Raw genomic sequence first — 144,179 nt, 5'->3', positions numbered from 1 at the left:
TGCTAACCACTCGACTACTGGGTCTCCCAGTAAAACAAAACAAAAAAAAAAACAACGTTTCATGCTGAGTCTAAAACCAAAGACTGAAATTTAGTTTTAAGATTAATTCGAAAGATTGCCAAATTTTATGCGTGGTGGTCATTCCAAAGAGAGGGACCGGCAACGGAAAGGGCCCCCCTCTGAGCCTCCGCTTAGTTCTTGGTACCTCTAATACTATCTGCCCTGCAGACCTGCTGGTGCATCGAGGCAGAGGATCTCAGAGAGTCAAGGTGGGTCGAGGTCATTTAAAGATTAAAGAGCAAATAATTAAATCTAAAATATTTCGGGAGCCAGTGAAGGGATGCCAGAATAGGAGTTATATGCTTCCTCTTACGAGGCGAGCAGCAACATTCTGGACCAATGGAGATGCTTCATGGAGGAGTGGCTGACTGCAAATTATAGTGCATTACAATAGTCCAGCCAGGATGTGGGGAAGGCACGAGTTATGGTTTCAAAGTGCTCTTGAGAAAGGAAAAGCTTGTTTTTAACCAGCTTCCTAAGATGCCAGAAGCCGGATTTAACAATGGCAGCAATTTGCTGGTCCAATTTAAATTTTCGCAATCTGCTGTGCACTGTTGTTGTTGTTGTCACCGGCAGGAAAACGCAATACCCACGCTACCTAGAGTTATTATTACAATTGAATAGGCAGCAGGGACAGTTTTAATGTCGATTCGACTGCAAATCTCTCTCCTCATATGGGCCACAGTAGACTTTTACAAGCACCCCGATTTAAAAAAAAATGTGTTTGAGGCATAAAGCTGGTCTTCTGCTCGGCTCTATCTTCCAAAACATCCAAATGAAAAGGTTGGAGTCAATAATAAATTTAGAAAACAGAAATAAAATGGTTTATGCTGTCTGTATTTACGGCTCCATCCTTCTTTTGGTTCTCCATCCGAACACCCACACGTCTCCCCACTTGTACACACAGCCTCCAGCAATGTGTGCATATAGGATAGACCCCTATAATCCAATAAGTTGTGCTTCTCATGCTAAACCAAGTCAAGTTTGGCACACAGCAAGAGTCCATGGAGACGACAGATCTCAAGCCTTGCTTGCAGGAGGAGGATTTAAACGGTTATACACACGTTTGATGGAAGTTTAAGGGGTGAAAATATGAGCAATTTTCTATCTGTCTGTCTGTCCGTCCATCTATCTATCTATCTATCTAGCTACCTACCTACCCGTCCGTTTGCCGTAATAATAATAATAATAATAATAATAATAGATGAGAAGGTTTCTTCAGCCGTCTTCTGTACAAATTTGAAGGTTTCGGACGTCATAATACCGTATTTTCACGACCAAAGAGCGCACCGTGTGAAAAGGCGCAGTCTCATTGATGTGTGCCATTTCTGTATTTAACACACACATTGGGCGCACCGGATGAAAGGACGCAAGTTTTATATACCGGTACATATCCTCTACTGCCATACGGGCGTCCGCCTTACCACAACATACAGGCGTATTTAAAAAAACAGATCGGGAGCAAAACTGAGTTTGGTAGTGCTTTATTTATTAATGAAAAAGTAAGAACATTTTGTAATCATCGCTCAATAGGCGTCGGCATGGTAAAAACAAGCACATTACCGGTAACAGAATCGAACTGTTGCGCTAAATCCAACATGGCAGGGTCGCTTTCCTCACTGTCAGTTACTTTCTGTGCCGTGCGGCTCCTCGGAAATAATGCCGGCTTTTCCGAAAGCTCGAACCACTGTGCCAGCAGACACGTTAGCCCAAGCATCCACAACCCATTTGCAAACTGTGGCGTAACTCGCCCGGCGCTGCCTACCACTCTTCGTGAAGCTGTGGTCTCCTTCGGTCATCCATCGATCCCACGCTGCTTGCAGCCTCACTTTGAACGGCCGGTTCACACCGATGTCCAGCGGTTGGAGTTCCTTGGTCAACCCACCCGGAATGACAGCAAGCGTAGCGTTCATCCACTTCACTTTCTGCTTCACATTGTCTGTGAGATGCTCCTTCCGCTCGCTCTTTGCTCGACGATCCATTGCTCGAGTCTTTCCTCCAACTCCGGCCACCTTGCTTTGTCTGCAAAAACTCAGCTGAGTCTTCTTCACCTGTCGGAGTTCGTTCTCCAGCTTCCTCCACTTGCGAACCATCGACTCTAACTTTATATTCTTTCGCGGCGGCTCGATTCCCATGCTCCTCGGCGTAGCTGATAGCCTTCAGTTGAAACTGAGCTTCATAACCATGTCTCTTTGCCATTTTCAGGGTTGTTCGAACAGCAATGTTCTGCAAAAAGCACATACGTACCTGTTCTTTTATACACAACCCACGCCCACGCACCCCCTCATGTTCTCTACCACGTCCTCATGGTGGTCTCTAATACGTCCGCACATTCGGCGCACTGAACTACAGGGCGCACTGCACATTTTGAAAAAAATCTGAGACGTTTATATGCGCCTTATGGTCGTGAAAATACAATATATATATATATATATATATACTCAGAGAATGTCTCAGACAATGGGGAACAGAGGATGAGGTGCTGGAAGAGGGACAATCATGGGAGGAAAAGCCCCTACATGGGATGTACCACCGAACCATAGCAGAAGTGGCTGATCTCAAGAAGTCCTATCAGTGGCTAGAGAGGGCTGGCCTAAAGGACAGCACAGAGGCACTCATCCTGGCTGCCCAAGAGCAGGCCCTGAACACCAGAGCCATAGAGGCAGGGATATACCACACCAGACAAGACGCAAGGTGTAGGTTGTGCAAAGAGGCACCTGAGACAATCCAACACATAACTGCAGGGTGTAAGATGCTGGCAGGGAAAGCCTACATGGAGCGCCATAACCAGGTGGCTGGCATAGTCTACCAGAACATCTGTGCGGAGTATGGACTGGAAACCCCAAAGTCAAAATGGGAAACACCTCCCAAAGTGGTGGAGAATGACCGAGCAAAGATACTGTGGGACTTCCAGATACAGACAAGATGGTAATGGCCAACCAACCAGATACCGTGGTCATAGATAAAGGGGAAAGGAAAGCCCGAAGTCCCGAGTGATGGAAACATCAGAAAGAAGGAACATAAGAAACTCGAGAAATACCAAGGGCTCAGAGAGGAGCTGGAGAGAGCCTGGAAGGTAAAGGTGACAGTCGTGCCTGTGGTGGTCGAAGCACTCGGGGCAGTGACCCCCAAACTCGACGAGTGGTTGCAACAGATCCCGGGAACAACATTGGATATCTCGGTCCAGAGAAGAAAGCGCTGTGCTGGGAACTATATATATATATATATATATATATATATATATAAAACATGGGGAGGCATGGTTGCGTGGGAAAATTTCCCAACCCAGTTGATTGAATCTCCGGCCATTGCGAGCATGTTAACCATGTCTTTGAGCAAGACACTGAATCCCAAATTGCTCCTGACACTGCCTCATCAGTCAGTGAATGAGGTAACAGTGTGATGCGCTTTGAGTATCCGAGGTCGAAAAGCGGGATCCGAGTGACAGCTCATCCACCATCTTGGACATTGGCCCTCGTGAAGAGGAATTTGTTCATGTAATGTTCATACTTGACTCCAATTCTTTCGACGGTTATTGATGACGGTGTAGATCATGCATACGAAATGTTTATTTCAGAGCTCATGATAGACTTTGTAAGTTTTACGGAAGGTAATTTTGCATGACTGGGATGTGGGCCTTTTGAAATCAGTTTCAACTTTCTTGACCGAGTGTGTAGTAAAAAAACAAATGATGTGTTACATTTAAGGTATATGGAATGCACAAATGCTTGAAATGTCAAGAACATCGAGATAATGAAATGTCCATGTGCAATACCACACTAATACAGATCAACAATTGATGGTGGCAAAAGAACATTGGGACAACGTTGAATACCATAAAAATGACTCAACAGATGTGTGGAAAATTATGAAAAAGGTTCAGTGCAACAGGAACTGATGCTTTGATTAGGATACAAATGAAGTGTCCATAAAGATGGCTAAGGGCTTGATTTTTTGTGACCAGCTCACGAGGCAGGCCAGACTTTCCCATGTTATTTTCATTGACGTACTAAGCAATGTCGCAGTTTCAAATGTACCTTTGTTAGCCATAGACACAGTCGACAGAATTTGTGGGCAATTGAAGCAACTCTTCTCACATTGAAATGCCGTGCCTGAGAAGTCCATTGATAATCCCTGACATAGCGAAAGCAGCATCAGATGCAGGTCGAAGCATATAAAGCATATTTCTAAGCAACCACAATCACACCTAGCAGAAGGAAGGTGTTGGAAAAGTTGAGCGTATTATATCCATGATAACCAGGCAGAGGATGACATTAGCTGTAACAGAAAACAAGATTTTCACAGATGGACAGAATTGATTCAGTGAGAAATGCCTCACTAGCTTTTGTGGCATTGTTTCAATATGACACAAGTCAAAATAACAAGGGAGACAGAGTTCTTTGCTTCTTCTTTTATTATTATTAGAGAGTTTTTATACACATCCGTAAACATCCTATGTTATTTAATGTTTAGTTTAGTCTATATGGATGTATGTAGCTTATTAGTAAACTTGTTGCGTATGTGGAGTGTAACAAGTATTCATTTTCAGTCTAATGTTCTCCCAACCCCCTTCCCGTTGCTGAAGGGCTTGGTCGAGATGATGTCATCGCTGCTGTGTGATTAAAACTAGGTTGAAAGGGCGGGCTTTGCGCTCTTGGCTCCCCGCATCGACTAGAGATGTTCTTCTATTGTTTACGAGAATAAAGTAGTCTTTTCTGTTCACCATCTATGGTCCCCACTGGTATTTCATCATAAAACTCCGTTGAACTCCGAACCAGAAGAGAAACAGGAATTAGATTCCAACATAAATTGGTGCCGAAACTCGGGACAAGAGTCGCAGGAGCGGAGAGGGGGGGATCTCGGCGCGTGGCTGACCACGAGAGACAAAAGGTTTTTCTTTTTGGCGCAGCCTGCTTTTGATTTCTCACAAGAGACAAAAAGATTCTTCTCTTTTTGGTGGCACCTGCCTGTGGTGACGTAGTGGGCTTTCTCCTCTTCATCCTGTTCTGACCACACGGTTGAGTTCGATGAGTTTTTCAAGGTGGGTGACACCAGCACGCAGCCATTTTGTTTGAATGTATTGTGGGATTCTTTGTGGCCAGAAGTATTCTATTCACGGTTAATCCACGTATCTACGGCTAGTAATCGACTTTTGGTCGGGTCACGGCGGAGCACCTTAATTCGATCTGATGCGTAAAACGTTTTTGCGCGTGACTGATTTGACCATTACGGGTCAAAATAGTGTCTGATGCCGCGCGCCGGCTAAAGAAAGATAAGAAATCTTCCAGTGAGAGATTCCAGTGAGAGGGGTGGAATTTATTTTTGCGCGAGGACTGGGAAGAAAAATTTAAAAATTGAAAAATTTATTAATTTTGACCCAGGGGATTATGTGTTCTTTTTTGTTTAAATCCAGCTGCAATTGATCGTGGATTCTCCGTGATATTAATATATTCATTTTGGCTGATTTGTGCTGAGTGGTGAGCTACAAAAGTGTCTTTGTGCCGTTTGTGAGAGTGTGAGAGTGTGTGCGTGTGAGTGCGTGCGTGTGTGTGTATGTGCATTCATTGTGTGTGCATGTGAGTGCATCTCTTGGTTGGAGACATTGGGAGTCTTCTTTGTGTTTGAGTTAACACTGCGGGTGTGTGCCTTGCTGGGACTTAAGGCAACAGCAGAAATTGTTAGTGAACTGTGGTGAATTGAAACGATGGGTGCAATCTTTTCTAAAAAAAGCTCCAATTCACCGGGATACGAAATTCATGAAAAAAAGTGGGAGGATGTATAACATTTTCAGAGGACGATTTGAAAATGTTGTCAGAAACCCCAGCTGTATTCCTGAATCTTCTGATGACGATTCCGTATATGTTAACCAATTTAAGCAAACTGGGAACAACTGGGAACTATGTCTTCAAAGATGGCCACTGATAAAGAAACTCCTCCCTTACAAGCACAAAGGAGCACATGGTCTTGAAATCCCCATTACTAGGACAGACATAAAGCTTGGGGGTCAGAGGTCAGAGGAGGATCTATGCGTGGGGTCCTCCACCCCCTCTCAAGACTGCCCTCTCTGTCCCCCGCCCTCCCTCCGACCCCCCTTGCTGCTTGTAGAAGACCATATGTGTTTTCAGGAAAGGAGCAGACTGGAGCACACACGTCCTCTACTGGGGGGACTCAGTCATTACACCATTTTTTTTCACAAGAAATGTCTTCATGTATTGCTGACTTTAAAAATCATGTGACTTCTCAAATTCTTTTGTACCTTGACGACATCTTACTTGCCTCACTGACTGAAGATGAAAACAGGACTGTATCAATCGCTTTGTTCCAAAATCTAGAAAGCACAGGTAACAAAGCTTCTTTGACTATGTTACAGTTTTGTCAAAAATAAGTTGAATTTCTAGGAGAAAAAAAAGATGATGATATTTCTATGACCTGATTTGAAAGACACACATTTACCTGACAGCATCCACCTGTATGTTGACGGCTCTGCATCTAGGTCAGATGCAGGGGGTAACAGGGTGGGTTATGCTGTTGTGATCGACGTTGAAATTATTGCTGACGGTTCATTACCAAACATGTATTCAGCGCAAGCAGCAGAAATTGTTGCAATGACTGAAGCGTGTAAATGTGCAGAAGGAAAGACGGTGACGATTTTTACAGACAGCTAATATTGTGCCTTCAAATCTGTCACGAAAGCATTATGCAAACATATTATTCCAGAACATGGACTGAATGTCTGTTTTTGGTTAAATTATATATGAAAATAATGCCCACTAATAACCGCTTAACGCCTTTTGAGATCTTGCATGGCAGACCTTTCATCCTCCCATTATGGAAAGGTGTGCCCTAGCAAGAGAATGAATCAGATCCAGGTGCTTTGTTGGCAAAATGGTTGTGTGAACTGTTTACAACAAAAGAGGTCCAGTCAGCATGTGTACTGCTGCAGTCCTCTTTGTTCCCTCCACAGGATCAGAGGCCGTGCCCCGGAGACAAGGTGCTGATCAAGGCAATCAGGAGGAAGACCTTGTCTGCACCAAAGTGGGAGGGGCCATTCACCGTGCTGATCACAACGGCAACTGCCATCAAGGCGGAAGACAGATGGAGCCAAACTACTCACTAGCCATGGATTTGTTCCACATCATCTCGGACTCGTGGGGGCAATCCAGATGACACACGTGGAGCCCTACACTCCATCAGCCTGCGAAGTTCCACTATTATATCCAACAATGTCAGATAAGTGCCCAAACATGGCACATCCTGTGGCCATGTTTGGGCATGATATCATCTGTGGCATCACCAGTCATGACATCGCCTTTCCACCATAAACCACACATCAGACTGACAGCCTGGGTGGAAACACCTGACAAAACGGCCCAAAGTCCAGGAGAAAAACATGACTGGAATCCATTGTTATCAAACACGTGGTATCGTTATGCTACACTAATTGCTAAGCAAAATAGGAAAAGTAATTGCTTTGTAGGCTCTTATATGTCTTATATGCAACACGTGCATTCGAAAGTATTCGGAGATAGAATGGCTAGAGCTGCATATATGTTAATATCTTTGCATAGACCTGATCAACATTTTCCGGTTCTTCGCAATGCTTCGAGAGGAGAGATTGTTCCATGTTTAGATGCCAGTTTGGAACCTGAAAATCAGGTTATGACCGAGAGCGGGTTGCGACTACCAGTATGCATTGCAATGTACAGTACGGGTCAAAAGTTGGGTTTTATAGATGAGGATAGATGTTTATATGTGCTACCGCTAAACACTAATGTCACTGTTTTGCATGTATCTTCACATCTTTGGTGGTTATGCGGTTGGAAAGTATATTCTTTTATTCCTCCGCGAGCCTACGGTTTGTGTGCACCTGTTACTGTAACTGACAATACTTTCATCGTTACCAGCTGCCCAGTGCACCATCATGTGAAAAGAAGAGTATCGTTTAAGCCCCATGATTCGATCTGGGGAACTGATGTTACAGAACAATTCAAACACCATAGCACAGGGAGTAAGGTAATGTTAGCTCTTTTTCCACAAATTGCAGTGGCTAAAAACATGCTACGAATTGAAACAATTCATGACAGATTTCAAGTGTGTGTAAATGCTACCTTCAAGCTGGCATTTATGGATGAAACACACCGAAATTGCAGCAATTAGACAAATGGTGCTGCAAAATAGAGTAAAGTCTCGTTATATCAATAGTACTGCTTATTACGATACTATTTCTATGAACGCAAGGTGAAAATTTACATGCCGCAGGATCGGATATATCGATAGTCCGGTTATATCGATATTTTTTCCGACTCCCGAGAATATCGATATAACGAGACTTTACTGTAGAATGGTTTTGGACCTTTTGACAGCCCCACAAGGGGGCGTCTGTGCTATGGTGGGTGACACTTGTTGTACGTACAGACCCGAAGAAGCGAATTCCATAAACATGACTAATGCTTGGTCTGTTATCAGGGATCTCAGAGATGCTATGGCCAAAGATCGACGGCCTGATCACCCGTGGAGCTTTGCCATGCTTTTCGAGGGCTCTTGGTATACGACTTTGCTTAGACTGTTTGTTCCTGTCGCGATCGTGATTGTACTTATTTTCTTAGTCATTGGTTGTATCATTCCATGCTTAAAAGCAACGCTAATTAATATGATAACTAATTCTCAGGTGAACTACGCAAAGGTTTTGTATCAACAAATGCGTGAAGGGGACCCTGTGTTTTAGCTTGGAATTGTACATCATGGCCAGAGTGTGGTTGCTCCCGCGGACGGCCGAGAAGGAATTTTCCTTGTAAATATTTTGATTGAATTGGATTTACCTTTAAGACTCTCGCAAATGGAGAGGTTGCATATCACAGCAGTAAAGTTATGACAGAGGTTTTTCGCCTTCTCCGTGGTATAGAATGGTTGCCTGTGCCGTTAGTTATGACATGCATGCATGAAAACCGTTTTGGAAATGTATGTACTGATGGTTAAATGTGCAACAGGGGGGAATGATATTGTTTTTATACACATCCATAAACATCCTATGTTATTTAATGTTTAGTTCTATCTCTCATCTATGGTCCCCGCTGGTATTTCATCATAAAACTCCGTTGAACTCCGAACCAGAAGAGAAACAGGAATTAGATTCCAACAATTATTATTATTATTATTATTATTATTATTATTATTATTATTATTATTATTATTATTATTATTATTATTATTATTAACTCATTCACTGTCATTCCCTAATTTATTCGGGAATTGAAAAGATGACGTGCAGCATCATTCTTGAATTTGTTTGGGTTTTGGTTTTTCTTGCAGGGGGGTTCCGATAAAGTGCTGGCCAGACCTCTGGCAATGTTTTTTCCTTTTCCCTGCTTTCTACTATCTTTGTGACAATTTTATTTCATGTATATGATAGCTGTTTATGTCAAGTGCTTCAGCTGTTGTTAAATCAATATGTATTATATTGTGTGTGTATGTATTATATTGTGTGTGTATTGTATTCCACAAAGGGGCAGCATTTGCCTTTTGTACACCCGCCCCAATTTGCACCCCATATTACTCCAGAGCCTTAGGAATTAACTTGTTTTTTTTCTGATGAATGAAGAGAGTCTTAAGGTTTCTTACGCTGCATTGAATTTTTATGTATGTTTTATTTAGTCCTAAAACTCAATAATGTGTGGGTCCTGGATTTTGAGTGAAAATTACCCAAAAAATGGAACCGGAGTGGTCACATTTTTGCACACGTCTGGCAGTGAGTTAATAATGACCACTTATGGTTTCTTTTGTGTTTGTAATTGTTTTACTTCTGTCACTTGTACAGCACTTCTTTACCTTGGGGACTCCAAAGCGCTTCAAACTGTTATCTCATTCACCTCCTTATAATGTAGCATCAGGAGGAACTGGCTGTTCAGTATCTTGCTGACGGAACACTTTGGATGGCTCTCGTTGGCTGGGGGTGAATGGGATAAGACAGAAAGAAAATGGTAGAACATTGCATGGCAATGATGTAACTGTTAAGTGATAATAAGCACAATTAAAAAAGGCCAAACAAAGCACTGATGTCGCTCAAAATATACATTTGTAGCATTATAAATATGATAATTCAGTACGTCTCAGTATTCCACGGTCCAAAAAGTTGTGTTTTTTAGACAGTTCAAATGCATTACCTCAACGTCCTTTGCTGATAACAGCACGTTACCAAGTCAAATGTTCCGCATTCCCACTAGCCCTGCAGACTTAATACAAGCAGTACACATACTGTGTCAAACATGCTCAATCGGACACCAACAGAAACCATATTGCGTCTAAGATTGTTGATGAATGCATTCATAAATAAACAACCTGACAGACAAAGAGCCCCATAAAATATTTAAAATGTCTATTAAGTCGGGCAACTGCAATAACCATCACACATGACTTAGCAAGCTATTATCACACTGTTATAGGATCCGGCCAAGAGTACATGAAAATGAGAGTATGATTGACATATTTACATATTGTGTAACACATATTCAACAGGATTTCACATGCAACAATAAGGCATGGTTGTGTTATGGCATTTTCTGTCTCAGATGGTCAAACGTTAGCATTGTTGCTACTAACTGTACACATACAGTAGTATCAAGGTTCTCTGCAGTTGATTGTCACTCGTACAAATGCTCATTTTTACACTGCCCACACAAATGATAACGGTTATAGATGAGGATTCGTCATAATGTTATAGAGTCAAATGCATTTGCATAAGCCCGGCATTCATTACCTGAGGTTGGTGTTGAGTAAAGAAGGATATTTGTCAAATGATGAGACTGGAAGCAGTACAATCAGATGCTGTGATGATTAATGATTATGATGATGATTAATAATGCTCACTTGATGAACTCTTATTCACAGCAATTAATGGCTCGTATGGCAATCGTCTACATTGCATTATCGTAATTTGATAGTGGCAATTTGACCACCCCTTATATAATTTGTGTTCTTCTGTGAGATATAGTGATGGAAATAAATAGTCTTTGTAAGTCGTTATGATGCCATTGTGTAAGCTTTTTGGGGGTGTTGACTTGTGATTTGATTGGATTGGATTGGATTTGCCTTTATTAGTCTCGCAGTGGAGAAATTTACATTTCACTGCAGCAAAGTTATGAAAGGAATGAAAGTAGAAAAACAAAATACATGAGCTGCTGGAAAGGCAGCCACTCTCGCGGCGCTGTCTTGAAGTAAAAAAAAACAAAAAAAACTAAATACAGTAAATCGATGAGAAGGTTTCTTCAGCCGTCATCTGTACAAAAGTGAAGGTTTCGGACGTTTCGCCTCCTATCCAAGAGGCTTCGTCAGCGAACTAAAGTCTGACTGGTCGTATCGGCCCCATATATATAACCCTAATGTCCAGACCTGGTGGCGCCGGACACAGCTATGATAGGTCCCTACTCTCAGGTAGGGGGGGGGGGGGGCGCGGGACCCCCCCCTGTGGCCCCACTGATTGTTCCTACATTCCTGACTAACGATTGGCCTATTACCCCCACTTCCCCCGGTATCACCTCATCAGCATAACGACCCTCATCAGCATGTAAAGAGCAGTACATTGGGGAGACTCAACAAATTCTCAAAAAAAGATTTTATCAACATCGCAGGGATAATACTAGTGGGCCTCAATCGGCAGTACATTTGCACCTAAAAGCTAGCAACCACTCATTTGACGACAATGAGGTTAAAATCTTAGCGAAAGAACATAGATGGTTTGAAAGGGGGGTAAAAGAGGCAATTCTTATAAAACAACAAAATCCTTCATTAAACCGGTCTGGTGGTGTGAGGTTCAATTTGGATCGTTCATACAATAGCCTACTCAGGCAAAACAGGTTAGGCAACTTTCGCAATGCTGATGAGGGTCGTTATGCTGATGAGGTGATACCGGGGGGAGTGGGGGTAATAGGCCAATCGTTAGTCAGGAATGTAGGAACAATCAGTGGGGCCACAGGGGGGGGGGGGTCCCGCGCCCCCCCCCAACCTGACAGTAGGGACCTATCATAGCTGTGTCCGGCGCCACCAGGTCTGGACATTAGGGTTATATATATGGGGCCGATACGACCAGTCAGACTTTAGTTCACTGACGAAGCCTCTTGGATAGGAGGCGAAACGTCCGAAACCTTCACTTTTGTACAGATGACGGCTGAAGAAACCTTCTCATCGATGGACCACTCCTGTACGACTGAGAGCTTACACAGACGTAAATACAGTAAAGTCTCGTTATATCGATATTCAAGGGAGTTCGAAAAAATATCGATATAACCGGGACTATCGATATATCCGACCCTGTTTGCATGTAATTTTCTCCGTGCGTGCATAGAAATAGTATCAATATAACCGGGACTATCGATATATCCGATATCGATATAACGAGACTTTACTGTAACAAATAACATGACAACACAAAGACACAGAGAATCATTCATTCTGAAGCACTTTCTGTACCCTCTTTGTTACACAAAGCAGTTTCACATGAGAGGAGAGTTTGTTTGAAAACTGACATATGAGGATTCTGCTTTGGCAGGCAACTCAACTGACTCAACAGTAGTTTGGCATATTTAGTACTATATTTACTGCACTATAAGGTACTATGGATTGTTAAGTGATGAATGGCCTATTTTAATTCTGTTTTCAAATATTGGGCGAACTGCATCATAAGGTGCATAGACGCTACGGAAGTGGCTGTGGTTATGCAATGCATCTGCGAGACGGTGCGAGGCTAAAAACAATACAATACTAAACAATACAATACAATACAACACAGCTTTATTTACTAGTATATAGGTCCATTAGAACCTCTGCAGCTGTACTAATAAGAATTGGTGACAAACATGGACATGAAATATAGAAATACAAATGGCCTTACAAAACGATAAATGAGAGATCAATAAAGAGGGCGGCCTGGTAGTCAAGTGGTTAAGACGGCGACTTCACAGTGCAGAGGTCATGAGTTCAAGTTCAAGGTCCGGCCTCCCTGTGTGGAGTTTATATGTTCTACTTGGGCCCGCATGGGTTTTCTCTGGCTCCTCCAGTTTCCTCCCACATTCCAAAAACATGCAAGACAGGCTGATTGAACACTCAAAATTGTCCCTAGGTGTGAGTGTGAGAGTGTCTGGTTGTTTGTCTCTGTGTTTCCTGTAATTGGCTGGCAATCAATTCAGGGTGTCCCCTGCCTCGTGCTCGAAGACGGCTGGGATAGGCTCCAGCACCCCCGCGACCCTAATGAGGATGAAGTGGTCTGGAAAATGGATGAATAGATCGTGAGGAAAACAATTGATTCAACAAATATCCACACAAACATCATCGGTTCAAATTCACATGGGGTTAAATATGTTTAGAAGTCTTTCTTACTCAAGCCTTCTTTTGTTTAGTCAGAATTTCACTATGCCTGTGGTATTATCTTTGTTTCATAATGGCTGATAGATCTCGCTAAGTAGTTGTACATGTCAATTAGTGTCGGGCAGAACCCTTTTAGGTTCCAATTGGTGCTTGATGATAATCACTATTACATGGTACAGGAAGAAAAACAGGGAAACAGAGAAACAAGACAATGGGGATTATAAACACAATTACACTCCCTTTATATTACTCTGTTTATATTAGGCACATCGAATTAAAGGGCGCACCACCAGCTTTGGAGAAATGTGAATGCTTACAGGTGTGCATTATATGCGGAAAATACTGAAATTATTCTCTAAAAAGTGGCTTTGAGCTGTTTATTACTTCTCCCAACTCAAGGTTACTGTCAAAATACAAACAAGGAAAATTAGGTACATGTGTTTTGCAAACATACAGTGTGAAAAAAACTATACACTATAGGCACACTGGCAATTAGCATCAAGTGAAGTCACCTTTTGAACAATGTATACCTGAGCACAAACCAGGTAAAACCAAAACAAAAAAAAAAAACAATCAAACAAAAGGCTGGAACAGATAAAAGACATTTCCATTCATTAAAGAACAACCGACACCACTTTTTTGTTTCCTAACTGACATCAGAAAAACATTTTATAGCATCTAAAATACCCAAAACACGCACGATGATATATTTAGTCAAATGCAAAACACCAAAAAAATGACTTAAAGTGTCTGAAAACTACTTCAAATTGAACCCAGAGGTGGCCAGTTTCAGAAGGTCCCGCCCCCTTGTTCGTGATGTCACGTCTTGCCTTGCTCGAGAATCAAAACAATGGCTTCAGATTCTGAGAAGACGCTTTCTTGTTACTCATCCAATTATGAATATGATTCAAATAGTTCTGAAGAGGAAAGCATACATGTCTGCAATCGATGAAAGAATTTATGCAGTGTCATTTTGAGGCATTTGGACAGAAATGTAGCACCCAAAAAATGCAGAAGATGGCGACAAAGCTCCGTCGAATTGGGCTGATTTATCTCCTAGGAATTTTTGTCAGCGAATATCAAATAGTTGTCTCGGTGCAACACACAATTCACCATTGCATTATTTATGTGTTTTTCATCTAATTTCGCCATCAAGACGAAGTTTTCAAACCAAACAAAGCACCGCAAAATGCATTGTGTGTCCTTTCTCGGTCAGAGACGTTCCTTCCGTGACGTGACGTCGGGAATCGTCACCAACTCAAAAACAAGACTTCCAGTCTTAAAACGTAAAATATCGCTAAATGCGGTGGAAACTTTGTAAAATACGCTCAGTAGAAGTCATTTGAAGCGATTTTACAAATTATGGACACAACTTGTCCGGCGGCGTCGGTTGACCTTTTCCGTGAGGGAAAATGACGTTGTCAAGCTTGCTTCTCGAGGCATCATTGTATTTGTAAGCTTTTATATTGTGTGGAGTACAAAATACTTCAAATTCATTCGGGAAAAACTGAGTGACTGCAGTACTCCAAGGCTGTCAGCTACCTGTGATTTAATGTACTAGATGCCAATTAAGCATGTTATATATGTGACATTAATTACCCTACTCGAGATGAAAACGCTGCCTCAGCGTATGCCGTTTATTTTCTTGTTGATTAAATTGAAGGTCATTTGGTATTGGATTACAAAAATGATTTGTTGCTTCTTCTTCCTATGGAAGGACATTGGAGTAACAGTTTCAAGAAAAAAAATCACGGACACACCTCATGTTAATAAGTCACCCCCATGGCATACTAATTAAGATGACAAAAACAAAACACACTGATTTAAGTATTCTCTCAGTCTGTCCTTTTGGATTCCGCTTTTCCTCATTAGGATCATGGACGAGGTGAAGCCAATCGCGGGTAATGTAAATCACTTTAATATAAATTGATATGACGCAAAATGATAGCACTGAATGATATTAGACAAATAGATGCAAAAAATGTCACTGTCAGCATTTCGCCACGAACAAGATGACTCCTATCAGAATACATCTCTTCACAAATCATCTTCAACATTCTCTCTCTTTCATCCACGATTTGACAGTATCCCAATTCAGTAAATAAAAACTACAGTGGCACCTTGGCTTACAAACTTAATTGGTTCCCAGACGGAGTCTGTAAGGTGACCAGTGTGTATCCCAAAAATTAATTTCCCATAGGAAACCATTAAAATGAGAATAATGCGTTCCCATGTCCACATAAAACATAATTTTCTACTTTCTAATTTTCTAGGCCTTAAACCTACACAAGATATACCTTATTTTATGTATAACAAATGTGCTATAGTATTATGATTAAAGAAATAAACTGTACTGTACAATAAAGTCATTTTATTTACCTTTGTGATGGTCGTTAATGGCTTGATGGAATGGAGTGTCCGGTTTCCTCAGCATTAAACACTTGATGAGGAACATAGGCTTCTTTCACCCTCTTGAGGAATGATCCCTTGTAGGTGCTTTCTCTGTGATAATTGTATCTAGTTCATCAATTGTGATCTGTTTAGCTGGGTTAATAGCTTTTTACATCAAGTGTACAGATGACTTGTGTGGGTTATTTGTGGAGCCTGATTGATGGGATATTTTAACCTTCCAGTCTAAATTCTGCTTTTGAATTTTCAAAGTTGAAACGAGTCTAAATTTCACTGTTTTATATCCATTCTCTAACCTTTTTTATGTTTTTTCTTTAATTTTTCACTTTTGTTTTTTTGGTTGAAAACTCCCTTTCGTGTGTGTGTGTGTGTGTGTGTGTGTGTGTGTGTGTGTGTGTGTGTGTGTGTGTGTGTTTTCTCTCACTCTCTCTCTGCCTGCCTGTCTCTTTAATGTTTAACGCCCCCCCCCCCTCACTGCTGAGTTCTTGACCAATCACGTGGCTTTAACTGAAGACGCCATTTTGTTTTATGGAGCACGGCCTCACTCTCCCTGTCTGTAACCCCATCCCCCACTGCTGCGTTTTTGACCAATCACGTGGCTTTAACCGAAGACTGGGGGCGGGGAATAGAGAAATAAATGCAGTCGGCTGCCATTTTGTTGTTAGAAGAACGGGCTAGTTCGCGAATGACACATCACTCATTGTGGCAGCTCCGTGTGTATCCCGAAAAATAGTCCGTATGCCAGGTAAAATTGCAAAATGCAAGGCACATATATATATATATATATATATATATATATATATATATATATATATATATATATATATATATATATATATATATATATATATATATAAATCTGCGTCTCACCCACCATGGGTGGTGTCTGTCCCCCATTTTAGCTCGGGTCCTCTACCAGAGGCCAGGAAACTTGAGGGTACTGCGCAGTATCTGTGCTGTTCCCAGCACTGCGCTTTTCTGGACCGAGATGTCCGATGTTGTTCCCGGGATCTGTTGCAACCACTCGTCGAGTTTGGGGGTCACTGCCCCGAGTGCTCCGAACACCACAGGCACGACTGTCACCTTTACCTTCCAGGCTCTCTCCAGCTCCTCTCTGAGCCCTTGGTATTTCTCGATTTTCTCATGTTCCTTCTTTCTGATGTTTTCATCACTCGGGACCGCTACATCCACGACAACGGCTTTCCTTTCCCCTTTATCTATGACCACGATATCTGGTTGGTTGCCCATTACCATCTTGTCAGTCTGTATCTGGAAGTCCCACAGGATCTTTGCTCTGTCATTCTCCACCACCTTGGGAGGTGTTTCCCATTTTGACCTTGGGGTTTCCAGTCCATACTGCGCACAGATGTTTCGGTAGGCTATGCCAGCCACCTGGTTATGCCGCTCCATGTAGGCTTTCCCTGCCAGCATCTTACACCCTGCAGTTATGTGTTGGATTGTCTCAGGTGCCTCTTTGCACAACATACACATTGGGTCTTGTCTGGTGTGGTATATCCCTGCCTCTATGGCTCTGGTGTTCAGGGCCTGCTCTTGATCAGCCAGGATGAGTGCCTCTGTGCTGTCCTTTAGGCCAGCCCTCTCTAGCCACTGATAGGAATTCTTGAAATCAGCCACTTCTGCTATGGTTCGGTGGTACATGCCGTGTAGGGGCTTTTCCTCCCATGATTGTCCCTCTCCCATCACCTCATCCTCTGTTCCCCATTGTCTAAGACATTCTCTGAGAACATCATCCGTTGTCTAAGACATTCTCTGAGTACATCATCCGTTGGAGCCTTCTCTTTGATGTATTCATGGAGCTTGGATGTTTCATCCTGGACAGTGGCTCTCACACTCACTAGTCCCCGGCCTCCTTCCTTACGGCTTGTGTACAGTCTCAGGGTGCTGGACTTGGGATGGAACCCTCCGTGCATGGTGAGGAGTTTTCGGGTCTTAACATCCGTGGTCTGAATCTCTTCCTTTGGCCACCTTATTATTCCTGCAGGGTATCTGATCACTGGCAGGGCATAGCTGTGGTATACCGAGGTACTTGTAGCTGTTTTCAATGTCTGCTATTGTTCCTTCAGGGAGTGAGACCCCTTAAGTGTGAACTACCTTGCCCCTCTTAGTCACTATCCGACTACATTTCTCCAGCCCGAATGACATTCCGATATCACTGCTGTAGATCCTGGTTGTGTGGATCAGGGAGTCTATGTCCCTTTCGCTCTTAGCATACAGCTTTATGTCATCCATGTAGAGGAGGTGACTGATTGTAGCTCCTCAAGCATATATATATATATATATATATATATATATATATATATATAGGGGGTGGCCCGGTAGTCGAGTGGTTAGCACACGGGCTTCACAGTGCAGAGGTCGCCGGTTCGCCTCCCGGTCCGGCCTCCCTGTGTGGAGTTTGCATGTTCTCCCCGGACCCGCGTGGGTTTTCTCCGGGTCCTTCAGTTTCCTCCCACACTCCAAAAACATGCATGGCAGGCAGATTGACCACTCCAAATTGTCCCTAGGTGTGAGTGTGAGAGTGACTGTTGTATGTTTTTGTGTGCCCTGCTGTTGGCTGGCAACCAATTCAGGGTGTCCCCCGCCTCGTGCCCGAAGACAGTTGAGATAGGCTCCAGCAACCCCCGCGAACCTAATGAGGAATAAGCGGTACTGAAAATGAGATGAAAGAGATTATATATATATATATATATATATATATATATATATATATATATATATATATATATATATATATATATATATATATATATATATATATATATATCAGAATCAGAATCATCTTTATTGCCAAGTATGTAGAACACACAAGGAATTTGTTTCCGGTAGATATTTCGGCTTTTCCCCTCAGGGGTCGCCACAGCGAATCAATGTCCTCCATCTATCCCGGTTTTGTGCATCCTCTTCTCTCACACCTCCTCCCTTCATGTCCTCTTTGACCACATCCATAAACCTCCTCTTCGGTCTTCCTCTCGGTCTCCTGCCTGGCAGTTCAAGGCTCAGCATCCTTTTCCCTATATAGTCACTCTCTCTCCTCTGGACATGTCCAAACCATCTCAGTCTGGCCTCTCTGACTTTCTCTCCAAAGCCTCTAATATGAGTTGTCCCTCTAATGTACTCATTCCTGATCCTATCCAACCTGGTCACTCCCAAAGAAAACCTCAACATCTTCAGCTCTGCTAACTCCAGCTCTGCTTCCAGTCTTTTCTACAGTGGCACTGTCTCCAGTCCAAACATCATGGCTGGTCTGACCACGGTTTTATACACTTCTCCAAACCCTTCTATCACACATCACACCTGACATTTTTCTCCAGCCGCTCCAGCCTGCCTAGACACGCTTCTTCACCTCTTTTCCACACTCTCCATTGCTCTGGACAGTTGACCCCAAGTACTGAAAATCCTCCATTATCTTTATCTCTTCTCCCTGTAGCATCACTCTTGCACTTGGATCCCTCTCATTCACACACATATATTCCGTCTTGCTGCGACTGATCTTCATTCCTTTCCTTTCCAGGGCATATCTCCACATCTCTAGTTTCTCCGCCACCTGTTCCCTGTCCGCTACAGATCACAATGTCATCTGCAAACATCATGGTCCAAGAAGATTCTTGTCTAACATCGTCTGTCAGCCTGTCCATCACCAGAGCAAACAATAAGGGGCTCAGAGCTGACCCTTGGTAGAGTCCCACCTCCACCTTGAATTCCTCAGTCACACCGACAGCACACCTCACAGCTGTCTTACAGTCGTGATACATGTCTTGTACCGCTTTGACATACTTTTCCGTCACTCCAGACTTCCTCATGCAATGCCACAGCTCTTCTCTGGGCACCCTGTCATACGCTTTCTCCAGATCTACAAAGACACAATGCAATTCCTTCTGACCTTCTCTATACTTCTCTATCAGCATTCTTAAAGCAAACGCTGCATCGGTCATACTCTTTTTTGGCATGAAGCCATACTGCTGCTAGGGATGATCCACTTATCCCCATTTATTTTTGTTATGTTTTGTAGTTTATCTCGCCACTTTAGCAAGTACAAATTAAAATCCTGTCTATATGACACTTAGTATCTGTGTGACTGTTAAATATTGTATGTGGTGAATATTCTTCCTAACTATACAATGAATCATCCACGAGAAATTGCTCGAAATTTTATTAGAGATACAAATTAAAAGTTGTGTTTTATTGCACAGAAACCAACTAAACTAAACTAAAGAGCCATATATGCTTATAAATCATGTGCATTTAATTGTTGTGGTCATTTTATTTTCAAGGCGTTGGTTGCGAATCTGCGGAAGAATTATGACAAGGACACTAAATCACGCGGAAATGAAATCATGAGGTTGCAGTTATCAAGAAAACAACGTGTTCCTGTTATGTTACGCAGGCTGCATGGATCCCCATATTGCAATGGGGCACGAGCCTCACAATGAGGACATTTTTAACAGTGATCACTCTGAAAATGATTTTCTGATGCTAAGTGAACTAAAGATCCTGCGGCATTGTTTATTGCAGTTAGAATATAAGTCACCCAAAAGATGACATATATTACCGCTATGTAGTCATAGGTCTGATTATTTTCAATAGATTATGCACGGGTCTAGAATTTGCATGATTCTGGAACGTAACCAGGAATTGAAAGATTAAGGATTTAATAGACTAAAAATGACTGCAGTCGAAAATACCAACAGAACATTCAAATCATTCATGGGCCTTTAGAATTAAAGGAACCCACTTTTTGGTGGCCTTTCATTTGTGACTATAAACAATTTTGTATTAGACATCCAAAATCAGATTTCTCCTCTTTGCCATCACTGACACATTTTGGGGTGGCGAAACAAACATAAAATTTTAACAGAGGGCAATATGTAATTCAATATTATTTTCGTTGAAATTCATTATTGGACTGAGTGTGACTGACTGTTGACTAATTGCGCTTTGATTCCAACTTTAACGGACAGTTAGGAGGGAGGGGAAAAAAATCATTGGCATCACCCTCCTCACTGTTGAGAACTTGCACACTGCAAGAATCAGTGACGTGTGGTGAGGTTTATGGCTGGTGAGGCACTGACGTCATCATAGTCGGATTTACAAACATATGAACTCCACAGAGTAGCTTATTCACCATTTCATTGGCAACAGTTCATGTGTTTTGTTTAAAATGTCATGTCAGCATTCTTTATATACCGTATACAAACTGCAGCATAGAAACAAATAATTAAAAAAAAACGTTATTATCGTGTTACCTTTACTTATAAATGAAGTCCAAGTCTCTCTGTCTCAATGGAGATCACTGCCAGTGAAGAAAGTCGTCCTTGATCAGTCCTGTTCCGACTGTACGTTTTCAGTCTTTTGTGCTGAGAATGACAGCTTCACTGATGCTGTAGTAGCTGGAACAGTGAACACGAGCTGGAGCAACTTTGTCACTTCAGGAATAGTTTCAATGAGATCCTTCTTGGCCAAAAAGCTGAGAAGAGGAGATTTACATTCACCCCTCACAGTTTGTGAGCTATACAGTCCGGTGTTGGTCTTCCTTTAATTATCTCCTGCTTCGATTGAAAGTCCAGTTTAGAAATGTCTTTCAATTTAGATCTATAATCCTCCATTCTGAAAATAAGGCCAAGCAACACTAAAACATGACTGGATGGTTGCACTTAACTTGCTAACTGTTTATTGTAGCTTGCTGTCACTAATTCTATTATTCTGCAGCCGAGGAGTCGTAAGGAGAATCTGTAATCACCAGCGCCCCCTGTCATGAGGCAGGAGAACTGTGTGCCTCACATATGCACACAGTTTTGACAAAAAATAAAATAAAATAAAATAAACACTGTAGTACAGTGTTTATAATGTACAGTGACTGTACATTATATACACCAGCTAAACTGTAGAAATTTAGTTCATATACTAAATGCTTTTGAACACTTTAACAGCGATATGCAGAGGGACAGCAATGCAGTCTAACTGCAGAGAAAGCCAGCACAGTTAGCATAGTGGTTGCGCAATCCATGATGAGGCTTGCTGCCTCACCGCTCGTCTCTACTTAGTATTTGGATTTGGATTTGCCTTTATTAGTCTCGCAGTGGAGAAATTTGAACGGTAAATGTGAAAATTCAGCGATTTTGAAAAAAAAATCCAAAAATAGTGAGGTTAAATGGAAAAGAATGTTAAATCACTAAATAAATATAACCGTTTAATTTATTTTGTCATTTGATATTTCTATGATGACAGGCACAGCCTCACCTGCCTCCCCTGACTGCACGTCACTGGCAAGAATCAACATGGAAAATCCTGCTGGACCCTCCGTACCCTGCCCACCACCTTTTCAAACAACTCCCCTCAGGCAAGTGCTCCCGATCCATGGGTGCCAAATCCAGCAGACATTTAAACAGTTTCTTCCCCCGTCGCCATTAACTCTGTAAACAGTAACCAAAATATACTATAACTGTATAGTGCCTCTTTGCAATTGTGCACAACCCTGAGAAACAGCATTCTGTGATAATCATTATAGCTCCAGCTCTGTATTCACTTGAACCACTGTCTGCTTGATACTTTGCACATTTTCTCACAGATTTTCGTGACAGGTCGCACTTACATGAAGGAATTCGATTAGACTAGATTAGATTAGCCTTTACCAGTGTCCTCCATACTTTTTTTCATGTCTTTTTTATGATGATACTAGTGCCGTGGGTTCTACCAGAGACAAATTCCTTGTGTGTTCTACATACTTGGCCAATAAAGACGATTCTCAGATTAAGATTCTGATTGGCTGGATGCCATTGCAGAGCTGCCTCACACCCAAAGTGAGCTGATAATTTTTTCTGCCTCCCTTAATAAAAATCTAAGAAATCCCCACATCAATTTATGTCTATAGTCTTTAACTCAGTCACTACCAGACAATGTGCAAATATGTATCCAATAAAGTGCCAGGGTTTTTGTCATTTTCACTCAAATTGCAGGACCCACAGAATATTGAGTTTTAAGACTACATAAACATTCAATACAGTGTAAGAAACTCTCTTCTTTCATCAAACAAAAAGGTTATTTTGAGCTTACTTGATTGTAGAGTATCTGCATTGAAAGTGAGGGCGGCTGTACAAAAGGTAAATGCTGCCCCCTCGTAGGAGGGAAAAACATTGCCGGAGGTCTGACCGAAGCTTCAAACACACCCCTCACAAGAAAAAAAAACAAAAACCCAAACAAACTTGGGAGTGGCGCTCCACATCATGCTTTTCAATTCCCGAATAGATTTGGGAATGGCAGTGAATGAGTTAAATAACCTTGGGGGCATGTTTTTGGAATGTTAAAGAAAGACAAACAACACACATTCAAGCAGGCAGGAGCATACACAAGCCGCACAGAAATGCCGGAGCAAAGAAGCTCAGGACTGAGTGAGCAAGCCACTCGCCTATTGAACTTTTCATGTTACAGCTTTTCAACTTGGATGTTCCATTGCTGTCTTTGGATATGCTGTCAGAGGTGAAGGGCTCTGCTGAACAGCATGTGGAAGAACAATGTTTTTCTTTGACGGTTGAATAGAACTTATAATAACAATGTTATAAAAGGATTAGTATGCAAATGAATTTGACAGCCGACATGGGCAACACAAAAGGTGGCATAACAGAGAGGTCTTGTTTTGCAAAAGAGGGATAAGGGGCACTATCTACCTTCATAGTTGAGTAACTCTATTTGAAGCCATCTTTAACCATTTTAATTTCACAGGAAGGAACTCATTATTTTGACCAGGGAGCTTGAAGGGTCTAAATATTTGAATTCATAAGAGTGGCTGCAATGCCACGACTGCCATGAAGAAAATAGGACATCTTGTCTATCTTTGTGAACTAATTTTGTTGATTTTAAGAATCAGTCATCCTTGAAGAAATCCCCCCCGGTGGATGGTAATATAAAAGCAGCAATGATAGAAGCAGTGACCCGGCATGGAATTAAGAAACAGTTCAACTCTTGACCTTTTGCATACATACACATTTAATTAGTTCATGGACAGATGAAACAAACTAACATTCTTACCGCATGCATTGGGTCATGTTTTCTAAAACGGCATAGCAGTATGACACGTGCCTTCTTTTCAAAGTTGGCCGTTTTCAACTGAAAATGTGATTCATTTGGTTTGGGGTGTAAAACTACGGAATCATACTGAGAGCCGAATTTTTTTTACTCTGATTGAGCAGATTAAGGTAAACAAATCATTGGGCAGAGCTCTAATTATCATGCACATAATCAGTACACTTCTACACCCCCTGCATGCAACCCAAAACCACAGGACATTGCACAACAATCACATTTCACATTGGAAAATTAATACCTCTGCGATTGTTTGGCTGCCAGTCCAACGTTTAACCCGCCTAGCCGTCGTCAGCTGGGATAGGCTCTCGCAAGCACGTGACCCCAGTGGGGGTCACTAGAACTGAGCACAGTATAGTTATATTCCGAATCAGTTCTCAAGTGCCGTTAGTTAAGTACACAATATTTATTTACTAGCCGATGTGTTGTGCATACATTATGTCTTTATCCATGACTAAATACAAGAAAACGAGAAACTGTTGATGAAAGTTGTTCAGTTTTCTCCTGCAAACTTTAAAAACTTTAAATTTGGTCAGAATCAATCCATGATATTTCTTCCAATGTGACCCCGACGTGACACATCATGAACATTTAACTCATTCACTGCCAAACATGTACAAAAAGGTGTCCACTCCAGTGCTAGGTTTTTTTTGTCATTGTCACTCGAATTCCAGGACCCGCAGAATATTGTGTTTTCGGCAGACCTAAACATTCAATAAGCGTTAGAAAGACTCTCTTCTTTCATCCGAGAAAAAGAGTTAATTCCTAAATTATATGGGTCTGGAGTTATATGTGCTTGAAATGAGGGTGGCTGTCCAAAATACAATTCAATACATACATAGTTTATGTCGCACTTTAACAGCTGAAGCTGGAATGAAGCGCTCGAGATCGAGAATCGAGAAAAAAAAGGAAATGCTGCCCCTTGTGGAAAAGAAAAACAACATTGCCAGAGGCCATGGCCTGCACTTTGTCAGCACCCAAGCAGGAAAAAACAAACCCGAACAAATGTGGGAATGGCGCTCCACGTCATGTTTTCAATTCCCGAATAAATTTGTGAATGGCAGTAAATTAATTTTAAAAAAATGCTCGATCTATTATAAATGCAAAGTGTATGCAGAGAGGTCTTCAAGGGGCGGAGACGTGGAGGTCTAGTATTTTGTTTCCATTAATTAAATGTGGACTGGTTAGCGTTTCCGCCTCACAGTGCTGAGGTGCAGGGTTTGATTCCTACTCCAAATCCCTGTACACAGTTTGCATGCAGTCTCTGCGCCGGCGTTTTTCCCCGGGTACTCCAGTTTCCTTCAATAATTCTCAAAACATGCATTGCGGCTTGAGCGGGCACTTCAAATTGTCCCAAGGTGTGATTGTGAAGGCAAATGATTATTCATCGAAGTGTGCTCTGCGATTGGCGGCAACCACTTCAGGTTGTATCCCATCGATTGCCCGAAGACACCTGGGAGAGGCTCCAGCACGCCCGCGACCCTTGTGTGGAGAATGCCAGTGTCTGAAATAACACCAGCCCGGACGCCCGGGGCGTGCAACTTTTATGTCGGGCGTACAACTTACAAAACGTCTCCGCCCGGGTGGCCGACAACTTTTTTGAAAAAAAAAAACGAAATATTTTTTTTTTTGGAAATCAAACGTTTGCTTTTTTCAATATAGCAAACAAAATTATTCCGATTTTGAAATCTTCATTTGGTTTGTAAATTTCGGAATTTCGGTTCATTTGGCAATTTGCATACTAGGTACTGCTTCGTGCTTCCGGACTTTCCCGAGCGTTACAAGGTCATGCATTTGCGGATCATTTTCCAAAGTAGATGCACAGAACCTCAACCCCAGAAGAAAGATTCAAAAGAAGCTAACAAAATTTATGACGCTACAAAACATAAACGTGCATTATCCCGTGACTATAAAGTGTACTGGAGAGTTTTGAAAGGCGCTTATAAATTAAATGTATTATTATTATTAAAACCATTGTGGAAAGAAGAGTTGTAGCAGACGACGCAACGCAAACGTTGCATTGTGCATTGTGCATTGTGGAGCAAAATCATCAGAAAGGGATATTAACCATAAATTAAGTAAGGGAGCATTTGTGGTCGGTACATCCTTCATAAAAAACAATCCTTAATACTTTGCAAAAATGTTTTTTTTTTTTTTTTTTTTGTGATTAGTCGTCTTATTGTGTTTCAAATTGTGAAAAATCGGGCAGGCAACTTTATGGCCGGCAGGCAACTTTTCAGAGTTTTCGGCCCTGGTGTCTTTTTGTCATGAGTTTCAGACACTGATAATGCTGATCGGAAAATGGATGGATAGATGGTTAATTAAATGTGAAATTCAACAACAAAGTGTGTATGAGTCATGGCCGGTGGTAATGTGATCACAGCATGTTACCCGCCTGCAAAGGAAATCGTTTCTTGTTTCCACACAATGAAAGATTCCAAGTTTCGGCATCAAAGCAAGAGTTTCTCAGGTTTAACAGTTGTAATACAGCAACTGACCACCTTTACATTGAAGATGCTTGTCCCGCCTCTCTGACGGACTGACCGATGGATAGATGAATTATGGTTGGATGAATGGGTGGAAGTTCAGATTTCTGTTAAAGCTCAATGTTTTTTTTTATCAGTGTAGGTATAACATTCTGTTTTTAGAAGAAACCGTTTTTTGGGGGAATTCCCTGCGCGATAAAGATTCTTTGATAGCTACTGATTGACCACAAATATTTTGTTTCCAATTTTTATTATTTTTGAAGGAGGGATTTTTTTCCAAGACATATTTGGATGGCTTGGACCTTTGGAAAAAAAATAATTAAGCACAAGTATCATTGGATCCTGATGTAAATCTTTCTTTTTTGTTCACATATTAATGGAAGCTGCCGAGTGTTTTCCTCCTACCACGTATTGACTGATATTTGGGACATACCTAATGTTGCTATTTAACAATTAGATTACACAGATTTGAACTTGTAATTTCCTTTGAATAGGGACATTGTTTATGTGTACCACATTGCAGCATGATTCCAACGTGATCTTGGTTTTACTCCCTGGTGCTTTCTACTATCTTTGTCTGTGCTTTATTTCCTGTATATGATAGCTGTCCATGTTAAGCGTTGTTACAGCTTCAGCTGTTGTTAAGCGCTTTATAAATCAATATGTATTGTATTGTATTGTATTGTATTGCAGTTCCATAAAAATACATGTATTGTAACTTGTACAAGTTGTTTCAAAGTGATAAATGCTATTGGTTTTTTTTACCTCACATAACGGAAAAATTAAGCAATGACAATGAACATTTCAGCTGCATCTTTAATTGGATGTCATCATTCCAATATTGTCTTCATTTTACCTTGTAAATTAGGCTCCAACCTTTGGCATACACGAGGATAGTGTTGCACGGATATTCTTCTGGAAAAAGAATGCGCAGTGACAGATGTAAATCAAAATTTCACGCCTGCCAAGTGAGTGCTGGCCCCTCACACTTTGACGTTAGAGGAACACATAGAAAACCAATCATATTTCTGGACGTTTGCCAACGGGACTTTTTCAATTCTGTTTCTCCTCATCTGCTGCTTGTTTTTGCTGTCAACTGTAAGGTGCCGCCGTCAACACGAGGACATTCTCCATTTTCAGGTAGCTGACAACATCTAGACTTCCCGTAGCCCCCCCCAACCCCCTCTCTCCCCGATGTTGCACATTTGCGCTGCTGTATTTGTACCTTGTTGTTGCTCAGTCAATACTTTCCACAGTTGCAATATTTCACTGAAACAAATAACTCCGATAATGGTTTGCAAGATGCAGACCACAACTTTCTAATCAGCATTCTTCCCTTCGCTCCACACAACACAAAAACATGGGGAAATTGCTTTTCATCAGTCATTGCATGACGTATCAGAGAGTCATTACAATATCTGTCAAACTTGGATCAACAAATCATTTATACTGTTCTTGTTATTTTCCTTTTGTGTTTGCATTTGGAAAACACACCCGTCTGGTCTTTGGGAGAAATTCATCATCATAAATGCAAGCATCAGTTGTTTACAAAGCACGATCAATCAAAACAAATAATTGAACTTGTCAGAAATGCTGCTGTACCATCTTCACCAATAAAATGAACAATAGAAACAAGGAATGACAGCTGGGATGAAAACATCTGCGGTTAACTGAAAGATTTTACAGGTTGTGGCTCACAGGGGAACGAAAATCACTTCTTTTTTAATATATCTAACATGCTAGAACATCCGTTAATCCTGCCTGACTCAACACATGCCCACTTGTCCCATGTGCAGGTTATGTTCAGTGTTCAAGGTGGAAACAAAGCAGAAGACAATGACAGATGAAGGCAGATAATGTCTTCCTAATAGAATAACTTAACCTCCAGCAACCACAATCCCCCCTGGGGGTTGCCTCGAGTCTCTTTTTCCTATTCGCCCTGCAGTTATGATTGAATTGTTATTTTTGTGAAAGAAGGAATAAACGGCTGTCTAAATCAGGCAGCTGGATTCAACACCAATGACCCACATTCCGTTAATACTGTTGTCAGTGTTATTAAAGTCAAGAGAGGAGTCGCAAAAGAGGTTGGAAAATGGGAAAATACGCCATCAATTTTATATGCGCTTTCACATTCCGTGAAATGTGTAATTCTGCAGAAATAAAACCCTTCCTTTCCTTCACCAGCTACCATTTTCACCAGAAGCATTTCCCTTTAATTAGAGCCGTAATTGCTAGCACGTTTCACAAACAAAGTATGATCAATAAAATATTAGTCATAACAGATATAAAACAGCTTTATGTGTGATTGCACACTGTAATAAAGTCCAATACAGTTTTTTCATTAACAAAAGGATGAGATTGAATGCACCTTATAAATACGTTGGACTGAATGAGCATCATCCAAACAGAGGTTGAGACAAGTGTGGGTTGGACTGCCAAACCACTGGGTCGCTGCTACTATTAAAGGACAACCGACGCCTCTGGACAAGTTGTGTCCATAATTTGTAAAATCACTTCAAATGACTTCTACGAAGCATATTACAAAGATTCCACTGCATATAGCTATATTTTACATTTTAAGACTCGCGCTGAATATTCAGGAAGTCTTGTTTTCGAGTTGATGATGACGCCTTACGTGACAGCACGTCTAGAACGCCCCTGACCGAGAAAGCAACACACAATGCATTTTGGGTACTTTGTTTGGTCTGAAAACTTCGTGTTGATCTGTGTTGATGGCAAAATTAGAAGGAAAACATAAATAACGTGATGGTGAATCGGTGTGTGTTGCACCAAGACTACTATTTGATACTAGTAGACACAAATTATTATTATTATTAAATTATTAAATTGTGCATTTTCTGGGACGCTACATTGGAGTCCTGACGGCTCGAATTGATGCGGAAGAACTTCTTTAATCGATTGCAAACATTTATGCTTTCCTCTTCAGAACTATTTGAATCATATTCATAACTGGATGAGGAACAAGAAAGCATCTTCTCCGAATCTGAAGCCATTGTTTTGATTCTAGAGCAAGGCAAGACATCCTGGCATGACGTCACGAACAAGGGCGTGAGGGCCTTCTGAAACTCGCCATCTCGAGGTCATTTTGAAGTAGTTTTGGGACACTTTAACTCATTTTTATTGGTGTTTTGCATTTGACTAAAAATATCAGCCTGCATGTTTTGGGTATTTTAGATGCTATAAAACGTTTTTCTGATGTCAGTTAGGAAACAAAAAATGGTGTCGGTTGTCCTTTAAATTATGCAGAGCCAGGACAAAGAGTCACATAGCTCAGTATTAGAAATGACAATATTTACCGACCTAGGACTCGTTGAGCAGGGAAAAAAAACTGATCCTCTTGGTTCACAATGTACATGTTTGAATACATAAAGTTTCTCCCCTACAACTTCATATCATTCATCAAGCGTGTCAAACTCATTTTTTTGCCGCGGGCCAGATTGTATTTACAGTTTCCTCTCGGGGGGGCAGTTATGAATTCGGGGAAGCCATTAGAATGTTTTTCCCTTCAACATATTACATACAGAGCACACAACAAATTAATGAATAACTAGTTTTAAAATTTGAAGTCAAGAATATTGACTGTTATTGTGGTTTGGATATGAAAATTTGAAATGTTGGTTTGGAATCCAGCAAGCATCATGACACTTGACATGCTTGATTTGCTTTCACGGGCCAAAGAAAACGATGTGGCGGGACAGTTTGGCCCCCGGGCCTTGGCTTTGACACCTATGTTATACATCTTATATAATTAGCACAATAAAAACAGTTTTTTAAAAAGTCTCAGTTGCTTTACAGATGGTATAACGTACAGAGTGACAAAAGAATGACCCAGTGAGTCGACTTGTGGTCAGTTTGTCGATTGGGTCACGCATAGGTAACCAGAATGACACCGTCATGCCACGGCTCCCGCGGCAGTCTCAGAAATGAGTTCCGGAAATATCTCTTCACTCGTCTCCGTCCCTTTTGCTCTCTCCCCCTCTCTCAGTCTCTCTGCCTCTCTCAGTCTCTCGCTCTTTTGCTCTCTCTCTCTTGCGCTCTGCCTCTCACTTTCTGAACATTTCCTTCAATGCGGTAGAGAAGAACATTTCATGAAGCCATTTATTATAAAATCATTCATCCAATGACAGACTTGCACTGAAATGTCACTTCTCGTCTCAGGAGGAATAGTGAAACTCTATACTTCACATTCTATCGATCCTGAAATGGTGCACGTGCACGGCCTTGCCTCATTTACCAGCGAATCCATGGTCTCCGAGTTCGAATGGTAACTCAGATAGTACTCTTGCAACTGAGAGTTAAGGTCTTGCTCCTGCTTGCCTTTTTTCCTGCGCTTATGTTTGACGGAGTGCTGTTGCAGTTGCCTCATGGTGCTGGGGTAATGTCTCCATGAGACATAAATTACCAGGAGGATCAATGACACGGACAAAAAGAGGGCTACGGTGCCCGCAATGATTTTATGGAAAGCCATATGTTCAAATGGTATCTCTGGGAAGGAGGAAGTTGAGGGGGTGGGGGACGGAGGCAGCGAAGAGCTCGCTGTTGTGGGCTTCACACTCTGCGTATCTGTCGTATCGGGCCAGATGGCTGAAGGCGGTGAGGTCTTCGCAGGATCCTCACTGTGAGCCAGCTGCGTGACACCGCGGAAAAGACGGTGAGACGTGGCGTTCGCAAAAGGGGCTGAAGCCAATACTACCGAGGCGGTGGTCGTATTCATGATGGACATCACGCTCGCACAGGTGGAATAGTTCGCCACAATGTCCATAACTCTCTCTCCCTGCGTAGACTTGGGACTGCTGCATATCATGCTGATGTCTTTGGCATCCCTTAGGGTCCTGAGCCACGCCATGAGCGGGCAGAGGCTCGGCCTGCAGTCCCAGGCATTCCCGGCAAGGCCGATGGTGGTCACTGAAGTCCAAGCCGCCACGGCTTCCGCGGGCACACTCCTGAGCTTGTTGGATTCCAGATTGAGCATTTGTAAATTTGGCAGCGACTGGAAAACCAAAGGGTCTAACGTCTGGATTTCATTCCCGGAAAGATCCAGTTTCTGCAATTTCAACCAGGTCCAAGGTACGCCTTGACTGACAGCTCGTATGCGGTTCCATTGTAAATAAAGAGCCTGCAGGTTGGTGAGGCGTGGGAAAATGTAGAAATTAATCCGAGAAAATTGATTGTGCTCTAAATGAAGCTCTTTGAGGCGAAACAGTCCCAAAAAGGTTGTGCGGCTGAGGCTCCGCAACTGGTTGTATCCCAAATCCAGAAACTCCAGGCCGCGGCATTCCAGAAAGGTACGGACTATGATCTGTTTTAGTCCATTGGATCGAAGGTGTAGATTCTGGAGCTTGCGTAGGCCGAACAAATGTCCTGGCTGCAGGGACTGGATCTTGTTGTAGGATAGATCCAAGTTGCGCAGGTTTGGAATGGCGCTGAACGTGTTGTTGTGCAAGTGGGATATTTTATTGGAGCTGATGATGAGTTCTTTGAGCCTCCTCACGCCGTGGAAGGCTAAAACATCTACAGCGTAGATGGAATTGTGGTCCAAGTAGAGCCAGACGAGCTGATTGAGATGTGCAAACTGGTAGGGCATCAGCACCTGCAGGTTGTTATAGCGCATCGATAGACCTTGGCATCCTGTGGTGAGATTCTGTGGAATGTCTTGGAAAATGCCTGATTCACAGTAGACGAGTTTGCCTTCGCAGCGACAACTGGTAGGGCACATCCTCTCCCCCTTGCTGAGCAGCAGCCACGCAGCTGCCTGCACCAGAGCACATGAAAACCTCCAGCCCAACATCACAGAACCTGTTGGTGGGGAGTAAAGTGGGGCACAGGCAATCAAAACAGCGCCTTGCTTTTAGAGAATTTGCGCTCAAAGACATTTGAATAAGTAAAGACGAGAACTTCTTTATCCTTTAAACGCTGGATGTCGACGTGAGAAAACGTGAGATGTGGAGACCTGCTTCATGAAAAATTTACAACAGCCTGAGATTAACTATTTTGAGGTAGTTCACGGATGACGAACACCGATAGCAGTCATGAATGGCAGACTATGTAGAGGAAAATGTCACTGAGCAGCACGCATATTAAAAAAAGAACTCAAAGCACCACAAGCATATAAATGACATGTAAAATGTACTTACCCATGCTTTCTGAGGGAAGGAGTGACGCTGTGAAACAAATCGATGAAGACCATATTAATCTGTCCACAGATGTGGAGAAAACGCAGCTCGTGTAGGATACCGGACACACTGAGCACCACCTGTGTCTTCGCTCTCGGGAAGAGAAACGCAGCGGGAAGTTTTAATCCTCCTCGCAGCGTCGTAAATAGAGCAAAACCTAAAAGGAAGCTTTCGCCCCCGGTGGCAGGTTGGTCGCCGCCCGTTCACTGTTCAATGTGCAAGGCAATCATTATTTGGCGCGCCGATAGAAGGACACCGCCGAGCCATCTCTCTCTCTCTCTCTCTCTCTCTCTCTCTATCTCTCTCTCTCTCTCTCTCTCTCTCTCTCTCTCCCTCTCTCTCTCTCTCTCTTTCTCTCTGTCTCTCTCTCTGTCTCTCTCTCTCTGTCTGTCTCTCTCTCTCTCTCTCTCTCTCTCTCTCTCTCTCTCTTCTCTCTCTCTCTCTCTCTCTCTGTCTCTCCCTCTCTTTTTTGCTCTCTCAATCTCTCAGTCTCTCTTTTGCTCTCTCTCTCGCTCTCTTGTTCTCTCCCACTCTCAGTTTTTCGCTCCTCTGTCTTCTCTCTCTCTTTTGTCTTCTCTCTATATATATTTTTTGCTCTCATCCTCTTCCCCCTCTCTCACTCTCTTTTGCTCTCGTTCGATCTCCCTCTCCTCTCTTTTCCTCTCTGTCGCTCTCTCACTCTCTTTTGCTCTCTCCCCCTCTCTCAGTCTCTCTGCCTCTCTCAGTCTCTCGCTCTTTTGCTCTCTCTCTCTTGCGCTCTGCCTCTCTCAGTTTCTCTCTCTCTTTTGTTTTCTTTCACTATTTTGCTTTCATCCTCTTCCCCCTCTCTCACAGTCTTTTGCTCTCTATCTATCTCTCCCTCTCTCTTCTGCTCTCTGTCTCGCTCTATAACACCTCTCTATTTTTCTCTCTCTATATTTTTTTTTTCTATTTTTCTCTTCGCTTTTTCTATCTCTTTTTTCTCTCTTTCTCTCACTCTCTCTCTCTCACTCTCTTTTCTATTTCACGCTCTCTCACCACACGTTAAAAACTCATCACTCGCCAATATTATTAATTCTTGAATAGCACCGGTCGCTGTGTTCTTTCTGTTTTTATGGCAGGTTTTGAAAGGCGATTATAAATGAAATGTATTATTATTATTATTATTATTATTATTATTATTATTATTATTATTATTATTATTATTATTATTATTATTATTATTATTATTATTATTATTATTAAATGTGTTATAATGACAGGAGATTCTTATCGTCGTAAAAGAGGTCCTGAGTAAACTACGGAGTTCCCTTTAGTCACTAAAGGGTGTAGAAAGCAGTGACGTCATGCGTAATCGAAACTCGCCGTCTCATGGTATTCCAAATGCAATGTTGAATTAATTCCAGTATATATGTGTATGGAAAAACATGTTTTTCCCATTAATATAAATACATCATTGTGAAATAGGTATTTAGCATGGCTTTTTGTACCGGGTGTCAACCTACATGTTTTAGACAACTACAGTACAGTATTTTACTCTTTTCGTGCAGAGGACCAAAACCGTTATTCCCTCGGACAAAGCTATTTTACTGTTGATTCACAGTCGTAAATACTAGTGTTTTCGTTGATGACTGTATGTTAGTTAAATGTGATGCTGACCACAACACACCACCCAGCCTTCACTTTCAGGCAGGAGAAGGCATAAATATATTTTTTTATATTTAATATTTTTTAGGCCTGGAGAGCTGGGAACCCAGGGCATGGAATCCATTTTAACAGGCCAGTGAGACTAAATTTGTGCTAATCTCATGTTTATTTTACCATACTTGGTTCATTTTGCTTGAAGCTACAGTTGGTATGTATATACAGAACCACTGGCAACATTGCCTGACCTGTCTTTGGCCTGTGTGGCAACAGCGACACCATGTGTGCAAAAAAAGTTATGTTGGTTCTGAATCGGATATTCAAATCAATACTGTAAAGGGAAACGTCTGTGAAAAGAATCAATTTTCATCACGATTATTTTATGAAGTTGCTGTTGTTTTCCCTATCAGTACAATAACGATACACTGCATGAGGATGTTACATCGAAACGGACTTTGAATTGAACCATACCAGAGATCAATCTATTAAAGAATTAATCTTAAAATACTGTTAAGTGACCACAGGGCAAAAGCAAAATCTAACATAACTCGCAAGGCCGACCATAAATTAAAGAATCTCCTTGCAAATGACTTTCCAAATAAACACGGGGTATGTGCACAGCTTCATAAAAATAAATATAGGTAGAGTTTATATTAATGATGTATTCATCGTCTTTGAGGCCATGGGTGGCTGCAGCAAACACATGGAAATGGGGATTAAATTGGAAATGAAACTCGCAAACTTTGTATTGCCTTTAAACGTTATTAGACGAATAAATAAAATAATTACATATTTGAAATTCCAAGATAGAGCTGCTTTGACTGGGCTGCACATATTTCAGACGGGATGATAGCTAACTGTGACCGACTGCGACACCCAAATCAGTTAGAAAACATCATGTCTTCGATTAAAATGAATGAAAATTCCTAGTTTCCCTTTAACACTTTACTACGCTTTCTGATGTTTGTATCTCTGTATTTCACCGGTAACCAGTTCAGGATGCGTCCAAATTTTTTTCGAAACGAAACTGGAATAGGCTCTGTGATCCAGATGAGGACAAGCACTTTTAGTTACAGTTGGATGAATTTGGTGTGAAGACACTTGAGAACCCTGACCTCGACCTAGTGAAAACTACAACAAAGTGTGTGTGCAATCTAGACTATATGGTATGTCAAACAGGATGGACGCAGAAAGATATTAGCGTTTTTGCAGGTGCTTTAGGCATCCCTATATTTGTGTCCATCATGTCCAAGTCCATTTTTGATCAGTCCTTCAAAACCGTAATGGGAGTCAATCCAAGACTAATCTAGTGGCCCTTAGATGCAGAAAAGAAGGTGTTCCTTTGTGAATATCCAGGCAGAAGGACACTGTATCCCTTCAAAAAAATCTTTCATGCGCTTTTCTTTCTTCCTATCAATCACATCTCATCTTTTATGCGAGAACATCCAAAATTAACTGACTGCGTGCACATTAGAGGCTGCTGTGGGGAATTTACAATGCAATCAACTTCAGAGAGGTGATAATCGCTATCTATAACTGCCAATAACAGAAGGCTAAGAGAGCAAAGACATGGATGACACATCGCACTTCTTTGACATGTAGCACAATTAACCTGTTTCAACCCCATTAAATGAGATCAGGAGGTGAATTTACCTTTGCTACATGATGTTAATGTAGATCGTCCCAATGTCACAGAGTGGTTAGATGGAAGAACCACTCGAAAAGTTCATTCTGAGTGTGCAACAGATTTGATTGCTGTATTTGGATGTCACACTGTCCGTGATACCAAGTGTTACACAAAAACAAAAGTACAGTTTAGCAGCTTCAGTGTTTTCACATTTCTCCTTACTACACCTAAAAAAAGTTTCCCCAAAAAAGACTTGGATGAACACAAATAATTCATCATTATTTCATGTTATTGGCCAAGGATAAAAGAAACCCCACGATTTTGACCCAAATATAACTATGACAAAAGTGTAGTCTAAATCATCAGAGACGAAAATAAGTTTTCTTATTCTCAGATTTATTCTGTGGAATTTGCATGTGCAGTGAGACCTCAATTTACAAACACCTTAACTTACAAACTTTTCGTCTTACAAACATCAAATTTATGAAAATTAAACCTTATAATAAACACTATTTTCATAATACTCACCCACCACGGCTGGCGGAGTGATCTTCGGCGGAAGCACACGACCGAACAGCACCAGAGGTTAAGTTACCAACAGTCCTTATGGAAGGTGACTCTCCTTCCATAAGCCATCAATGACCATCAAAAAGGTAAATAAAACTTTATTTTACCGCAGTTTATTTCTTTAATTACAGTCCTCATGTAATGCGCCTCTCTTTCCAAACAGCAATTCCCTTTGACCTTCGACCTCCAATGCCATTCCATCAAGCCATAAATGACCATCACAAATGTAAATAAAGTGACTATGATACAATGCAGTGGATTTCTTTCATTACAATACAATAGCACATTTATTATACATAGAATAAGGTATGTTGTGTGTAGTTTTAAGGCTTATTTAGTTGAAAAGTATATTTTATGGAAACCCGGGAACGGATTATTCCCATTTTAATGGTTTCCTATGGGAATTTTTTTTTGAGATACACACTTTTCGCCTTACACACTCTGTCTGGGAACCAATTAAGTTCGTCAGTTGAGGTCTCACTGTACTCCGATTTCTTTTCATATTCCCAAAACATGCATGGCAGGTAAATGGAGCACTTTGAAATTGTCCCTACATGTGATTGTCTGTGTGTGCTTCCCCAGCATTCTCGCCTCTTCCCCAAGCGGAATCCGTGCCTGTGACTCAATAAACACTTAAATCTTTTGTCAGAGTCTGCTCTTGGGCCCTCCTTTCCTCACTAAACCATGATGATTGTGTTGCATAACGTTTTGTGGCAACACTGCACTTGAATGGAATAAAGTAGAATTGAATAATAATTTTTTCCCAAGGTGAAGTTTTGTCTTTTGTTCACCGGCACAGGAGATAGACGGGACTAAAATACATACAGTGGTGCATATAAAATGCATTTCAGAAACTTATAGATGTGAATTAGTTATAGTATATTAAGAACAGGTATAAAGGTAAAAGTAAAATAAGATGTAATAAAGCAAGTCAAATACCGTAGAGGAGCAGTTCAGATCATAAAGTAATTGGTTACGTCGGTAAATTTTGGATCGTGATGGGTGTTTTTTTTAATGAACTTTGGCGGCAGGGGCTCCAGAGTATCGCTCACACGCTTCAGAAGATCAAACTGACAAGACAGAATATGAGAACTGAAATCAACCTATTTCAGAAAATTTGACTGAGAGATCAATGAGCAGATGAAATACTCCCAGAAATGTTTTAATGTTATGCATTTTTGTTTTAATATGTAATGCAATCGTTTCATTGTAAGCTTAGACACTACCAGTATGATTGCAAGTTTGGTTTTCTACACAAAGTAAAGATACCATGACAGCACACCAGTGTTTATTCAAGAGATAAACACTTTGTAAAGACTTTATTAAGTACAAACACAATTAGTAGATAACAATGTAGACTGCCAGTATGTGTATTTGTATGAGAAGATTAAATGAGAAGTCCGACTTGCCGAATCGGAATTCAATTCTTCGCCAATTTTACAGCATCATCAATAAAATGAAAGCAAAGTCAATCAAAAATAAAAATCATTTTGAAATGCAAAACTAAAAAGTCAAAAGTCAAAGTCAGCTTTATTGTCAAATATGCTAATATGCATGACATACAGCACAGATGAAATTACTGTCCTCTCGGACCCAGCATGCAAGGCACTTATAATTACTGTAACAAACATAAACATGAAAATGCCAATTTGCTGGGAGACCTCCTAACCTCCGCAGGTTAGGGTTCAAGTGCTGAGATGGCACATGCTTAATGGGAGATGCAGCCAGTGATGTTCACTTTCTGCAACGCGCTCCATTGCTCCATGTAGGCATCCTAAACACTGCATCGCTAACAGTGTTTTCAGCAGAAAACATAAGTTTGCATTATCAGAGGCAACCCAAGATGGTTGCCATTTCCCTTTAGCCAGCAGAGTCAAATGGCAGTCCAGGTTATCATATATCAGAATCAGAATCTGAATTAGTCATCAACACTAGTACAGCATGTTTCTGAATTTGATTGACTGCATTGTGCTTCCCTGGGCATTGCAGTCGATAATTTTTCATAGTACGTGCCCCCACACCAGTCGATTTGGTGAAAGAATTAAATATTTTAGACTGTCCAGAAACTCGGTCTAAATGCTGGCGCAGATGGTTTATTGGATCGATGTGAAGTTCCACAGATTCAGCTCACACAGACAAACTGTATATTTGGTCATTCATAAATATGTCAACAATTCAGAGGGACCTCTGAATTGTTGTTGTAGAAGTCAATTAATTGAATATATTACTGTATCATCATTCTCATGTTAAAACATTTTTAATCGCACCCAACTAACTATACGCACCCAACTAACTATACGGTGGGGAGATGCTCACAAACACGTCAATACGCTCATGTGTGCAAGGCGAATTGGCCATGTCAAATGCATGTCAAAAGACTGCATCATTTATATATATGTATTTACACATTTAATACATGCCACTGTCATGCATTGGACTCAGCACGTCTATTTTTGCATCTGCAATGTCAAGTACTGCATGTGCTTCACTTAATGCAAATGAAGGAGGCCACTTCGATTGTCAGCTGTGATCTAACCCACATTAGCTCAAATATCCCCCTTCCGCCCATTCGATTTGTGCAAAGTCTCCAAAAATACCAAAACAAATTAAAATGCTACCCATGTGCGCAGTTAGACGATGCTTTGCTCTAGACTCAAACTGAGCACAAAAATAGCGTTGTTACCTAGACAACTGACATCACTGACTTGGCCTCATTACTTGTGCTATAAAAGTCAAGAGATTATCCATTGGTGTGTTTTAATTGGCTTTAGCCCTGTGCTTCTCAATTATTTTCTGTTATCCCTCCAACCGCCCAGGAAGAAATATTTCACCTCCCGCCACAATTATAAATTTATTACTTGTCAATATCAAATAGTTATAAGTGCACGTCTGCATAGCTTTGTACACTGTTCAACATTAAAGAAAACAACAACAGCTTACAAAAAAAATCACTGCATTTCTTTTGGTCTCTCTTTGCTTGTTTTAAATTCCTGTTAGTATGTTAGTATGTTTTGGGGTTGTTCACTGCACTTCATACCTGCTGTTGCATGTTTGCATCCTGGGCGCAGAAAAAAAAAATCACTTTATAACGAATATTCCCGATGCATATTCTGACAATGGAACTGGCACTGCCACCTTCTGTAGTGGAGGTGCTATTAAACATAATTATATTAGTGATATATAATAATAATATGTTTCATTTATAAGCGCCTTTAATATATATATATATATATATATATATATATATATATATATATATATATATATCGATAGTCCCGGTTATATCGATACTATTTCTATGCACGCACGGAGAAAATTACATGCAAACAGGGTCGGATATATCGATAGTCCCGGTTATATCGATATTTTTTCGGACTCCCTTGAATATCGATATAACGAGACTTTACTGTATATATATATATATATATGTGACGGGCGTCACAACAGTGACTGTCTTCATCTCCACGATGCTGCCGTATTAATGAAGACGAGACGCGTGGATGTGTCTTTTTATTTCTTTTATTTCTGCAACACAGTATGGCAGAAGGGATGAGTGAAGTCACATGGTTTTCGTCTTGTGATTAACCTGAATCTCCTCGAGATTGTTCTCAAATGCAAAACATTGTAGATAACAAAACAGAATTAACAACGTGTGATCGTATAGTGGTTATTCACAGAAAAAGAGAATACAACACAAGTTCACTGTTATTTACAAGATGTCCCTGGACGCATCATGGGCGGAGACTCGGCAGAACACGCGGTGCGCTTGTAATGGCTGGCGCGCAGTTCAACCCGCCACGGACACTCACGGGCAAATGAAACACAACACAACACAAGAAACTAAATATTGTTCAATAAAAACGAAATGAAACAATTATTACCTGCAACACAGTATGGCAGAAGGGATGGGTGAAGTCGCATGGGTTTTGTCTTGTGATTAACTGCGATAGAAAAGCACATGTGCTCCAAAGTTCCACTCGACAAAACGTGAAGTTGTAGCAGTTGAGGAATGAGAACACACGGTCGATTGGAGTACGTCTTTATTCCAACTGCTAACAAAGAGAAAGTGAAGTAAAACCGAAACTGCAGTGAAATATATGTGACATAAACCCGCCCCCTCCCGTACACCTGCTGGGTGAGATGGCCGGTCCCAGTGCCCGCCACACAGCCCCCCCCAGAACACCCAGAAGGACAGTCAAGGCGAAAATCTTGCAGGGGGCTTGACCAGCCTGCCACAACGACTATGCAGTCCGTCGTTCGGTGGTAAAGGTGAAATTGCTCGGGCAGGTGATCCGGGTGAGAACTGAGTGGGGGAACGACACTCAACCCTGGCATGCCGCGGAGAGGCTGGAGGTTTTGGAGGGCGTCCGCGACGTGGGACCTGGGCCGGCGAAACGTCCTCGCCTGCAATTATGTGAGCCGGCTTGAGTCTGTCTATAGAAACGCCCTCCCTTCTCCCACCCATATCGAGCACAAAACTCTTTTCCCCGTGTTCGAGCACTCTAAACGGGCCATCATACGGCGGCCGGAGGGGAGAGCGGTGGGCATCATGACGCACGAAGACGAAACGGGCTGACCTGAGAGCAGACGGAACGAATATTTTGGGGACGCCGTGGTGAAATGGTGCTGGAGCCAGGGACTCCCCTGGCAAAAGGGGGAAAGAAGGTGCACCCGAAGCTTCAGGCAGGAATTCACCAGGGATGCGGAGTGGCTGACCGAGTACTAACTCTGCCGGAGCGGCGTTAAGGTCTTCTTTAGGAGCTGAACGTAACCCGAGCAGGACCCACGGAAGCCGGTCAACCCAGTTACCGTCCGATAGTGCGGCCCGTAGCGCGGCTTTAAGCGACCGGTGGAAACGTTCACACATCCCGTTAGCCTGTGGGTGGTAGGCCATGGTGCGGTGTACCTGCACACCCAAGGACTGCGCCATTGCCGACCAGAGCTCGGACACAAACTGGGGGCCTCTGTCCGAAGTGATATCGGACGGCGTGCCGAAACGTGCGACCCAGGATGACAGAAATGCGCGGGCAATGTCTGTCGAGGTTGTGGAGGACAGGGGGACAGCTTCCGGCCACCTAGTGGTCCGATCGACCATAGTGAGGAGATGTGTGCAACCCTGCGAAGGAGGGAGGGGCCCGACCAGGTCCACATGGACGTGGTCAAATCTCCTGGCCGGAATCGGAAAAGTTTCTAGGTTCGCCCGGGTGTGCCTGTGGACTTTGGCGCGCTGACATGCCACGCATGCAGCTGCCCACTTCCTGACGTCCTTTCTTAACCCAGGCCAGACAAACTTGGCCCCAAGTAGTTTGACTGACGCCCGGACGCCAGGGTGTGAAAGGGAATGAATTGAATCAAAAATTCGCCGACGGCACTCCTGCGGAACCACGGGGCGAGTGCGACCCATAGACACATCGCAGAGCAGAGCGGGACCCCCTTCACACACTGCCACCTCCTCCAGTTTCAGGGCCGTGCTTGCTGCCTTGAGTTCGTGGATGTCCGGATCCTCAGATTGGGCCGTGGCCATTTCTGAGAAATCCACCCCGAGCTGGACTGGACAAACGATCGTGCGTGACAGGCAATCGGCCACAGGGTTACATTTGCCGGCCACATGCCGAATGTCTGTTGTGAATTCGGAAATAGCCGCTAGATGCCGTTGCTGTCGGGCAGACCATGGTTCGGTCACCTTGGACATGGCGAATGTAAGGGGTTTATGATCTACGTAGGCGGTGAACTGGCGCCCCTCGAGGAGGAAACGAAAATGGCGCGTTGCAAGATAACAACAAGTGCTAACAACTCTCTGTCGAAAACACTATACTTGCGTTCGTTATCTTGCAGCTTCCGACTGAAAAATGCAAGGGGCTGCCATTCGTTCTCCACAAGCTGCTCAACCACCGCCCCTACGGCAACATCAGACGCGTCGGTAGTCAAGGCCACCTGTGCGGTTGAGATCGGGTGGACCAGAAGAGGTGCACCCGCAAGAGCCTCCTTGGCTCGTTCAAAGGACTGCACTCGTTGCGGGGCCCACTCGACGGGGTCATTAGCCTTCTTTTTTCTCAAGGCGCCGTAGAGGGGTTGTAGGAGGTCGGCTCCGTGAGGAAGAAACCGGTTGTAAAAATTTATCATGCCCAAAAACTCCTGCAAAGCTTTAACTGTGGCTGGGCGGGGGAAATTCACCACAACCTGCACTTTGGCGGGTAAGGGGATGGCACCCTGTGGAGAAATGCGGTGCCCCAAGAAATCGATCTTGGGCAAACCAAATTGGCACTTCACAGGGTTAACGATAAGGCCATGCGCATCAAGACGCTTGAAAACCATCCTTAAGTGCGACAGGTTCCTCTGGTGAAGGGCTGGCCACAAGGATGTCGTCGAGGTAGACGAACACAAAATCTAGGCCTCGCAAGAGTCCATCAGTCCCTGAAAGGTCTGTGCCGCCCCCTTCAGGCCAAAAGGCATACGGAGAAATTCAAAGAGGCCAAAAGGGGTTATTACTGCAGTTTTTGGCACATCTTCTGCCCGTACCGGAACCTGGTGATAACCGCGAACGAGATCAACTTTGGAAAAGATCACAGCTCCGGCCAAACGTGCGGAAAAGTCCTGGATGTGCGGAATTGGGTAACGGTCGTGTGTGGTTACATTATTAAGCCGACGAAAATCACCGCACGGCCGCCAAGAACAGTCACTTTTGGGCACCATGTGCAATGGTGAGGCCCACGGGCTGTTGGAACGCCTCACGATGCCCAAGCGCTCCATCGTCGCGAACTCCCCTTTCGCCATTACCAATTTTGCCGCGTCGAGGCGACGAGCGCGGGCAAAAACTGGCGGGCCAACAGTGGGAATGAAATGTTGTACCCCGTGTTTTGTATCGGCATTGGAAAAGGCGGGTGTGGTTAACGACGGATAATCGGTCAGCAGGCGTTCATAAACGTTACCTGACGTTAAATAATTTGCGTGCATCAACACTCCAAGCCCTCCAGCCTCACATGGGAAAGTGGCGAAAGAGATGGCGTCGATCAAACGACGGTTAGCAATGTCCACAAGCAGTCCATGAGCGCATAAAAAATCCGCGCCGATTATCGGAACTGTAATCGAGGCCACAATAAAGTCCCACTCGAATTTTCGTTCGTGGAAACACACAGTTACCGACCTGGTGCCAAAGCTGGCGATGGGCGAGCCGTTAGCTGCGCGCAGAGGAGGCCCACATCCACCTGCCGTCTTGTCCGAGGCCGTGGGCGTCAGCAGGCTTACTTGTGCCCCGCTGTCCACCAGAAAACGTCTACCTGACGAGGAGTCTGTGATAAAAAGCAGCTCGCTCTCGTTACCGGCACCCACGGCCGCTATTGGGTGCCGGCGCTGGCGTTTTCCGGAGCCTCGTAGTTGCAGGGTGGTGTGCAGCGTCGGGCCTTGGCGCCAAACCGCTGGTGGAAAAAACAGAGGGCTTTCTCGTGTCGCTTCCGCGTGACCACTCCGGCTACTAGGGTCGGGTCGATGTTCGCTGCCGCTCCGCCGAGGGGTTCGGCCGTCACGCTTTGCGCGGCGAAGCTCCGTGTCGCCAGCAGCACCCGGTCCGCTTCTTCAGCCAAACCTCGGTAGTCGCCGGTGGCTAGGCACGTCGAGTTGGCTAGCACGGCGCGCACAGAGGCCGGTAGCTCGCGAAGGAACACGTGGGGGAACAGGAATCCGCCGTCATCCGAACCCAGTAGCGACAACATTTTGTCCATCAGGTCCACTGCTGTTCCGTCGCCGAGTCCGGGAAGAGAAAGAAGCCTGTCTGCTCTCTCAGAGGCCGACAACGTGAACCGTCGGAGCAGCAGGTGTTTGAGCGCTGCGTAGTTTTCGCTCGGTGGAGGTGCACGCAAGAGAGGCAGCACACGACGAGTCGTCTGTTCGTTGAGAGACGCCACGACCAGATAATATTTCGGCTAATCTGTCGTGACGCCTCGTAGGTGGAAAAGCGCTTCCACATGTTGGAACCACGAAGCCGGGTCGCTACTCCAAAACTCGGGCAGCTTCGCGGCGTAGGCGGCAGCTGCGAGCTGAGGCGCCGGTCGTGGCGGCATGGCCGTGGAAGATATCTCTTCGTCTGCTGTCATGAACATTTCGAACGTCGGGGTCACCAGTGTAGCAGTTGAGGAATGAGAACACACGGTCGATTGGAGTACGTCTTTATTCCAACTGCTAACAAAGAGAAAGTGAAGTAAAACCGAAACTGCAGTGAAATATATGTGACATAAACCCGCCCCCTCCCGTACACCTGCTGGGTGAGATGCCCGGTCCCAGTGCCCGCCACAAAGTAAATAATGACACAAAAAGTAATCTGGACTCGAAATGAATAAGGGAACTAATTAGATAACACTAGACAGTACAAAAGGGGAAACAAAATAAGATATTGTCATGAAAATGCGCGTTAATCAAGACCAACAGAAAATTGCGACTCACCCGGAATCTCCTCGAGATTGTTCTGGAAACTATGGGCGGGACATAGTGCCACACTGTGCGCCGTTGCGTCACTTCCTTCATAATTTAATAATCTAAGCGCACAACTCCGTTACACACACATATATATATATATATATATTATTATTTTGATAGGTATTGGAAGAGACACTATTCAAACCTTTGTTGCTTGTGAATTCCCCCTGGAACCCTTGATTAAAACCTTTTGTTTGTATCCAAACCTGTCATCCATTGCACTTCTTGTCCTGTCCCAATGAGAGCTAGCCTCTCATGATATCACACATATATATATTCTCTCATTAGCTTGATACATTTTGAGTTGCCTCTGGATTTGGTGCCTCTGCAGTGTGGCTTCATCAAAAGCGATTCAAAAGGCTCCCAAAAATCCTCCATCCATCTCTCCATCACCAAAAGAGCTCAGGCATCGTTCCATCAGATCATTGAGTTTAGACAAGCTGATGTTTGCGGACACATAAAACCTTTAAGAAGATGATCACAGAGCTGTGGTCAGATTGAGATCAAGCTGAAGGCATCAAGTCCAAGGGTTCAAACAAGATACGTCTCTCTTTCTTTGAACCAAAGTCAAAACAAAGTGAAGGCAACTCTTTTCCCTCTCATTGTCATTAGGAGAATGAAAGACAGATGTTCTGGCGCGACCCTTTGTTTTAAAAATGCTTACCTGCTGTTCACACATTTTATAAATGTAATTTAGCGGTGAATTAGTTGACATATTCAGAAATGTAAATAAGACCCTCTGCTCCAGTACTTGAAATCGTTTTTTTTTTTTTTTTTGGCTCTAATTATTAGGCTATTTATACAGTTGTGCTCTCTGTTTCAGCGGGAGTCATTATTCTGCAAAAAAGCAGGTCCTTTGCTTGCACTGTTATTCAGGGCTCAGTCAGTCACAGCCAGTCATTAAAGTTTCATGGGAAGCAATTTGGTGGCTGAGTTATTTGCAAAGTGTGCTGAGTGCGTGTGGTGACACTACACTTTTGTTTGTTGCGCTAGGAGCTCGTGTTCTTCCCATGCTGAGAGAAGGCAGAGATGCTCATCTTTTCAGGGTGAACTTTCCCCTGATAGGCCCTGAAGGGGAATCATCAAAGACGAGAGTAAGGAGCACAGATTAAGTTCAGGTCACGCACGCAAAATTTAGAGCAAAATGTAGAGCTAATTTGGTTTGAAGTAAGTGTCAGGAATCACTCTCCTTTTCATTCATTGGTTGTTCTGAAGATTACTGAAGTGGACAGTCAGACTTCATAAATTAAATATTCATGCCTTGTCCACATTTGCCTATCATAGTAGTGTAAAAAGAACCATTTTCCAATCCACTTTACCCTCACAAGGTTCGTGGTGCATGCTGGAGCTTATCACAGCTGTCTTTGGGAAGTTAACAGAGTACACCTTGAACCGATAACCAGCCAATCGCAGGGCACATTGGGACGAATAACCATACGCGCTCCAATTCACACCTGTGGACAATTTGGAGTGTGCCATGAACCTACCATGCATGATTTTTTTGGGATGTGGGAGGAAACCGGAGCACCCAGAAAAAACTCACACAGGCATGGGGAGAACATGCAAAATCCACATTGGGAGGCCTGAGCTGGAATCGAACTTGGTCCCTCTGCATTGTGTTTGACATGCTTACAACTCGCCCACGTCAAGGTGTGAATACCTAAAACCACATTAATATTTGCGCCATTATCATTGAATTTTAAAGGACAACCGACGTCACTTTTTGTTTTTTTAACTGACATCAGAAAAACGTTTTATAGCATCTAAAATACCCAAAACACGCAGTATGATATTTTTAGTCAAATGCAAAACACCAATAAAAATGACTTAAAGTGTCCAAAATCTGCAAAAAATTGAGCTGCGAATTGGACATTTTCAGAAAGTCCCGCCCCCAGTTCATGACGTCACGCCAAGAGAGTCTAGCATTGCTAGTGAATCAAAACAATTGCTTCAGATTCGGAGAATATGCTTTCTTGTTACACATCCAGTTATGAATATAATTCAAAATAGTTCTGAAGAGGAAAGCATACGTGTTTGCAATCGATTAAAGAATTTATTTGTGCCATTTTGAGGCAACATTGGGGGGAAATCTCTCACCCAAAAATAGAGGCACAAAATGGCGACCTCCTGTCCCCATCTCCGTTTCCACAGGCTGATAAATTCCTTATATGGTGCTTGGAAGCCCTCTTCTGGCCTTCTGGCGGCTTTTGGGTGCAACACGAGGTCCCCAGACCAAACAAGTACAGGAAAATACATTGACGTGATGGAAGGACCGCTACAATGCGTCTTTTTTACGGTCATGGGGCGGTCCTTTTGTGACATCATGTACGGACTCATCACCAACTCAAAAACAAGACTTCCTGAATATTCAGCGTGAGTCTTAAAATGGAAAATATAGCTACATGCGTTGGAATCTGTGTAAAATATGCTCAGTAAAAGTCATTTGAAGCCATTTTACAAATGATGGGCACCACTTGTCCGGGGACATCGGTTGTCCTTTAAAGGAGCACGTCTGCCCCACAGTGCAGAGGTGCAGAGTTCAAATGCGGCTCCGGTCTTCCTGTGTGAGGCGTCCACGTTCTCTCAGTGTTTCTGTGGGTTCTTTCCTTTATTTCCCAACATTCTAAAAATGTGCATGACAAGCTAATCCAACAGTCTCAATTGTCCCTAAGTGTGATTGTGAGTGTGAATGGTTGTTTGTAAATATGTGCCCAGCAATTGGTTGGCAAACAGGTGACGGTGTACCCTTCCTTACCCCAGAAGACATTTGGGATATGGTCCAGCACACCTGCGATTCAAAAATCAATAAATGGATGTTTAGAAATGGTAAAATCAGGGAGATATCTTCATTTCACCTTTCACCTTGCCTTACGAAATTTTCGGTTTACGAACATCAAATTTATGAAAATTAAACCTTGAAATACGCACTACTTTTCGCGATACACACCCACCACGGCTGGCGGAGTGATCTTCGGATCTGGCGGAGTGATCTTCGGAAGACACAAAACAAAATCACCGTCGAGAAGAAGAAGGAGATAATTGAAATACACGAACGAAGTGTGCATTATCGCCATGCGGCAAACTGGAAGTTCGGCGCTTATTGAAGATTTTAAAGCCAGCAACGGATGGTTCAAGAACACCTGAGGGCGAGGAGGAGGACATGGCTGCAGAATCAAGTGAGCTCATCAAGGCAATGTTGGCAAAGTGGAATGATGTGCAGGCTTTTATCAAACAGTTACATCCAGAAAAAGACTAGGTGGCTATGAGAGTCATCACCATGATGAACGATAATGTGATGCCTCAGCTTCGTAAGACCTTACAAGTCAGAAAGCAACATGTGTCAATTAAGAGGTTTTTAATCAGGAAAATGATGAGGAGTCCTCAAAGGGGCAAAGAAGAGAAGCCACAGCGGTCCGTTGTACCTGCGGAATCCGATGGTTGGTCGGGTCATTCTGTCACGGTTTGCAAGGTGGTGATGGCGGTTGTGCATCCCAAAAAAGCAGGCAGGAGAGAGCAGCAGATTGTATTTGAGAAATTGTATTAAAATAAAGTCAGCAGAAACCAAACCTAAAACATCAAAATCATCTGAACAGAAAAATACAAAGTATCAAAGAAAACCAAGATCAAAAGTCTGCCAAGATGAAACAAACTTGACAGGGTGCAGCAAACACATACACACTACCAGTGGCGGTCCGTGCATTTCACACCTATGCCTTCAGTGAAGTCCTACTTAGTCCGACTTGAACAAATATCCCTCGTAATACCATAATTTATGACACAACGGCTGGTACTGGGCGTGGCATCACCTTAATCGTCTACAACACACAGGCTTTCCGGAGCAATTACACATCAATAAATCTGCATCAGCAATTAGAACTTGTCACTATACGTGATACTGCAAACACTTGAAAATAAAAGGAAATTTAAAATCATTTGTCCACAAAGTTTTATTAAGTTCACCAAGAATATGCAATCTTTAACAAGATTTTACGCTAAATTACAAAATGTCAGTTTAATATAAGAAAAACAACAAGACGTTCACAAAACGAACTATTTGTTGAAAATAAAAGTAAACAAATCTTTTTCATTTGTTCTTGAGAATAGGCCTACATGCGACAGCGAGTTGTCCTCTCCTTCAACCATTGTGGGTTAAAAAAGCGAGTAGATATACTTGGTTTTTCTAAGTTTCCGGGTCTGATCTGTTGTAGCTTGGTTGATTTGCATAGCGCTGCCTCCGCTGAGGGCTGAGGTAAAGTGAGCATCCAATCACAGGACGCGTACATGTCATGTTCAACGCGAGGGCCTCTAGCTGGCCTTACTGTGCCAACTCGTGATCTGATTGGCTATCGCAACTATTTATCAACTACATGTGCCCGTTCATGTACAGCGCACAGACGCCCTCACTGTTGATTCTGAAGGCGTCGGTCAGATTTCATACAGCCTGGCGACACAAGCTAGCTGAATTCTTATTGGATTAAAAACTCTGACCTAAAACTACAACACTGAAAGGAGCATAACCAAATGGATATAATATAACATCAATAAAACAGTATGTAGAATAATTATATATATATATATATATATATATATATATATATATTTAGAAAAAATAGTTTTTTTAATGAAATTGACTTTTATTATAATTATGATAATGATGTCTGATTATGTTAGGCCAGCAGAGAAGGCCTTGCTTGCTCTGACGGCCCACCACTGCACACTACAATGACCTGACACCGAATGGTAGTGCCGGGAGTCCTTTTAACTGCCACTGACGAAGACGACCAGAACCTGTGCAACTGAGGGCGGGGCCAACCATAGAACTGTATGTGAGTTAGGCGAATCACTGGACAACTGTCCTTTTTTCTGATGCAGACTTTGTATTTCATACATCGCATTGATTTTGTTGTAATTTAGTTCAATAACAATATTCAGTCTTTGTTCACAAGTATGTTCGAATCTGAGTTAATCTGTTGCTCTACATTTCCCTGCGTCTGATTTGCACCACTTGTGACACTTTTGACCTACTTGTACGCAATCAATACTGAGTAGTCAGCGACCATGCAGCCACCCACAAGTAGGCCATGTGTCACACTCTAGTGTCCTCCTGAACACGACCAGTCATGCTCTGTATCACCAGCAACGACTCTTAACATGATGTATATGTTTTAACTTGTTTTGCTGCAAGTGTAAAGAAAGGTCACATAAGAGTGTCACAACAAAATAAAAACCAATACTATTAATCCATTTCTCGGCAGAAACGTGGAGGCACGTTACCAAAAAATATTTTCAGTCATAGACTCGTCTAAAACTTGACCTTCAAAAAACATGTTACACTCGTAGATTCACGTCGAATTTAAACCTTTGTGAGCCATTCTACGTAAAAACGATATTCTCGCGATAAGGCCGAGCTGTGTGATTTCAAGGACATTGTTACGAGACTTGCTCCGACAGCCATTGTCGTCATAATGGTGTTGCGTAGACATTTGCATTCATTTTTTTGGAGCATTTTCAAGTGTTACACCCCAAATGTGGAGTTCAACTGATGGTAGTGAATATGAACCTTCCCCCAGAAGCTTTCATACTTCTGATAACTCAGCCAGTTCATCGGACTATGACTATTTCTCAACAACTGGGAGGGAGGGCTTGGAGAATCCTCGAGTTGTAACATTTGAATTCTTCTGTCGTTTTTATTGATTAAATGATTATTGACTATGTACTGGTAGAGACTCATTGTTTTGCTGAACAAACTGGGCAGGTTTTACAAACTGTTTTATAGCCAGCATCAATGATACCGTATACAACATCAATTAAAACATAGTCTGAAGAAGTAATGTTATTCATCCAAAAATGTTGGGAATGGTTTAAGACAATTGTACTAATATGCTAAAGCGTTTTGTTTGTGAGGATAAAAAAACATCCCCTTCCCCTTCGTGTTCCCGAATCTGAATAACGAGAATACAGAAAAATTCTGCTCAAGTGGCTCGAAAATAAATAGCCAGACAGTCAGGAAGGAATCAATCAAGACATCTTCAGGTGTGGAAAAAAATGACGAGTAACCAGCAGGGGGCACTTGAAGGACAAAAAAGACGCAGGCGTTTGTTCCGTGGGGATCTCCGCCGACACAATTCCGGTTGCTACTCAACTGATTCATTCTTGATGACACGGCCATCGGGTCTGATCCGCGCCAGACTGCATCTTGACACTGGATGCGCATCCCTTCAAGTTGTCCTGCTCGGACCACACTTTATTCTATTTTTCACGAGCTCAATCATCAATTCGTCTTATATGTCGTCCAATTAAAACCGATTCAACAATTGGCCCGCCGGATGTTTAACCATCTCTTCCCCCGAGCCCAGTCAGGCTTCGGGCTTTATCGTTCCAAGGGCTCTGCAAGGTGCTCGTCACGAGTGGGCAACATCCAGATCATCTTTTGCGGTAACGTATCAAAGTAAAGTCCTACTTCTTCTGGAGACTCTGTCGCATACGCAAAAAGTGCGCGTTTGTCACACGGTGAGAAACAAGCGTTCGGAGTCTGTGTTGCACTATTTGGCCGGCTTGGTGGAACATGTGGAGCTGGGACGCATGCAACAGAAAGCTGTAACATGAGGAGGAGCCGACACCGCGCAAGTATGGGTATGTGCGCTGCTTTTAGAAGCTACTTGTTACATTTTCCCTCATGTTCATTTCAATAAATCTTTTTATTTGAACTTTACCTCAAAAAGTGATGCTGTTGTCTTGTTTGCACCCGTTGAGGCTTATAAGGCTGCCTTGAGGGTGATGCTGAGGTTTGTTCATCAGGCATCTAACTCATGATTACCGGATGATTTTTTTCTTTCTTTTTTAATCACCAACCGCTTTTCTTGTTCGAGAAAAACAATTGCCTCTAGAGTAAGAAAAACACCACGGAAGCAAATACATTAATCAGATATTGGCATTTAAATTAAATTATACAGAATATAGTTTCTGTTCGTTTTATGTGCCGTTTCACATTTTTGAAGTGTGTTTTTTTTTCTTAATCAGCCTCTTCGTGTGTTTGTGTGTCTCTCTGTGTGTGTTTGTGTGTGTGTGTATGTGTGTGTGTGTGTGTGTGTGTGTGTGTGTGTGTGTGTGTGTGTGTGTGTGTGTGTGTGTGCGTGTGTGTGGGTGCGTGTGTGTGTGTGTGTGTGTGTGTGTGTGTGTGTGTGTGTGTGTGTGTGTGCAGGACTTCCTGTGCTTTGCAAATGGCTTGTATTCATCGTGGTGGTGCCTGTCTGGCTGCTGGCTGCTCCGAACCCCATGCGTGAGCGTCCCTGCCCGCAGAGCTGCAGATGTGACGGCAAAATAATCTACTGCGAGTCCAATGCTTTCCGTGATGTTCCAAGCAATGTTTCGGTGGGAACCCAGGGCCTGTCGCTGCGATACAACAGCCTGATGAACCTGAGAGCCCACCAGTTTGCAGGCCTTAGTCAACTGGTTTGGCTGTACCTCGATCACAACTACATCGCTTCCGTGGATGGGCAAGCGTTTCATGGCATACGCAGACTTAAAGAACTCATCCTCAGCTCCAATAAGATCAACCTGCTCAAGAACAAGACTTTCCATGACGTTCCGAATTTGCGAAATCTTGACCTTTCCTATAATAAACTGCAGGTACTCCAACCCAATCAATTCGTGGGCCTGCGGAAGCTACTCAGTTTGCACTTAAGGTCAAATTCTTTAAAAACGGTCCCAATGCGGGTCTTCCTTGACTGTCGAAACCTGGAATTCCTAGATATTGGCTACAACAGGCTACGGAGCCTCACACGTAACGCCTTCGCCGGACTCTTTAAGCTTATCGAGCTGCATTTGGAACACAACCAGTTTTCCAAGATCAACTTTGCTCATTTCCCTCGCCTGACAAATCTGAGGGCACTTTATTTGCAATGGAACCGCATCAAACTGCTGACCCAGGGTCTGTCGTGGATGTGGACTTCCCTGCAAAAGCTAGACCTGTCTGGAAACGAGCTCCAGACGTTGGACCCCAGCACGTTTCAATGCCTGCCTAACCTCCAGACCCTCAACTTGGACTCCAACAAACTGAACAATGTGTCGCAGCAGACTGTCGAGACTTGGATCTCCCTCACCACCATCAGTCTGGCTGGTAATCTGTGGCACTGTAACCCCAACATATGCCCCCTGGTGGACTGGCTCAAGGCTTTCAAAGGAAACAAGGAGACCACGATGATTTGCACGGGGCCTAAAGAGGCCCAAGGCGAGAAAGTCACCGATGTGGTGGAGACTTACAACATTTGCACAGTAACGCCAAGTCCCATCACCTCAACAAGGGCGCCTCTCACCTCTGCATTTCAAACAGAATCGCTCCCACTTCCCACGCGGCCCGAAGTGGACAAGAAACCGGCCGATAATAGGACAGGCTCTCCTACTCCTTCGCAGGCCCCCCCGGGCATCCCTTTACCGGACTCTGAGTATGTGTCCTTCCATAAGATCATTGCGGGTACTGTGGCGCTCCTCCTGTCCGTGGCTATAATCCTACTTGTGATCTATGTTTCGTGGAAGCGCTATCCAAGCAGCCTCAAAGAGCTTCAGCAACGCTCCACGGTTAAAAAGAAAAAGGCTCGGGAGACCGAGCGCTCCTTTAATTCGCCACTGCAAGAGTATTACGTGGACTACAAGCCTTCACACTCTGAGACAATGGATGTGCTGGTTAATGGGACAGGACCTTACACATACACCATCTCAGGCTCCAGGGAATGCGAGGTATGACCGTTGCCCTCCAAAAATCCATTTCCACCGCGAGGCATGAGAGGTAAATTTTCAAACAATCTGTGGAGACAAACACTATCACCCCCCCCCCCCCCCTCCACCCCTGCCCTTGTCTGTTTTGGGTTAAGGAAGTAAAGGTCAGTGCACTGTGATTTGCTTTGTAATGCTTGAAGTTTTTCAGAGTTGCTGTTCTGAGTCATGCTCTTTTATTGTTAAAATGTACTGTCATTCTCATTCGAAGCAATCCAAATGGCGGCGCCACCACTTCCTGGGCCGCAGGCAAAATGAATTATGTACAAAGTATCATCATCTTTTATTTTTTGACATAAAACCGGCTATTGATAGATCTTGATCTTGTCAGCCACTGTGTTTATTTATTCACAAATGGCTGCTGTCCCCCAAATGGCCATAATAAAAATGGATGAGTTCAAGTCACTGTGCAGGTGGTCCTCTGCTATCCTGTGTGTTTGCTACTTTGGTGGCAAACACACCAATCGTGTAAATCCCGATATATGTTTTCTGTCATGTTGCATATCTTAGAAAGCCCAAAGTGGCAACCATCATAAATATAATCACATGTATTGGCAGCATGGATTCCATTCTCCACTAATGCAGAGAGCCATCAGCTCCTTATTACATTGCTCTTCGGTGGGATTTACTGAGTTCAGTCAGTGCAGGCTGCAACACACAGCTTGCAACTGAACGAAGAGCCATTTGTGATTGTCTACCAAAACTGTTTCCTTGATAAATGAACTCATAGATGCCATCATGTACCCCGTGCAGACTACAACTTTTTGCTCAAAGTGTAGAGCGTACACTAAAGTTGGACTCTTTCATGTGAGTGAATTTAAAACACTATCTGGCACCAAGAGAGTGAGATTCAAATCCTCGATGGGAAGCACCAATAAATTTGCTCATGTTTAATTAGGCACTTTTTAATTAAGCAATTAATGTATTTATTTCACCTGTGGAGCCTTTGTCTTCATGTGCCACACATTTGTCTTATTTTGTCCTGTTGCTTATTATCATTGAGTTGAGTGTGATTTAGAGCTTCTATACGGGAGATGATTGATGGCAATAGGATCTTGGCTCTGTATTGGCGACGACAAGCCTCATTCCAAACACTAACAGCGTATTCAGTAAACAGTATACGGTACATTGGATCCTATAAACCATCATGCTATGAGGGTGAGTTTATTGAAGATGTGAAATGATTTTTCAAGTCCAGTTCAGTAAAAAAAGTAATTGGATGCTTTCAGAATTAAAACGTCAGCAAATTGTATACTCAAGGCACAGATAGCTACAGAGACAACAGATCTGTTGAAAAAAAGACCACCTTTTATACCCACAGTACACAAACAAAATGGGAGCTGCATTGGCCATTAAATAATTAAAAAAAGGGCAACGCCGTGTCAACTGTTTCACATCATGGAAGGATAATGATAACAATGGTGAAAAGTTGAGTAATTGAGATTAGATGCCTTATAGGTCTGCTGACGGAAGAAGCAATCAAAAATTAAGAATACTTCTTTAGTCATTCAATTCAAAATTTGATCCGTATGTCTACAACTTTGTGATGCAAACATTTTTGGGGGGATGGAGAGGAAGGTTCATTGCCATGTATGATTTAACAAAAATCTTAAGCATAAATTATGTGAGCACACTTCAATGCGCATTACTTTTCCTCCAAAAGAAGTGTTTGAACACTCAACAAAGATGTGCTCAGGATGAAAATGACAAGCTTCAAGTCTCGTCTAGTGTGTCTGGACCTGTGTTGCCCCTGCCTGGTACCGGCGCCCGAAGCAGCTTCACCATTGTCGCACCTGATAATTTGACGATGGAAAGGAAATTGCACTCAGTGTAAAAATGCCCCCATGGTCATTTTCGCAGCGGGACAATGGTTTTGTCATGTTTTTGTGAATTTGGAAGACATGCGTTGCTTCAGTGTGGGTGTTCCTTCTGCGTCATCCCCGCACATGATGCAATTTGATGATGAAAAGTAGACAACTTTAGATGGAAAAAGGGGGATCTATTTCACAACGCAGGTTGTCTAAGGTGATTTTAGTATATTTAATCTAGACACAGGCACTCTTTAGATAACTTTGGTGGATATCAATTCAGAAATACTGTATGACACCATTGTCAGACAACACATCTGAATTATTGATTACATGAATTCATAATATGGATTATAATTTAATGTAAGATTTTTGAGAACATCACTATTATGGCGGGTTTCACACATGCAGGCACAGACTGTCAGAAGATGCAAAACGGGGTTCAATTGTGCACATCACACAACAACAACGACATCATACGAAAGGGAAGATATTCCAGTTTACATACCATAGTTGTGTACAAACTCAGGCAAGTGGAATATCTGCGACTCCGAGGATGGTGAACTCAGGTGCACCCTCCATACTGCCCTGATTTTGTCACAAACAAGGGATGCCGTAAGGATTGGCAGGGAAAATGGTCCATTCTACAATGGCGCGCAAAGGCGCAAATCAGAATCAGAATCATCTTTATTGCCAAGTATGTAGAACACACAAGGAACATGCTCAATAGGACAATGCATTTCACTACTTGGATAAAGTTTATCATGAACTTTCTCTTTTCTCTTGTGTGACATGGAAGAGTGTTTAAAAAAAGGACACAAACGTTTATCACCAACACATTGTGACTTTGTTGAAGTCATCATTCCGGAAGGTATTGTGTTCAACGTCAATGGTCTGACTCATATTTGTGCATTGCTATGTTGCAGTTGCCTGAAGCCTAAGTGACAGTACTGATGCTTCGATGAGAAGGCTTCTTCAGCCGTCATCTGTACTTTTCAAAAAGTACAGATGCCGGCTGAAGAAACCTTCTCATCGATGGACCACTCCTGTACGACTGAGAGCTTACACAGAAGTACTGATGCTTCTGTACATCTTTGCAGTGCATTATTAGCCTTTTGAATGTGTACGTGTTGATGTTCATTACACAGTGACAAAGGATGAGAATCGCATGAAAATACATGTAGAAACCCATACTGAGATGTCCAATGTAAATCCAGCCAAGTTCTCCCATTCCTTGATTTACACGGCCTATGTGACCTCCATTAATATGACAGGTGAGATATTGGTACGCAAGCAGTCAAAATAGGACCTTTGTCAGATATCTGTGGCATAGTATTTCTCAAATACAAAGGACGCTTAAAGTACAATGTCTGGCTTTTCAATCTTACAGCTTTCATGTGTGACTGTGGCATGCTAGCATTAAATGACAGACCTAATGGGGGTCCTGCTCACTAGAATAACTAATAGCCCATCAGAGGTAAGGAGCCGCGACTTCCCTCAGCTTTGTTATTCCTTGCCCTCTACAGCTTAAGGGAGCAACCAAAACTGTTAAAGGTGGAATGGGATTTTTTTTCTTCTAGCGCAATGTTTGGCTCCAACTATTGGAAATGCAGCAACACACATAGAAAAAAATACGTTTTGTACTGGAATTACACGTTGACTAATAAAGTTAGATTGTCTGGTTCCATCAACACCCATGATCCCTATGAGGTACATAGCAAAGACATAGCTGTAGCGGAACCTACTGTATGTCTAATGAAGTCAAAGCCCATTACATTTTCCCCAACGCCTGACCTGCATTTTCACTTAAAGGACAACCGACGCCCCTGGACAAGTTGTGTCCATAATTTATAAAATCACTTCAAATGACTTCTACTGAGCGTATTTTACAAAGATTCCACCACATATAGCTATACTGTATTTTATGTTTTAAGACTCGCGCTGAATATTCAGGAAGTCTTGTTTTCAAGTTGATGACGATCCCCACGTGACGTCACGTTTGGAATGCCCCTGACCAAGAAAGCGACACACAATGCATTTTGCGGTACTTTGTTTGGTCTGAAAACTTTGTGTTGATCCGTGTTGATGGCGAAATTAGAAGGAAAACACATAAATAACGCGATGGTTAATCCTTGTGTGTTGCACCAAGACTACTATTTGATACGAGCTGACACAAATTCCCAGCAGACAAATCAGCCCATTTCCAACGGAGCTTGGACGCCATCTTCTGCATTTTCTGGGACGCTACGCATCAGTCCTGACGCCTCAAAATGACCCGGAAGGACTTCTTTAATCGATTGCAAACATTTATGCTTTCCTCTTCAGAACTATTTGAATCATATTCAGAACTGGATCAGAATCAGAATCAGAATACCTTTATTCGTCCCGCAATGGGGAAATTTGCAGTCCACAGCAGCAATCGAAAAGAGATGGGGTGGGATGAGATGAGTAACAAGAAAGCATCTTCGCCGAATCTGAAGCCATTTTTTTGATTCTCGAGCAAGGCAAGACGTCTTGGCGTGACGTCACGAACTCAGGGCGGGACTTTCTGAAAATCCACAGTTCGCAGCACAATTTGTTGCAGTTTTAGCACACTTTAAATCATTTTTATTTGTGTTTTGCATTTCACTAAAAATATCAGCCTGTGTGTTTTGGGGTATTTTAGATGCTATAAAGCGTTTTTCTGATGTCAGTTAGGAAACAAAAAAATGGTGTCGGTTGTCCTTTAAGTGATGAAAGTCCTCCGGATTTTCCCGGGATTCAGAGTTTTCACATTTTTTGAAAATTCACCTGGAAAATTGAGGAAAATTGCTTACAATTAATCCAGATATTGGTTGACAACTATGAACAAACTCGCGTCTGAGTTTGTTATTTTGCTTTCACGAGCATAGCCATATTGAGGCATGAGCCAAAATGGAACTGTATAGTGCCACTTAGCAGTTTTTTTGACAACGATACTAGTGCAGCGTGTTCTACCGGAAACAAATTCCTTGTGTGTCCTACATACTTGGCAATAAAGATGATTCTGATTCTGATTCTGATGAGGCACTTGGAACAGTCACACTCCTTCTCTCCCATTCTCATGGCCTTAAAGAGTTTGATGGTTCTCTTTATTTGTAAGTAGGTTCGTTGTCAGATCTCCCAGGCAGGTGACGCGCAGAGCTTGATCGTGGCATGGAGTCGAGCAAATCGCGCTGTGAAACTCTGTGCGATGCTGAGCAGGTCTCTGCGAGCTGTGTGTCTGTCTGGGTCTGAGTCCGAGATGAGTCTGATTCCCTCTGTCCCACGACAGCTGCTTTTATACCATTTTAAAGCGTGTGATATGCGTCAGGGTGAGACGCACATCAAGGAGATCAAGGAATTGAAAGACGTTAAAGCTGCAGTGCGCACCGGTGACGCCACAGCCTCACCATATCTCGGAGATTTTGAAATTTCGCTACGATTGGAAGCTACAAAGGGTGCACGTGTGCATTCAATAGGCAGATGAACCATTGAATATTGAGTACAACACACTACAAGACATATTGTGTATAGTGCGTATAGTGCTTTAACAACATCTGAAGCTGTCACAAAGTGCTTAACCTGGACAACTGTCATATCAGAATAAGAAATACTTTAATAGTCCCACAATGGGGAAATTTGCAATCTACAGCAACAAAATTGAAAGCGGCCAGGAGGGTAATAATAATAATAATAATAATAATAATAATAATAATAATAATAATAATAATAATAATAATAATAATAATAATAATAATAATACATTTAATTTCAAGCGCCTTTCAGAACACTCAAGGACACTTTACAATAAAAAAAACAAAGCACAAAACAATAAAACCATAAATAAAATGATAAATAATAAAATAGCTGATTGAACTACACCATAAATGCAATTTTAAACAGATGGGTTTTGAGGTGGGATTTGAAAGTAGGGAGGGAGTCAATATTACGGATGTTAAAATGGGATGGGTAAAAAGATACAAAGTATGAAGTATTTTGTGCATAATATAAATGTCAGAAGACTCAAATGTATAACTGCACAAAAATGTTTCATAAAAATAAGTGTACATTGTGCAAGGATGAAAATGCAGTATAAAAAGCATATTTGACATATGTAAATGTGTTGAGTCGACAGAAGGTGGCTGTGCTATTTACTATGCAAGTGTCAAGGTTCTTTTTTCTTTTTGGTTTTTTTTTCACGTGCAATTATTAAGAAGCCCGACAGTAGTGGGTAAGAACGACAGGAAAATAAAACAGTCACAAAGATAGTAGCAAGCACCAGGGAGTATTCATAAATCATTTGCAATCGGCCAGATACAGTCCCAGCACAATGTTCAAACTGGTCGACAGGCAAGCTGACATACGTGCAATGGACAATGACAATTTGTCATGATTTGAGGAAAATGACTTGAACGGATTTTTTTTGTCCGAATACATTAGATAGATCAAAATACCTGAAAAGTCAGTAAAATTCATATATGTGTATATATGTGTGCATGATCAGCTAGTTGTTTGCATTTGTATTTTCAGGAAAGTTCACTTTGATCCCTGATTTAAGTGGTGCGATGGATTTCCACCAACAGTCTGTCCCCGCAGACTGAAAGTTCAATTTGAACAATGTTGAATCTGATCAACACTTTGAACTGCGGAGATCTGCAGTCTTGCTGTGGCACATCTACTGATGTGCTCACACAGCAGGTGCATCGAGTTGACATCCACCCACAGATCAGCCCCTACGGAGGTAGCACAGACAATATAAAGAAAAGTACCTTTAGCTCAGCCAGTGTGTTTGTAGACTTTGGGATATATAGTAAGCATTTGCCAAATGAGGATAGCCTGATCAACAATAATTAAATCCTTTAAGGGAAAGCTGCGACAATAACAATAACAGTGTGTATATATATATATATATATATAGTAAAGTCTCGTTATATCGATATTCAAGGGAGTCCGAAAAAATATCGATATAACCGGGACTATCGATATATCCAACCCTGTGTGCATGTAATTTTCTCCGTGCGTGCATAGAAATAGTATCGATATAACCGGTACTATCGATATATCCGATATCGATATAACGAGACTTTACTGTATATAATGTCCCTGATCCATTGGTGGAAAGACGCTTTGATCAGGGACATTATATATATATATATATATACACACAGTGGGACCTCAGTTTACGAACCCCTTGGCTTACGAACTTTTCGGTTTACGAACGTTACATTTCTGAAAATTTTACCTTGGCATACAAACTATTTTTCGGGATACACGCGGAGCTGCCACAATGAGTGATGTGTCGTTTGTGAATGAGTCGGTTCTCCAAACAAGGAAATGGCAGCAGACTTTTTTTTGTCTTCTATTCCCCGCCCCCGGGGGATCGGGTTACAGACAGAGAGAGAGAGAGGCCGTTCTCCAAAAAACAAAATGGTGTCTTCGGTTAAAGCCACGTGATTGGTCAAGAACCCAGCAGTGTGATGAGGGGGGGGTCAAATATTAAAGAGACAGGCAGACAGAGAGAGAAAGAAAACACACACACATGAAAGGGAGAGGACAGAGCTTGAAACAAAACAAAAAAAGAAAAGGGAAAAAAACAAGTAAAATGGTGAGAAAATGGATAGAAAACAGTGAAATTTGGACCCAAAAGCAGAGTGTAGACTGGAAGGTTAAATATCCCATCAATCAGGCTCCACAAATAACCCACACAAGTCACCCGTACACTTGATGCAAAAAGCTATTAACCCAGCTAAACAGATCACAATTGATGAACTAGATACAATTATCACAGAGAAAGCACCTCCAATGGATCATTGTAGATGGTGAAAGAAGCCTATGTTACTCATCAAGTGTTTAATGCTGAGGAAACCGGACAATCCATTCATCAAGCCATTAATGACCCTCACAAAGGTAAATAAAATGACTTTATTGTACAGTACAGTTTATTTCTTTAATCATAATACTATTGCACATTTATTATACATAAAATAAGGTTTTTTGTGTAGTTTTTAGGTTTAGAAAATTACGTCTGTGTAAGCTCTCAGTCGTACAGGAGTGGTCCATCGATGAGAAGGTTTCTTCAGCCGTCATCTGTACAAAAGTGAAAGAAAATTAGAAATTTAGAAATTTAGAAAATTAGAAAGTAGAAAATTGTGTTTTATGGGGACCTGGGAACGGATTATTCTCATTTTAATGGTTTTCTATAGGAAATTATTTTTTTGGGAAACACACTTTTTGCCTCACACTCTGTCTGCGAACCAATTAAGTTCGGAAGCCAAGGTCCCACTGTACACACACACACATATATATATATATATATATATATATATATATATATATATATATATATATATATATATATATATATATATATATATATATATATAAAAATCCTTGTCTCACCCACCATGGGTGGTGTCTGTCCCCATTTCAGCTCGGGTCCTCTACCAGAGGCCAGGAAGCTTGAGGGTTCTGCGCAGTATCCGTGCTGTTCCCAGCACTGCGCTTTTCTGGACCGAGATATCCGATGTTGTTCCCGGGATCTGTTGCAACCACTCGTCGAGTTTGGGGGTCACTGCCCCAAGTGCTCCGACCACCACAGGAACGACTGTCACCTTTACCTTCCAGACTCTCTCCAGCTCCTCTCTGAGCCCTTGGTATTTCTCGATTTTCTCATGTTCCTTCTTTCTGATGTTCTCATCACTCGGGACCGCTACATCCACGACAACGGCTTTCCTTTCCCCTTTATCTATGACTACGATATCTGGTTGGTTGGCCATTACCATCTTGTCTGTCTGTATCTGGAAGTCCCACAGGATTTTTGCTCGGTCATTCTCCACCACCTTGGGAGGTGTTTCCCATTTTGACCTTGGGGTTTCCAGTCCATACTCCGCACAGATGTTTCGGTAGACTATGCCAGCCACCTGGTTATGGCGCTCCATGTAGGCTTTCCCTGCCAGCATCTTACACCCTGCAGTTACGTGTTGATTGTCTCAGGTGCCTCTTTGCACAACCTACACCTTGGGTCTTGTCTGGTGTGGTATATCCCTGCCTCTATGGCTCTGGTGTTCAGGGCCTGCTCTTGGGCAGCCAGGATGAGTGCCTCTGTGCTGTCCTTTAGGCCAGCCCTCTCTAGCCACTGATAGGACTTCTTGAGATCAGCCACTTCTGCTATGGTTCGGTGGTACATCCCGTGTAGGGGCTTTTCCTCCCATGATTGTCCCTCTTCCAGCACGTCATCCTCTGTTCCCCATTGACTGAGACATTCTCTGAGTACATCATCCGTTGGAGCCTTCTCTTTGATGTATTCATGGAGCTTGGATGTTTCATCCTGGACAGTGGCTCTCACACTCACTAGTCCCCGGCCTCCTTCCTTACGGCTTGTGTACAGTCTCAGGGTGCTGGACTTGGGATGGAACCCTCCGTGCATGGTGAGGAGTTTTCGGGTCTTAACATCCGTGGTCTGAATCTCTTCCTTTGGCCACCTTATTATTCCTGCAGGGTATCTGATCACTGGCAGGGCATAGCTGTTTATTGCCCGGGTCTTGTTCTTGCCATTGAGCTGGCTTCTGAGGACTTGCCTCACCCGCTGGAGGTATTTGGTCGTAGCCGCCTTCCTTGTTGCTAATTCGAGGTTGCCATTGGCCTGTGGTATACCGAGGTACTTGTAGCTGTTTTCAATGTCTGCTATTGTTCCTTCAGTGAGTGAGACCCCTTCAGCGTGGACTACCTTGCCCCTCTTAGTCACCATCCGACTACATTTCTCCAGCCCGAATGACATTCCGATATCACTGCTGTAGATCCTGGTTGTGTGGATCAGGGAGTTTATGTCCCTTTCGCTCTTAGCATACAGCTTGATGTCATCCATGTAGAGGAGGTGACTGATCGTAGCTCCATTTCTGAGGCGGTATCCATAGCCTGTCTTGGCGATTATCTGGCTGAGGGGGTTCAGTCCTATGCAGAACAGCAGTGGGGAGAGTGCATCACCTTGGTATATGCCACATTTAATGGACACTTGCGTTAGTGGCTTGCCATTGGCTTCAAGTGTGGTTTTCCACATCCTCATCGAGTTTGCAACGAAGGCTCTCAGGGTCCTGTTGACCTTATACAACTCCAACAACTCATATATATATATATATATATATATATATATATATATATATATATATATATATATATATATATATATATATATATATATATATATATATATATATATATATATATATATATATATATATATATATATATATGACAAGAATATGTAATACAACAATTGGACCCATTACTTGAATTAAAAAAATAGTAGGATAATGTATGCATTGCTACATTTTACCTTCTTCATTAAAACTTAACGTGTGAGTTCTGCTTTCAGAACAATGGATAGTTCCATTTGGCAAAGTAGCCATTTATGTCAGGCCATACAAATGAAACTTGCTATTTGACATTGCAATTTTGCAGACATCTCAAGCGTGACTTTATGTGTGCGTGCGTGTGAGTGTGTATGCGTGCTTTTTTATGTGACCTCATAATGAACAGGGAGCAAACTCTCATATCATTCTAAGATTATATTTTTTTTCTTGCCCCAAAGGTTGGGGCTTTTAGGGACACTCCACGAGACTTGGACATAATTGTAGCAACCTTTTTCCTTCTTTTGGGTATATAAAACATTATATACACTACATTCATCGTTTCCTATGGATGAATGTAGTGTTTGCCTGGAACACAGTGCCCAGCTGTGTGGGTGTTATATTGGCCGAGTATTTGTTTGTTGTTTGTTCGTTGGGCATGAGATGCAAGCTGTCGATGATTTAAAGTTTCAGAAATAAGAAACAAAGATTAGTCTTTACAATATTGTGCTTTGACTAGCCAAGACAGCAACTTGTACTTTGACCCTGCAAAAATGTTCAGAAGGCAGGCAAGTTAATTTTGCTCGGATTGGAAAACCCATTGAGGAAAAAGGACATTTTTATGTGTGCTTGAACTCGTGATATTTATTTGATAAACATTTTTCAGTTTTCTTTTGTCTCAATAATCCAATTTTGTATTTTTTTTTTCTCCAAAAAGCCCACAATAAAGGAAAAAGACAAAACTGACTTTTTGGCCCTTCTGGGATTTGCTTTATATCACCTGAAACCAAAAAACCTCTGACACCTTGAGTTGTGAGTTGCCAACCAGTAAATGGGCCTTTAACTGGCTCCTTTCTTGCCAATGCCAAACCATGCAAAAATGATTGCACTCATGTCTGTGTCTCAAACGATGCTCTCTACTTACTTTTTTAGAAATTGTTGCTACAGGGGTGGAATAAATAACTAACTAGGCAACCCGGTCTGCTTTTTTAACACAAGCTCCAAACTGTTTACAGCCAGTGTAGCCTTTTAACGACACAAAAATCTATGAGTCTGATCAACAAATCCCTCTTAATAACAATCCTAACCTTGAAGAGGAAGAAACCTATGACCGCCTGTGTCATGAAAAGTAATGCAACCAATATTTGTAGGCAGGTGGTCCAGTAGTTTGCCACCTCATGCTGAATCTTGATATTGTCAGAAAGGTCCAGAGACAATGGACCCTATTTTCGTGGACAGTCCACATCGCAGAAGCCGAACTGAGTCGCTGGAGTTCATTCAAGATATTGATGCATGTTAATACATTTATAAGGAACAGCAGGCAAATTGCCATGAGCAAATGATATAAAGAGATCACAGATAACTGCAGTGGGCACTTGGCGACTGATCGTTTATTCATGTGTGACACCCCCCACCTCTCATAGTTGTATTGTGGCCAAGGATCGAATGAAGATAGTTAAAATAAGGTGTTCAATTGATTACTAATATGACTCACATGATTCGATTTGATCCGGCTGTTGACATATTTATGAATAAATTACATCTACCACACAAATAAAGGTAGCTTAGAATCTCAATCAAATTGCATTGCACCCCAAAGTAATTCAGACGAAAATTGATGATGAAGTCAAAAAGCGCCAATTAAATATAGAAGAAGTTGAACAATTATCAGACTGATGAATACATTCATCAGCAACTCACTAAAAATGTACTGATCAAATAAATAGTTCCATGGATAGTTAAAGGACAACTGACACCATTTTTGTTTCCTAAATGACATCAGAAAAAGGTTTTATAGCATCTAAAATACCCAAAACACGCAGGCTGATATTTTTAGTCAAATGCAAAACACCAATAAAAATGACGCAAAGTTGCCCAAAACTGGAGAGATTCAGAAAGTCGCGCCCCCAGTTCGTGACGTCACGTCAGGGAACTCCTTCACAAACTGCCTAGCTCCAGAATCAAAACAATGGCTTCAGAGTGTTCAGATTCGGAAAAAGGTCCTTTCTTGTTACTCATCCAGTTATGAATATGATTCAAATAGTTCTGAAGAGGAAAACATAAGTGTTTGCGATCGATTAAAGAAGTCCTTCTGTATCAATTCGAGCCGTAAGCGACGAAACTGGTGAAGGACAGATATATGAAGCAAATATGAAGCTCCGTTAATAAGCAATATAGCATCAATCGGGTGATATGTGGCAGAAAGGACATGAATAACAAATAATAAGCTACAAGATGTCAACATCAATGCAGATTGTTTACTGGTTGTGCATGCAAAACGTAGTTTAAACTTCCAAGATGAAGAGTTACGAACTTACGAATGAATGACAGCGGTTATCTATCGCTAACTCCAGTTAGGTCCTCATTCCAGCAGCTGAAAGTTTGTCAGATAGGTTTGCTCGACTATTATGACAATGGCTCTCTTTCACCACTGGAATCAACTTTCTACCCATTGTCAGGCTGAGGGGATGACAGCGGTTATCCAAGCGGGGATTCATGCACTCTGTGGAATTCCTCAGCTGACGCTATATTGCTCTAGCTCCGTTGAAAATGCTGCCTGGTTTGTCCGCTGGGAATAGGTGTGAACTTACACCTTCTTGATGTGTGTTACCGCAATTGGCTGCCACATGATTCACCATCACGTTATTTATGTAGTTTTCCTTCTAATTTCGCGATCAACCCGATGTTTTCAAACGAAACAAAGTACCCAAAATGCATTGTGTGTCGTATTCTCGGTCAGGGGCGTTCCCTCCATGACGTCACTCTGGGATCGTCATCAACTCGAAAACAAGACTTCATGAATATTCAGCGCGAGTCTTAAAAAGTAAAATATAGCTGAATGCGGTGGAATCTTTGTAAAATGCAATCAGTAGACGTCCTTTGAAGTGATTTTACAAATTATGTATGCAACTTGTCCGGTGGTGTCGGTTGTCCTTTAAGGGGACAAATAAAATAATAATGTACAAGCTAAACGAAATGCGTGTTATTTGAGTCTACTTTTAAAAATACAAATTCAAAAATCTGAGGTCTGATGCCCTCTAAGAGGCTGTTTCAGTGGTGCGACCAAATAAATAAAGGAATAACTGCAGAAATGAATACTGTACATAAATAAATAAATGAATTATATAATAATAATAATAATAATAATAATAATAATAATCACTAAGTAATACTTTCTAAAATTCACCAATTTTTTAGAGTTGAAATTGGTACATAGTTGTTAATATAGCTTTCGGATATTCAATATTAGTCACTTGTGTACTTCTATTCTAAATCTATTGTGCCACAATCAATCAAAACGAAAATGAGTAAGTTGACTCACTTGCTGACTTTCTGACGTTTATGTCTGTCTGTCTGTCTGTCTGTAGTATGTACGTACGTACGTACGTACGTATGTATCAGTGACGTGCAGTCACTGATACAGTCATCATGGAAAGCTGTCATGGAAATATCAAATGAAAAAATAAATTAAACAGTTAGATGTATTTAGTGATTTGTACTTTAAAGTTCTTGTCCATTTAACTTCACCGTTTTAGGATTTTTTTCAAAATCGCTGAATTTACCGTTCAAATACTAAGTAGAGACGAGCGGTGATGTCATTGATGACGTCAGTGCCTCACCAGCCATGAACCTCACCGCACGTCACTGGTATGTATGTATGTATGTATGTATGTATGTATGTATGTATGTATGTATGTATGTATGTATGTATGTATGTATGTACGTACACATACTGTACTGTACTGTAGTGTACTGTGTGTGTGTGTGCGTGTGTGTGTGCGTGCGTGTGTGTGTATGTATGTATATATTAAATTCTATGTTGTGCAATTATTTAGTGAACACAACTACTAACGGTGGAAGAATAGAAAAAGAAATAAAACAAAAAAGTGAATAGTTTTAACTTCTCTGAGCGCCTTTGATTCTGAAATTGCCTCCTTTTGTTTGTATCTGGTGTCCCTTGTCATGTGGTGATTAAAAAAACACCTGTACAAAATGTTTTCTTCCACAGGGACCGGTGCTCAAGGGAAGAATCATCGAAAACTCTGAAAATGTGTTTTTTTTTTCTTCAGTGCAGATTTTAATACATTTGCATGAGAGCAACTGTAGCTTCCAGCTCATTGTGTCAGCAGGCCCAGAGTTATCAAAGCCATTTGGCCTGTTTACCATTTTTTCCCCATTTTTGAATAATGTTCAAATCAACACATCCGTCGTTTACTGGCTCCCAAAAAATGCAAGAAATGTATTGAATACACAGACACATGACAGAAATATGAGCCTTTGATTAAAATTGCTGAAGTGGATGTCATTAGCAGTAATCAGACGTCACCAGCTCACGTTTGTGCATGGCTGTGTGTGAACTGAGCTCTCTCACCAAAACAAACCCACTCTCAAGATGTGTATGATTCAGTCGAATATCAGACATTTCTTTTGAAGGCACGATGCCTGCTTTTCTGAGGAGGTGGAATATATTTAACCAAGGTTAGACTTGGCAATATACAGGAAATATACAGTGACTTGTTCAAATGAATGCGCTCTTCAGTCATGCCGTTCAGGTGTTCAACTAGGATTCCTATAATGACATTGGAATTAACTCATCACTACATCAGTGTCTTAGAATAAAATAAAGTTACTCTATGCTTCAGATGATAAATGTGTTGTCTTTTGCTGCAGGTTAGATGCGCTTGTTTACACCGTTCGTAAAATGTGATGCTGTCGGTGTCTCTGACCGATCATGACTCCAAATGATTGTCACGTGTTGATCGCCGAGGACGCGTTGTGCCGCAAAAGAGAAAAAAATGAAAGTCATTGCTTTGTTAACCTCCAAACCGTCATTTGAAATTGAGGTCAGCACTGATTGACAACATCATTAACTCCGCAAAGCAATTGATATTAGACGATTACCTGGTCCACATAAAGCCAAGATCGAATTAAGCTGTCCGTTCTAAACAAATCATGAGTCCGTCGTCAATGTTGGTGCAAAGTTTTCAAGGCCACACTGTGAAGGCACCGGCGAATCAGCTGACACCAATTTTCTGATAATGAAAATCTGACACTCCAGGCACTGAAAAGAGAAGATTTCAATAATCAGATGGATGATGGACGCTGGGGGGAAACCCTCAAATTAAACTGCAAGAGGCTTGTGTTGCCCATAGAACAGATATGGGCAAACTACGGCCCGCGGGCCATGTACGGCCTGTTAGGCTTTTTAATCCGGCCCGCCGAACTTGCCCAAATTATAGTAAAAACAGTGTCTGAAACTCATGACAAAAAGTTAGCGGACAACAGGGTAGATAACTGAATAGTGGATGCCCCTACAAATGCTACCTTGGTTAATTTACGGTAAATGTGCATGGCTGTAGATTTTGCTGCAGTAGTCGATTGTCATTGTGGTGCACGATGCAACGTTTGCATTTGTTCCTATGAGCCACTAAGCCCCTTTCATAAGTGTCACGTACACTTTACAGTCACGGTTTAATGCAAATTTAGTTTTGTAGCGTCACATATGTTGTTAGCTTCTTTTGAATCTTTCTTCTGGGTTGAGGTTCTGTGCATCTATTTTGGAAAATGACATTCAATTGCACGACTTTATAACGCTTGCGAAAGTCCGGAAGAAAGAAGCAGGCTTCTGATTGGCTGCCGTGCCGAGTATGCAAATTTCAACTGCTGTGTGCTCGGCGACGGTACACGTGTATTGTTTGTGCGTGAAGGCGAGGGCGTCAGTGGGGAGTTTGTTGAGTGCGCGGTCAGGACAAACCAGCCATGATTTGGCGGAATTTAACACAAGTAGGTATTATTGAGCTTGAATATTTTGTTGTGTAATAATATGTTTTGAATGTTGAAAGTGATTCCATTTTTCAATAAATTTTGATTTCTTTAACTTTGCCCCTTTAATGAAAACTTAAAAACAGACGCAATCTTGATAAATCACAGTGCATATGTTATTTTAATCTATTTCCATTTCCTCCTCCAAGTATCTGCGAAATAGTATGTAAACGCCATATTCCTTGAGACAAGTTTATTAACTGATCAGGGATATTTTTCACATTTGAAAGACAGTTAATAAATTGGGTTGTAGTGTTCTTACTGTGATATGAGGTTTGTACACACTAAATTTAAAGGACAACCGGCACCATTTTTTTTGTTTCCCACTGACATCAGAAAAGCGTTTTATAGCATCTAAAATACCCAAATCAGGCAGGCTGATATTTTTAGTTAAATGAAAAACACCAATAAAAATGACTTCAAAATGAATCCGGAAATGGCCAGTTTCAGAAGGTCCCACCCCCTTGTTCGTGACGTCACGCCAAGATGCTCAAGAATCAAAACAATGGCTTCAGATTCGGAGAAGATGCTTTCTTGTTACTCATCCAGTTATGAATATGATTCAAATAGTTCTGAAGAGGAAAGCATAAATGTTTGCAATTGCTTCAAGGAGTCCTCCCATATCAATTCGAGCCGTCAATGACAGCAATGTAGCACCCAGAAAATGCAGAAGATTGCGCCCAAGCTCCGTTGGAAATGGGCTGATTTGTCAGCTGGGAATTTGTGTCAGCGAATATCAAATAGTTGTCTTGGTGCAACGCACAACGATTCACCATGGCGTTATTTATGTGTTTTCCTTCTAATTTCTCCATCAACACGGATCAACACGAAGTATTCAGACCAAACAAAGTACCCAAAATGCATTGTGTGTCGCTTTCTTGGTCAGGGGCGGTCCTAACGTGACGTCACATGGGGATCGTCATCAACTCGAAAACAAGACTTCCTGAATATTCAGTGCAAGTCTTAAAACGTAAACTATAGCTATATGCTGTGGAATCTTTGTAAAATACGCTCAGTCAAAGTCATTTGAAGTGATTTTATAAATTATGGACATAACTTGTCCGGAGGCATCGGTCCAGAGGCGTCGGTTGTCCTTTAATGTCCTTTAGTATTTCCGGCCCAAACAATCCCTCCAAATGCTCCTGGCCCGGCCCTCTGTCAAATTTTAGAACCCAATGCGGCCCGCGAGTCAAAAAGTTTGCCCACCCCTGCCATAGAACAACATCATTCGCTGATTTCCTCTCATCTGCTGGAAACACCGCAATCATCTATAATTTTAAAAATACAAAACAAAGCAAATCAGATTTACAGGGCGTCACTTTTGACGTCTGGCCGACAACTCCTTCAAGAAAAATTGAGTGATTTTTTTTCAAAATAAACGTATGTTTTATTAAATAAAGCAAAAGCCACAAACAAAACTTTATGAGACACACGGACTCCTCTTTCTCAGCGGCTTTCAAAAGTCTCAAGTACACTTTTTAGTCAGGGTGTAGTTGGAAGCAGGCTTCTGATTAGCTGCCGGTGCCGAGTATGCAAATGCCAAACGAACGTTCGTTTGTCAATTTGCATATGTTTATATGTTTTAAATTATGAAAAATGGGGCATGCAACTTAATGGCCGGTCGGAACTTTTCAGAGTTGTCTACCCGGGTGTCCACTAACTTTGTGTCATGAGTTTCAGACACTGACTGTATGTACCTTTGTATTGCAAAGTAAGCATCTTAGCCCCCGTTGTCTACAATTTTTTGGCAACATGATGACAAATTACATGACACTTATTCAAAGCAATTTTTTCTCTCAGAGAGCAAATCAGCCGGCCATCCATTTTGATTTCTGTTTGCCCACATCCGCTTTGCACTGGAATAGAGCCTGTCAAGATAAGGAAACTCAAGGTGTTCTTTTTCTCAAAAATGAGAATAACAGAGAGACACATTATAATCTCTCAAGGCTAAACTCAATTCAGAAACAGTACTGCGGCACCTCTTGAGCTGAGGGCCAGAGGCAGTACTTTTCTCAAGGGAACCTCAACAAGTGCAGTCCTGCAAGTTTCCACATGAAGTTGCCATTTTTACATTTTTCAACTGCAGGATTTATACAACTTACTCCAAAGCCCAAGAGTCTCTTGACACGAGCTACTGCCACCGCCATACAGATCAGTCGGAGTGAATTTATAGAAGTTGAAACCTGTACACTGCATTGGGTCTAAAATAGTTGAGGGATAAGGTCAAACTTTTTTTTCACAATTTCCAACGTGTCACTGTTAAAGTCCTTAAAATGTAAGGGGTATCTCAGTTAGGATAACAGCTGTGGCAAGTCTAATTTCATTGTACTTGTACTTTGCGGCAGTGTACAGCTTAAGATATGCAACTTTCTTGCCAAGAGACCTTTCTTGTGCAGTATTTAAATCAGTCACAGGCCAAATATTATAAATCACTCTCGGTATGACAAGCCTGGATAATTTTATACTCTTTGCAAAGGCATTTTTTTATCCATCTCTTATTTTAGTGATATTATGTTACTTTAGGTGACATTGGTACATATTCAGCTTTATGAGGTTGCATCTCTGAACCACATCTGTGACAGGAGCATTGATGTGTTAGTCCGCACATTTAACCACTTCCTCCCACAAATATTTCATGTACAGTGATACCTTGGTTTATGAACCCCTTGGCTTACGAATTTTTCGGTTTACGAACGTTAAATTTATGAAAAAAAATACCTTGGCAAACTAACTTTTTTCGGGATACACAAGGAATGCCACAAGGAGTGGCGTTCTCCTCAGAAGAAAATGGTCCAGTCTTCGGTTAAAACCATGTGATTGGTCAAGAACGCTGCAGTGAGGGGTTGGGGCTTACAAAGAGAGAGAGCGTGAGGCCGTTCTCCAAAAAAAACAAACGGCGTCTTCAGTTAAAGCCACGTGATTGGTCAAGAACGCAGCAGTGAGATGGCGGGGGGGGGGGGGGGGGGGGTTAAACATTAAAGGGACAGGCAGACGACAGAGAGAGAGTGAGAAAACACACACACACACACACACACACACACACACACACACACACACACACACACACACACACACACACACATGAAAGGGAAACGACAGAGTTGTAAACAAAAAAAACAAAATTTGAAAAAAAGAAAAGTGAAATGGTGAGAAAATGAATAGAAAACAGTGAAATTTGGACTCGTTTCAACTTTAACTGTAGACTGGAAGGTTAAAATATCCCATCAATCAGGCTCCACAAATAACCCGCACAAGCCATCTGTACACTTGATGCAAAAAGCTATAAACCCCGCTAAACAGAAACCAAATTGATGAGGAACTAGGTCAAATGATCGCAGAGAAAGCACCTCCAATGGATCAACCCTCAAGATGGTGAAAGTAGTAGGCTTCGTTCCTCATCAAGTGTTTAATGCTGATAAAACCGGCCACTTCATTCCATCAAGCCATCAACGACCATCACAAAGGTAAATAAAATGACTTTATTCTACAGTACAGTTTATTTCTTTAATTATAATACCATAGCACATTTATTATACATAAAATAAGGTATATTTTGTGTAGTTTTAAGGCTTAGAAAATTAGAAAGCAGAAAATTATGTTTTATGGGGACCTGGGAACGGATTGTTCTCATTTTAATGGTTTCCTATGGGCAATTAATTTTTGGGATACACACTTTTTGCCTAACACACTCTGGGAACCAATTAAGTTCGTAAGCCAAGGTATTACTGTACTCTGATGTCATTCATGTTACCCATCAAAACACATTTATCTAAAACAAATTAGTCGATAATGAGCTCATCTACTCGCCCATAACACAACAGACGTTGAACTCGGTGGCTTTGTAGCACGTTATGTGGCTCAGCTTTAAAGTTTAAAACTCCAATGCCTCATCCGACGAAACATTTCCAGTGTGCACTAACTTTGGGGGAGCATATCTAGTTTTGGTGTCAGGCATGCTGAATGATTGGCTTACAGCTTTACAACACAATTCAACGATCCATCTTAAAAGAGAAATGCATTACCGAAGAGGCAGTGAAACCAATGTGTCCACTGACAACGCCCTCATTCGAGCGTAATGCAATTCGGCGCCTTGGTACGTGGCGAAGTGAGCGAAGGTGCGTGTGGCTTTCGCACGCTCACGCGCTTCTGTTGCCTTCGAATGCGACCGTCTCACTTCTCTTTCTGGCAGCTATTGAAATGCATTCAGGCAAACGGCGGATGTCACAAACTGCAGTCCAAGCGGATGCGCTGATGCTGGGTAATCACACATGGCATGCACCAAATAAGACGCTCAAAGGTTGAGTTTTTACACAGTAAAAGATGACATTATCTCCCCAAAGAAAAGGGATTTTTAGCCGAAATATGTGTACACCCATATCACGTGTCATGCTGTCGCAGTACACTTATCAGTAGGCTATCGCATGACCATGATTCCCCCTGATAATATTCCTGCTCAGTCACTCACTGATTCTTCAGCTTTAATGGGATTTGACATCTTATCTGCCACTGAACGAAAAGTTTGGCTTCACACACACACAGAATGAATAATGCAACCTAAAAATTATCCGCATACATTTTTTTCATTCACATTCCACGTTCATATTTCCACTCACCTTGAAGCACTTCCCACTGTTTCTTCCTTACGACTTCATAACCATTTGATTGATTTAATTATGACGTGAATGCGACATAGCTGCTGTTGTCGAGCCTCTTGAGGCCCATTCACCCATATTGTGGCAATTGTAAAGGAAGAAAATGAAGTGTTGAAGTATTACACCTGACCGCATCCAAAGAGGGTGTGAATTGCAAATGTGTCTACCGTAGAATTGTATTGTCTACTCCAATGACGATTTTCAGAAAGACAATTTTATTATGCGTAAATAAATAAACAAGACAGATAGTAAAGACAGACATGTCATGACATGCAACTCTCAAAAGATTGTGAGAGATATGAATTTTTGTTTGTCTATCTGTGTGCCACTTTTGGCTGGTGACCAGTCCACGGTGTAACCGTCTTGTTGCCCAAAGTTAACTGGGAAAGGCTCCAGCTCAACAACAAAAGAAATGATACATAGAAGTCAACGGTGATCACAGAACTAATTAAGTTTGATCGATGAAAAGGTTTCTTCAGCCGTCATCTGTACTTCTTTGAAGGTGTCGGTCGTTTCGCTTCTTATCCAAAATGGTTCTTCAGCGAACTAAAGTCTACTGTCCAGACGTGGCGGTGCCGTACTCTGCAATGATTGGTCCCTGCTCTCAGGTTGGGGGAGAGCAGAGGACTATTCCCTGCGGCTCCACTGATTACTTCTATTGTCCTGACTGACGACTGGCCTGATTGCCCTATTTGCTTCGGTATCATCTCATCAGCATAACTAAGCCTAAGGATTTTGCGTTTTTATGAAACTACAGTGAGACCTCGGTTTAAGAACACCTTGCCTTACAAAATTTTCGGTTCACGAACATCAAATTAATGAGAATTAAACCTTGAAATACGAATTACTTTTCGCGATAGACACCCACCACGCGTGGCGGAGTGATCTTCGGATCTGGCGGAGTTATCTTCGGATTTTCGGCGGAAGCACACGACCGAACAGCGCTCCAGCCGGCGCACCATTACACACCCCCTCTCTTTCAATGCACATGTCGATCGCCTCCGAGGCGCTTTTTGCAGATAATTTTACTATTATGGGAACGAAAAAAAAACCACCACAGGCTCGTGTTCAGAAGACACAAAACAAAATCACCGTCGAGGAGAAGAAGGAGATAATTGAAAAACACGAACAAGGTGTGCGTTTCTGTATTTTAGTGGCCCAGTAGGGCTATGCTAAGTCAACCATTGCTACCATTCTCCACAACAGAGAAGCCATCAAAGGTGCGTCTGTTGCAAAAGGTGTTTCAGTGCTGTCAAAGCAACGGTCTCGGGCAATCGAAGAAGTTGAAAAACTTCTGTTAATTTGGATTAACAAAAAGCAGTTATCCGGCGATAGTGTGAATAAAGCAATTATATGCGAGAAAGAACGGCTAATTCACGCCAATATCGCCATGCGACAACTTGGAAGTTCAGGGCTTATTGAGGACGTTAAAGCCAGCAACGGATGGTTCGAAAAAATCTGAGGGCGAGGAGGAGGAGATGGCTGCAGCATCAAGTGAGATCATCAAGGCAATGTTGGCAAAGTGGAATGATGTGCAGGCTTTTATCGAACAGTTCCATCCAGAAAAGACTGTGGCTATGAGAATCATCAACATGATGAACGATAATGTGATGCCTCAGCTTCTTAGGACCTTACAAGTCAGAAAGCAACAGGTGTCAATTAAGAGGTTTTTAATCAGCAAAAATGAGGAGTCCCCAAAGAAGCAAAGAAGAGAAGCCACACCAGAGGTTGAGTTACAAACAGTCCTTATGGAAGGTGACTCTCCTTCCATAATACATCAACGACCATCACAAAGGTAAATGTTGGGGTAATTTGCGATACAAATATCTTTAAACATCATTTTGCATCATTTCGTTTTGGTTTGGACTTCCTGATACGTCATCCTGCCTTCCTTTACATGATGTCACATCCCATTACGTCACATCCTATTGCGTTGCACCCTGTCCGTCATACAAATGCTCTCCCAGTCCGTCTCTCTCTCTCTCCCCTCTCTGCTTCCTCATTGGCCGACCTCACACAATGTCTCCGCTGTCTTCAAGATTAAACTAAATTTCTGTCCAACACCTGTCTTCCTGCTGATTTAACCATCCTCTGCCATCAACACCCATAGAAGCGATGAGCCAGGGATGAACGATCACGATAGACCCATTAGTAAATAAAATTTTATTTTACAATACAGTTTATTTCTTTAATCCTCATGACCTCATGTAATGTCCTACAGTCCTCATGTAATGTGCCTCTCATACCAAACAGCAATTCCCTCTGACCTCCGACCTCCAACGCAATTCCATCAAGCCATAAAGACCATCACAAAGGTAAATACAACAACTTTATTTTATAGTACAGTTTATTTCTTTAATAACAGTCCTTACGGAATATGACTCTATTTCCAAACAGCAATTCCCTCTTACCTCCTACCCCTAATGCCATTCCATCAAACCATCAATGACCATCACAAAGGTAAATAAAACAACTTTTATTTTATAGTACAGTTTATTTCTTTAATTACAGTAGTTACGGAATGTGACCCTCTTTCAAAACAGCAATTCCCTCTGACCTCCGATCTCCAACGCCATTCCATCAAGCCATCAATGACCACCACAAATGTAAATAAAGTGACTTTATTATACAGTGCAGTGTATTTCTTTCATTACAATACAATAGCACATTTATTATACATAGAATAAGGTAAGTTGTGTGTAGTTTTAAGGCTTATTTAGTTGAAAATTATATTGTATGGAAACCTGGGTACGGATTATTCTCATTTCTATGGTTTCCTATGGGAATTTTTTGGGGGGATACACACTTTTCGCCTCACACACTGTCTAGGAACCAATTAAGTTCGTAAGCCAAGGTCTCACTGTAGCTTCATTTACTTCCCTTCTATTACCATCTATTTTCTTTCGCGAAGATGTTAACCTCATTGTCGTCAAATGAGTGGTTTCTAGCTTTTAGGTGCATATGTACTGCCGATTGAGGCCCACTAGTATTATCCCTGCAATGTTGAAATAAATTTTATTTTTACTATTACCAGCTACCTTCATGTCCTCTTGGACCACATCAATAAACCTCCTCTTCAGTCTTCCTCTCGGTCTCCTGCCTGGCAGTTCAAGGCTCAGCATCCTTCTCCCGATATAGTCACTCTCTCTCCTCTGGACATGTCCAAACCATATCAGTCTGGCCTCTCTGACTTTCTCACCCAAGCCTCTAATATGAGTTGTCCCACTAATGTATTCATCCCTGATCCTATCCAACCTGGTCACTCCCAAAGAAAACCTCAACATCTTCAACTCTACTACCTCCAGCCCCGCTTCTGTCACTCGAGCCCTGCCCTCAAGCCTCGAGTGCCGTGACAGCTTCCTGTCTCCTTTTCTTCAGTGGCACTGTCTCCAGTCCAAACATTATGGCTGGTCTCACCACCGTTTTATACACTTTTCCTTTCATTCTCGCTGAAACCCTTCTATCACACATCACACCTGACATTTTTCTACAGCCATTCCAGCCTGCCTGGACACGCTTCTTCACCTCTTTTCCACACTCTCCATTGCTCTGGGCAGTTGACCCCAAGTACTTAAAATCCTCCACCTTCTTTATCTCTTCTCCCTGTAGCATCACTCTTGCACTTGGATCCCTCTCATTCACACATATTTTCCGTCTTGCTGCGACTGATCTTCATTTCTCTCCTTTCCAGGGCATACCTCCACATCTCTAGTTTCTCCGCCACCTGTTCCCTGTTCTCCCGACAGATCACAATGTCATCAGCAAACATCATGGTCCAAAGAGATTCTTGTCTAACATCGTCTGTCACCATAGCAAATAAGAAGGGGTCACGATACATGTCTTGCACCGCTTTGACATAATTTTCTGCCACTCCAGACTGGGCACCCTGTCATACGCTTTCTCCAGATCTACAAAGATACAATGCAATTCCTGACGACCGTGTCTATCAGCATTCTTAAAGCAAACACTGCATCTGTCGTACTCTTTTTTTGGCTTGAAGCCATACTGCTGCTCACAAATGTTCACTTCTGCTCTTAGTCTAACTTCAACTACTCTTTCCCAGAGTTTCATTGTATGGCTAATCAACTTTATTTCTCTGTAGTTAGTACAACTCTGCACATCTCCCTTGTTCTTAAAAATTGGCACAAGTACACTTTGGTCCATTCTTCAGGCATCTGTTCACCATCTAAGATCTTGTTGAATAACCCAGTCAGGAACAACACTGCCACCTCTCCAAGACACTTCCATACCTTGATTGGTAAATCATCAGGCCCAAGTGCCTTCCCCCCCTTCATCCTCTTCAGCGCCCTCCTCACTTCATCATTGCTACGTCTTGGTCCAACAGTCACATCTTCTATTCTTTGTTCCTTCTCATTTTTCTCATTTATCAATTCTTCAAAGTACTCTTTCCATCTTGCCATCACACTACTGGCACTTGTTAATACATTGCCACCATGCATTATCTGAATCTCTGAATTAATTCGCAGTTGAGGCCATTTTTGCTCACCTTGCACTTGCCCAGAAGGGAAATTGGGCAATTTAAATTTTATTAAGAAGGTGTTCGAAAGCTTCTCAATATGAACCATGTCACAAAATTATGACTCGTATGATTTACAATCCAAGTCAGTGAAGTAAAAAGTTTGGCCAAAAGGCTGATAAATCCTTCACATTTATGGCAGCGTGGGGGGCTTGAAGCAATGCCGTTGCTCTCCAGTGCTTTCTCCTTATTAATATGGTCTTGCCAGTGTTAGTAATTGCAAATATTGCACCATGGAAAGTTAAATATGTGTGCTCAAGCAGTGAGCCACAGGGCACAGGAGCACAGATCTCTACTGATATCAGTGAGTGGACATTGACAAGCAGTGACGTGCAGTCAGTGGAGGCAGGTGAGGCAGTGCCTCACCTGTCATCATGGAAATCTGTCATGAAAATATCAAATGAAAAAATAAATTAAACAGTTAGATGTATTTAGTGATTTGTACTTTAAAGGTCTTGTCCATTTAACTTCACCGTTTTAGGATTTTTTTCAAAATCGCTGAATTTTCACATTTACCGTTCCACATTTACCTAAGTAGAGACGAGCGGTGACGTCATTGATGACGTCAGTGCCTCACCAGCCATGAACCTCACCTCACGTCACTGTTGACAAGTGTAATGGCTCAAATGTAGAACAATTGAACTCATCGCAAAGTATTAAAATAGACACCAGACTTTTTTCAGAGAATGTCAAACGGGATTTCTCATGTTACATTTAATTTGCTGCAAAATTCTTCATGTGAACCCGATGAAAACGGACATTTCATTTGATTCGATTTATCTGTCCACTGTGTGTTTTGTGTGCATTAGAGGGTAATTTTCACTCTTGTCAGATCCCGGCCTCACAGAAAAAAATCCATCCGGTACCAGTTGCAGAACACAGTAGAAAATCAAATGCCATATTTTACGGTGAATAAGGCGTGTCCAAAAGCCTTGATTTTCTTCAAAAGATGACCTTGCACCTTCTATGCCGGTGCACCTTTTATGTGACGTAATATTGAGCCACAACAGGCCTCGTAACTACTATTAGCAGCCACCGACTATTTCCCCCCGTAGAAGAAGTCGTACGTAACCCTAGCCTCTACTGACGCACTATGTGTTGTGCCGTATATTTGGAAAACTTTTATCTAATTATATATTATTTTTAGAAAACTTTTTACATTCATTGAAGATGCGCCTTATACTCCGATGCGGCTTATATACAGAAGACGTTTGAAAATAAACAATTCTTTGGGGATGCGCCTTATACACCAGAAAACCCTGCTACTGGTGAAAATAACTCCCACTTCTGTCCTCCTCCAATTTAGAACAACTACCATTTCCGTACTGATCCAATTTTGGAGGTCAACTACATGAAAGATGGCTGTGCATCTTTTTTTTTGTCCAACTGGATACTTCTGCTCTCGTCTGCTCCCTTAAATTTTCTATCATTGACTGGCCCAATCATGTGGTTAAAGGTAAAATTGACTCTCATCCTGTGGGAAATCTCATGGGGTTTCTGAGACCCACAGGATTTCTCAAAAAATTCAACCTGTAGTGGGTGCAGAACACTGCTCACTGCTGGGTTTTGGTGGGATCGCATTTTGTGTTTCTGTTTGTGAAGTCTCAACTTGGCCAACAATCGTACCTTTTCAGTTTATTTTCACTGGGTAACAATTAAGGACTGGGAGAGTCCACCTCGATTATTAGAGGCTGTTTTTTTATTTCTTATTTTTCCTGTGTAACAGCAGGCCGTGCTGTTTTCGGGTAGTAGGCGAGGGACACCCAGAACCAATTGCCAGCCGATCGCAGGGCATACAGAGACAAGCAATCATCCGCTCTCACACTCAAACCTAGGGACAATTAAGAGTGTCCAACCAGCCTTCCATGCATGTTTTTTTAGCAAGGAAAGGAAACCGAAGTATCCAGAGAAAACCCACGCAGGCACAGGGAAGCTTGCAAACACCAGACCAGAGCCGGAATTGAACCCTACAACTCTGCATTTTTTTCCACTTTATTGGTGCAGTGTCCCTGATCCATTATCAAATAATTTCTTGATGTTTTGCCAGCTACAACATAATTTCAATGTGTGAAGAAAAAATGATTAGGGAAGAGATGTAGAATTAATTGTAGCGGCGTAATGATGTGACATGCTTTGTGCACAAGTGGAACTAATAAGTCCCTTTTCATTCAGGATGCCAATGTCAAGTTTTCAGCCCAAACCAATGCAGCACGCCTTTGTTCAGGACAACTTTTGTCTCACAAGCCTATCTGAGAGTTGTGTAATGCATGCTGATCATTGAAGTGTTTCCGTAATACAACACGCTGAATGCATCAGATTTGACTGATCAGACGACAGGCAAATAAGAAGCTGGAGCTCGGTGCTGGAAAATAAATGAAAATAAATTTAGACTATCACAAAAAAACTATAGTGTTGACAGAATGTGAGGCTGCTCACGCAGGCAGAATTAGATGTGCAATGACTGAGCGCAATTTAAACAGACCTCAGATTTCAGGCTTTTGTCTCTTTCCCTTCATTCCCTCCATACTCCCACTCTGTTTCATTGCACTGTGCTTTTTTTAAACGTCTTCAATCACCATCGCTTCTAGGTATTTTTCCTGTGTAGAAAAATAAGCAAAACAAAACAAATATGGCAAAAGAGACTAGATTGACATGGGGTCAGAAAAATGCTGATTGTCTTGTTTTGACCATAAACACACTGACTGTTAAAGCACTGAAGCTTCACAGGAAAAAAAAAATCACAAATAGCTCCTTTGAAAATGACCACGGAGGGAAAAATTTGATAATAATCTTCCAGGAAATGAGCTTTCCATTCACTGTCTTTGTTGGAAAATAACTTCCAAATAAATCAAAAACCAAAATAGATGGGAGAGCTGCAATTGAAAAGAATGCATGTATCATAAAGCGATGGAAAGATGGACTTCATTGAAAGTGCACCAAAAAAGAACATCCTTTTGTTATTTTGACATGATAACATGTTTTAATTTGATTAGAATCTACTTTACGAAACCAAAAATAAATAAAAACAAAATGCGGTGAAAAAGTTGACAGCACCAAACTAAAATATACAATGCACGGAACCGAGACGCATCCCAACAAATATGTAAAGATTCCACAAAGGGTTCTTTGGAGGGATCAGTGGGGAGATTCTTTCAGAGACAGGGGCAGAGACATCTCATCAGTTGGAGATCAGTACACCGTATTGATCCTTCAACCCATGCGTGTTTGACAAGATTGAGACCTCAATGCTTTTTTCGGATCACAGTCCATCCCAATTCCAAAGAACTCATCGGTGCCCATTTACCACCAGAGAGCTCATGTGACTGCATTCCTCTATGAGGAGTATTCATCCTGGCTCCCATTTTATTTATTTGTCCTTTATTTATTTATCGATGAGAAGGTTTCTTTAGCCGTCATTTATTTATTGATATATTTAGATTCACTAAGAATAATGATCGGCATTCCAAAAATACAATTGCAGTTCACTGTGTGTGTACATTGTAATGTCCCATTGTTTCTGTTTATCTGGAAACCACTGAACAGCTTTATTATATTTTGGAAGTAGTTTTCACATCAATCAGGATTTTTTTCACCCCCAATCCAGTTAAATGGCAGATTCTAAATGATAGATTATTCACTCACAAATGTTCTCTTTCGGCTCACTAATTACATTACAAGGTCGTTATTTTGTTTGTTATTTTAACACCACCAACAAAATTGTTGAACAGGATGAAGGGCAGGAATAATTGGCCCTATTTATATGCGTCAATAGTTTGAACATGGTGAAATAGCAGCCAGACTTTGAAGTGCAAAACTAATCTTTGAATTTCCCACCTGATTCTGCTATTATGAACATCGATGCTCTGAAAAGAAATCTCATTTGGATTACTTCAGATTACAGGGCAGGATTATAGGATGAATCTACAGCTTTGAGCCTGAGCTCATTAAGTGAATGTTGCCTGAAATTTTACCAGGTCAAAGATAAGGACCAGGAGGCACTGTGTCAAAAATGCTGCTTTCAAAATACAATTATCAGTTTTCATAGACATTGTCGGAAATGGAGTTGTGTACTTTATGTTTACGGTATATAAATTGGTATATATGATGATATTCTCATCACTCGTAGAAGTCACCATATTCTGAATATGAACATTTTTTTCATGATTTCAAAATTTCCTAAACTAAATTAGAGATAAGGAATTGAAGAAAACACTGTATCATTTTGCTCAGTCAACTCAAAGATGTGACGATTGCTTTATGACCTGCAAAGGCTTTCAACTCACCAATGTGCATAATCAAGTAACAAGAGGTAATAGCATTAATTTTGTGACCCCTTAATGTGTTTGAGACCATCTGAATTTTAAGATGCTTCCATAGTGCTCTTTCTCTCTCTGTCTCTCTCTGTCTCTCTCTCTGTCTCTCTCTCTGTCTCTCTCTCTCTCTCTCTCTCTCTCTCTCTCTCTCTCTCTCTCTCTCTCTCTCTCTCTCTCTCTCTCTCTCTCTCTCTCTCTCTCTCTCTCTCTTTTTGAACAGAATGTGAGGCTGCGAGAGCGAGAGGGGTAATAGATATAGAAAATGTATACAGGGCCTTGAAAACATCTTTGTACCTATTGACTCCATGAGACCAACACAATGTAGCACATAATTGTGATGTGCAACAGAACACAAGCAGAAGTGCGGTACACATTAGTATTCAGCCGACCACGCTCCACTACCCCTTTATTACAATTCAGTGCAATCAATATCCCTCAGAAGTCACCCAATTAATAAATCGAGTCCACTGGTATTCACTCTCAGTAAACTGATCATCGACTGATCTCTGAAGGCCTTCAGCAGTTTCTTAGGAAACACGAGTAAACACTACTCGTGAATCATGAAGCCCAGGGATTTCAGTTTGCAGTTTAAGGAAAAAGTAGTGAAGAAATTTAAAGGACAACTGACGCCTCCGGACTAGTTTTGTCCATAATTTGGAAAATTGCTTCAAATGACTTCTACTGAGCGTATTTTACAAAGATTCTACCGCATATAGCTATATTTTACGTTTTAAGACTCATGCTGAATATTCAGGAAGTCTTGTTTTTGACTTGATGACGAGTTCGTACGTGACGTCACTGAAGGAACGCCCCTGACCGAAAAAAGACGCATTGTAGCAGTCCTTCCATCACGTCAATGTATTTTGCTGTACTTGTTTGGTCTGAAAGCCTCATGTTGCACCAAAAAGCCGGCAGAAGAGGGTGAGGCTGATGCCTCAAAATGACACGTAACAAATTCTTTAATCGATTGCAAACATGCATGCTTTCTTCTTCAGAACTACAGTAAAGTCTCGTTATATCGATATCGGATATATCGATAGTCCCGGTTATATCGATACTATTTCTATGCACGCACGTAGAAAATTACATGCAAACAGGGTCGGATATATCGATAGTCCCGGTTATATCGATATTTTTTCGGACTCCCTTGTGTCATGATCTGGTTGACGACCAACGGTGGGCGCTGTCGCCCCCGCCTACACCTCACAGGTGCTGGTCGTCCCGATCAGATTGGCGACCAGCGGGTAGCGACGTCAGCCCTGCCTGCAGCCTCGCAGGTGATGGTCGTTTAATCATTGACATTTAAAAGAACACCCGGCACGACCATCCGGTGACGATTCATTGTTTGTTTGCTGCTTGCAGCATGCATCGTGTACGTGTTTGTTTAACCTTGGCGGACTTTTACACTTGGTTTTCTTTTGCTACTTTGTATTTTTTCCATTCAGATCATTTTGATGTTTTACATTTTGTTACTGCTGACCTTTATTTTAATACAATTTGTCAAACAACCTCCTGCTCCCTCCTGCCTGCTTTTTGGGATCCGAACCCGCCATCACCACCTCGCAAAACGTGACAGAATGAATCGGCCAACTATCGGATCCCGCAGGTACATCGGACCCGTCTCATTTCCACCCTGTGCCTGGCAATGCTACGTCCACGTTAGCGCAAGCCTCGTCGAGTTTGAATTGCGTCACTCGACGAGCCGCAACGTCCACGTAAACGTCCGGCCGAGACCTCCTTCCAGGTGGCCGTCCAGGGTGAAACTGGGTGACTGGCATTGCACGCCCACGTCCAGCCACGCTGTCGTCGTGCATGACGAATTGAGTCTCATCCACGACGAGCCGTGCAACGTCCGCGTCAACGTCAGTCCGAGACCCCACTCACCGCTGGATCCCGGAGCGGCTCTGGACTGGTCTCGTTCCCCCGGAGCCGGGCAGTTCACGCCCACGTCGGCGTCCGGCCGAGACCTGGTCCCATACGGCCGTACGGGGTGCCATTCTGCGCCTGGCAGTTCGACGTCCACGCAGAGCCATGCGCCGTCGCGTGAACGTGCGAGAGGGATCGCACTCATGCCCACGACGATCCGTGCCGCGTCTTCGTCCACCCCAGGCCGAGTCCCGTTCCCATCAGGCCGCCGCCCGTCGTATGCTGGAGAGGCAGCGGTTGCCCTCTCCACCGACCGTTCCCTGGCGAGTGGACCTTTTGGGAGACTGTTGGGACTTCTGGAAGCAGCCCCTTGAAGGGGGGGTACTGTCGTGATCTGGTTGGCGACCAACGGGGGGCGCTGTCGGCCCCGCCTGCACCTGCACAGATGCTGGTCGTCCCGATCTGATTGGCGACCAGCGGGTAGCGACGTCAGCCCTGCCGGCTGCCTCGCAGGTGCTGGTCGTTATAATCAATGACACTTAAAAGGACACCGGGCACGATCATCCGGTGCCGATTCATTGTTTGTTTGCTGCTTGGTTGCAGCATGCATTGTGTACGTGTTTGTTTAACCTTGGCGGGCTTTTACTTTTGGTCTTCTTTTGCTACTTTGTATTTTTTCCATTCAGATCATTTTGATGTTTTACATTTTGTTCCTGCTGACTTTATTTTAATACAATCTGTCAAACAACCTCCTGCTCCCTCCTGCCTGCTTTTTGGGATCCGAACCCGCCATCACCACCTCGCAAACCGTGACACCTTGAATATCGATATAACGAGACTTTACTGTATTTGAATCATATTCATAACTGGATGTGTAACAAGAAAGCATATGCTGCGAATCTGAAGCCATTGTTTTGATTCTCCAGCAATGCAAGACGTCTTGGCGTGACGTTACGAACTGGGGGCGGGACTTTCTGAAAATGTCCAATTCGCAGCTCAATTTTTTTGCAGATTTTGGACACTATCAGTCATTTTTATTGGTGTTTTGCATTTGAATAAAAATATCATACTGCATATTTTGGGTATTTTAGATGATATAACTCGTTTTTCTGATGTCAGTTAGGAAACAAAAAAGTGACGTTGGTTGCCCTTTAAGTCATTTTTATTGGTGTTTTGCATTTGACTAGTAATATCAACCTGCGTCTTCTGGGTATTTTAGATGCTATAAAACGTTTTTCTGATGTCAGTTAGGAAACAAAAAAATGGAGTTGGTTGTCCTTTAAAGCGAAGGGTTAGATTTTTTTCAAGAAAATAAAAAAGATGATCTCAAGAAACTGTATGACACAACTTCCGAAACAGTCTACCTACATTGACTGACTGAGTGAGAGCAGCACTGGTTGGAGAAGCAGCCAAGGTTCTTTAGTACCATGCCTTGTCCAGTAAATAACGTAGACACACTGTATATTGCCTTCATAATCCATTCATGACTGCAAGGGATGATAGCTTCCCTGGGTTCTTCATTCATTAAAATCATTGCTGCAAAACAAGATAACTGAAAAGAAAAATCATGCTGAAAGTTCTGTGAGGATGATTCAAACCCACACTTCAGAGTGTGTGTGTGTGTGTGTGCGTGTGCGTGTGTGTGTGTGCGTGTGTGTGTGTGTGTGTGTGTGTGTGTGTGTGTGTGTGTGTGTGTGTGTGTGTGTGTGTGTGTGTGCGTGTGTGTGTGCGCGTGCGCATGTGTGTGTGTGTGTGTGTGTGTGTGTGTGTGTGTGTTAAATTCCGTGTTGTGTTAAATTCCGCCAAATCATGGCTGGTTTGTCCTGACCGCGCGCTCAACAAACTCCCCACTGACGCCCTCGCCTTCACGCACAAACAATACACGTGTACCGTCGCCGAGCACACAGACATAGGCTACCTGCAGTTGAAATTTGCATACTCGGCACGGCAGCCAATCAGAAGCCTGCTTCTTTCTTCCGGACTTTCGCAAGCGTTATAAAGTCGTGCAATTGAACGTCATTTTCCAAAATAGATGCACAGAACCTCAGCCCAGAAGAAAGATTCAAAAGAAGCTAACAACATATGTGACGCTACAAAACGTAAATTTACATTAAACCGTGACTGTAAAGTGTACGTGACACTTATGAAAGGGGCTTAGTGGCTCATAGGAACCAATGCAAACGTTGCATCGTGTTTCCAGCAGATGAGAGGAAATCAGCGAATGATGTTGTTCTATGGCAGGGGTGGGCAAACTTTTTGACTCGCGGGCCGCATTGGGTTCTAAAATTTGACAGAGGGCCGGGCCAGGAGCATTTGGAGGGAGTGTTTGGGCCGGAAATACTAAAGGACATTAAAGGACAACCGACGCCTCTGGACCGATGCCTCCGGACAAGTTATGTCCATAATTTATAAAATCACTTCAAATGACTTTGACTGAGCGTATTTTACAAAGATTCCACAGCATATAGCTATAGTTTACGTTTTAAGACTTGCACTGAATATTCAGGAAGTCTTGTTTTCGAGTTGATGACGATCCCCATGTGACGTCACGTTAGGACCGCCCCTGACCAAGAAAGCGACACACAATGCATTTTGGGTACTTTGTTTGGTCTGAATACTTCGTGTTGATCCGTGTTGATGGAGAAATTAGAAGGAAAACACATAAATAACGCCATGGTGAATCGTGCGTTGCACCAAGACAACTATTTGATATTCGCTGACACAAATTCCCAGCTGACAAATCAGCCCATTTCCAACGGAGCTTGGGCGCAATCTTCTGCATTTTCTGGGTGCTACATTGCTGTCATTGACGGCTCGAATTGATATGGGAGGACTCCTTGAAGCAATTGCAAACATTTATGCTTTCCTCTTCAGAACTATTTGAATCATATTCATAACTGGATGAGTAACAAGAAAGCATCTTCTCCGAATCTGAAGCCATTGTTTTGATTCTTGAGCATCTTGGCGTGACGTCACGAACAAGGGGGTGGGACCTTCTGAAACTGGCCATTTCCGGATTCATTTTGAAGTCATTTTTATTGGTGTTTTTCATTTAACTAAAAATATCAGCCTGCCTGATTTGGGTATTTTAGATGCTATAAAACGCTTTTCTGATGTCAGTGGGAAACAAAAAAAAATGGTGCCGGTTGTCCTTTAAATTTAGTGTGTACAAACCTCATATCACAGTAAGAACACTACAACCCAATTTATTAACTGTCTTTCAAATGTGAAAAATATCCCTGATCAGTTAATAAACTTGTCTCAAGGAATATGGCGTTTACATACTATTTCGCAGATACTTGGAGGAGGAAATGGAAATAGATTAAAATAACATATGCACTGTGATTTATCAAGATTGCGTCTGTTTTTAAGTTTTCATTAAAGGGGCAAAGTTAAAGAAATCAAAATTTATTGAAAAATGGAATCACTTTCAACATTCAAAACATATTATTACACAACAAAATATTCAAGCTCAATAATACCTACTTGTGTTAAATTCCGCCAAATCATGGCTGATTTGTCCTGACCGCGCACTCAACAAACTCCCCACTGACGCCCTCGCCTTCACGCACAAACAATACACGTGTACCGTCGCCGAGCACACAGCAGTTGAAATTTGCATACTCGGCACGGCAGCCAATCAGAAGCCTGCTTCTTTCTTCCGGACTTTCGCAAGCGTTATAAAGTCGTGCAATTGAATGTCATTTTCCAAAATAGATGCACAGAACCTCAACCCAGAAGAAAGATTCAAAAGAAGCTAACAACATATGTGACGCTACAAAACTAAATTTGCATTAAACCGTGACTGTAAAGTGTACGTGACACTTATGAAAGGGGCTTAGTGGCTCATAGGAACCAATGCAAACGTTGCATCGTGCACCACAATGACAATCGACTACTGCAGCAAAATCTACAGCCATGCACATTTACCGTAAATTAACCAAGGTAGCATTTGTAGGGGCATCAACTATTCAGTTATCTGCCCTGTTGTCCGCTAACTTTTTGTCATGAGTTTCAGACACTGTTTTTACTATAATTTGGGCAAGTTCGGCAGGCCGGATTAAAAAGCCTAACGGGCCGTACGTGGCCCGCGGGCCGTAGTTTGCCCATATCTGTGCAAGAGCCTACCCAGCCGTGTTCGGGCGCTAGGTGGGGCACACCCTGAATTGTTTGCCAGCCATTCGCAGGGCACACAGAGACAAACAATTCACACTCACCCCTGGGGACAATTTAGAGAATTCAATCAGCCTGGCATGCATGTTTTTGGAATGTGGGAGGAAAGCGGAGGACCAGGAAAAAAACCAAGAAGAAACCGAGAAGAACTCTACACAAGAAGGCCGGACCAGATCTTGAACTCACAACCTCTGCACCAGGGGCCTCAAAATCAATTTACCCGGGGGCCGCTGGAGGCAGAGTCTGCGTGAGGCTGGGCCACATCGTTTTTTCCACAAGAAAATCACAGATAATACATTCCAATGTTCTCAAAATCTTTATTTTTAACATACAAAAAAATGAATTAAACGAATAAATGGAAAAATGAATAAAAAAATTAATGAATCTGTAATAAATAAATAAAATAATTTAATGATTATAAGGCAGTTACAGACGACTGAAAAAACTACAGGAAAACTAATTATTTTAATAAAGTTTCAAATGTCTGTATTCACAGTTCTTTAACCTTAGTTCTTTAACCTTTATTAATATTATATTCGGGGGCCGCATTTGGCCCGCGGGCCGCGAGTTTCAGACCACTGCTCTGCATGGGGAAGTCAGTGTGCCAACCCCTCGACTACCGGGTCGCCCGCAGCAATGTTTAAATAGACAAACATATCAAATATAAGTCCTGTTTCTCCTTCGTTTAAATAAAAGAAAGTATTTTGCAATAAAACTATTCTGAAAATTACCATTGATATACTTGAATTATTGTCATAACAAACTGTTGCGGTTAAGTGAAATCCGAGAGCGAGTTGGTCGATGTAAATTCCGTCTCTCCATTGGTCATGTTGCTATTAAAGGACAAAATTTCCAATACAAGGGGCTGATATTAGTTTCCACTGCAGGGTGGCAGCTCTCACCCCTGCAGGTGGTCCACATCCAAAACAGCCGGTTGAAAATTGCTCAGATGTCGTTATCGGATATCTCGCTGATGAGGCCTCAGGTCAGATTTAGGACACAAGAGGTTTCACTGAGGAGTTGGTTCGTTTCAGGCTCGGGGTGAGATGTGGGTGGTTGGTCTCATATGAGAGTGGAGTGAACGAGCCGGTCGGCATGGTAAATTGAGGCGCTGAACAGCACACAAAGGTTTATGGAGTGTCTTAAGGGAAGAAAATCCTCACCATGAGAACGAACCATGTCTGAGGGTCTTGCTTGCTGATGTAACTCTGTTCCTCACACCTGCTAGAAGGTGTTACAAAGCGATTATTTAAGAGTGATTATGTAAGAGCTGATGTACGTTGCGTTCAGCAAATGCTTTATGCCGTTTGCAGGAACCGATTCAAAACAGCCGGTGATGGAAAATGTCATGACTCCATTAGGCGTAACCTGTGAAAGAGTAACTGAATGAACTGGGAGAAGAAGCGACTCATGTCGTGATGTTGTAAATTTGTCGTTCAGGAGTGACCGATTTGAAGATTTTTGATACATTTTGGCCGCAATTCACACCCACATACTGGAGCACGGTAAATTGTGACTAATCTATCCTTCTATGACTACATATCACATAATTTGATGTTACTGAAGGGGAGAAAGATTTGCAAACCTTTGATGAGGTGTTTACTATGTGCACAAAATTATTGGGACATCTAACCCAATTACCCAACTTAATCTTATTAACTCATTCACTGCCAGACATGTGCAAAAATGTCTACTCTAGTGCCAGGGTTTTTGTCATTGTCACTTGAATTCCAGAACCCACAGAATATTGAGTTTTCGGACACTGAAGGCACAGCATGAGAAAACCTTAGACTCTCTTCTTTCATCAGAATTAAAAGAGCTAATTCCTAAATTATATGGGTCTGGTGTTATATGAGCTTGAAATGTTCAAAATACAATGGTCAATGCATACATATTGGTTTATATAGCGCCTAAACAACAGCTAAAGCTACGTCTGTGTAAGCTCTCAGTTGTACAGGAGTGGTCCATCGCTGAAAAGGTTTCTTCAGCCATCATCTGTACTTCTTTGAAGGTGTCGGACGTTTCGCTTCTTATCCCAGAAACCTTGTCAGCAAACTAAAGTTATACTGGTAGTTTAGGCCCTATATATATCCCTACTGTCCAGACATGGCGGCGCCGGACTCTGCTATGATAGGTCCCTGTGCTCAGGTTGGTGGGAGCAGAGGACTACTCCCTGCCGCTCCACTGATTGAAGATTGAAGAAACCTTCTCATCGATGGACCACTCCTGTACGACTGAGAGCTTACCCACACGTATCTTTTGGATGCACTAATTTTTGCCTTAAAGTGTTTATCGGTTTGAAATAAGTAGGAATTTTGTGTTGCCAAAGGACTCTTTGTAGTTTTTCAGAAACTCCTGCAATGTAATGTACTGCTATTCCTCTCCTTTTTGTATCTTCAGGATATTTGGTTTCATTCCCTATACTTCCTTTCTGACATTTGTTAAATGACCACTGAGGGTACAGTTAGTGAATGCCCTCCTGATATGTTTTGACTCCTTTTCTCGACCTTCGACGCTTGTTGGTATTAGTTCAACAGCTAAAGCTGAAACAAAGTGCTAACATGCAAAGAAGGGAAATGTTGCCCCCTTGTGGAAAAGAAAAACATTGCCAGAGACCATGGCCAGCGCTTTATCGGCAACCAAGCATGAAAAAAAAAATTCGTGAATGGCGCTCTACGTCATATTTTGAAGTTCCGAATAAATTTGTGAATGGCAGTGAATGAGTTAAAAGGCATGGTGAGAAGGACCACAAAAGATGGTTGGATAACTATTGTTTGGATGAATTGACTTCAATCCTCAAACACGACAACGATAGCTTTTGATCCAAGCATGGTTTTAATTTTTCTTCGGGCAGGTACACTCCAAAATCTGTCAGAACAACTCCATATAGTTTTCCATTTTTCAACATTTCTATCATTTGAAAGTAAAGCGGATCAATGTGAGGGTAATGACTAACTTTTGTAGTGATCGTATCCCCGACGCCCATCAACCTTCCTTATTTACTTTGAAGTTGACATTCAAAATCAGAAATTATTTGGTTCCCAATTGTTGACCACGCACATTGCTAAAAGTCAAGTCACAAGTCAACCTAAGTGGACCATGGCTTTCCCGTCTCATTGTTTTATACACTAGTTCTAGCAATCATTTTGTACATGACCACAAGTCTAAATATGTCTGTCTAATGAGGATATGATTTTCTCTATTTTTCACAACACTGTCATGTGTTTTTTTGTCTGTCATCACGGCTTCATTTTGTAAACGATTCAGACCGTCCACTGTTCATCTGAAGTCCAGTTGGACTTCACTCTGGTTCTGAGGAAGCCATTTAATATCTCCGAGGCCCAAGTGGCCTGCATACATAATCATCTCATTGCCCAATGAAATGAGATTGGTGGCCTTATTTGAACCAAGGTTCTCCAGCACCGATGCCTCCTCAATGAAGAGACAACTGTCACCAGGCAGGTCCCAGACATAGGTCAAGTGCATCACACAGTGGTTCATCAAAAATCAAAGATGAATCACAAACGACATCACGAAAAAAAAAAAAAAAAAAAAAAAAAACACGAGTAACACTGTGCGTGACATTGTGAATTTTTAACTAAGCCGCTCTTGCTCATATGTATTTATATTAAATTATCTATAATATACACACACACATATAATATACACACACACATACATATATATATATATATATATATATATATATATATATATATATATATATATATATATATATATATATATATATATATATATATATATATATATATCCAGCTCCAGCTCCTCTCTGAGCCCTTGGTATTTCGATTTTCTCATGTTCCTTCTTTCTGATGTTTCCATCACTCCGGACCGCTACATCCACGACTACGGCTTTCCTTTGCCCTTTATCTAGGACCACGATATCTGCTTGGTTGGCCATCACCATCTTGTCAGTCTGTATCTGGAAGTCCCGCAGGATCTTTGCTCGGTCATTCTCTAGTACCATTTTGACCTTAGGGTTTCCAGTCCATACTACCCACAGATGTTTCGGTAGACTATGCCAGCCACCTGGTTACGGCGTTCCATGTAGGCTTTCCCTGCCAGCATCTTACACCCAGCAGTTATGTGTTGGATTGTCTCAGGTGCTTCCTTGCACAACCTACACCTTGGGTCTTGCCTGGTGTGGTATATCCGTGCCTCTATGGCTCTGGTGTTCAGGGCTTGCTCGTGAGCAGCCAGGATGAGTGCCTCTGTGCTGTCTTTTAGGCCAGCCCTCTCTAGCCACTGATACTTCAGTTATGGTTCGGTAGTATATCCCGTGTAGGGGCTTTTCCTCCCATGATTGTCCTTCTTCCAGCACCTCGTCCTCTGCTCCCCATTGTCTGAGACATTCTTTGGAGCCTTCTCTTTAATGTATTCATTGAGCTTGGATGTTTGATCCTGGACAGTGGCTCTCACACTCACTAGTCCCCGGCCTCCTTCCTTACGGCTAGTGTACAGTCTCAGGGTGCTGGATTTGGGATGGAACCCTCCATGCATGGTGAGGAGTTTTCGGGTCTTAACATCCGTGTTCTGAATCTCTTCCTTTGGCCACCTTATTCTTGTTCTTGCCATTGAGCTGGTTTCTTAGGACTTGCCTCACCCGCTGGAGGTATTTGGTGTGTATGGATATAGATATAGATATAGATATAGATATAGATATAGATATAGATATAGATATAGATATAGATCGTCGTCGGCCTCCATCGGTCATGGCTGACCATGGATGACTGTCCGTGGACAGTGTGCCTGGGCGGTGTATATTATGGAGAGCAGGTTGTCGCCTATGCAGCTTGCTCCCCCTCTCCACCATGGTGACTGGTCCAAAGAAACAGCTGGGCTGATACAATTTTGGGGTCAGCATGGTCGCAGGAGCTGCCGGAAAGGTGGCGGATCTCGCCACCAGACCGCCTTAGGGGTTCCGGTCCGGATTGAGTTCGGGTTTACTCCCATAGGAACTGCCGGAAGGGGGGTGGAGTTCACCGCCAAACCGCCTTGGGAGGTTCCGCTCCCATGGAGACTCGTGGATGGCGGGGTCGTCTTTACACCCGTGTAGGTCTATAGTAGGACCTACCCACTGCCACTGGCGTGGATCGAACCCAGGAGTTCACACATGCAGAGCATGCGCTCTTCCAATGAGCTATATCACCCGCTATATAGATATAGATATAGATATAGATATAGATATAGATATAGATATAGATATAGATATAGATATAGATATAGATATAGATATAGATAGAAGTACATAGGTATATATATGGAGGGTTCCAATGCTCAACTGCTGAACGGTGAATAAAATCAGACAATAGCATTCAATTTGGAGGGTGATGAACAGAATGGACAATGTAACCCTGGAGGATGTACTGTTCTATTTATGCGTTATTGACGAGTGCTTTTTTCATGTTTATCAAGATTCTTGCTAAAATTGAGTAGCTTTCTCTTTTTAGCACCTGAACAAGCCACCTGGAAAGTTGAATGTTCAGTCAATCTTTATTTCTGTTGTCCTTTGTATTCCTGTAGAGTTTTTGTTTTTGTTGTTCAATTAAAACACAATTTTCTTTTTTCAAAATGACCACAAAAGAACAAAACTTAAGACGGCCTTATATGACTAGTTGACTGCAGTAGCGACCTTTAGGAAACTGCTGCGATGAAGTAAACCCGTACAAAACAAACAATGTAATTCTATTAGTGCCGGATCTTTAATCAGCGTTGTCTGACCAGGACAAAAGTTTTTACGCTCTCTGCACTGTCCGAGCTAAAAAAAAGGTTGCGGCTTTTGGGGTTAATGTGATTGGTGAATGTAGTAGATTAATAGTCAAGCCTAATCTGCTTGTTATCAGTGCTCTATTGTGGGCATTGTTGAATAGAGCTCACTGGATGCTGTAATCATCAAGTCTTTCAATTCTGCAGAGCTTCAAACGCACTAACACTGTACAGTTGAGGTTTGTCTTAAGAAGACAGACGCACTTTGTCAGATGTATTAATATTTGCACTGGGACGCTGAACTCGTTCTACAAGGTGACCTCCGAGGACAGGCTGTCAGGCTTCTCAAGGTGATCGCTGATGCACCTACCTCGGAGCCTATATGGCAAGCACACATGCTGAATAAGAGTCATTTATCTTAATAAAGTGGACCATCAAACTGATGTGGCTGCACAGTAACTAGTTAAGCAGAGGAAATCTTACAAGCAGACAGAGGAAAGGAGCACATGGGGCCAAGGCACTGTATTTTAGCTGAAAACAAAATGGTCATCTAATTAGACCACGCAGCGGGTCGACTTGTTCGAACAGAAAAGCTGCAAGGCACGTGATCATTTTCACCCACGTATTGCGCAAAAAAACGACTATTTTCCTATGAGATGTAGTACATGTGGTTGATCAATAATGTGACATGCAGTACTTTCAGAAATGCCATCATCATCTTATCGTCTGTCATGGCAGTGATGCATTTCACGGTGCCAGCTATCTGTCTATAATAAAAACCATGTAGTTGGTACAGGCCAGGGAACAAACAAGCACAATAGATTCACCCACAGTATAACAATTCATTGTGATGAGGAAATCCGAGGGAAGAAAAAATTGACAACTAATCTCTAGCAAGTGCCATGCAAAAACGCAACAGCTATGACAATGGCTGGCTGAAAGCCACAATGATTAGAATGTTGAGTGAGTGATGAGTGTTGCATGGCAAAAAAATGTGTTGGGTGTTACCTGTGGCTCTTCATGCTCCCATCTGCTTCTTCTCTAATATTTAAGACAGGCCTGACAATGCGGCAACAAATATACCATAAGTGGGCGCAAAATGTTTTTCTCGATAGTGCTTCCGTTCCAATTGCCTCTTAACAAATCACCTTGAATGTTGAAAAATGTTTTCGGGCTGTGGCGCTGAAATGACCGAGTAGCATGAATGCCTGAAGGAGGTTCGATATGGCAGCAAATCACTATCATTTTTGACTCCTGGCCTATGATAATGGTGGCAGCCAGTCAAACGTGGTGGTGTGTTATGGTTGCTGTGGTGTGCAATGATCATTTTCTTGTGTTGATTCCAGTTTTGATTAATTTATATCAGTGGCGGGCCGTGGATTTAGTCAAAGTCAAAGTCAGCTTTATTGTCAAATATGCTCATATGCATGACATAGAGCACATATGAAATTACTGTCCTCTCGGACTCGCAAGGCACATATAATGACTTTAACAAACATAATAAACACGAAAATGCCAATTTGCCGGGAGAGAGAGGGGAGCCGCTGTGTGTTCACGCGCGCCATCTTGGGGAAAAAAAATAATCGGTAGGCCTTCAGTAGTTCTATGTCTGAATCAATCCAGACTGAAAAAAGTGTGGTGTGATTTAATACAAGTCCGCTGAAGGGTACCATTAGCCAGGAAATAATTGAGCGATCTTTTTTAATGATGTCCATTTTTTTCTTGAAGTCTGTCTTGAAAATGGCTTTAACACTAAATCTCCAACGAAATCCATTTCTTCTCCTTCAGCCATTGTGGGTTGACAAAACTACTTTTAAATCAACACAATATACAGTGGTACCTCGGTTGTCAACCATAATCCGTTCCAGAACCCTGTTCGAAAACCGATTTGTTCGAACACCGAAACCATTTTTCCCATTACAAATAATATAAATCGTTTTAATCCGTTCCAACCCCCTGAATGTTTACCTTTTTAGTACAGTATTTTGTACAGTATTTTATACATTATTTTATGCATGAAATTGCACATTAAAATGCTGACCAACACATAAAAAGCAATTTATATCTCAGAAAATGTGAAGCAAAATGGCAAAGGCACAAATAACATAAACATAAATGTAACCCAGGCTAATTGTACATTCAGAAAGAAAAGAATTATGAAAATGATTTTTTACCTTTGTGGTGGTCAGCAGAAGGTGCAGGTGGACGGAGGAAGGAAATTTATTGTTTGGAAGGAGTCCCCTTCCATAAAAACTTCGGGGAGCTCTTCTTTCTGAAGGGTGCTCACACGTTCATATCTCTTTGCTCCTGTCACGTGCGGATTGACAGTGGGGGGCGGGGCTGCCTCTCCCGGCCGCCCTCCACCTGGTGTCAATTCTCTAATCACGGACACGGGGCATTTATACGGTTCGCGATCACCTCGCCATTGTCGGATGATTGACTCAACTCGCCACCATACCTGGACTCTTCCTTCGATGCGCGAGTGTATCCGGTCCGAGATATTTTCCCTGCGTCCCGTAAATTTATGTCATCTTCCAGGATTGCGTAATTTTGCACCCTCGAATGCCATTTGCCTTTTGGCGTAGTAAGCGGGTCGGATCACCCCCTGCCTTCTTACTCGCTGTGTTTTCTTTTATTTGTGAATAAACTCCTGCTTGGTTAGTACGTCTCTGCCGCCTGCTTTGGGATCCCAAACATTCCACTACGTTCCGACGAGTCAGCTGCCGTCACTCTCGCTCGGAACGTGACAGCTATGCATGACTCGGCTACAGGATTTTCTTTTCTCTTAAAATATCTATCCAATGACACTTGCTCTCACTCCCACAGCCACATCACAAGATTTCACAGCCTCCTTATTCTTTAATGTCGTACTGATCGTAGATTTCGCCATGCTGTATTCCCTAGCCAGATCAGACACTCGCACACCTCCTTCATATTTTGCGATTATTTCTTTCTTAAATGCAATAGTTGCACTACTTTTCTTTTTTCACTTGTAGCAGCACTTACTTTCTTTGTAGGCATGATTAGGGGCTACTCTTCGTACACCTATATTAAACGCTAGAGCAAAACGCAGCCCGTCCGCAAGAGAAAACAGTTGGTCACGGAGAGAGCGATACACCCGTACGCCGCTCAACACTCCACCCTTGCGTACACACTCACGACGCGTGAGTGCGTACGTGCCGGCGTTCGAACACCATATGGTGTTCGAACTACGAAGCAAGAATTTCTCGAATATTTTGTTCGGACTCCGATTTCTTCGAACTGTGAGTCGTTCGAAAACCGAGGTTCCACTGTATTTGCTTATGCAGTTCACATCCGATACAGTGTGCTAGCTCTGGCCCGTATGCTCTTTTCACTAGCGGCTTGTGATCAAAGCAGTTTTCGCAAGCTATGATTGGCTAGTGACGAGCCAATCATAGTTTGCGAAAACTCTGACGTGACAAGCGCCTTCCAGAAGGCATTGGTACCCCTTTTGGGTTGCCAACTCGAAATTGGATTGGTTCGAGCAACAGTTTCATTGACACAATTAATGCGACAGGGCCCGCAGAACTGGTTGTGAAGGTATCCAGGGAGATTTCTGACCCTGGTATCAAATGATGCCTGTAATGTGATTGGTCAAATGCTTAAATACGGAAACACACATCACGAAGCGGCGCAACACGGGTAAAGTAATGAAAGGAAACTGAAAGACAATTGGAAGTATTTAATAAATATTCATAGACAAAAATAATCAGTCTGTGATGCAGATATTTTTAGGCCAGCAGAGAATGCTTTGCAGGCCTTGACGGTCCACCACTGATTTACATGCACTTTTTGTTGCCAGTATTTGACAATGCATTGGGAATCATACTGAACATATTGTAGTCATGTCTCATGCGCTGTTTTTTGTCTATCTTTCTGTCCATTGAGAAGCCCATCTTTGCAATTTTCTTCAGGTTCAGAGGCTTTTCCATACAGTGGCACTTAAAGCCCCCTCTGTCCTTTCAAGGTAGAAGAAAGGGATCAAACAAACCAGATTCAACCCCCCCATGCAACCCCTTCCGTGTAGTTCATGGTCTCGCCTAGACTGAGTCACCAAACTTAAACGTGTTGGTTCTTCAACTAATCTCATGTATGAGATGAGATGAGATTTAGAGCAGGAACATGATGTGTATTTTTTAGTGCGTGGGTTGTCTGCCTAATAGTTAAGATTTGATGTCAGATAGGACATTAAATGCAGTGTCCACATAATGAGGTTGTACCACAAATAAAATACACGCACAAGCTCAACACACACTCTTCCACAGCATGAAAAGTTGGACATACAGCCCATTCTTTTCAATTATTGCCATGGCAACTGGACTGGAGTGAAAAGCCCGCACTTTGGTGCTGAGTGCAGTGGCAGGCAGCACAACATTCGAAGTCTTAAACAAGGGGACATTGAGGCAGTATGTAACCATTTAAAGTGCAGTAAAATTAAATAATATATATATATATATATATATATATATATATATATATATATATATATATATATATATATATATATATATATATATATATATATATATATATATATATATATAGTATGTAACCATTTAAAGTACAGGACATCATATAGGTCAGTACCAGTGGTTCAAGTGAGTACAGAGCTAAAGTTACAATGATTATAATGGGGTGCCGTTCCACAGGGTTGTGCAAAATTGGAAAAAGGCCCTATACAGTTACAGTATATTTGGGATACTGTTTAGAGAGTTAATGGTTATGGGGAAGAATCTGTTTAAATGTCTGCTGGATTTGGTGCGCATGGATCGGTAGTGACTGCCTGAGGGGAGTAGCTGGAAAAGGTTGTGGGCAGGGTGCGAAGGGTCCAGTAGGATTTTCCGTGCCCTTGTTTTGGGTCTTACAGTGTCCTTGAGAGTGAGAAGGGCAGTGCCAATGATTTTTTTTCCGCCGTCCTAACTGTCCGTTTAACTTGTATTTTAAATATGTATTTGTCAGTAAACGTCCCCTTAGTAGTGATCCTGCGAGAAAAACACACAAAAAATCACCTCGCATGTGGCATGCTGTGTTCAAGACTCCTATTAAAGACATTTTAAATCATTTGTTGTCTAAGGTAAAGAAAAATAAGGAGTAGAGTGTGCATCATCTTTTTCTTGAACGTTGGAGGTAAAAATAAAATGCCATCAGATAGATACTCATGTAAAATACAGACATCTGGAAAATGTACAAAAAAAAACAGCTGCAAAATCTAATCCACTACTGACACTTGTCGGCCCTACAAAACCACGGCTCAGGCCCATATTTTCTATCATGTGATGAAAGAATCAACACAAAGATAACTTTCTTCAGATTTATTTTAATAACATTCAACAGAGACGTATTTTATCACTTGTGACCCCTTTTCATCCACTATTTTTCAAATTTGTCCGGATTGTTGGGGATTACAGATGGATTAAAGCGGATTCAAAACATTTTTTATAGCAGGGGAAAGGGCAAACAATTGTACAATAACTGTTAAAAATACATTTCCATTCTTTCAAAGCCCAAAATGTTTCATTTCAACAGATGTTTCCCTTTTTGAAAGGACTGTTTTAGAACAATATTTCTGTTATCTACAGCATTGTCAGTGTTTGAAATAACATCTGCACGGTGCGTACAATTTACAAAACGTCTCAGATCGGGTGGACAACAACTTCTTCAAGAATGTTTTTCAAATGAATTGTTTGTTTCATTCAATCAAGCAAACCGCTACAAGCCACATGGCTTCCTCCTTCTTAACGGCTTTCAAAACTCTCAAGTACACTTTTGACTGAAAAGTGTACTTGAGAGTTTTGAAAGCCGCTTAGAAAGAGGAGTCCGTGTGGCTTTAAGCAAACAGTGCAATGAAAACATTCCATGCTGCACCATGATAACAAATGACAACTGCAGCAAAATGTTCAGCAAGGGATATTTACCATAAATTAAGTCAGGGAGCATCTGTGTTAGGTACTTACTTCATTTAAAAAATCATTTATACTTTGCAACAATGTTATTATTATTATTTTTTTTTTTGCTATTAGTTGTCGTCAAGACGTCAAGTTATGAAAAATGGTGCATGCAAGTTTATGGCCAGGCAGGCAACTTTTCAGAGTTTTCTGCCCGGGTGTCCGCTAACTTTTTGTCATGAGTTTCAGACACTGGCATTGTGAATAAATACCACATCGAACGTGCGTGTGTGAGGAAAGGGCATCTCGATATAAATGTCATAGCTATTTTCTATACTGCTAATTAGTGATTGAAGGGCCACGCCTCTGCAACAGGTCTCTATCTTCAAAGGTACACTTACAGGAGATGCCTTCAAATGCGGACATTCATGGAGTACTGTATGTGTTGTCTTTCCAACAGAAAACGTGTAATGAGCAGCAGGGTGAATAGATATCTCATTGGATTGGATTGGATTGGATTGGATTGGATTGGATTTGCCTTCTATTACATAACATATTGTTATTAGTTTATTAGTTCTCATTCTACCACTTCATTACAATATCTGCTCACACTAAATCAATGCAATCTGAGAATCTGGTCATAATTTGCTTGGGAGGCGTATAGTCCTTGAAGGAATTGATCTGACTAGAACGAGAAAGAGAGTGAATATTAACCTTCCTTTGTTTTGATGTCTGGACTCATAATGAATGCCTTCAGTATTTATGACTCTGTGTTGTTTTTATTATATGGGATGGTTATGGCTGTTCCACTCTCAGAGTGCTGTCCCACATGGAACGAACCAAATGATTTAATTTGACTTATGTTTTGGGAATCTTCAAGGTCAAGTTGAGCATATTTGTTACAGGGGTCATCAACTACGGTGCAGCAGCCCAGTTGCGGACTGTATATCATTTTGGTAGGAAGTCTACAAAATTGCCCCCAGTCTTCGGTTAAAGTCACGTGATTGGTCAAGTACGCAGCAGTGGGGGCGGGGGGGGGGAGGGGGTTGAACATTTAATAGACAGACAGGCGACAGTGAGACTTCCAACTTTGATAGTTCAAAGGCAGAGTGTAGACTGCAAGGTTAAAAATCCCATCAATCAGGCTCCACAAACAACCTGCATTAGCCATCTGTACACTTAATGCAAAAAGCTATCAACCCAGCTAAACAGAACACAATTGATGAGGAACTAGATAAAATTATCACAGAGGAAGCACCTACAAGGGATCATTCCTCAAGAAGGTGAAAGAAGGTTACGTTCCTCATCAAGTGTGTAATGCTGATGAAACCGGCCATTTCCATTCCATCAAGCCATCAACGACCATCACAAAAGTAAATAAAACCACGTTATTATAAATTACAGTTTATTTCTTTAATTATAATACCATAGCACATTTATCATGCATAAAATTAGGCAGCGTTTTTCAGCCAGTGTGCCGCGGCACACCACTGTGCCGCGAGATATTGTCAGGTGTGCCACGGGAAATTATCCGATTTGTGTGCCTGTGCAGTCTAGCGCCTGGAAGAGTAATCATGTAGTACTCTTCAATACCAGCAAATGGCAACATCGGGTAGTTGTGCGTCACTAATTCGCTTTGAGACAAGCGAATTAGTGACGCAGGGGTAGTGCGGCAAATGCAGATTGTGGCTAGCGGGACGGCGGTGAAAGCGATGGAGAGGTTTTTGAACAGGAAAAATGCTGACTCAGAAGTGGACCCTGGACAAAACCCGGACCCAAATGAAGGCCCTAGTATGGATGGAGGTCAAAAAAAGCAAAGACAGTGACGTCGATCAAAGTTTCTGGCAATACAACGAAAGCTATGTCTCATTTGGATTTACTTTTACCGTAGGTGCAGCGGCACTGACTCCATTGTGCTTGGTCTGTGGTGAAAAGCTCTCCAACAGCGCTATGGTCCCAAGTAAGCTTAAACGCCATCTCCAAACGAAACACGCCTCAGTCCAAAATAAAAATGTGGAATACTTTGTTCGCCTGCCTGAACAAACGGGGAAACAGGCAAGGTGCTGGCCCGTATGTATGAGCTGCGAGAGGAACTTAAGTGTTTCTGACGAATGAGGGGTCCGATTACGCAAAGCTGCTTGCAAGTGATGAGTGGTGTGCAAGGCTGGCATACCTGGCAGATATTTTTCATCATCTCAATGAACTGAACACACGAATGCAAGGTCGAAATGAAAATCTGCTTACAAGTTCAGATAAAATAAATGGTTTTCGTTCAAAGGTGCACCTCTGGCAGCAACATGTGGAAAGGGGCAATCTTGAAATGTTCCCACTCACCAATAAACTGCAAGATGTCAATACTACTGCACTGTGTGAGTTAATAGTGAAACATCTGAAAACTCTTGAGGAGAAGATGACATTTTATTTCTCCTCAGCCTCCACCTTGGCTGGGTTAGGGACACATTCAGCTCAGCATCAGCTGTTGGAAAAAACATGTCTTTACAGGAGCAGGAGGAAGTAACAACTGAGACAAGATCGTGGCCTCAAGCTAACCTTTGCTGATCTACCTTTGGACAGTTTTTGGTTGGCAGCTGCCAAGGAGTTCTCCATGCTGGCTCACAAAGCTATTTTGACATTGCTCCCATTGTCCACAACATATCAGTGTGAGGTGAGCTTTTCAAGCCTGACTGCAGTAAAAACAAAAGATAGAGAAAGACTGAGAGCTGTGGAGGAAGAGCTTCGTGTGTGTCTTTCATCCATCCCGGCCAGGATATCAGCTCTCTGTTCGTCCAAACAGGCCCAGGTTTCACACTGAGTAAATACGTATAAATATGAAAGATTATAAAATACTTTTTTCTTTGTGTTTAGTTAAATCCTATGTTATAATATAACATCATTCTTCAATGTTTAAAAAAAGCTTATATTACCAATATATATATATATATATATATATATATATATATATATATATATATATATATATATATATATATATATATATATATATATATATATATATATATATTATAATTGTTATTAACAATATGTTATGGCCTGTCATATTGTGTTGCACATTATGTGTTTTGTGTATGCTGTGGCTGGTATATTGTTAATTATTAATAATATAATAAAAAAATGTGAAAAAAAGCATACATTAACAGTTAATACTTTTTTCATTTTCAGCTGGGGGTGTGCCCCAAGATAATTTCAACGGAGGAAATGGTCCTTCTCTTGAAAAAGGTTGAAAAACACTGAAATAAGGTATATTTTGTGTAGTTTTAAGGCTTAGAAAATTAGAAAGTAGGAAATTATGTTTTATGGGGACCCAGGAACTGATTCTTCTCATTTTAATTTTTTTTTATGGGAAATTTATTTTTGGGATACACACTTTTCGCCTTACACACTCTGTCTGGGAGCCAATTAAGTTCGTAAGCCTAGGTATCACTGTATATATATTTTCCTTTACATGCGGCTGATCTGCCAGCATTTTTATTCTGGAAAAATATTTTTGGCACTTCAATTGTTTCACCCCAGTAAGCCTTCAAGTGGTTACAAACATCACATAGAAGAATAAAGACAAAAGAATGTATATAGAACAGGAACAATATAGTTTTACTTCTTGTAGTTACAATGGTGGCCCAGGAGTCGAGTGGTTAGCACGCCGGCTTCACAGTGCAGAGGTCGTCGATTCGCGTCCCGCTCCATCCTCCCTGTGTGGAGTTTGCATGTTCTCCCTGGGCCCTTGTGGGTTTTCTCCGGGTCCTCCGGTTTCCTCCCACATTCCAAAAACATGCATGGATGACAGATTGAACACTCCAAATTGTCCCTAAGTGTGAGTGTGATAGTGACTGTTGTCTGTCTTTGTCTGCCCTGCAATTGGCTGGCAACCAATTCATGGTGGCCCCTGCCGAGTGCCAGAAGACGGCTGGGATTAGCTCCAGCACCCCGCACGAGGAATAAGCGGTATGGAAAATGGAGGGAAGTAGTTACTATACACCTGTCACTGATGGTGCAGTGCTACACCTGCCTGACTTGTGTACAGGCAGTGTGGGATCGGTTCCCATCTATGCATGTGTGAATCGTTTTTTTATCTCTCTGTGTGTCCTGCTACTGTTTGAAAAGAAGTTGTGGTCTGCCTTCTGCGCATATTCAACTGTGATAGGCTGCGGCTACAGCACCGGTGGCCCCTGGATAAGCAGTGTTGAAAATGGATGGGTAGATACTTGACACGTGGTCACCCTCACGATAAATGAGGCATTGTAGTAATAGGGTGCCGGGCGACGATGGCAGCAACATCTTCATTCATATTCCCTCATAAATATGCAAATGAGAATATACAAAATTTGAACATCATTTATATACAGACCAGCACAATCTGAGACCAGTTTTGTGAAAAACACCAGCTCAGCAATTTGTCTCAGATAGTCAAAATATTAGTTGCAGCTCTTCTGATGCTGAGCATCTTTACACAGCTCGAAAATACAACCACAATTATGATCAAATAGTTCAGTCAAAACCTTTTTAACAATATCAATCGATACAGAACAGTATTAACATAGCACGGGCAGGATATTTGATACAGCGACAAGATGTAATGAAGTTGTAAAGTTCACCTTCTCAATAAGGCTTGTAGTCATTCTTCAAACTCTTGCTCAACTAAAACAGTGTGCAGGAACTGTGATATCTTGCCTGTCAAACAAATACATGTTGCATTTTTTTGGAAAGCAGGCAAGCGGGTAAACAATTAGCATTCAATCTGAATAAAGGTGATTATACTGTACTGTATTGTCATTAAGAATGAGTCTGTCAGTCTCGCCTTCTAACAATGCTTTTGTGCTTGCTGCATTATCTTTGACTTGCTACATTATCTCAGTGTGGAATAAATGAGACTGGTAAATTAAATGGTTTGGCTTTGTGAAATGTATTTAAAAAATACTCTAAGGTGGATTGCCATGTCATCATTTCTTTTCATTTTCTGTTACATGGATTTCTTTATTGCATCTTCTTTTCCCCCGGGGTAGACAGGGAAGGGTGGGTCTTTTTTGGACAAGCTAGATATTAATCCTTTTTGTATCTAGTTTTTTTAATGTGTGTCGTATGTCTGAAAGGAACCTAATTTATGCATCTGTATACAACAATGTAATGTAATCGATTATCATTCACAAATTTATTCACGAATTGAAAAGATGACATAGAGCGCCATTCCCGAATTAGTTCGGGTTTTGTTTTTTCTATCTTGGGTGCCAATAAAGCCATGGCCAGACCTCTGGTAATGGTTTTCCCTTCCACAAAGGGGTAGTATTTCCCTTTGTTTCCATGTTAGTGCTTCAGCTGTTGCTAAAACACTATATAAACCATTATGTATGTATTGTATTTTATTTGGTATAGCTCCCGACCCAAATAACATGGGAATTAACTATTTTTTTCTGATGAAAGAAGAAAGTCTAAGGTTTTTCTACGCTGCATTGAATGTTTAGATAGTCCTAAAACTCAATATTCTGTGGGTCCTGGAATTCGAGTGACAATGACACTGGCCCTGGAGTGGACACATTTTTACACATCTGGCAGTGAATGAGTTAAACACTCTGTCAACTAGGCATTAGCAATGGGTTTAGTTCTTTGGATCTTATCACAGTGTATTGTGGCCGTAAGTATAAATGGTGGTTATAGTCACTGGAAAGACAACAAGTGACCCTTTCGTCCTTAACTGTTAATGATAAAAGCCTGGTCCTGGAGAAGTCCAAGTGTGGAGTCCTATGCCACACTTTTTTTTCAAATGGTATGTTGGTGCTGTATTGTTTGGATTGGATTGGATTGGATATGCCTTTATTAGTCTCACAGTGGAGAAATTCACATTTCACAGCAGCAAAGTGATGAAAGGAATGAAAGTAGAAAAACAAAATACATGAGCTGCTGGAAAGGCAGCCACTCTCGCGGCGCCGTCTTGAAGTCAAAAGAACAAAAAAAACTAAATAACAAATAATATTGACAGCATAGAGACAATATGACAAAACAAACGTAGTTTGTATCAGCAAATACACACTGAAATAATTTCACTCATTTTATGTTAGATGGTTTTATACATTTGTGAATGTGATAACAGCATCTGGCATATGGTGAAATTGGATGGCTCATTGTAGGTTCCCATCCAAAGGCAAAAAGCCTATGTAGCCGATTTATATTCCTTGTCAGAAAGATTAGTGGAATTGCATCAAAAACAGCTATATTTAGTGCCCGTAATGCATGTTAGCAAGTGAAAGCGGAGTTCACCTCAGCCCTACATCCTTGAGATGCCACTGCTTGTAAAAAATAAAAAATCTAAGTAACTCATTTGGGTCGATGATAAAATACAACGCATTAGACAATTCTAAATTGACAGTTGAAATTTACAATTTTTGGATGCATAGACTAACAAACGTGCCTAAAATGGGCACTTAGACACCTTAGCGCATGAGTATCCCTGCCAAAGTGTCACAGACAAAATAACCACAAACATGCCGTGAATCGTACACATTTTCAGCATCCGGTATCCAGTGGGAACTCTATACATTTATGCTCTTCGGTCATTTTCTCTACGTTCACCGGAAAAAGCCCTGTGTGTGTTTTTTTCATCCATGGACCATCCAGGATATAAAAGCAAATCTCAGCATGCTTTGCTAACATTGATGAGCAGAAAACAGGATGAGCAGCATTAGGAGATGATAAATCCACCACATTTGTGGGATTATGGTTATTTTGACAAATTCTTTAGAAAGAAGATGTAATTACATTGTGAATATTAAAGTCAGTGAAATAAAAAGGAACTCTTGCGCTCACGTTTCCTTGCAGTGCCATAATGTCCTTTACATTGTGGTGAAATGTTATTCCGGCGATATAGATGATAAAATACAAAATAAACGTAAATCAGAATAAACACTGAAATTGTGTCTCGGTAAAAGTGCAGCACACATAATGTGTCTACTTTTTCAAAAATCAACAATGCATATGTCACATTCTGAATGAGGCACAGAGAGTCTAGCCTCGTAGCAACAAAATCCCCAACGTAGTCGACAGAGACAGACAAGTATTTTAATCGGGTAACGTGAACCGTACCGAACGAACAAATACAAACTAAGGGTGTTGGTCCAAAATATAAACCAGGAGAAATATGAATAAATAATAACCGAAATGAGCGTAGGAGGGCAAGGGGAGAACCAACCCTCGTACTCAACAAAGCGAACAAAAGTTATGTCAACAAGTTTGTGCACAGAGTAAGTACTCCACCTACGGAAAGTCAACGAGTGGCGGGGCCTCGGACTGGCACACACAAATACATACGTAGAAGACAATATCAAACCTGGGCAATGGCAGTGGTGAGGCACGTTAACTCACCGGTGATCCCATGATTGAATGACACCCCTTAAATACCCGGTGACTAGATTTGGTGATTGGCAGCAGGTGTGTACAAGCAGGGAGGCGCAAACCCGCCACCTGCTGCCAAATCCGTATGTGACAGCAAACAGCTGAAACAGTTTAAACAGCATAAATTATGAAGCTCGTGAAACAATGACATTTGTTATTGCTTGCTATCAAGCCGAAGAACTCAAGAGAAACTGTTTAAATGCCGCCAGAAATTCTGTTTGGGCTGCACTGATTCACGTGCAAATGAGTCCAAGTTTAACATATTCGCTATACTGTGATGTCCTCTGGACAGAGGCTGAGGTGCGCTCTATTTGTTTACTGGGTAGACATGCGGTTAGGGGGTGAGGTACTGCCACGGTGTTGCCAGAGTTCATCTATAAGGACTTTTCTCTGTGGATTAAATAAAAACATGTACATGTCGACCAGTTCTTTGAGATTTGTGCCCCTGAGCAATCCAGAGCTCCATGCGTGCTCAGGAAATCCACCACTGTTTGAGCTCCCCTCCGCCCACATTTCACTCCCTGTGCATATGCATGTGCCTGATCTGGTGCTCTGTGGTCTGCACCAAAGTTCCCCTTTGTAATGAGCATAGAAACAATAGATTTTAAGAAAGGGGAAGGACTTTATTTTGTATCTGTCCCCAATTAAATGTTCTGAATGAGAGACTCTTAATATGAATATGAATAATTTCAATTCCATTTCAATTTCAATATTGGTGCAAAGGGTGTGGGTTCAATTCCGTCTCAGGCATTCCTGTTTGATATTTGCATGTTCTCAATGTGCCAGCGTGTGTTTCCTGCTGCACTTCACTTTCCTACCCCATTCCAAAAACATGCATGGCAAGTTAATGCATCATTCTAAAGTGTCCCTGTCATTGTGAATGTGAATAGGTGTCCTGTGCCCTGCAATTGGCTGGGAACAGGTTCACGGTGTCCACTGGCAACTGCCTGGAGACAGCCCGAATAGACTCCGGCATGCCCCGCGACCCTTGTGATAGATAATAAAGCGGATCAGAAAATGGATGGATGGATCAATGGAGAAATCATATTACTTTTGGCATTTTGGAGTTTCAGCACAATTTTCACTTGTGTGTATTGTGACACAAATAAAATAAAAGAGCATCCATCTATCTCTTATGTGATTCGCTTAGCCTCACAAGGGCTGTGGGATAAAGCAACAGTTTTCAGTTTTTATTTTTAACTGTCCAGAAGATTGATGGTTTTCTTTTTCGGGATTTTAGTTAAATACAGAGGCGCCAGGCATTGTTTATAAATGTTTCATGTTGGTTAGCAGGACTGTGCTTGATGCTTTTTTATGAAACTTTCAAAAGGTTCAGGATATACAGTATGCCAAGCAATTGCTATTGACTTGGTGATATTAAATTGATCAATTTCACTTTTTGCTGTTACAGTCTATCTTTATCGGGTGAACAGAATGCAACCGACAGCACTGCACCCACGAGACTGTAGTATTTTAACATCACCGCCCCAACCTCCACAACTCATATGTATTTATTGATCGATGGATGGATGGATGGATTGTTTGATTGATTGATTTATCAGAATCAGAATCAGAAAACCTTTATTCGTCCCGCAATGGGGAAATTTGCAAATTGATTTATTTATTTATTTATTTATTTCGCAATATAGATACAGTATGTTTGTATCTTCTGAGGGATATTCATATTACATTGTAATTGACATCCAAATTTCTCCTCAGGCCGTGGGAATATAATGCAAAGATGTCAGGTGCCCATATCGGCAGAGGTCAGCACTGTGCAGTTGTCCATAAATCTAATTTACTGAAAGAAATGAACAAATGTATGTGTTCTTGCAAGTTTTATTCAATACTGTCTTTTAGTAAATTTAAATCGCAGCTAAATGTCCTATGTCCATTACCACGCAAAGCAGCAAGCACGGGGGTGTCACCGACTAGACAGTTGTGCTAACGGAGGCTTGTCTGTTCTCGCTGCGGCAACATTGACCACTGACTGAATGATTCACTTGACAGATTGCGGAGGATGTTGTTAATATGACAATGTGGGCTGGCAACCTCATACTGGAATAATGAAGCTTCATATCATAGACAGTAGCTGAGAATATTTTATTTAACCCTTTCAATACCATACATTTGATTTTTGGAAGACATTTTTATGCTGAATCATTTCTTTGGCTTCTAAGGAAGCCATATCAATCAAGAAATGCTGATTTTTTTTTTACAATATTTATCATATTCATTGTAAATAAATACAATCTCATCCCGCATTTCTATTAGTTTTATAGATAATTCCTAGGCTGAAGAGTTTATACATCAGAACCATTTTTGGGATTGGATTGGATTGGATTTGCCTTTATTAGTCTCGCAGTGGAGTGGATGTTTAGTAACTAACAAAAAAACAAGCAAAGCAATTTGCACTCACTTGGACACCTGGAGTAATTGTGATGCAATCTACTGTTGACAGACGAAAAACTAACAGCACATTTGGGAAGAAAGGTACTCTCCTTTATTTTCTACGAGTAAAAATTTCTGGTGGTACTCATTTGTACCGTCAGCATCGAAGGTGGAAAAGTGCAAAGGCCAAATCATATCAAAGGGTTTCAGAATGTAATCCTTATTGTGGGAAATGTACAATATACATCCAAACGCTGCAGTTATTGCCATATCCAGATGAGCACTGCAGAGAATTTATTTCAATCATTCAGGTACAGTTCATTTGACAAGAGTGATGTGTTAACGTGAGAAACGATGTGTTGCTTTGTGACATTGACATAATACTGTCGTGATTGCAATCTCAGCATGGCCCAGAAAAGGTTTTGGCTTTGATTTTGAAAGGTATTTTACAGTAATTAATTCGAAGGTAATATACCAACTTGCCGACTTGGTAAAGCAATTTCACTCCAGTGTGTTGTGCTCTTGTTGATTGTAAAGTGAAAAACTAGTAGATGTCCGGTAAACTCCCTGAGGTTGTTTATTGTCTGACCATGATTTGCTGTACTTTATGAGCAAAGGTTGCAATGATTTTTCTTGAGATTGTTCAGAAAGAAAAACATTTTTTTTCCAAATGGAGAAATTAGCTAACTTTTTATTAATTTTGAAGTGCTGCAATAACATGAGATCCAGAGAAACACACAAACAGCATGCATTTTTTTTCTCTCTTTCTCACTGTCGGTCAAAACAGAGAATAACTTGGTAAAATGGGGCTTAAGGAGGCTTTCTTAAATTATATAATATTGGATTTATTGTAGAGTTTCGACGTCCCTCCAACCATCCGTCAATGTGGGATACACCCCGCAATAATGCCCAACCAACTGCATGATTAATATGAACTAAGCAGATTCTTTGTAGCTTTCTTAATGAATGTAGGAATGTCAATTTCTTAATACACACAGTATTGCATGAAAGTGGTCACAGTGGTCTAAATACAGTAAATGAATCAGAGAGGTTGTGGGGCACTGTCGCGAGCTCGTCTGCTTCCCAGTTCTACAAATCTTATCTATGTGCCAGTCGCATGTCCTTCCTGTGCTTGCTGAAGTTTTTTTTCCCTTGGTAATCAGCTTCACTTTTTTGTCTAAAAAAAAAACCCAAACAAACACACATTTTAAGCTGAGACATTGATGCGGAAAAGGAGTTTACAGGAAACAGCTATTTAACTGCATGTTTGGCGTAACAAATGGTGCAAGCAAGTGGTTTGCGTGTTGCTTGGAATCAACCTAGATTGCGATCTTTCACTGAGATCCCAAATTGCGTGTGCTCAATAGCATGTTCACTCATGCTGTCAGGGCTTTCACGGCCTTGTCTGCGGGCCCGAACACTATCTTAAGCAAAATGATCTTCGTAGCAACTGTGCATGTTTAGTAGACATACTCTTGGGTATATCCGGCAAGTGACTGGATGAGTTTCCCCGTGAGTTTACAATTAAGTTTGTGCCTCTTCTTGCATGCTTGTAGAAATCTTTCACAAATCTCATAGTGTCAATAGTGTCATATCGAGATAAACCCTTGATGATCTCTCGCATATACCAAAATTATGCTTCATTTAGAAATCATTCCTAGGAATGCATACGTTGGTGGCATTGATGACTTGGAAGCCTTTTCTGACACTTCATCTTGATGTCATAGCAAGTGCCTGCGGGGGTGAGTCGCGAAAGCAAATGATGAGGGAAAGTGATGTTTATACTTGTGCAAAATCATTTCCTCCCACCATCAATGTGTACGTAAATTTTATCATTAACAAGATTTTACCAAATTTGTTGACAAGGTGTTAGGTGCTTTAAAAATGAATCACTTTTAAAAGTAAAGAGTCTAATGGAGATTTCCGGGAACGTTTCACCTATAGGCAATTAAAGTCCAGCAATACAAATAACTTGTTTAAGCTGAGGGCCACATACAGAAGCAAATTCAGAGAGAAGAAAAAAGGCATCATACTATTTTAAGGGAATATAATAGCATTTTACAGTCTCAATGTATATTTCAGATATTGAAAAAATTTTTGGCCGTCGGTCCCATCAAGAAAAGATGGGTCTGATGCCAGATGTCTGTTTTATTACTTTGTCTACTAGCCAGTGAGTCACTATAAAATTACTTTGTGTTAAGAGGAATGAAGACGATTGCTTGATGTTGCTATTGCAATCAAGAGATTTTATTTCATTTTATATGTCCGGGAGTCTGTGTACTGTAAAACTATACTTGGTAAAACCATAAGAGTTGTGGGGATCACAGTAAGGCCTCAGGCAAAATTGAAAGTATGCCTCCAGAAGCCCCTCACAGCTGTTGGCAGCTGTCTAACTTGGAAGCGAATGACTCACCTCTCTGAAAGGTCCTCACATAACAGCCAACATTCCCCTATATTCCTAATTAAAACCGTCTGGGCCAAAAAAGATTTGTAATCCTTTATTGCCGATATGTACAGTTTCAGGCAGAACTAGTGTCAATGCACACAGTATCAAACAAGACGTTTTTTGATTGATCCTCATTCTAAATTGACTACTCCTCATATTAAAGAGCAAATGTCTTATTCTTTTGGATATTATAGTGGATGCTCCTTTATTGAGGACCTCACTCAGATGCAAACAAAATAAAACATCACAGCCATTTCTAAAAAACTGCAAATATAGATTGCAAGTTGTCAAGCGATTTTCAACTACTTCAGAGGTCAATTGAATGTTGAATATTATCCGAGGCATTTTGAAAGTCAGTCGCCATTCTATATGCATTGCATTTACCTGTTTTCCCTTGGCAAACATCCGTAGCCAAAGTGATTTACAATTTAGGAGAATAGCCCGTATTTCAACAGAAGACCCTGGAATATTGAGTACTCAGTCCAATAAAGTGCAAAGGGATCAGGTAAAGATGTGAACAGTAAGTGCGAATTGGGCATGCTGTGCAGTTGGAGGTGCTTTAAGAAATCAAGTGTCAAGAGATCATTGACTATAGAGTACACTCACACTCTAATAGCATTTGGCGGCTTGACTGCTGTTCCTTCTTCCGCTACTGGCATCTGTGTGAACAATCTACTTTTTTTCCTATGGGTACGTGTGATTGCAGCGGCCATATTGGTTACATTTTAAATGCAACTCTAATTACAATTCTAGAAAACAACGTTTTGAAGCACTTTTTAAACTAACTATTTTACAGCATAAACTGGATAAACACGTAATAATAGAGCAGGTCATTTGTCAAATATTATAAATACTAACGATGTTTTACTTTCACCAATTTTAACATCAACATTAACATTGGAACATAAAAACATCCCACTCTCTGTCTGCCACGAGGGGACCTATCCCAGCTGTTGCTACACGAGGATAACGCCCGTTTTGCGGAGATCTCAACCAAACACGTCTGCTTCTTTGTAAAAAAAAAAAACACTTGAGGAAAGTATAAATGTTTGCAATCGATTATGAGAAGGTTTTCCGGGTTTTTTGAGTGATCAAGACTGATGTGTAGTGTCACAGAAAATGCAGAAGATAGCGCCAGAGCTCAGTTGGAAATTGGTTGATTCTACACCTTGGAATTTTTGTCAACGAATATCTAATAGTTGTCTCAGTGTAACATACAATGATTTACCATTGCGTTATTTATGTATTTTCTAATTTCGCCATCAACACGGATCAACACGAAGTTTTCAGACCAAACAAAGTACCGCAAAATGCATTGAGGTGATGCAAGGTTTGTCCTTTCTCTGTGAGGGGCGTTCTTTCTGTGACGTAGGGTGAGGACTCGTCACCAACTCAAAAACAAGACTTCTGGAATATTCAGTGCGAGTCTTAAAACATAAAATGTAGCTATATGCGGTGGAATCTTTGTAAAATACGCTCAATAGAAGTCATTTGAAGCAATTTTAAAAATTAAGGACACAACTTGTCTGGAGATGTCGGTTGTCCTTTAAAGAAAATGTAAAATGGTGTAAAATATTTTACATGTTGAATAGTCCATTTTTAACTATATCATTTGTTTCCTAATTTCAGTCCGGTTCCTACGGCCATTTATGTCATTGTTTGCAAATTCAGTACCACAGTCCTGTTTTTGTTGTAATTCATAAAAATACAATCCAGGCGCTAAAGGATTCCACATCTTTTTGAGATTGTAAGCTGAGAGTGCCACCTGGATATGACTGTAGACGGACTTGGGGGAAACAATGGGAAAAAGTCAGTATGCCAGAAGATAACAGTTCGCAGAAACAAATTGGAGGAAAGAAAGAAAAACATAATTTATTTGGCAAACAATAAAGAGGAGGCAAAGGGGACGTCCAGTGTTTTTTCCTCCGCTATCCCTAGATAGTAACCTTAGAGAATTGTTACCTTTGTAAAATGTCGCTATTTATTTTAAGAACGCATTTTAACTCTTTCGCTGCCATTCCCGAATTTATTCAGGAATTGAAAACCATTCCCCAATATGTTTGGGTTTTGTTTTTTCTTGGAGGGGGTGCCAATAAAGCACTGGTCAGACGTCTGGCAATGTTTTTACCCACCCATGAGGGGGCACCATTTGCCTTGTGTCCATAATAGCGCTTTGTTCCAGCTTCAGCTGTTGTTAAAGCACTATATAAATCCATATGTAGGAATTGTATTGTATTTTGTACAGCTCAGATAACTCCAGACCCTTGTAATTTCGGAATTAACTCTTTTTTTCTGATGAAAGAAGAAAGGTTTCTCACGCTGAATATAATGTACATGTCGCCCAAAAACTCAATATTCTGTGGGTCCTGCAATTTGAGTGACATTGACATCAACCCTGGCACTGAAGTGTACACATTTTTGCACATCGTCTGGCAGTGAATGAGTTAAAAATATCAAAAGGTCATCTTAATATCTTAAATTTGAACTGTTACTCAAGGATGCAAACATTGTACTTTGAAATCGTACAATATAGCAAGCGAACTATTACTTTGAGCAAACACAAGAGTATGTTTTCATGTTTTGTGTTGCGTGGACTCCTGCACTGTAGTCACAATGTTTTATGACTATGCCTGTATAACAGGACAACTTCACCTACCAAAATTGGGGGTTTATTCATGCTAAATGCAGATTTAGAGAGATTCTTTGCGTTGAACAGCAATAGGCAAGAAAAACAATTTATTGTCTCAGTTACAGCAGCTCAGGTGATTTTTATGGCTCCTATGGATTACAGCCAGGAGTCACTAGCAATGTAGAAGCCAATCAGACATGTCAAGAAATGTTGGGGAGATAAAGGTTGGAAGTGCTTTTGCCAAGTACAGTTGTGGAGCAAACGGGAAGGGCTGATTGCTTCAACCATCGATATCGATTTCACCACTTTAAGCCTTGACTTTTACACTTCCATTAATTGGAGAAAATAAGCCCACAATGTCCTCCCCCCTCAAAAATTTGTACAAAGGAATCCCAGATAAAGACACACGTAGACTTACCTTATTTTACATCTCCGTATTTACTTTTCATTACTTCTTCGAAAGGAGATGTGCTCAGTTCAGACGTAGAACAAAAGGTTATTTCCATCTAATCTTCCAATTTAAGCAGCGAACAAACAAAGGCAGATTGGACTGTCCATAACATTGTGATTCTTGACCAACACTAGATATAGATGGAATGGGGATTCAAATTAGTTTTAATTAAATCCTTTTGAGTTTTTACAAAATAATCCCAAATGGGATATTTAATAATACCTGTCCCACAGTATAATTATGAAACATAGCGGTAATTTTCTCACAAGGGACTGAAAAGCCGACTGGTGTAATACTGGAACAAAGAACGAACAATAGGACGGATGAAGTCATTCATCATTCTCCATAAAAGGAAACACTGATATTTAATAACAGACCGTCTGATTGAAACGATACATTACTTCTGATCTTCTATTTAGAATGATACCATTATCTATGTTATAGTGTGTGTCTGTGATTGTTCTCATTGTGATTATCGGTTTGTTTTCCTTAGTCCATTATTGGATTGGATTGGATTTGCCTTTATTAGTCTCACAGTGGAGAAATTTCATAGCAGCAAAGTTATGAAAGGAATGAAAGTAGAAAAACAAAATTCTGTTTTGTACTTTGTGTTTGTGTGTGATTGACTTATTCCACTCCAGTACAGTGCTCTGCTTTCAAATGAATGTTGTAAAAGCACTCCTGTGGAAAAAGGGTTTTGGGCACCATTAGCTATGTTGTTACAAGAATGCTGTAAGATCCACATCTCTATGTTATATAGAGGAATATCATAACCAGCATATAATATGCACACTTTTATAGCATGCAATGAAAAATACAGTCCCGAAGGATCATGAGGCCATGCTTGGCAAAGTAAAGTGATATCTCCAGGAAAAAAAAGATCTTTAAAGCCAAAAAAATGAATTAAGGCAAAACAATAGGAGAACAAATTTCACAATATTGTGAAATCGCTAGTATTGATTTCTGCAAAACCTCATACTGCAGTGAAAAAGATCAGGGTAACAACAAATCTAGTGGCAGCTGAAGACTTGATAAGAATAGGATTATATTCTATGCATATGGTATGTCATAATGTAGGTGAAGATAATAGTCCATTCACTTTCATGTGTTATATCTTCAGATATGTTTGACCTGTGTGCCATTCATTTGGTATAAGTCCGACCTCACTTGCAGGTAAACTTAAATACCCCCAGTGTGGGAATCAGCTAAGTGGTAATTTAATAAGCACTCTCTTCGAAACGAAGCCGAACATATGTGTGCACTCTTGCTCAAGGCTTTCATCTTGCATATAAATCATTTGAAGTTGAAAGTTGGTTTTTGAGCAGCATATATTTCAGGTCTTTGGGCATGCTCCGTATCACCAGCCAATACTGCGTTAATGACAGCGCGGCGCCATGAGCAAACCAAGCCAATTTCAAATGTTCTCGGAGCGGATAAAATGTTGTAATGGAGGATTTCCGACTGATTTAGATAGCTCACGCGTGTGCAAATCTCTCTATTTTTTTGCACTTGTAGATTCCACTGCAATTGAGAGCCCTGACATACACTTGTGAGCCTTCAGTGCTGGACTACTGCCACGCTCACCTGCGAGTCGACCTGGAGCCCCGCATTGCGAGGATGGATGGTCTGAGGCCAAGCAGGTACCAACGGGGACCGATGACCGTTCTTCCCCCATACCGATTCCCTCCCCCAGTGAGCCGCACACACAATTAAATCGTCGACTCACTTTTTCAAAAGAAAACGTGGACTATTTTGAAATGGAAATGGTGAAGAAGCGACAGTGGCAGTCGATATTCTTTAGAGAATTCAGGATCCGGGCTAATAAGAATGACATATTTCTCCATGTGATACAGTCTAAGGGTGCAGAGGTATTGATTGATGAGCTTCTGCCCCGTCGAAGCCACGATACCCTCAATTAGCCAAGGAGGCTGAACAGCAACTTGACTTTCAATGTTCTGCTCTGCTTGTTGAGGAGTTTGAGCGATAATACATGGATGATGTGTTAATCCTATTAAGCCTTCTGTATTTTTGTCACTTCTCCTTGTCTGGGTACCTTTGCTGTGACGGGTAAAATAATCCAATGGAAAAAAATTATCAATGGAGTAGGGAAACTGCAGGAAGGACTGTTCTGCAGCTCCTTTTTTTGTTTTTGGTTCTGATATTATTCTGATTACTATTGTCAGTACGATGTCCCTGTAGAATTTTCATTTGCCCTGAACTAACCGCTCAAGTGAATATAGAAGTGACAGAGCACACAAAAAGGCCACATTCACCCACCCTGCCAGAAAATGGAATACAGATTTTTGATTTTCTTCATGATTTGTAAAGTCCACTACACTATCATTAACTGCACAGAGACACACGCATATAAAAAAGAAACAGCTAGGCCAGATCTTGTCTCATTTGAACACGTACAGAATACTGAGCCAGCTTTTCATCATTTAATGCATTCGTGTATGAAATGTTTATTTTTCCTGCACAGATGTGCTCTTATCGTGCGCTCAAGTATCTACATGCCTGAACGTTTTACAGGATGTTACATATTAAATGTAAAATAAACTGTGGTGAATCACCTGCTTTGGTGTTATGTCATTTTGATCAGTGGCATGAATTCAGACGGTCTTCTTCCTGAACTGTTGCCGACGTTTTTGAGACTTGAGATTGAGACTGCAGAGCAGCACTCGAACATCTAAAGGGCACCTGTTCAGCTTCTAAAGTTCATGAGAGGAAAATACATTCCTTGGCCACTGCATGGGGTCCACCTGCACAATTGGATGAGGCGCAATTCCGGGGATGCTTCAAAAATACTCAACTTGCTCAGATTTGACACTGTCGGGGAGATGATTTAAAGGACAACCGACGTCACTTTTTTGCATCTAAAATACCCAAAACACGCAGTCTGATATTTTTAGTCAAATACAAAACACCAACAAAAATTACTTTAAGTGTGTAAAAAGTACTTCAATTTGAAACCGGAAGTGGCCAGTTTCAGAAGGTCCCGCCCCCATGTTTGTGGTGTCACGGTAAGACGTCTTCCCTTGCTCTAGAATCAATGGCTTCAGATTCTGAGAATATGCTTTCTTGTTACTCATCCAGTTATGAATATGATTCAAATAGTTCTGAAGAGGAAAGCATACATGTTTGCAATCGATTAAAGAATTTATTCTGTGTCATTTTGAGGGGGGAAATGTAGCACCGAATGTGTGTCATCTGGGGGGGGGGGATGTAGCACTGAAAATAGGCAGAAGAGGGGGACAAAGCTCTGTGGAAAGCTCAGTGGAAACGGGCTGATTAATTCCTTACAATTTTTGTCAGTGAATATCAAATAGATGCGCGTTATTTATGTGTTTTCCTTCTAATTTCGCCATCAACACGGATCAACACGAAGTTTTCAGACCAAACAAAGTATATTGCAAAATGCATTGAGGTGATGCAAGGTATGTCCGTTCTCGCTGAGGGGCGTTCCTTCAGTGACGTAGGGTGATGACTCGTCACCAACTCAACTTGCTTGTTTGTTTATTTATTTATTCATTATTTATTTATTTATTTATTTGATTAGCTATTTATTAATGTCCAAGCAGTAACACATTGAGCATACGAAGCAATCGGAGTTTTCTGGTGTAAATAATTTGCCAAACACAAAACCAAAGAACAGTGCAAGTATCATTGTTTACTGCTGCAACTGGAATTGCACTAGTTAGCATGCTGCAGGTCATTGGTTAAGGCTCCGGCAGCCCCCACGGCTCCCCTCCAGGATATGCAGTGTTGAAAATTGATGCTTGAATGCACTCTGTCTCAGTCAATGGTGGTCAATAGAACTAAAGGGAAACAAAACGGAGTGTTTCATCTTTACGGCATATTTTCTCAATTGACATTCCCGAGGTTCAATCATTTATGTTCAAATAAATGTTAGCTTTTGATGACCTACACTCCTAATGACCTGCATCTCCAGAGTAGAATGTTGGCACGTGATTCACTTCATAAAAATAATAGGATTTCTCCTTCTGTCCTCATGCTATTTGGTAAAGACATAAAAAATATATTGCCATGCCTTCATTCATCATGATCAAATGGAAACTAGCATCTCGTTACTCTGTATAAAACCATAAACGGGCCACCAAACAGCATCTCCTAATAGCTGGAGTGTTCTGATACACGATAGAATCATGCCGCTTGACAATTTAGTGCTCGGAGGCCAGAGCTACAGCCGTACACAGCAGTTTGAACAGTTTAACGGCACGGATAGATTGCATGCTGCACTCACTTTGAGTGTTCAGAAAAGTGTTGGCTGAGAAATCGAGGACAGGGTGAAGCAGCAGATGCTGCATTGAGACTTGTGTGTTTAAATGCATTTATGCAGAATGGCTGGTGAGTCATGATACTTCAGTCAATAAGCGCTTCTGGAGCCATTCTGACTTTTAACCACAAAATGAGATATAATCATCTCCCACAGCTCATTTTTAATCAGTTCTGTGACTCATCGTGGAGATATTTTCTGTCTGAAGTTTGCCTAAACCAGGCAATGCTGACAAAAGATTTCACAGGTAAATCAAGCCCGCAACTGTCAAACTGTGAAACTTGCGCCGTACCAAAGAATAAACTGCTATGCCTCCTAAGAAGGCTGATGGTCTCTTCTATATGTCCAAGTCTTTAACCGGCATGTCACGGAATGACTTATTACATGTTTGTTTATATTGTTTCTTCACTTGACTTTTTTTTCTACATTTCTTAAGGTTGGAACATTCGTGGGAAGCAGGCGGCAACTATTTTCTTCCTCAGTGGAGCCGTCAAAGAGAGTCAGATGTTGTAAACAGTCTCAAATATACGAAAGTTTTCTCATTGTGCTCCATTGATTTTATCTAATGAACTAATTTTAGTGGAATTTGGGATGTTGTCAAGAGAGCACTTCTGCAAGACTCATAAAAGCACATTTTTGCGCCCACTATTGTGGAAACATGCACTAAGTTCTGTATTTGAATCAGCACCAAATTTCATGACTCTTATATTTTGCATGTGATTGACATTGGTATACCCTATCTGTTAAATTTCACTGCACTGTACTGTAATAATGATAATAATACATTTAATTTGAAAGTGCTTTTCATCAGTGACGTGCGGTGAGGTTCATGGCTGGTGAGGTACTGATGTCATCACAGTCAGATTTACAAACATATGAACTCCACAGAGTAGCTTATTCACCATTTGATTGGCAACAGTTCTTGTGTTTTGTTTAAAATGTCATGTCAGCATTCTTTATACACTGTATACAAACTGTAACATCGAAAAAAAGAATTAAAAAACATTATTATCGTGTTACCTTTACTTATAAATGAAGTCCAAGTCTCTGTCTCAATGGAGATCACTGCCAGTGAAGAAAGTCATCCTTTATCAGTCCTGTTCCGACTGTATACATGTTTTCAGTCTTTTGTGCTGAGAATGACCGCTCCACTGATGCTGTCGTATAGCTGGAACAGTGAGCACAAGGTGGAGTAACTTTGTCGCTTCAGGAATAGTTTCAATGAGATCCTTCTTGGCCAAAAAGCTGAGAAGCTGTCCAGGACATTTACATTCATCCCTCACCGTTGTGAGCTATACAGTCCGGTGTTGGTCTTCCTTTCATTATTATCTCCTGCTTCGTTTGAAAGTCCAGTTTAGAAAATTCTTTCAATTTAGATATGTCATCCTCCATTCTGAAAATAAGGCCAAGCAACACGAAAAAATGACTGGATGGTTGCACTTAACTTGCTAACTGTTTACTGTAGCTTGCTCTCACTAAATCTATTATTCTGCAGCCGAGGAGTAGTAAGAAGAATCTCTAATCACCAGCGCCCCCTGTCATGAGGCAGGAGAACTGTGTGCCTCACCTATGCACACCGGTTTGATAAAAATAAAATAAAATAAACACTGTAGTACAGTGTTTATAATGTACAGTGACTGTATATTATATACACCAGCTAAACGGTAGAAATTTACTTCATATACGAAATGCTTTTGAACACTTTAATAGCGATATGCAGAGGGAGAGCAATGCGGTCTTACTGCAGAGCAAGCCAGCACAGTTAGCATAGTGATTGCGCAATCCATGCTGAGGCTCGGCCGGCTGCTGCCTCACCGCTCGTCTCCACTTAGTATTTGAACGGTAAATGTGAAAATTCAGCGACTTTGAAAAAAAAATCCAAAAATGGTGAAGTTAAATGGAAAAGAATGTTAAAGTACAAATCACTAAATAAATACAACTGTTTGATTTATTTTGTCATTTGATATTTCCATGATGACAGGTGAGGCACGGCCTCACCTGCCTCCCCTGACTGCACGTCACTGCTTTTCATCGCACTCAAAGACACTTTGCAAGAGCTTAAAATGCAAAATAAAATGTACGCCTGAAGACAAGCATACATAATTGACATCCAAATCGAGCTAAAAGGAAGCATGGGTAAAAGAGATTTAAATCTTTTCAAAGCACTGCGGAAGAGGTGAGTTTTTAGCACTGATTTGAGTAGAGCGTACCAGAGGGTGGGGGCGGCATCTAAACTGCACCAAATCCTTTACTGGTTAACTTCATGTCCATCTCTAAACTTCAGAGTGTCCAACTGTTCACTTTTTTTTAGCATTTCTTCTTCGTGCGCACTTACTGTTTTCTAACAAGAAGCAAAATTCACAATATGACTGATTCCCACATTGACCGATACATTTCTCAGGACGCCTTTCATTAACTTCGGCCAAACCGTGTGACCTGCTGATGACTCTCTGGTCATTCCCTTCTAAGGTCATTGGCCACGTGCGTTTGAAGCAAGCCCGCACAATGGTGAGGTAAGCGACAGTTGACCAGTTGTTGCCCCAATATCATGATGCCAATATGTGAACAGCCTCATGAGGATTTTGAGAATTTGACATACCAGCTCTGATTGAAGCAAAGTATTCATTGGTCGTGTGTGTTGTGTGTGTGGGCACGCACACCTATGCGCAATATATCTATATTCAATTTATTTCCTATACCGCTTCTTTTTTTCACCGTTGCCAGGAGCTTACTCTAATTTCATGATTGGGATGGAATACAAGTCAACTGTCAAAGTTTTCTATTTCCTTTGTTTATCCGCAATACAGTATTTTCCCTGATGTTGACCATAAGCATCTCACTAGTCTCACTGTACTGTATTGCTAAACTGTCTTTTGACTCACTCTCAAGGCAAATGACCTATTTCTTAATGTCTTTCAAGATCAAACCAGTTGTCACTGTTTTAATTGTTCCATTGAATGTCGACATAGACTGTCCTCAAAAGGTCGATAAATACACATGCGGAATGCCCAATTAGCATTGCAAGTGACAACTGTTCTTATTTTGGCCTACAATAAAAGCATGAAAGGGCATATTGCTCACATATTTTGTTTGCAATGAATTAAATATTTATTTTGCAAAATGGGAATGATTACTTTTCAACAAGCTGCATCTTTTTAAAGTTAAACTAAAAGTAACTAGCAGAAAGTTAACCTGATATGGATTTAGCAAGGTATGTGTTTTAATTTGGAAACTCTTTTAGTCGTCAACTATCTACTCCCAAATTATAAAAGCATGTTGGAAAGATGCTGCTTTCTGACACAGGACATCTATTCCTGCAACACAATAGCTTCATGCATTTTCGCTTCGGTTAAGAAGATCCATCCATCCAGTCAGACACATATCGAAACAGATAACCGTTCACACATACAGTATATTACCATATGTATCCACAAGGTTTTGCACTCAAACCCAAGTTTCATAAATTTTCTTTCAATCCACAGATTTCCTGAACACAATAGTGAGATTTCAATAGAAAAGACATGTCAAAATGCCAAAAGAAAGCTTAACAATATATGATTTGGAAATATGTGCAACAAGGGAAGCATTGTTTCCTTTCAATGGGTGTGAGGAATTATCATTGCTTGTTGGCTGGACCCACAACAATTTCAGCCTGCTGTTTTAGTCCTTGTGATGAGGAAGAACTTAAGATAATAGATCATATTCATGACTGTCTCTTTAAGTCAGTGGTTTCAAACACCAGTTCGTGGACGGGCAAATGAGCACGGCCTGTTTGCAACCAAGTCACACAGACAGATTTGTTTTTTTTCCCATCCTTTTTATCTGCCAAAATGCAATATAAGTCAGGCGAAATAATCATACGATTTTGTATCATGATATTATGTGGTCTACTCGCAAATAAAGTCTCATCCATCCAATGTCAATACCGCTGATCTTCAACAGAGTCACGGGGAATTGCCGGCGCCGACCCCAGCTGGATTCTGCAGACTTGAACTGGCCACCAGTCAGTCTCAGGATACGAATGGAAACAAACAAACATTCAGAACCACATGCTCACTGTGACAGAGTGTGAATCGATCCCACCCTGCCTGCACACACATCTTGTGAGTGGACCACTAAACCAACAGCGACTACGTCGTGGCATAATTTAAACATTTCTTTAAAAATAAATAAATAGTTGTTAGCTTTGTTGCTGTGCATACAATCAAATTCCTACAAAAATAATTAAACTGTCCACCCCATCCATCCATGGTGCTGAGGCAGGTGTGAGGAAAAAGGTTGCTAGGCAATCCATGGAGATCTAAGAAAAGGTCCGCATTAGACAGAGCGGCAGCAGTTGCTGGGCGAATTGCAAGTTGACAATGAAAGCTATCTCACGCTGAGCTGAGAAGCAGAATGAGAGAGGCCGAGTGAAGCTCTCTCCAATCTGTCATTATACGTAGCTGCAAATTATTGTCAACAGCGAGCAGGTGACATTTAATCCCACGTTCCATCCCTCCCCACTAGATAATAGTCGGGGATTGAATGTTTGATCCAAATTTGGACCTGGAAATCTCGAAAGGTATCACAGTCCATTGAGGGCAAGACATGCTGTCATCGCATCTGTGAATGGCAAATAAGATGAAAATGTTGCTCTGCTCCGATCCTGTGGAGGACATTTGATGGAGATGGCCTGAGAGGCTTTTCACATACACTGAGTCAGAACGACTCCCGTCTTGCCGTCGACGCCCGTATTGAATGATGGCTGTTGACGTAATAGCACAAAAATGTCCCACACAGACTCCCGCCGAAACAACACAGTAGGAGCGAGTGAATTTGGCAATGGAATGGCTTTGCCCAAAGTTGAATGCACAGGTGTGGCTGCGTTCTGTGATGAGCAAGTGCCATGAGAAGGAAGGGAGGGGTCGAGACTCGCTGTCACGTTGCTGCAGCGACAGCCCCACCACATCTCTGCCAAGGCGCAGTTTACTCTGACAGCATCGTCCCTGCATCCCAATGAGCTGCATGCGAGAGATGGCTAATGTTACAGCCTCTTGTCTCGTATCCTGGGAGATGAGCTCAATTAAGTCAACATAAGCGCCATTAATGGGAATCAAAAGAGAAAGAGACCTTTTATCCAGTGATGTTGATAATAACACTCGATGCAACAAAGTGACTGATAAATTCAATTTTGGATGGGATGCTTGGTTTCTCATCTCTGGTGTATACGTCTGTCATCTTGCATTTATTTTCTACGAAGCCTGGCATACTGGGGCACTTGTATCATATTCCCCTGGAAAAAAAGCAAAAACACATTCATATGTGTTGGGGAATCCATCATGTGAGATCTAATCAAGGAACTCAAGACTTTAATCAGTCAGTGTGTAGTTTTAATCAAGAATGGATTAAAAAGTAGACGGACTAAAAAGGACTATTGCAACTATTAGAAGCTATTTGTGTGTGATTTTTAACACAGTCAACCCATGCCAATTAAGGTAAATCCCTTACAAACATGGCTCACTATTGGCTCTGTGATCACTATGAAGTATTACGATTTATAGCTATTATTAATATTATCCGATATAACTCTAAATATTATTTCCATCCCTTTCATCTGAGTCCAACGTGACAACAAAAACATTATTATCAGAATCAGAATCAGAATCAGAACACCTTTATTCGTTCCACAATGGGGAAATTTGCAGTCCACAGGGGCAATTTGAAAGGGGATGCGGTGGGGGGGTTAATGTCAACAGACTGAAATGTATACTGTAAATGTGTGTTAGGGTAATTCGCCATACAAACATCTCTAAACATCGCTCTGTCGTCTTTGTTTGCATTTTGAACTTCCTCATACGTCATATCCTGTCTTCCTTTACACGATGTCGCGTTTTCATTACGTCACATCCTGTAGCGTCATTACTATGCGCCGCATAAATACTCCTGCAGCCCGTTCGTCTCTCTCTCTCTCCACGCTTGCTCCTCTGTCCGATACCACGATGTCCCGTGCTCTCCCAATTAAATCAACTTTCTGTTCAAGACCTGGCTCCCTGATGATTTAACCATCGATCTCCATCTACACCCGTCGAAGCAATGAACCAAGGGCGAACGATAAAAAATAACCCAACAATGTGCAAAACCGTTTCTTTAAAAACTACATAGTGCAAGTATCAAGAAAGGCAGATTGATATATGTAGCTGTACTGCATCAACCCATAATTACAGTGCAAATGTTCATTTTTACGTTATTTTTTTTTATATTATAGATCATTCAAAGACAGTGGTGGGCCGTCAAGGCCTCCGAGGCCTTCTCTGCCGGCCTCAAAATATCTGAATCACAGACTAATGTTAATTATATTTTGTCCATGAATTCTTATTAAATAATCAAGAATTCTCTTTCAGCTTTCTTTCATTGCTTTTACCTTGTCGTGCTGCTTCCAGATGTGTCTTTTCGTATTTAAGCATTTAATCAGAATCACAATCAGAATCAGTCGCAACTAACCAATCACATTTCAGCCATCATTTGTTACCAGGGTCAGAAATCTACCTAGACGCCTTCACACTCAGTTCTGTAGGACCTGGAGCAGAAAAAAATCAATGACGATGAAACTTTTGCGTAAAGTCAAAGTCAGCTTTATTGTCAAATATGCTAATATGCATGAATACAGCACAGATGAAATTACTGTCCTCTCGAACCCAGCATGCAAGGTACTTATAATTACTTAACAAACATAAACATGAAAACGCCAATTTGCCGGGAGAGGGGAGCCGCTGCGTGTTCACGCGCCGCCATCTTGGGGAAAAAAAAAAAATCAACCAATCAGAGGTTGATTTGGCAACCCAAGGCCTGCTCGAAGGCGCTGGCAATGTCAGAGTTTTTGCAAATTAGGATTAGATAGTCACATGATTGGCTAGTCACTACCGAATCATAGTATCACTAGTCGCTAGTGATAAGTGCATACTGGCCAGAGCTAGCACACTGTATCTGTATCATGCTGCATAAGCAAATGTATTGTTGTGTTGATTTAATGGCAATTTTGTCAACCCACAATGGCTGAATGAAGAGAAGAAATGGATTTTGTTGCAAATTTACTTCTTCTTCTTTTCCTTTCGCTTTCCCCCTCAGGGGTCGCCACAGCAAATCAATGTCCTCCATCTATCCCGGTTTTGTGCATCCTCTTCTCTCACACCAGCTACCTTCATGTCCTCTCTGACCACATCCATAAACCTCCTCTTCGGTCTTCCTCTCGGTCTCCTGCCTGGCAGTTCAAGACTCAGCATCCTTCTCCCGATATAGTCACTGTCTCTCCTCTGGACATGTCCGAACCATCTCAGTCTGGCCTCTCTGACTTTCTCTCCAAAGCCTCTAATATGAGTTGTCCCTCGAATGTACTCATTCCTGATCTTATCCAACCTGGTCACTCCCAAAGAAAACCTCAACATCTTCAGCACTGCTACCTCCAGCTCTGCTTCCTGTCTTTTCTTCAGTGGCACTGTCTCCAGTCCAAACATCATGGCTGGTCTCACCACCGTTTTATACACTTTTCCTTTCATCCTAGCTGAAATCCTTCTATCACACATCACACTTGACATTTTTCTCCAGCCACTCCAGCCTGCCTGGACACGCTTCTTCAACTCTTTTCCACACTCTCCATTGCTCTGGACAGTTGACCCCAAGTACTTAAAATCCTCCACCTTCTTTATCTCTTCTCCCTGGAGCATCACTCGTGCACTTGGATCCCTCTCATTCACACACATATATTCCGTCTTGCTGCGACTGATCTTCATTCCTCTCCTTTCGAGGGCATATCTCTACCTCTCTAGTTTCTCCACCACCTGTTCCCCGTTCTCGCTACAGATCACAATGTCATCTGCAAACATCATGGTCCAAGGAGATTCTTGTCTAACATCGTCTGTCAGCCAGTCCATCACCATAGCAAATAAGAAGGGGCTCAGAGCTGACCCCTGGTGGAGTCCCACCTTCACCTTGAATTCCTCAGGCACACCGACAGCACACCTCACAATTGTCTTACAGTCATGATACATGTCTTGCACCGCTCTGACATACTTTTCGGTCACTCCAGACTTCCTCATGCAATATTTGTTGCAGATTTACTGTTAGCCATTTTCAAGATGGACTTTTCAAGAATATATAGACATCATTAAGGTTGGACAGCTCCAAATCAAAGCAAAAATATAAAATAATATTGCAATTTTATGAGGTTATCATGAATACACAAGTTTATAATAAGAATTCAAACAGTAAAATGACAGTATTTCTTAAATTTCTTACAGTTAGACATTTCCTGGCCAACGACACCTTCTAGTGGACGTGTAGTAATATCACACCACATTTGCAGCTCATTCTTTCAGACGTAGCCTTACTGAAGGCCTAGGAGTGACATGCACAGCCTGCCACTATTCAAAGATGAGTATTGAATCTTATTGTCTTATAACTAACACATTCCTGCATGTAAAGCAAATAAAGTGAAACTATAAAATGCACACATTAATTTCACATCAACATATGAAGGCGTTTAAATTGTTTCGCCGCAGAAAAAAAAGGTACAACTGTCTCTTCAATTACATGGGGCATTATAATGTTTTCCTTCCTTGTACTTTTGATTTGATTTTAATGATTTGCTTACTTAATTAATGTATTGCTAAACCATGTCTCTGCTGTGTTGACAGGAACGACACAATTAATTGAGTTTAAAAGACTGTTCTTTTAATTGCGGTTTTCTTCAGCGCCAGCCCAGCTCAGAAAGCACCGTGTGGATATTAGTACTCCTTTAAGACCGTTAAATGTTTGTTTTCTCATCTGTCTTTGCTGGAGTGTGTTGCTTGTTTGTAAGGCCCAGGGGCAGCATGTGTACGGTTGTAAAAACTGATTCATTAAATAGTTTTCTTCACAACAGCTACAAATATCCAACGCAATGCTGGAGAGTCGCAGTCCGATGGCGCCACATACTGCTGCTGTATGCCATCTGGCAGCAGGCAAACAAATTATTTTACGTATGATGACATGGAACATGCGCAAGACACATTAGTACCGATTAATCCTTTGTTGTCAGTTAAAAGAAAGGTGATTAACTCATTGGTTGACAGGTGCAAAAATGTGTCCACTCCAATGCCAGGGTTTTTGTCATTGTCAATCAAATTCGAAGACCCACAGAATATTGAGGACGACATAAACATTCAATGCTGCATAAGAAGCATTGGACTCTCTTCTTTCATCAGAAACAAAAAGTGATTTCCTAAATTGTATGGGTCTGGAGTTATATGAACTGTGTCCAAAATATAATGCAATACATGCATATTGGTTTATTTAGGGCTTTAACAACAGCTGAAGCTGGAACAAAGCGCTAATATGGAAAATAAGGGAAATTCTACCCCCGTGTGGAAGGGAAAAAAACATTCCCAGCGGTCTGGCCAGCGCTTTATCGGCACCCAAGCAAGAAAAAACAAAAACCCGAACTAATTTGGGAATGGCACTTAATGCCATATTTTGAATTCCCCCAAAAAATCATGAATGGCAGTAAATGAGTTAAATAGGAGGAAAAATACTTCTGTGCAAAAAAGAATATACAAGATCCAATTAACCTCGTACAAGTCCAGATGCCAACAGAAAGCTTTTTGCTGCGAGACATAGGCTTAACTTCAAAAGTTACATGGCACTTGCAATCACCATTTTTTTCAAATTGCTATAATAATACAACGGCAGCACAGCAGACAAGTTTGAAACACTTCTGTCTCACACATTATGCGGTTCTTGATCGTTTTCACATACACACAAACTATGATTCCTGTTTTAATTGCTCCATTCCTTTATATACATATCACGTGAGTAGTGTGCTCAATGTTGAGTACGAAGCTGCTGTGTGTAGGCAATACAATTACAATTCTGAACTAGGAGTGCCACAAACAATTATTTTGCTCGTCAACTAGTGTCACAATTTGCAAGGTGGTGGTGGAGGAACAGGGTGTATTTGACAAATTGTATTAAATAAAGTCAACAGGAACAAAATCTCAGAAGAACATCATCAGAACAAAAAGGTCCAAAGTCGCAAAAAAACCTTGAGTAAAACGTGACAAGATGAAAGAAACCTGACAGGGTGGAACAGACACTGAATAGATGTGCCGGGAGTCATTTTAACTAATAATAATAATAATAATAATAATAATAATAATAATAATAATAATAATAATAATAATAATAATACAGTAAAGTCTCGTTATATCGATATTCAAGGGAGTCCGAAAAAATATCGATATAACCGGGACTATCGATATATCCGACCCTGTTTGCATGTAATTTTCTCCGTGCGTGCATAGAAATAGTATCGATATAACCGGGACTATCGATATATCCGATATCAATATAACGAGACTTTACTGTAATAATAATAATAATAATAATACATTTTATTTGAAACTGCCACTGATTAAAATGACCAACAGCTGTACAACTGCAGGCGGGGGCCGTACAGCGCCTCCCGATTGGTCGCAAGCGTGATAACTAGTAACCAAATAGTTTCAAATAGTTGACCAAGTTGAGGCAGAATACTTACATAGTCCACTTTGTGGTATTTTTTTAATTTCATTATTTTCTCCATGTCTCACCTGTCCTTCACAGGATCCGAGCAGATTCACACTGGTGTAACATTGGTTGGGGAGTTGGGAAGCGGGAAGAAGAAGAAGTAAATCTGCAACAAAATCCATTTCTTCTCTTCATTCAGCCATTGTGGGTTGACAAAATTGACATTAAATCAACACAACAATACATTTGCTTATGCAGCATGATACAGATACAGTGTGCTAGCTCTGGCCAGTATGCGCTTATCACTAGCGACTAGTGATACTATGATTCGGTAGTGACTAGCCAATCATGTGACTAAACACAGACAATGTAAACACAGACACTCAACATTCACATGTTGAGTGGGGACTTAACAACTTAACAACATAACACAAGACACTACACGACAAAGTTGCAGTGAGTGCTCCAAAATGCCTGTGCCTTAGTGCAATAAACAAATTTACTGCAGAGAAAAAAGCAGGCAGGAGGGAGCAGGAGGTTTTGTTTGACAAATTGTATTAAAATAAAGTCAGCAGGAACAAAATCTCAAACATCAAAATCATCTGAACAGAAAAAATACAAAGTATCAAAAGAAAATGTTTATTAAAAGTCCGCCAAGGTGAAAAAACACAAGCACAGCTTACAATTCATACAATTGCATACAAAGCATACAATTGCAGCCAAAGCATACAATGATCCGACACCGAATGGTCGTGCCGGGAATCCTCTTAACTGTCACTGATTGGGGACGACCAGCACCTGTGAGGCAGCAGGCAGGGCTGACAGCGCTACCCGTTGGTCGGCAATCTGAACGTGGCAGTCCGCCACTGATCGGGACGACCAGCACCTGTGCAGGTGCAGGCGGGGCTGACAGCGCCACCCGTTGGTCACCAACCAGATCATGACATGATGGCTACTGACGACACAGACATCACCTCATTGTGATACCTGCCCTGCAATTAGCTGGCAACCAGTTCAGGGTGTACCTCACCTGCTGCCTGGAGACCGCTGGGATAGACTCCAGTTTGCCTGCGAACCTTTGAAGGATAATCCAAAATAAAATTTCCCCATGGTGGCTGAACTAGTACTCTAGTTGGTCATGAGTTGGAAAAAGTAAATCAAGTCTCAAATATTTGAGGCTCTGAAAAATGTGTACGAGCACTTGATCTGAGGGAGTTTTGTGGGAGGTTGACAAGGGTAAACCTTTTTAAAACCATGCAAATTGCCCAGGTTCTGAAAACACAATGTGAAGTACCTCACATTACTGAAGTGAAGTACCTCACAAGATCCATTTCACTTGAATAAGCGAAGAAAAGAATCACAAACACACACACACACACACACACACACACACACACACACACACACACACACACACAAACACACACACACGCGCGCGCACACACACACACACACACACACACACGCAAGCACACACTCACACACACACACACACACACACACACACACACACACACACTCACACACACGCACACACACACACACACACACACACACACTCACAGAGGAAGAAAATCCTTTGTCTGTGGCATTGTATAATCTATTAAAACGTTCCCACACAAGCTGCACTCTCACACCTGCCAGCTTCAGAGATCACCCACGCAATATGCGCATTTGTCTGTCTGCCCTGACTAACAACTCAACAGCTACGTGGCAGGCTGTGACACTGCCTCCACAGCCACCAAGACCTATGCACATCCATCATAATTATGTACTGCAGTGACTGAAATGGGAGCTCTTCGTTCTTCAAGAGGAATGTGCCGGCATTCCCCCTTGATAATATTCCACGATTGCAGAATAGAACCTTTGGAATGCATCTAGAATGTACAAAACTCATCTGTCTGAAATGTGTGAGGGTTTTTTTAAAAAAGACCTGTGTGGGAGAGGTCACCTTTCTATTGACAATTTTACTTATCTTCTGAGGGATTACAAGCTGGGCTTCCCTGCCAGGATCACATCCACTTTCTCAATTGCATCAGAGACTCAGTTAACCTACAGACAGCTCGCACGCATAAATCTCACAGCCTCAGAGTGAGATCTCACAAACGCACATGGAGAAATTTGTCAGTACCATTCCCTTACGTCTGTGTAAGCTCTCAGTCGTACAGGAGTGGTCCATCGATGAGAAGGTTTCTTCAGCCGTCATCTGTACAAAAGTGAAGGTTTTGGACGTTTCGCCTCCTATCCAAGAGGCTTCGTCAGCGAACTAAAGTCTGACTGGTCGTATCGGCCCCATTTATATATCCCTATCCCTAGGGATATATAAACAAATTGTATTAAAATAAAGGGATAGGGATATATAAATGGGGCCGATACGACCAGTCAGACTTTAGTTCGCTGACGAAGCCTCTTGGATAGGAGGCGAAACGTCCGAAACCTTCACTTTTGTACAGATGACGGCTGAAGATACCATTCCCTTAAAGCAGGGGTCGGGAACCTATTGCTCGCGAGCCATATATGGCTCTTTTGATGATTGCATATGGCTCGCCGATAAAACTAAATACATATTGTCGTTTTTTTCGCCATTCATTTCCCGTTGGGGCTGCAGTTGGCGGAAAGCGCAATTTTGATTGGATGACACTGACCTAGATTGGCCGAAAGCGCCATTTTGATTGGATGATAGTGGCCGTCATGTTGAAGCAGGTGAACACCCCTTTAAATGAGCCCAACTAGTGCACTTCAGCGTGAATGCACCGGCGCATTAGAGGAGAGAAAATGTTCTGATTCTAATTTGCAATGAAACAATACCATCGATTAAACAGTCGAATGTCAGTGACATTTTAACAAGCCCCATGTTAACGTTAGCATCAACATACTTCTGCGAGAAGTAGATTGCAGATAGCAAGTGTGGAAGCTTATGAGCTGTGTGCAGGCTAGCTAGCAGTAACTTCGCCTCTGGACCGGCAAATTGAATTTCATTCCGATCGTTTGCCTGGATTTTTGCCAATCACGAGGAACAGAAAACCATTCATGTTAATGGCGAGTACTATCACAAAGTTATTTTAAATAATACATTCTGATATTTTGTTGAAAAGTGGCCGTGCGTGCGCGCACGCGAGCGTGTGGCTCTCACTGAAAAACATTTCTAAATATTTTACTTTTATGGCTCTCTTAGTCAAAAAGGTTCCCGACCCCTGCCTTAAAGCAACAACAAGCAACAAACGGCCCTGAAATACCTTGTTACTCATTATTGACATGCCATAAAGTTCTTGTGAGAATCTCCTTTGGCGGCGTGAGGCTAAACTGGATATTCTAGTCACGTTCGCTCTTTGTGGGACCAAAATGAATGAAAACAAGCAAAGAAGATTGTTTTGGTCTACTTGCCAAATTTCACCCGCATGGAAGGGATTTTTACCATTTAGAAAAACTCCCCAATGTGTTTAGTGAGTTGCAGCTCGTAGCTCGCGCGCTGGTCCAATAGAATTCGCGACAAGCTGGCTTCGACTTTGTGACCTCACTTATGTTAAGTAGGTGCATTGTCTCAAGTATGAATGTGTTTAGTCAGCAGATCTTTTTGGCACATTCTGCGCAGGTGCACAATAATCTGTAATTGTTTTCCCTGAAAGCTCGATTATTCTTCCTTCAATTTTCTTCTGATCCCTTTTTTTATTTCTGCAAGGGTGATTCGCAGACTGTCCAAGGCATCTTGCGGGATAAACTGCACAATGTTAACCTTGAGACAACTTTCTGACATTGAAGGAAATGTAACGAAAAAGAAGAAGAGAATTGTGACCATAAATCATAATGGTTTCACTCCTTGGAATGGGAAGGCTGGATGAGACTCGTGGGAGATTAAGTGAGATTAAAAATTCTTAATACCATACCTGGCAGCCTCATCATTGGGCAGGTTTCCATGAAGCAGTGACACTAAAGGTGACTTTGATATGGAGACTTGAGCTGTGACACCCTGTCATGTGGGAGAGGGGCTTTTCCGTACCATTCAGCATGAAAATAGGAGAGAAAAAACCTTTTCAAAGTGTGGTTATTTTGGCTGCCCCTCTGAGGGAATAGTGATCTGATTTGTCTTTTATTGTTTTCAAAAACTGACGTTAAAAGTGTGCTTTTTGGTTCATTGAATTAACAATGTGCATATCCCAACATGAACATGTAATAATAGACAAATACTACAATAAAATCATTTGACTTCAATGTTTATATCAGGTGATCACTACACATTGGCAGAGCATGTGTGGAACGGATACAGACTCTTTTTCAGCATTTTTGGCCACGACATTTATCAAGAAAGAGACACCTTTTTGGCAGCATGAATATATATTTGTCAGGAATGTCAGTGCCATTTGACGGTCATAGCTGGACAGCTCTGGGGTGATTATGCTTTTTTTGCACCTATAATGGGCAGCATCTTCACAGCCCTGCTTTGTTCCGCAGAAAGATTGGTGCTCTTGGATGGACGCATGGCTTTAGGAGCCCACGATGAGAAGAAAGGAGCGTCAGCGCTGATGTGTATGTGGAACTGTCGCAGCTTGGAATTGAAGCGGATTTACACGGTGCACGAGGTGTGAGATAATCTCTTTTCGTCAATGGATGCTACAGCTTCATGTTTGCTTCCAACATTTAGTTTGTAGCAGACGTGCATATTCCACCATGACGTCTTTGATACACTGGTGAAAAGGACGCTTTGATCTTCCATCTAGCACTGATTCATGCAACAAACAGGGTGCAGACAGTGCTTATGATTGAATAACTGTCTGTGTCTTTTGTGTTGTGTCACATTGTTATTTAGTTTTTGTTTGTTTGTTTTTTTACTCTAAGATGGCGAGAGTGGCTACCTTGAGGGTCGCGCCTGTATTTCTTTTTCTACTTGTTCCTTTCCTTTCCTCTTAGTATCATAACTTTGCTAATGTGAAATGAAAATGTCTCCACTGCAAGACTAATAAAGGCTAATCCAATCTAATCCATGTGTTTGCCTGAAATACAGTATTGCTTATTGACAAGCCATTTAGTTCCAAGGCAAGTATAACCCTTGAGAGCTTTGAAAGGCGCTTAAAATGTAATGTATTATTATTATAAACGTTCTGGGTTATTGAGGTCAGAATTTATAACATGCCTATCGATATAATTTGAATTTGAGAAATTCTAATCAAATTCCATCCATCCATCCATCATCTGATCCACTTATCCTCACAAGAGTTGTGGATGTGCAGGAGCTTATGCCAGTCGCCTCCAGGCCGTTAACCTGCTATGCATTTTTTTGGAATGTGAAATGTACCTCAAGTGCCTATAGGAAATCCTCGCAGGCCCGGGGAGAACATGCAAACTCCAAAAAGGAAAGAATCAAACCCTGCACCTCTGCACTGCTAACCAGTCGTCCGCCATGCCCCCAACGATATTATTATACTGTATGTTGCATTAAGTGCATAAATGTTTGATTTTTAATTTAGGAGCATTATAACACCAGGCTGGATGACAGATTACAAGAGAGGTGAACATTGGTACATTGTTCACAAATCATAAGTGCATTGTGTAGAGTACAGCCTTCTTGCCTCTTCTGAAAAGCCTTTTAACCAGAACATTAGGCTATTGTTGAACATCATAATTACGCCAAACTATTAATCATAATTATTCCATAGTGTTCCCTGTGCTCGGAAGAAATAAATCTTTCTCATTAATCCAGCAGAGAAGCATCCTAGCAGATATGTAAATACATGAACTGAGATAGAGTGTTCCCTATCTTGTGCTTCCATTTTGTTATCGTTATTCATTGTATCACAATAAATTTTTAGTTGTATTTAACTCATTCAGTGCCAGACGATGTGCAAAAATGTGTCAAATCCTTTGGCAGGATTTTTGTTAGGTCAACATAAACATTCAATTCAGTGTCAGAAACCGTCACCTCTCTTCTTTTATCAGAAAAAAAGAGTAAATTCCTAGGTTATATGGGTCTGGAGTTATCTCAGGTTGAAATAGGGGTGGCTGTACAAAATACAATACAATACATACACATTGGTTTATATAGCTCTTTAACAACAGCTGAATCTGTAACAAAGTGCTAACATGGACAAAAGGCAAATGCTGACCCCTCTTGGAAGGGAAAAACATTTCCATAAGTCTGACCAGTGCTTTATCGGCACCCCCTACAAAAAAACAAAACCCGAACAAATTTCTAAATGGTGCTCCACAGCATGTTTTTCAATTCCCGAATAAATTTGTGTATGGCAGTGAATGAGTTAAAAGGGGTTGCTCTTTACTCCCACATATTGTTAATGTAAGTCAATGTCAATGTCAATGTTTCGTTGACTCTTTTTCATTTCCTTCTCAAACCGCTGTTTACACTGAATAAAATTGACTAGTTATTTGGAATATTTATGAAACCGTTTTGGTGTGATGGAATTATATTTGGTAAAACCAGAATCAAGTCTATGTCCGCTTCGAAGTGATTCCAGTGGTAGGAAATCAATATTTCTTTGGCGGCAATTCTGCCAACCTGATGGAGGCGGTTGAACATTAGTGGAGGGAGCAGGATCAAGTTGAGAATCAATCCGTTTCCAAATATTTCATCTGAAAGATGAAAAATAAAGCCCACTGAAGGAAGAATTGAGTACACTTCAATCAGGTTCAGACGCGGTGGGAAATTGTGCATCATCTTCAATGAAAAGGTTTCTTCAGCCGTCATCTGTACTTCTTTGAAGGTGTCAGACGTTTCGCTTCTTATCCAAGATGCTTCTTGAGCGAACTAAAGTCTTACTGGTAGTATCGGCCCTATATATATCCCTACTGTCCAGACGTGGCGGTGCCGGACACTGCTATGATAGGTCCCTGCTCTCAGGTTGGGGGGGAGCAGAGGACTACTCCCTGCGGCTCCACTGATTGTTCCTATTGTCCTGACTAACAACTGGCCTGATTGCCCCACTTCCTCCGGTATCACCTCATCAGCATTACTAATCCTATGTTGCCTAAGCAGGCTGTTGTACGAACGATCCAAATTGAACCTCACACCAACCATATCGGTTTAGTGGAGGATTTAGCTGTTTTATGAAAATTCCTTCTTTTACTCCCCTTTCAAACCATCTATGCTCTTTCGCTAAGATTTTAACCTCATTGTCGTCAAATGAGTGGTATATGAGTGATAGCTTTTAGGTGCATATGTACTGCCGATTGAGGCCCACTAGTATTATCCCTGCGATGTTGATAGTCTTTTTTTGAGATTTTGTCTCGTCTCCCCAATGTATTGTTCTTTACAATTTTCATTCTTACAATGTATTGAATAAACTACATTACTTTGTTTTTCATTTGGTAGCCTATCTTTTGGATGCACTAACTTTTGCCTTAAAGTGTTTATCGGTTTGAAATAAGTAGGAATTTTGTGTTGCCAAAGGACTCTTTGTAGTTTTTCAGAAACTCCTGGAATGTAAGGTAGTGCTATTCCTCTCCTTTTTGAATCTTGAGAATTATTGGTTTCGTTTGCTATTCTTTCTTTCTGACATTTGTTGAATGACCACTGAGGGTACCCACAGTTAGTGAGTGCTCTCCTGATATGTTTTGACTCATTTTCTCTACCTTCGACGCTTGTTGGTATTAGTTTAGCCCTATGCTGGAGAGTTCTGATAACTCCTAGTTTGTGTTGTAGAGGGTGGTTAGAATCAAAAAGTAAGTATTGGTCAGTGTGCGTCACCTTCCTAGACTTGTTTTAAGCGCTCTGTCCTCTTTTATAATTACTTTACAATCCAAAAAGGCTAGTTGGTTCTCTTTAATGTCCTCGTGAGTAAATTTAACGTTGATGTCTACGGAGTTGAGGTGATCTGTGAGGGATTGAATTTCTTGTTTTTTAATTATGACGAAAGTGTCGTCCACATATCTAAACCAGTGTCTAGGTTTTGTCCCCAGGAAGGATGTGAGGGCCTGTTTCGCCATCTCTTCCATGTACAGATTAGCCACTATGGGTGAAACTGGTGAGTCCATAGCACAACCATGAATTTGCTTGTAAAATGTATCCCTAAATTGAAAATATGTAGTATTAAGGCAGGTTCCAATATGAGGTCTTTGATAGTCTCTACAAACCCTGTGGTGTTCTCTACGTGATATTTTGTGTTACCAACCAACAGAGCTAAGATAGTTTTTACATATTTGGCTACATTGTATGTAGAGGATGTTGTGTCGGAGGAACGAGAGGAGACGACTTGTCTGTGTAAGGTATTTATTTCAACCAACATCATCTTAACTTGTTGCCGTCAACAACCCTGTTTTATGACACTGCCGCGACGTCATGTGACAGTGTGGCATATACTACAATTACCCCCCCTCCCTGAAGGGACCAGAAAAACTCTTCTGACTCGGGAAACCGGGTAGACTGCCCGTTTCACCGCTTAGCCTTGTGGGTTAGTCTGCCATGCAATAGGCTAAGCACCGGCTGGGATCAGAACATTAGAAGTCTGTGGTCTAGTCATCTAAATACCGCGGGCGAAGGCGGACGCGAGCTGGCCGAGTCTCTGGTCCTACAGGCATGGCTGATTCACCAGGCTCTTCAAGGCGTCCCACTGGTGTTGTCAGCCATGTGACAGGAAGGTCAACGTCGTTGTTTGAGAGGTCCGGATCTGCGTCAGGGGTCGGTGATGCCACTCTCCTTAGGCGGTTGGCGTGGTAATGCGACCCGTCAGCCACGGGAAGGTGGCCGGTTCAAGTTGGGCAGTACCGTATTTTCACGACCGAAGAGTGCACCGTGTGAAAAGGCGCAGTCTCATTTATGTGTGCCATTTCTGTATTTAACACACACATTGGGTGCACCGGATGAAAGGACGCAAGTTTTATATACCGGTACATATCCTCTACTGCCATACGGGCGTCCGCCTTACCACAACATATAGGCGTATTAAAAAAAAAACAGATCAGGAGCTAAACTGAGTTTGGTAGTGCTTTTTTTATTAATGACAAAGTAAGAACATTTTGTAATCAACGCTCAATAGGCGTCGGCATGGTAAAAACAAGCACATTACCGGTAACAGAATCGAACTGTTGCGTTAAATCCAACATGGCAGGGTCGCTTTCCTCACTGTCAGTTACTTTCTGTGCCGTGCGGCTCCTCGGAAATAATGCCGGCTTTTCCGAAAGCTCGAACCACTGTGCCAGCAGACACGTTAGCCCAAGCATCCACAACCCATTTGCAAACTGTGGCGTAACTCGCCCGACGCTGCCTACCACTCTTCGTGAAGCTGTGGTCTCCTTCGGTCACGCATCGCTCCCACGCCGCTCGCAGCCTCACTTTGAACGGCCGGTTCACACCGATGTCCAGCGGTTGGAGTTCCTTTGTCAACCCACCCGGAATCACAGCAAGCGTAGCGTTCATCCGCTTCACTTTCTGCTTCACATTATCTGTGAGATGCTCCTTCCGCTCGCTCTTTGCTCGACGATCCATTGCTCGAGTCTTTCCTCCAACTCCGGCCACCTTGCTTTATGTCTGCAAAAACTGAGCTGAGTCTTCTTCACCTGTCGGAGTTCGTTCTCCAGCTTCCTCCACTTGCGAACCATCGACTCGTTAACTTTATATTCTCTCGCAGCGGCTCGATTCCCATGCTCCTCGGCATAGCTGATAGCCTTCAGTTTAAACTGAGCTTCATAACCATGTCTCTTTGCCATTTTCAGGGTTGTTCGAACAGCAATGTTCTGCAAAAAGCACATACATACCTGTTCTTTTATACACAACCCACGCCCACGCACCCCCTCATGTTCTCTACCACGTCATCATGGTGGTCTCTAATACGTCCGCACATTCGGCGCACTGCACTACAGGGCGCACTGCACATTTTGAAAAAAATCTGAGACGTTTATATGCGCCTTATGGTCGTGAAAATACGGTAATCTGGACTGGTGCTGTCCAGAATGAGTCCAATTTGTGGGAGCGGTTGGGGCTGCGAATGTGGACCCAGTCCGACACGGTAAGTGTGGGTTGTTTCGCCCGGTGCTTCTCGTCAATTTGCCGCTTCATGCGCTGCTGCTCGTTGGCCACTCTGCTGGCCGTAAGAAAACTCCGACATTCGTGTGGCTCTTGCAGGAGGACGGAGGCGGTCGAGGGGAAGCTGTAGTTCACCTCCCAGTATCAGGAAAGCTGGGGAGGCGCCCATTGTGGCATGAGGTGTTGCTCTGTAGTGCAACAGGGTGTTCTGTAGTGCGGAAGAGAATGGAAGGTCATCTGCCAGGTGTGCTCTGAGTCCATACTTCACAGTTTGGTTGAAACTTTCTACCCCCCGTTGGCCTGGGGGTGATAGAAAGCTGTTCTGACATGCTTAATTCCCCTCGCCTCGGTGAAGGCTGCGAAGTCTGCTGAGATGAACTGAGGCCCATGATCTGTTGTGATAGTGTCAGGCACACTCCATCGTGCGAAAAGAGAAGATAGGAAGTCCGTGACAACTTTGGTTGTGACTGACCCGGCCGGCAATACCTCAGGCCACCGAGTGGAGGTCGTATGCTACCATGAGGAATCGCTGGTGTTGAGGCATGGCATGGAGCTCACCGCAAATGTCGACCTGGATTTGATTCCATGGGCGTGTCGGCCATGCAACGGGCTGCAATGGGCAAGCGGGTGGTTGGCCAGTCTTGCCGCTTGTGAGGCATGCTGAACAGTCCATGACCATAGTTTCTACATCGCTGTCTATACCTGGCCACCAGACTAGACTCCTGCAGCGTTGCTTGACCCTCACAATACCCAGATGTTCCTCGTGAACCATGGTCAGGATGTGGGGCGTCAAGGTGAGAGGAACCACAGTACAAAGCCCCCGAGCTACGCACACGTCGTTCTAACATGAAAACTCATCATTGACCCGGTTGAAGGGTGCAAGTTCCTTAGGCATCTTCGTGCGCCAGCCCTTTCGAATGAAAGTCCGGAGCTTGGTCAGTATTGGGTCTTCCGCGGATACTGCCTGCAGTTCTTGCAGTGACATTGGAGTGGCCTGTGGAGCATGAGGATCAAACCGTGTTCAAAAGAATCATGTTGAGTGCCCGGTGTAGGACTGGGGGAGGCACGGGAAAGTAAATCCGCCACTACATTGTCTCTTTCTGGTGTGAACTGGGTGGAGAAATATTAAGCCTGCAATCTCTCAGTCCACCTATACAACCGCAGCGGCTTATGCCCTGGTCCGGATGTTGCCAACAAGGCTGTGAGAGCCTTGTGGCCAGTGCGGAGTGTAAAGTGATGGCCATACAGGTACATGTGCCACCTCTCACATGCCCACACAGGCTACGGCCTCCCTCACCCCGACCGAATACTTTTGCTCAGTTGAAGTGAGCGACCTCGACGCGTAGGCTACATGATCCCATGATGGAGTTGGGACAGTACAGCCCCAACCGAAGTGTTGGATGCGTCACAAGTCACGAATGTTGGGCTGTCTAGGTCAAAATGGGTGAGTACTGGTGGGGAGGGGAGCTGAGTCTTGAGTCGGCGAACAGCTGCCGAGCATGCTGGTGTCCATGACCAAAGGGTGTTCTGCTTTAGGAGGGCCCGAAGTGGCGTGGTCGTATCGGAGTAGTTCGGGAGGAAACGAAAGTGGAAGGCTGTCATGCTCTGAAAAGAGGACAATTCTGCGGGGCATGAGGGTTCTGGCAGGCGTAGTACTGCTTCTACGTTTGAGTGTATTGGACTCAGGCCATCGGCGGTCAGGCAAAATCCCACAAACTCAATAGCCGATGCCGAAAAGATGCACTTCTCTCCATTTAGGTTGAGTTTGTTGCGAGCCAGTACATCCATCACCTTGGAGAGGCGGTCGTCATGTTGGTCACCCGACGCACCATGTGCTACGATGTCGTCCAGGTACACGACCAAACCTGGGATGCCTGCGAAGATGGTGGCCATGATCTTTTGAAAGCATCTGGGGGCAGAGCTGAGTCCAAAAGGCATCCGTGTGTAACGGAAAACTCCCATATGTGTTACAAAGGCTGTAAGGTTGCGACTGTCTGGGTGCAGGGGAACCTGGAGGTAGCCTTGACGCAGGTCCAGCTTTGTGAACACAGTTGACCCATGGAACTTGGCAGCTAACCCCTCTGCTGTGGGCAGTGGGTATTTGTCGGGGATCACTGCCTTGTTAACCATTCTGAGGTCAACGCAGGGCCGCAGACCGCCCGTTTTTTTTCCCGCCGCGACCATGTTTGAAATCCAAGGGGATGCGTCAATCCTCTCGATGATCCCAGCGTCAAGGAGTTTCTGTAACTCGGCTGCAATGTCGTCACGCAGCGCCAGGGGCAAACGGCGAAGGGGCTGGATCACAGGGGCCATGGTAGAGTCAAGAAGTGGTTGATGGTCGAAGGCAGTTAGACAGCCCAAACCCATAAAGAGTGATGGCCAACGATGCAGCCAGGACGTAGTCACTGTCAGAATTGTGGCACCCACATTATCAGTGATGGAAAACCCGAGTGCGCAAAACAAGTCAAAGCCCAAGAGGTTGACGCCATGACGGGACACTTGGAAAGTGAAAGCAGGGAGAGTCCTTGAGCCATAGCGCACTGTGAAGGTGGCAGTGCCCATCATGCCAATCCTGGTGTGGCCGTAGCCTTCGTCGTTGGCCTTGAACGGGAGACGAGGAAATAGGCGCCGAACGGTAGACACATTTAACAGCGACCTGGAGGCTGCAGTATCAAGCAGAAGTGGCAAGCTCACTCCGCCCAGCTCCACTGTGCACCACTTAAATGGCTTGGCGCAGGAGCCCAAGGAGTGGATGCCGGGCGAGCGGGATGATGTGTTTGTCGACGTAGGGGCGCAGCGGCACATCCTGGAGAAGTGGTTCAGCTTACCACAGCGTTGGGATCGTTGTCCGGTGGCATAGCAAGCGGGCGGGCGTGTGGCGTGCGATTCAGACCCACAGTTGGCACAAGGCGTGCGCGTGTCGGCCCTATGACGTCTGGCCACATTTATCTCGGCACCGTCGTATGTAGAGGTGGTGTCGGTGTCTAGGAGTGGAGGAGTTGGAGCAACAATCTGTGCCAACGAGAGTGTGAAGGTGTGGGTGGGTTCACGAGCCGAGCCGTTAGTTGTGCTGCGTTCTCCAATTGGAACGCCATCTCCACAGCCTTCGATAGTGGGAGGTCGTCAGGAGACAATTTCTCCCGGCGACAAATTCAACAGTTTCTCCCGTAGTTTGGGATCAATTGTGTGCTCCGCTAGTTGATCCCTAATCATTCCTCCTCCAAGCGGCCGAATTTACAGAGGGCCACTAAACACCTCAATCGGCTAGGTAG

The 144,179-nt window shown here is 42.0% G+C and overlaps 2 protein-coding genes across 3 annotated transcripts; one reads left to right on the top strand and one right to left on the bottom strand.

Moving 5' to 3' along the window:
• Positions 1-30,477: 30,477 nt before the first annotated feature.
• lrrtm4l2 (leucine rich repeat transmembrane neuronal 4 like 2) lies at positions 30,478-32,886 on the bottom strand. Its single transcript, XM_088994531.1, has 2 exons — positions 32,564-32,886; positions 30,478-32,225 (listed from the first exon to the last, which is right to left on the bottom strand). The coding sequence occupies exons 1-2, from the start codon at positions 32,565-32,567 to the stop codon at positions 30,604-30,606; spliced, it is 1,626 nt and encodes a 541-aa protein (XP_088850657.1). The 5' UTR covers positions 32,568-32,886; the 3' UTR covers positions 30,478-30,603.
• Positions 32,887-51,056: 18,170 nt separating this feature from the next.
• On the top strand, positions 51,057-118,689 carry LOC148899351 (leucine-rich repeat transmembrane neuronal protein 4). Of its 2 annotated transcripts, none has more exons than XM_088994529.1 (3): positions 51,057-51,521; positions 52,090-53,624; positions 117,641-118,689. In XM_088994529.1, exons 1-3 carry the CDS (start codon positions 51,491-51,493, stop codon positions 117,836-117,838), a joined length of 1,764 nt encoding a protein of 587 aa, XP_088850655.1. In that variant the 5' UTR covers positions 51,057-51,490; the 3' UTR covers positions 117,839-118,689. The 2 variants fall into 2 exon arrangements, with proteins under 2 accessions (XP_088850655.1, XP_088850656.1); XM_088994530.1 differs by having other exon boundaries at positions 52,090-53,673; positions 117,641-117,774.
• Positions 118,690-144,179: the final 25,490 nt, after the last annotated feature.

This window comes from Hippocampus bargibanti, linkage group LG04 (assembly GCF_051943395.1).
Source record: "Hippocampus bargibanti isolate YZ-2025 linkage group LG04, ASM5194339v1, whole genome shotgun sequence".
Classification (NCBI taxonomy): Eukaryota; Metazoa; Chordata; class Actinopteri; order Syngnathiformes; family Syngnathidae; genus Hippocampus; species Hippocampus bargibanti.
The sequence above is the reverse complement of the archived record's forward strand: the minus strand, read 5'-3'. Positions and strand labels throughout refer to the sequence as shown.

What these genes read in the sequence shown, in the direction of transcription:
- LOC148899351 (XM_088994529.1), top strand. Translation starts at nt 51,491, where the DNA reads ATGAGGAGGAGCCGACACCGCGCAAGTATGG. An exon ending in CCGACACCGCGCAAGTATGG is followed by an intron (nt 51,522 to 52,089) that starts GTATGTGCGCTG and finishes GTGTGTGTGCAG; the next exon opens with GACTTCCTGTGCTTTGCAAA. An exon ending in CAGGCTCCAGGGAATGCGAG is followed by an intron (nt 53,625 to 117,640) that starts GTATGACCGTTG and finishes TTGCACTTGTAG; the next exon opens with ATTCCACTGCAATTGAGAGC.